The sequence below is a fragment of the Phyllopteryx taeniolatus genome, chromosome 7 (assembly GCF_024500385.1).
Source record: "Phyllopteryx taeniolatus isolate TA_2022b chromosome 7, UOR_Ptae_1.2, whole genome shotgun sequence".
NCBI classification, from domain to species: domain Eukaryota; kingdom Metazoa; phylum Chordata; class Actinopteri; order Syngnathiformes; family Syngnathidae; genus Phyllopteryx; species Phyllopteryx taeniolatus.
In genome coordinates, this window is record NC_084508.1 from 18,287,165 (window position 1) to 18,431,343 (window position 144,179).

General features: G+C 40.7%; 5 protein-coding genes across 15 annotated transcripts; all 5 read left to right on the top strand.

Annotated features, from left to right (window-relative positions):
* The first annotated feature begins 4,723 nt into the window (after nt 1-4,723).
* Nucleotides 4,724-15,353, top strand: cluap1 (clusterin associated protein 1). 4 transcript variants are annotated; one of them, XM_061780024.1, is made up of 13 exons: nt 4,724-4,857; nt 5,264-5,323; nt 5,441-5,552; nt 6,406-6,490; nt 6,565-6,744; nt 7,360-7,455; nt 7,672-7,755; nt 7,848-7,981; nt 8,391-8,532; nt 13,479-13,551; nt 13,694-13,831; nt 14,005-14,054; nt 14,169-15,082. In XM_061780024.1, exons 2-13 carry the CDS (start codon nt 5,302-5,304, stop codon nt 14,304-14,306), a joined length of 1,254 nt encoding a protein of 417 aa, XP_061636008.1. In that variant the 5' UTR covers nt 4,724-4,857; nt 5,264-5,301; the 3' UTR covers nt 14,307-15,082. The 4 variants fall into 4 exon arrangements, with proteins under 4 accessions (XP_061636008.1, XP_061636005.1, XP_061636006.1 ...); XM_061780021.1 differs by lacking the exon at nt 14,169-15,082 and adding an exon at nt 15,094-15,353 and having other exon boundaries at nt 4,727-4,857; XM_061780022.1 differs by lacking the exons at nt 4,724-4,857; nt 14,169-15,082 and adding exons at nt 4,866-5,177; nt 15,094-15,353.
* Nucleotides 15,354-16,629: 1,276 nt separating this feature from the next.
* Nucleotides 16,630-24,119, top strand: ccdc124 (coiled-coil domain containing 124). Its single transcript, XM_061780009.1, has 5 exons — nt 16,630-16,757; nt 17,202-17,379; nt 17,499-17,688; nt 17,781-17,886; nt 22,975-24,119. Exons 2-5 carry the CDS (start codon nt 17,221-17,223, stop codon nt 23,177-23,179), a joined length of 660 nt encoding a protein of 219 aa, XP_061635993.1. The 5' UTR covers nt 16,630-16,757; nt 17,202-17,220; the 3' UTR covers nt 23,180-24,119.
* A 134-nt stretch (nt 24,120-24,253) lies between these two features.
* On the top strand, nt 24,254-35,055 carry kcnn1b (potassium intermediate/small conductance calcium-activated channel, subfamily N, member 1b). 4 transcript variants are annotated; one of them, XR_009789450.1, is made up of 10 exons: nt 24,254-25,219; nt 26,326-27,436; nt 28,933-29,352; nt 29,438-29,533; nt 30,365-30,783; nt 30,881-31,022; nt 31,873-31,983; nt 32,058-32,217; nt 32,352-32,421; nt 33,222-33,280. XR_009789450.1 is itself a non-coding variant. In XM_061780007.1 (10 exons), exons 2-10 carry the CDS (start codon nt 26,333-26,335, stop codon nt 33,504-33,506), a joined length of 2,775 nt encoding a protein of 924 aa, XP_061635991.1. In that variant the 5' UTR covers nt 24,254-25,219; nt 26,326-26,332; the 3' UTR covers nt 33,507-35,055. The 4 variants fall into 4 exon arrangements, 2 of the variants coding, with proteins under 2 accessions (XP_061635991.1, XP_061635992.1); XM_061780007.1 differs by having other exon boundaries at nt 32,058-32,185; nt 33,222-35,055; XR_009789451.1 differs by lacking the exon at nt 33,222-33,280 and having other exon boundaries at nt 31,873-32,185; nt 32,352-32,411.
* Nucleotides 35,056-35,731: 676 nt separating this feature from the next.
* On the top strand, nt 35,732-51,001 carry uhrf1 (ubiquitin-like with PHD and ring finger domains 1). 3 transcript variants are annotated; one of them, XM_061780335.1, is made up of 17 exons: nt 35,732-35,950; nt 38,044-38,221; nt 38,343-38,609; nt 40,510-40,664; nt 42,566-42,781; nt 43,042-43,157; nt 43,502-43,688; nt 43,759-43,882; nt 45,110-45,217; nt 45,416-45,520; nt 45,676-45,782; nt 45,881-46,043; nt 46,146-46,283; nt 46,429-46,528; nt 49,536-49,684; nt 49,897-49,995; nt 50,088-51,001. In XM_061780335.1, the coding sequence occupies exons 2-17, from the start codon at nt 38,069-38,071 to the stop codon at nt 50,232-50,234; spliced, it is 2,334 nt and encodes a 777-aa protein (XP_061636319.1). In that variant the 5' UTR covers nt 35,732-35,950; nt 38,044-38,068; the 3' UTR covers nt 50,235-51,001. The 3 variants fall into 3 exon arrangements, with proteins under 3 accessions (XP_061636319.1, XP_061636318.1, XP_061636320.1); XM_061780334.1 differs by having other exon boundaries at nt 38,059-38,221; XM_061780336.1 differs by lacking the exons at nt 35,732-35,950; nt 38,044-38,221; nt 38,343-38,609 and adding an exon at nt 39,171-39,311.
* A 696-nt stretch (nt 51,002-51,697) lies between these two features.
* Nucleotides 51,698-112,110, top strand: kdm4b (lysine (K)-specific demethylase 4B). Of its 3 annotated transcripts, XM_061779119.1 has the most exons (22): nt 51,698-51,835; nt 57,963-58,376; nt 61,492-61,667; nt 66,179-66,293; nt 69,876-70,069; nt 75,432-75,481; nt 82,530-82,633; nt 83,324-83,461; nt 87,033-87,229; nt 87,314-87,561; nt 90,476-90,636; nt 90,762-90,882; nt 91,659-91,819; nt 94,124-94,328; nt 95,248-95,324; nt 95,471-95,526; nt 96,772-96,880; nt 100,771-100,959; nt 103,566-103,742; nt 103,917-104,036; nt 107,870-107,962; nt 110,147-112,110. In XM_061779119.1, exons 2-22 carry the CDS (start codon nt 57,993-57,995, stop codon nt 110,753-110,755), a joined length of 3,684 nt encoding a protein of 1,227 aa, XP_061635103.1. In that variant the 5' UTR covers nt 51,698-51,835; nt 57,963-57,992; the 3' UTR covers nt 110,756-112,110. The 3 variants fall into 3 exon arrangements, 2 of the variants coding, with proteins under 2 accessions (XP_061635103.1, XP_061635105.1); XM_061779121.1 differs by lacking the exon at nt 107,870-107,962; XR_009789335.1 differs by lacking the exons at nt 103,566-103,742; nt 103,917-104,036; nt 107,870-107,962; nt 110,147-112,110 and having other exon boundaries at nt 95,471-95,620; nt 100,771-100,909.
* Nucleotides 112,111-144,179: the final 32,069 nt, after the last annotated feature.

A 144,179-nucleotide genomic window follows, 5' to 3' on the forward strand; every position in this document is an offset into this window, starting at 1 on the left:
CCAGTAGCGCTCTGAGATTCAAAGATATTCTTAGAAGTCCCATGCCCTTTCTCGGCAAGACCCGCCCCGCTTCAACATGATTGGCTCCTGCATCGCGAGAAGGGTAGGCTACGCAGATGTAACGAGATGTCCATCCCAGTTATATAATTTTTTTTTTAAAACGAAGTTTATAATGGTTAGGATTAGGACTAGGGTTGGGGTTAAGGCAGTTTAGGATGAGTTAAGGTTAGGATTATGGTGGTTCATGAACTTCAATTCATTGAACTCGTTCAGGTACAATACTCCACCCAGGACTTCTCGACTGTGAAGCAGACATCCTAAATACTACCCACCATGCTGCCCCAGTTTGCACTAATCAAGCAACAAAAGTGTCTGGAGGAAAAAAGAAATGTCTGGCTTCTGCTGATGGCATCTTATTTATTGTACAATGTGAATACTGAATATGTTAGATTAAACAATTTGTTTGACATGACTACTGTCACTGTGTGAGGAGATTGAGATAATCAGAGGTTCAATAAATTAAATAAACCATAATCAACTTTAACTTATACATTTGTATTTTAATCATTTTATCAGGGATGTCATAAATGGGAGAAACATAATGGCGGTTAAGGGCTCAAGACTGACAGGCTTTGGAAAATATTTGCAATTTGTGGCATTGATAAATTTCATCGATCCCCCAAATTATTTTATACTAGCTTCAGAACTATTTCTTTTTTAGGGTACACCGTGTACAGAAAGACAGTGTGTGCCTTTAACGGAGCTGCACGAAAATGACAACCATGATCAAGAAATGGAAAACTTTTAACACTATTAGGTCCACTGTGCATATGAAAACAAATGTTTTTATCCCAAGAACATACTGTATTTATATCTTCTTGCAAGACTCATTTTGTGTTGTCCTGCCTCATCCATCTACTTCATTTCCTTCAGGAAATTAATAAAAGATCTATCAATTTAATTCTTCTTTTAATCAACTTCTTGTTCCAGTTAACGTTTTAGGTTCTCAGTAACCTGACCCAATGTAGTGACACTTGCTGGTTAAATACAATAATTCATGGCCTGGTTGTCCTTATTTTTGATTGAACACGGCAGTTCTACTAAAGAATGCATGTTAAATAAAAAGTGAGTGTAATCCCAAACATGTAGAAAAGGTCAGTGCAGCTGCATTTTAACCAGTGCATTTTTGTGTTACATTATTCAGCAACAAAGTATCCATAGTGATATGTCAATGTTTTATTTTGCAAATTATCTTTAAGTTTTATGTATAACTAATGTTGTTAGGAGTATTTGAACTTTGAACCTTATGTTACCCAGTGGCTGAAAACCTACACAGCATATAATGTGAAAACTGTCAAGAGTGTAACGGCATATAATGTGAAAACTATCAATAGTGTAACAAATGGTGTAAGACAACCACTTAATTTGAAGCATTAACAGCAAGTGAGTTTTTGAGAGCACAGACCATGTTTTAATATTCAATCAATTGTGTAAGTATACAAAATCAAGCACGTATTCACTGCCAGGCCTCCATGTTAACGTGGATATATGAATTCAAAAGCCGTCAATGGCAGTGAACGTTCAGAAAAATACAACGGTTGCAAGTGTAGTTGAATCTGATGCTGCATGTGTGCTTCCAGGCTTTGCACATTGTTCTTGATGGATCCCAAAGCCACTTCCGCGTGGCTGGGAGTCCCCGTGAGTCACCACTCATCTGCGGCCCTGTTCGAGTCCTCGTCTGCTACGGCGCAGTCGAGACGCTCCACTCCGGGAAGCGCCAAGTCTCTTTCGTTTAGCTTTTCCAGGAAAGACGAGAGCAATCGTTTGTTTAAATGGTCCGTCAAGGTCCTCTCCTCTTCGACGCGCACCGTCTCCACATTTCCAGCCGACTGAGTTTCTTCCGCATCGGCGTCCGAGCCGAGCTGCAAAGGGGCCGCGCGGTGGCTCAAGGACAAGCCGTTAGTCTGCGCTTCCTCAGCGGGCACATGTTCGGTCGGCCTCCCGGCGTCCGTCCTCGACTCCGCGTCCATTCGTAATATTAAAGTGGTCTGCAGAGCGGCATTTTCCAGCTCTTTCAGTCGCTTACTGTCGAGGCCGCGGACAGGAGATTGGTTTCCTGTCGCAGAGCTGTTGTGAGGAGGTTCACCGCTTAGCTCCATTGTGCTCAGCCTCAGCGCAAGCAATGCGGCTTAAATTGAAAGAAGAAAACTCGGTTCTGGTAAACACCGGTCGGTGTCGCCTCCATGTGGACGAAGTGCTGTGTGCTGTACACGCTGGCTCAAGGCTGGCTGGCCATTTGTGTCCACCTAGCTTGAACAAAGACAACAGAACGGTTAAATTACAAGGTTAACCCTTTTAGCACCATCATAATAGATTTATTAGTTTCACAGCTTTCAGGGGCAGTTTGAATGATTAACATTACATGAAGTAGCGAGGAGTTACAGTACACATGCACCACGGTGTCACCGGTGAGCCCCGTTGATTTAAAAGGGTAAAAAGCACACCTTTTGGCCAATTGAAACGCATACATATTACGTTTTAATTTATTGTTATGTACTGGATTTAAACTTTTGTCGACGTAGCTCAACACATTTTTTTTCAATGTTTTAACCAGATCGCATCATTTATCAAATTTTTGGACAAGAGGGCAAGTTGATGTAATTTTCTTAAATATAGAAAGAGGCATTTAAAGGCACCTAACGGAGAATATGAATGATGCAGTTATGGTTTTAACAAGTGGAGATACCCTCCGCTGATCATAGAGAAATTACATTTTAATTCGAATGGAAGCATTATCAACAGGGCCGGCCTTGACCATAGGGCAGTGTTAGTAAATGCCAAGGGTGCCGCGGCCTTAAGGGGGTGCAAAAAATCAGGTGAAAATATATTTTTTTACATTTGTTTTGCAGGGGGAATTCACCGTCAGTACAATTATATTAAAATGAAGAGAATGAAAATAATATAAACAAATAAAAGAGGAGGAGCAGGGTGAACTATATACAGTACTTTGGAATAAGCTCACCTCGAGGCTCTCCCATTTCTCCCACAATTTGCAGAGCGACGCAATCGAAGCCCCTCGGAATTAACAACACCAAGCACAACAGAACACTTTTTGCTCTCACAACCTCCCAAACAGCAACACAATTAATAGACATAACAGTTACAATATTAAAGATAAATAAGTACATGTTAAACGAATGTTACAATATTAAAGATCAATAAGTACATGTTAAATTAAGAAGTTAAAACAGAGCCTCATTTGTTGTGGAGAAAATTAAGCCTGATGTTATATAAATTATAAACTTGTGTATTGTTTCTTACTACTTACATTTAGAAGAGTCTAAATTGCCCATAGGTGTGAATGTGAGTGTGAATTGTTGTTTGCTTATATGCGGCCTGTGATTGGCTGGCGACCAGTTCAGGGTGTACCCCGCCTCTCGCCCGAAGATATCTGGGATAGGCTCCAGCGCACCCGCGACCCTAGTGAGGATAAGCAGAATGGAAGATGAATGAATGAAGGAATTTCTTAAAATCCTAAATAGAGAACTCTGGAAACATGTCAACACAACCAAAACTGTCCTGAACACAGGCAAGAAAAAAAAAGACAAAAAGACAACCTGGGAGAAAGAGAGGTTAAGTTGTTGCTTGTCCAATTAGGTGTTGCAACAGCAAGTTACTTGAATGATTTGTTTGGCAGGATACAGTAATGAAATGAAGAAAATTTTCGAATATTTTAAATTGTGAAATATGTTCTTGTAAATTAAAAGCAACGTTATAAACTATTCCTCCCACGCCCCAAAAACATGCACGTAGGTTGATTGGAGACTCTAAATTGCCTCACAGTTCAGAGGTCGTGGGTTCAAATCCGGTCCCCAGCCTTCCTGTGTGGAGTTTGCATGTTCTCCCCATGTCTGTGTGGGTCTTCCCTGGGTATCTGGTTTCCTTCCACATTACAAAAACATGCATGGTAGGTTAATTGAAGACTCCAAATTGTTAAGTGTGAAGGGTTGTTTGTCAGTTGTGCCCTGCGATTGGCTGGCGACCAGTTCAGCATGTACCCCACATCTTGCCCGACGTTTTGCTCCAGCACATCCACGACCCTAGTAAGGATAAGCAGTAGAGAGAATGGATGGATGGGATTTTCTTCTCCATGTAGAAGACACTGTCAACGCAAGGCTCAGGCTCCGCCCCACAGACGTCATGGTAACAAAAGCCAGACTCGCTATTGGCCCAGCAGTATAGGCGGAGTATATACCCCCTTACATGCATGAGACATAACTGGCCCCTAAAAACAGGCAACGAGACAAAAAAGGGTGACACGGATATTTAAAAAGACACATGGGAACTGTTTCAAATTGTGAAAAAAAAGAAGCATAAGACCACAGAGATGCAGCCTACATCTGCAGAGTTCAAGAGTTCACAACACTTTTGAAATAACTGCAGTACAGGAAGTCAATTTACTAACACTAATAATGCAACACAAAAAGATTCGACTATGTAAAAAAAAAAAAAAGTTGAGTTGATTGTTCATTTTCTGAGCTCGTCTAACAACTCCAAACTCAAATAAAGGTCATCCTATTAAAATTGAAAAAAATCCTGCTTGTTTATTTATTAAACAGCTATATCAGAACACGGTGACCATCTAGAGAACAATGAAAAAGAATGTGCGTAACCATTAAAAAATATATATATATATTGTACCCCAAAGTCAGTGTGTATGAATGGCGCATGTCTCAACATCCTCGTCTCCCATTGGACTTTACTGGAGCAGAGCACTGTATGATTGGACGAGTAGCATTGGCTCTTCCGTGTAGTCGAACATTTCTGAGGACGTCAGGACGACTGGCTCGTCCGCAGGTAACCAATGGCGACTCTGTTACCAAGAGACATGACCTATTTAGTCCTTTTTTAACCGTGAAAAGATAATTTATTAAATTATACACAGTAGGTTGTGCCATACGTATCGAATACGCCTTCAGTTAGCGTCCATTAACCTCGCCTGTACAAGGCACAAACGCTTCAAAATTCAAGCGGTAATGTGCATTAAAAATAAAAATGGATTTAGAGACAAAATCGTCTCAATTAAAAAAATCTTGTTAGCGTGGGTCGAGAGTTAAAGCGGAAACAAAAGTGACGATACCACGTTCGAATTCCAAGCGTTCTCTGCTGAGCATTTTGTCCGTTTATTTTTATTTTATTTTTTAAAATATATTGTCTGCTTGAATTACAGCGCCGAAATTCATTGTTACTTGTGCTTTTGCAGGTATCTGACGCAAACAAGCGAGGACAACACGACTCACAATGTCTTTCAGAGATCTGAGAAGTAAGCTGTCCACACCTTCTGCTACATACGCACACAACACATTGAAACGTGGTATAGTTTTGTATTCGTGCAAATGTTCTCATATTTTGTTCATGCAAGACAACTTTCCAACGACAGATTTTACAGAAATGATGAGAGCTTTGGGCTATCCTCGCTTGATTTCCTTGGAGAATTTCAGAACACCGAACTTCAATCTGGTGGCAGAAATCATGATATGGCTCGTTAAAAGGTACATCATTCGGTTAAAGTATCCGTCCACCGATCCCATCCATCCCCCCAGAGTTACTTCTTGTTTACGGAATTGGGTTAGGGGTTACCAGTTTGATACACAATATTGAAATAACAGTTTTGCTCAAAAGACCTTTAATGATATTCATCATAAATGATATTTATCTATGTGAAGATACTGATCACGTTAATTATTTTTCAAAATAACTATTATTAATGAATTAACCATGTTGGAATTTGGAAACAGATAAATATTAATACTCAACTCCTTATTTCTATACATTTCTGCTACTGTTTATATTTTCAAATCATCACTTCTATAACATTCCTAGAAAATCACAATGTCCCATCAGTTGTAAAGTATTTTTTAAGAACAGGCCCTATGGCAGGGGTGTCAAACTCATTTTTGTCATGGGCCACATCACAGTTATGACTTCCCTCGGAGGGCCATACGACTGTGGACCCATCCATCCATTTTCTTTACCACTTATCCTCACTAGGGTCGCGAGCTGCTGGAGCCTATCCCAGCTATCTTTGGGCTGGATGCAGGGTACACCCTGAACCGGTCGCCAGCCAATCGCAGGGCACATAGAAACAACCAACCATTCGCACTCACATTCACACCTGCGGGCAATTTAGAGTCCTCAATCAACCTACCATGCATGTTTTTGGGATGTGAGAGGACCCAGAGAAAACCCACCCAGGCACGGGGAGAACATGCAAACTCCACACAGGGATTTGAACCCCGGTCCCCAGAACTGTGAGGCAGATGTGCTAACCAGTCGCTCACCGCGCCGGCCATTATATGCCCCCTTTAAGAAATATTCTGTCATTCTGCCCCATATTGTATGTAGGTATGAACCTCAGATGGATATTCCTCCAGATGTGGACACAGAGTCAGACAGAGTATTCTTCATAAAGGCTGTGGCTCAGTTCATGGTAATGTGCTGTCTTACCACCATATAAACAATGTAGGACCTGCTGCTCACTTCTCTTGTCTGTCCTTGTCGCAGGCAACTAAAGCACACATCAAGCTAAACACTAAGCGCCTCTACCAGGCCGATGGCTACGCTGTGAAAGAGATGTTAAAGATCACGTCAGTGTTATACAGTGCAATGAAGACCAAGCAGATGGGTCTGGAGGACAGAGTGGAGGAGGACAGCAGCAATTTTAAGTTTGACATTGGATCACGGGTAAGATGATTATATGATGGCGGTGATGTGACAAATCAGTGAATTATTTTGTGTATGGAACTTGTACATAAATGAGTGTAACTTGACAATATGTTTGACTCCCTTGTCATATTTTTTTCCTGTTGTTTGACTTTATACTTACTTTCTCATGTTTCTCAGTACTGTCATTTTTTTCCCGATAAATGATATTGCCAATGCCAGTTATCATTGTGTTTACGGGGAAATCAAATCACAATGTACATTTGTGCTCAATATCGTAGGCACTGAAAACAGTGTTTTCAATTCGAGCAATATTTTCCATGTTTCCACCAAAACTAAGAACTATTTGTAGTACAATACTTTATAATTCTGAGTTTACAGTTTATATTTTTTGTGTATATTAGAAACAGCTCTCAGTAGGATGTAGTTTCACACCCCTGAAAACTACAACCACAGTAATAAAAAAACTGATCAGATCATATTAAAATTGATAATTTTTGATACAGCTGTAATTGTAATTTGTATTTGTGCATTTCCATCTTTAACATTTCTAAAGTCGGGAATTGTATTAGAAGTGTGTACTTTTCTGTTGCTGTGGTTGTCACTTTATTAAGTCTCCCCGTATCTTCCTTCTAGATTTCTGATCTCAAAGCAGCTCGGCAGCTAGCATCAGAAGTCACGTCTAAAGGAGCATCTCTGTATGATTTACTGGGCAAGGAGGTGGAACTTAGGGTGAGTGGAACCGAGCACACAGGATCTTTGAACAATTTTGAGTCCCTATTGTCTTTGACTGCGATTGGCTGACAACCAGTTCAGGGTGTAACCCGCCTCCTGCCCGATGATAGCTGGGATAGGCTCCAGCACACCCGCGACCTAGTGAGGAGAAGCGGCTCAGAAAATGGATGGATGGATGGATATTAGTCTTTGAGAATGTGCACATTTGTTTAGGAAAAGAGAACTGCGGCCATTGCAAGACCACTGGAAATCGATGTGACTGAAAAGGCCCTGAGAGAAGCCATCAGGGAGGCCTTGGTCAGTATTGCAATTTTAGTTTTCTTTTTTACTGCCATATCCTAAAATATTGTTAATGTCATAAATTGACATTTATTCTGTTTGTTATAAAGGTAACAGTGGAGAAGACCAAAGAAATGCTGAACAACATCGTCTCTGATGAGGCCAGCCTGGATGCCAAGATAGAAAGGAAGAAACAGGAACTGGAAAGGAGTCGGAAGAGACTTCAGACACTGCAAAGTGTGCGGTCAGTTGACATTGTTGCTAGAAGTTAATCAGACAGCAGACTCCTATGCCACAATGAGAGTGAATGAGACAGAATAGTGTGCGCGTCAATGCATATGCCAGTCTTTTTAATTGGTGTTGAACACAAATATGGGCACAAATTCCAGTTGTACTGGCCATACACATATTAGAGATGACTAGGAAAAAGGAACCAAGCAATTCTGTTGATCTATATTGATGCAACTGCATGCTAAAATGTCATTTTCATTGTGACGTTTTATAATGAATTTCCCAATTTGTTCTCTCTGTGGTTTATGTAACAGTGCCATTGTAATACTGAAAATGAAAGTTCGACGTACAGACATCCTTTATGTTAACAAATGTTTGCGTGCCCATGGATTCTTACACATTTCTCCTTCACTCTGTGTTAGACCAGCGTTCATGGACGAATATGAGAAGATCGAAGAAGACTTGCAGAAGCAGTATGAGATCTATGTGGCAAAGTTAAAAAACCTGTGTTTCCTGGAGTCTCAGCTGGAAGATTACCATCAGCTGGAGCAAGAGCGTTTTGAGGTGGGTGACTGTATTTATCAGTACACTGTTTTGGCACCAGGCAAATTGAGTGATTAACCTTCAATTTAATTAGGATTCCTGGTATTCTCCCTTTTCCACATTTTTTAGTTTATATTAACGACCATCTAAACTGATTGATAGAATGGTTGGGAAAGATGCAGAGACTAAAAGACCCCACATACTCAACATTTTAAATAAGAATGAAACCCTTTTTGTTATTCTTTTGTGCGGCCCGTTACTAAATTATCCATAGCCTGGTTCTGAGCAGTCCATGACTGTTGGTCTAAAATTTAACTACAACTTCTTAGAAGGTCGGTCTGTTCTGAGATGCAAAAGGAGTCCCAACCAAGTACAGACGAACCTCGATAGAATGGACTAATAGGTGCGAGGGTTGTCCGATATAGCAGATTGTCCGTTACATTGAAGTGGGACATGCACCCATATTACTGTAAAGTAAAAAATTGTTTTGTAGGTTATTTTTATGGGCCCAAACGCCCAGTACAGTACAAAGTTATTGTAAGTGAATATTAAAAAAGCTTGAAAATTTTAAAATTTATCACATTTTATTCAAACTTACGCCGGTGTGCTTGGTCGTTGTGACATTGTTAACGTACAGAACTCATCAGAGACGAGTCGCTTTCATGAGCCGTGGGGAATTTGTGTGCTTCGTAGTTCCAAATCTGTTGCCAAAGGCAAAGGGCTTGACAAAAAACGTACCGTTGCAAAAATAGCATGTTCCAGTCTCCAAAGACTTTTGTACTCCTCAGAGTTAACGCTGCAGTCATGATGCCCTCTGTGCTCTATCTATGTACAGTAGACAATAGATACAGTCCCCTCCAAAAGTTCATCACTATATCGTGGATTTTTAAGCAATCGCTTTATGGGTTTTTACAGTACACAGTAGGGATGCACCGCTATTGATACCAGATTATGTAGATACATTCCTCTTGAAAAGTAGTGGAACGGCAAGGCCAATTCCTTTGGTTTTGTTGTGTACTGAAGACATTTTGGTTTCAAATCAAAAGATGAATATGAGACAAAAGTTCAGAATTCCATCTTTCATTTGATGTTCTTTACATCTAGATGTGTTAAACAACTCAGGACAAGGCACCTTTTGTTTAAACCCACCCACTTTTAAGTGAGCAAATATATTGGAACAGACATTAAATTAACTTAAAGTGAATAACATTTTATATTTGGTGGCATAACCCATACTTGCAATAACTGCATCAAGCCATCCACCCATTGACTTCACCAGACTTGCATTCTTCATTTGAAAGGCCTTAACTGCAGCCTCCAGTTCTTGTTTGTTTTGGGGGGGTCCAAGAGGAATGTATCTACATAATCTGGTATCAATAGCGGTGCATCCCTACTGTGTCAAACAAATTTCAATATTAGTCAAAGACAACACAAGTAAACACAAAATCCAATTTTTAAATGAAGGTTTTTATTGTTAAGGGAGAAAAGAATACAAACCTACATGTCCCTGTGTGGGAAAAAAGTGATTGCCCCCTAAACCTACAACCCCAATTCCAATGAAGTTGGGACGTTGTTAAACATCAATAAAAACAGAATACAATGATTTGGAAATCATGTTCAACCTATATTTAATTGAATACACTATAAAGACAATATAATTAATGTTCAAACTGATCAACTTTATTGTTTTTGGCAAATAATAATTAACTTAAGACTTTTATGGCTGCAATACGTTCCAAAAAAGCTGGGACAGGTGGCAAAAAAGACTGAGAAAGTTGAGCAATGCTCATCAAACACCTGTTTGGAACATCCCACAGGTGAACAGGCTAATTGGGAACAGGTGGGTGCCATGATTGGGTATAAAAGGAGCCTCCCTGAATTGCTCAGTCATTCACAAGCAAATATGGGGCGAAGTTCACCTCTTTGTGAACAAGTGCGTGAGAAAATAGTCGGAAAGTTTAAAGACAATGTTCCTCAGCGTACAATTAGAAGGAATTTAGGGATTTCATCATCTACGGTCCAAAATATCATCAAAACGTTCAGAGAATCTGGAGAAATCATTGCATGTAACCGGCAAGGCCGAAAACCAACATTGAATGCCCGTGACCTTCGATCCCTCAGGCGGCACTGCATCAAAAACCGACATTAATGTGTAAAGTATATCACCACATGGGCTCAGGAACACTTCAGAAAACCAATGTTAGTAAATACAGTTCGGTGCTACATCCGTAGGTCCAACTTGAAACTCTACAATGCAAAGCAAAAGCCATTTATCAACAACACCCAGAAATGCCGCCGGCTTCTCGGGGCCCGAGCTCATCTAAGATGGACTAATGCAAAGTGGAAAAGTGTTCTGTGTTCCGACGAGTCCACATTTCAAATTGTTTTTGGAAATTGTGGACGTCGTGTTCTCCGGGCCAAAGAGGAAAAGAACCATCCGGACTGTTATGGACGCAAAGTTCAAAAGCCAGCATCTGTGATGGTATGGGGCTGTGTTAGTGCCAATGGCAAGGGTAACTTAAACATCTGTGAAGGCACCATTAATGCTGAGAGGTACATACAGGTTTTGGAGAAACATATTCTGCCATCCAAGCAACGTCTTTTTCATGGACGCCCCTGCTTATTTCAGCAAGACAAGGCCAAACCACATTTTGCGCGTGTTACAACAGCGTGGCTTCGTAGTAAGAGTGCGGGTACTAGACTGGCCTGCCTGCAGTCCAGACCTATCTCCCATTAAAATGTGTGGCGCATTATGAAGCGTAAAATACGACAACGGAGACCCCGGACTGTTGAACAGCTAATGCCACAGCATCTCAATAGAATTCAGGTCAGGACTACATGACTGCAAAGTCTTCAGTTTGTTTTTCTTCAGCCATTAAGAGGTGGACTTGAATGATTGCCTGTCCTGTCCTTGCCTCACAGGGTGTAGCACTACTGACCCATACAACACTCGAATCCAATCTGTCATTGTACTAGTTATATGCTTTACTTTCTTCATCTTGTTTACAGCAAGTGCTTGTATTATCCATCCATCCATTTTCTGAGCCACTTCTCCTCACTAGGGTCGCGGGCGTGCTGGAGCCTATCCCAGCTGTCATCGGGCAGGAGGCGGGGTACACCCTGAACTGGTTGCCAGCCAATCGCAGGGCACATAGAAACAAACAACCATTAGCACTCACAGTCATGCCTACGGGCAATTTAGAGTCTCCAATTAATGCATGTTTTTGGGATGTGGGAGGAAACCGGAGTGCCCGGAGAAAACCCACGCAGGCACGGGGAGAACATGCAAACTCCACACAGGCGGGGCCGGGGATTTAACCCGGGTCCTCAGAACTGTGAGGCTGACGCTCTAACCAGTCGGCCACCGTGCCGCTGCTTGTATTATGTTTTCTTATATTTAGTTATCTTTTCACTCTCCTTTGTTTTTTTCTGTCTGTCCTTTAAAAACTTTGTTCCGACTGAAATTATCAATAAATATCCATCGGAGTACAAACAAACTACAGCGGCAGCTTAAAAGGTCCCATGTGACACAGTAAAACTGTTCCGGCATAAAACGGATACAGATCTTCCTTTGCTTGACCTAATAGCTGAAAAGGACAGAGAGAGAGAGAGAGAGAGAGAGACAGAGAGAGAGAGAGATGGACTTGCTGGTGTGTTTTGGATCATTGTCCTGCTGCAGAACTCAAGTTTGTTTCAGCTTGAGGTCAACAGATGGCCAGACATTTTCCTTCAGGAATTTTTGGTTAAGACAGCAGAATTCATGATTCCATTTTTCACTGCAAGTCTTTCAGGTCCGGAATGGCAAAACAGCCCCACACCATCACACCACCACCACGTTTTACTGTTGGTATGATATTCTTTTTCTGAAATGTTGTCTTACTTTTACGCCAGATGTAATTGGACACACACACACCCTCCAAAAAGTTACACTTTTGTCTTGTCAGACCACAGAGTATATTCCCAAAAGTGTTGGGGGTTTATCAAGATGTCTTCCGGCAAAATTGAGATGAGCCTGAATGTTCTTCTTCTGTTGCTCAACAGTGGTTTTCAGGGTTTGCACAGTCATGAAAAACTTGGAACGGTTATGGAAATTGAAAATGCATTTTCCAGTTCCATGCATGTTTTTCGGCCAAAACCTGAGTGCCCAGAGAAAATCCATGCAGGCATGGGGAGAACATGCAAACTCCACACAGGGTGAGCCCGGGTCCTCAGAACTGTGAGGTAGATGTGCTAACCAGTCACCCACCCTGTTGCCTGGATAATATTTTAAGATGCATAAAACTTAAATAAAATGGTGTAACATTTGATTAAAATTAAAATGATTACAATTCAAATTGGCACGGAAGTGCAACGTCGCACTTAGAGCGGTGTACGCCGCAATACAGAAAATGGAACAGGTCACGGCGTTGAGGGTTCACTGGCATACTCAAGCGTATTCTGAATGTGGATTTCAAAGAACGCAATGCCAGGAAAGTGCCATTTTAGAAATTAGTAGCTTTCTAAAGAGAGGTTTCAACTTTGGTTAGAAAAAAGACCCTGAGCACAGACGTGCGAAATGCCGACTTTGCTCAAAAGCTTTCGATGTAACCAACATGGGAGAAGTGGCACTGGTAAGCCACATGAAGGGGAAGAAGCATTTGTTGGCTGTCAAAGAGAGTAAAAACTCCATCAGGGAGTTTTCAGGTTTCGTTATATACACAGTTACTGCACCACAGACTGCCAAGGCTGCAGGTTCTGCTATTCCAACGGCGAAGCAGACAAGTTGGACATAACAGCAACAACAAATTCTAACAGCAGAAGTTCTGTGGTCATAAAAAAATATATTCTTACAAGTTGTCGGAAGATGTAAGTCATCTTTTCAAGTTAATGTTTTCCTACAGCAAGATAGGTGGATAGTTTAGAATGCCTGCTATTTAAAAAGTCTGTCTGCCTCACCTTTCTCACTCGTCCATTTGTTTTCCTCTCAGGAAGCTGAAAACACTCTGAGGATGATGCAGCAAAATCTGAAGGAGGACGATAGAGATCTAATGAGGAGCTCATGTGAGTCACACAGAAAGCAAAGCTTTAACAACATCTCAAAACAATGTTAAAATAAATGACATCCAAGCAGCCACTAAAGTACAATGGAGTTGACAGCCAGTTAAGTGTCACGTTGACTTAATTTTTATGAAATCTGTTTCAGTGAAAGATGTGGACTCTGATACCGACGTTCTTGAGGATGAAGGTGATATGGACAGTGACTTGGAAGAGTCTCGGCCCTCCAATCCAAGGCCCATGAGAAATGGCTTGATGGCTGTTAAACAGACAAACGATTTGTTCAGTATGTCAAATACAGCCATTTATCTCTTGAGCGTAGATTCAATTTGGAATATTCTGCGGGTTTTAATCTGATTGTTGTTATTGGATTAAACCTGATGCAAATTGAGGTAGTCACTGAGTATACATGACATGTCTGAACTATTACCAATAAGATGTATATATATTTCTTTCCAGGAAGAGGAACAAGATTTATTGGGAACATGCAGGGTGGTGACAGTGATGAGGTAAACGCAGTTTTCATGAAGTCGATTACCATACATACATCTATGATCTCTGTTCACAAAGACTGTTTCCTGTATTTCACCCATCCATCTCTTTGCACTCACGTGTACTGAAAGCCCACATTAGCCATTCCCCGAAGGCCAAAACAACTGGAAGGACAGGTTTGTTTGTGCAGGGCCAGTGCCTGGCTGATTTTCTTTTTATGTATTAAAATTATCCATCCTGAAATTTTCCATGTGAGATGTTCCTTTTAAATTATTATACAGTTTAATTTCCATGTCTAGTTCCAGTGTATTTACAAAACTCTTTAGCCATAATAGTAGCAATGTGACAAGTGGCCTCCATCTTTGTGGAATTTTCTAAAAATAAATAACATGGAATGAACACTTCAAAGGCCTCTAAATCCTCCATAACAAATAAATTGACAAAAAAAACAATGATTAAAGTACATGACCTCTTCTACTGCCCACACTGCTCTACGCACAAATAATGTTCCATTTGCACGATTTTAGTGGAGGTTTTTGGAGAGGTGACGATGTTTGAAACGTCAGCTATTTTGATGCATCGACTTTGAGAACCCCTTGGAATTTCGGCCCGTACCTCATTGGTGGATATTTTTAACTGAAAATTATCAGACAATCGATGAAGGGGTTCCCTAATTAGCAGACGAAACCAAAAGCTACAGGTGATAGGTTGAGAAATAATCAAGTAATACTGTTTTACTCTAATTTGAAGGATTATTTTTTTTAAATCCCATTTTCAATAGGTGATGTCACACAAAAAGTTGCCCTTTTTTTCCGACACAAAATTATTTTTTCACAACCTATCAGATTTTCAACATTTTTGGTGCGTTGTACTCTGGTTGAACTGGTAATTCCAACTCGATTCTGCATTTTGACAGACTCATTTTTGGGAAATCTTGGCACGTTGCTAATAATAGTAGTTTCTGTAGTTATTTAGTGTTTGTTTCCTTTAAAGATATAATAATGACTACCAAGTGGAGCTTTTGTTATGGATTTTCTGTCTTTTTTTCTATTTTAGTCAGAGGACAGTGAAATAGAGGCGGACGATGATGATGAAGAGGAAGAAGGCGAGGACGAGAGCAAAGAATTAGATGACAGTTTGGAGGACCATGTGTCCAGGGCAACGCGCATCTCCAAGGGACGCACAAGGCCCCCTCTTTTTGATGAGAGCGACAACGACTTCTGAATACCAGAATTCATTGTGGGAGCACAGAGCATCAATGTACAATAGCCCTTGTCATTTGTTCATTTTCTTAATAAAATATAAATAGTTTGGTCCTCTGTTCCCTAAACTCAAGTTTCTTCTTCTTTTCCTTTCGGCTTGTCCCTTTAGGGGTCGCCACAGCGCGTCATCCTTTTACATGTAAGCCTATCTCCTGCACCCTCCTCTCGAACACCAACTGCCATCATGTCTTCCCTCATGACATCCATCAACCTTCTCTTTGGTCTTCCTCTCGCTCTTCTTGCCTGGCAGCTCCATCCTCCTCATCATTCTACCAATATACTGACTCTCTCCTCTAGACGTGTCCAAACCATCGAAGTCTGCACTCTCTAACTTTTGTCTCCATAACATCGAACCTTAGCTGTCCCTCTGATGAGTGCTACTTTCATCTATTTTCTATACCACCTGTCATTAGAGGAGCGGGTGACCTGGCACATATCCCAGCTACTTGATTGCTCATGGACTCGAAATCATTTCATGGCATCACAGCAACACTATATCAATATTGAAGTAAGAAAGCCTTACCACAAAAGCTGAAGCTGTTACAGCTGCGAAGGGTAGACCAACATCATATTACACCATATGGAGTTTGAATGAGATAACACCTAAAATCATGTGAGTCAAGAGCGAATACTTCTGGCAACAATGTGTATTTGCATCTGATCTGACGATTGCTATGATAAACTGTGATGTATTTATAAGCTATAGCCCTCCATGAATACCTTTACAATAATATTTTATCTACATAAGACAGAAACAAACCTTGATTTGTTGTTTTCAGTGGGAAAGGTCTGAGGGACATGAGGTTTAATATTAGTGTGTGATCATCGTACATCAAAAAGTCTTTGTGACGTATTTTCTTTGACATAGACGTCGCCGTGTTTGTTGCCAAGTCAAACATTAATGTACTCGCATTATTGACCTGAAATTGTCCACTAAGTCTTGCACAGTCGCCGTCATAGTAATGACCACAGGTTAGGTTTGTTGCTGCATTTTGCTGTTGTGATGACGCCCCCCACTCTTTCTGTTCTTTGTCAGATGGCTGCAGTACTCATGTCTACTACAAACCAAACACAAGAAGTAAACACAACATTTGGTCTAGCCTTATAAATAATTAAAATACGTTATTAACATACGAATAAACCTTTCTTATCAGATGCAATGAAAATTAAAGGCGTTCTTCCAGTTAGTTAAGCATGAGGCTTTGCGATTGCCTTTACATTCTAGAAAATATTTTCGGAGAAATAATTTACAGTTTCATGCGAACTAAAAACAATAAAATTATTTAGTGACTGGCATAGATATCGTTATTTATATTTTCGGTGACGAGAACTGACGTTAAAAAAGTAGGACCAGTTGTATCCAGTACGTCATCAGTGTGCGTCGAGAGGAGGTGGCTGATGTCTTCGAAAAAGCATATTGCTGTCGTCTAGTTACGACCTGAATTTCGTCTGATATTGGTATGATGCAATAGTTCTTCTTACATTATATTCATTCGAACGGAGAGTGACAAGTTAATAAACACGTTTGACAGGTTAATTCAGCTAACATCCGCTAGCACTAGCTTTATATCTATATACACTGATAAACAGAACTGCTGCCCTTTGTATGATTTTAAATCATATCAATAAGTCTGTCTGTCTTTTTGCTGGGCTATAATTTGAGAAAAACAGTCCGTAGTTGTTTTATCATAATCTAAAGAGGGACTTCCCATGACCTTTTTCTCATTTTAACCGGTTACTATTACTAACGTTGAACAACTTCAAAATATAGGAAATTATATTACATGACGAAATATATAAACAAATGTACGCTATAATTGCTCAATTTACAATCGATGTTTTTTTTTTTTTTTTAATAAATACATTTTTTTTTGATCATGGTGGTGTCTCATTTCATGCCAGCTGAACAACGGCTGCTGGGATGCCGAAGAAGTTCCAGGGTGAGAACTCCAAGGCGGCTACAGCCAGAGCCCGCAAGGCTGAGGCTCAGGCAGTGGCAGATGCGCGCAAGAAGCAGGAAGAGGATGATGCCCTGTGGCAGGAAACTGACAAACATGTACTCAAAAAAGAGCAGAGAAAGGTAGATACTGATCCTAATCTGATGTGTAAAACATTCTATCCACATTTCATGGCTTGTGTTCAACTGTTCTGCAAAAATCAGAAGATGTGAAAGTCTGAAACTATTTTCGGCCTTTGTAGGATGATAAGGAGAAGAAGAGGGTGGAGCTATTGGAGAGGAAAAAGGAATCCCAGAGACTCCTGGATGAGGAGAATGCCAGAATAAAAGGCAAAGCCCAAAAAGAGGGTGGAAGCGGTGGAAAGGTGACTCGAGCCCAGATAGAGGAGGTTATGCAAAATGTCCCACAACCTCAGCACATCAAGCCAAAAGGTAATACGTGTTCATGGAAAGACATTTTTTGGGATCAAACTATTCAATCTTCCTCAACCTTACATATTGAAATGACAAATCCCATGTCACAGACAAGAGCCATCTGGAGATTCCACTGGAGGAAAACGTAAATAGAATTATTAAGGAGGACGGAACAGTGGAAGCTAGAACAGTAGAAGAGGCCATTGCTGTGCTCAGGTAACAGTTGTTTTGATACACACAGAAATATTAATGGCAGCATCCTTTTAGGGTTCTTTCATACCAATACTTTGCTTTCTCCGTCACATAACAGTTGATGAGATGGTAAAATTTTGTCTCTTTTCCCCGGTTTGGTTTATTTTCACAAAGTAAAAACTCCTAGCAAACCAAAATGCCTTTCAACAAACCATGTGACATTGCTTTCTTGTCATATTGGTCAGTAGCGGGAGCAAGAATATAAACAGGAAGGTTGTTGAAGTATGCTTGTGAATATTCTCATTCATCCTGGTGACTTCATTTTTACGGCACTGAATCGATCGCCACTGGACAAGTGAAAAGACCATCTCTGAACAGAATAGGTGCCTTACGACACCACACATCTCCCACATACAATGCCGTACTTCCGTCAGTTCCAAAGAGACTCAGTTATTCTACCTCCAACAAATAGACAGACATAAACACGCCCCAAGATTTGCTTGATTTTTGAGTCTCATCTTTCCCCCAGAAAAAGCACTCAGCAGGGAAACAAATTACAGTTTTATAAAAGTGGACCAAAGGGTGCTAGCCTGAACGCACTTGAAGCCAGGTACCCACTGAATGATTTTTAACATACAAGTCCCCACACAGAACGTGGAAAAATATTAGCATTGTGTGTTTTTACTGCTCTTATAGTGTGTGGCTTAACAATGAACGGCACACACACAATAATATCGTCACTGATAATCATGTCTCTCTTCCCGCATACCTGATGTCTGGCGTAGTTCCAAGACTAACGTGAGATGTAGCACGTTGGCACAAGGAATCAAGACTGCTGAAAAATACTAAGTGTAATAGTAGAAGAAGACAATAATAATAAGAAGAATATAAATAACGGGCTAATAGTTAGCTAATAAGATGATAGGATTGTGGTTATACACTGTGTCATTTTTATTCTCGTGAATGACTTAAATGAGACACGTACAAACACTTAACACAACTACAGTGGAACTTCTGTAAGCTTTTTATAAAAAAGTTTTTTTTTTTGAGGCCATATGCACCCATATTACTGTACAATACAAAATTGTTGTTTTTTTCGTGGCTTAAAATTCCCAGTACGGTACCAAGTTATTGTAAATGGATGTTAAAAAAAAAAAAAGCTTTAATGTTTTAAAGTTTCACATTTTATCCAAACTTACCAAGCCGGTGTGCTTGGTCATGGTGACATTGTTGACGTACATTACTCATCATAGCCAAGTCGCTTTCATGAGCTGCGAGAAATTTGTTTCCTTCCTAGTTCCAAATGGAAGAGCTTGAGAATAAAAAGCACCAGAACTCAGCATTTTGGCACAAAAGGAAATGTCACACGACACTGGTGATGTTTTTTTTTTTAATGGATGGATCATGGAACCAAATGGTATAAAATTTTTATTCCTTTCCACAGATGAGGCACAAGGTTAGTGTTTGTGATACTGTGAGACAACGTTTGTGAATTTTGTCCCAATTCATTGTGATGTAAAGTTGCTATGGTGAAGTTTTAGCTAAATGTTAATTTTTTTGTGTTCTGTCACTGGCTCTTATATTGGTTTGAAGACTAAAATAAACGCTAAAAACAATCAGTGCAAAAGTACAACCGACCGTTTACATTGTTAGCTGTCTCAATGTTGGCATAGACGTATTTTATTGTTTCACTCACTCAATTGACTGAGAGTTGACTTCACTGAAGCTCCGCACAGTGTAGACTGAGGCTCGGAGCGCGTCAGACGCTACACATCGTGAAAACCTCCTTTGCACAATATAATCTTATTCCAAGTGTTGCACTGAGGCGACTGGTCATTAATTTTAACAAAGTTAAGACACACTTTTGTTCGCCGCCGCCGCCTTAGGGCACAAGCAAGTCTTCGTGCGTGTTCTTCTTCGTTGGTTTTCGCCACTTATTTGGGGCCGGCGGACTAGGCATCAAAACTAGGAACAGAAAATTTTAAATTAGAACGATTCGGGGAGAACCAGAACGTTAGTCCCGGTTCCAATTTGTTCTCGATTCTCGATACCCAACCCTAGTCATATTGTACAACCCCAATTTCAATGAAGTTGGGACGTTGTGTTAAACATAAATAAAAACAGAATACAATGATTTGTAAATCATGTTCAACCAATATTTAATTGAATACACTACAGAGACAAGACATTTAATGTTCAACCTGATAAACTTGATTGTTTTTAGCAAATAATCATTAACTTAGAATTTTATGGCTGCAACACGTTCCAAAAAAGCTGGGACAGGTGGCAAAAACGACTGAGAAAGTTGAGGAATACTCATCAAACACCTGTTTGGAACATCCCACAGGTGAACAGGCTAATTGGGAACAGGTGGGTGCCATAATTGGGTATAAAAGGAGCTTCCCTGAATTGCTCAGTCATTCACAAGCAAAGATGGGCGAGGTTCACCTCTTTGTGAACAAGTGCGTGAGAAAATAGTCGAACAGTTTAAGGACAATGTTCCTCAACGTACAATTGCAAGGAATTTAGGGATTTCATCATCTACGGTCCATAATATCATCAAAAGGTTCAGGGAATCTGGAAAAATCACTGCATGTAAGCTGCAAGGCCGAAAACCAACATTGAATGCCTGTGACCTTCGATCCCTCAGGTGGCACTGCATCAAAAGCCGACATCAATGTTTAAAGGATATCACCACATGGGCTCAGGAACACTTCAGAAAACCAATGTTAGTAAATACAGTTCGGTGCTACATCCGTAGGTCCAACTTGAAACTCTACAATGCAAAGCAAGAGCAATTTATCAACAACAACCAGAAACGCCGCCGGCTTCTCTGGGCCGAGCTCCTCTAAGATGGACTGATGCAAAGTGGAAAAGTGTTCTGTGGTCCGACGAGTCCACATTTCAAATTGTTTTTGGAAATTGTGGACGTCGTGTCCTCCGGGCCAAAGAGGAAAAGAATCATCCGGACCGTTATGGACGCAAAGTTCAAAAACCAGCGTCTGTGATGGTATGGGGCTGTGTTAGCGGTAATGGCATGGGTAACTTACACATCTGTGAAGGCACCATTAATGCTGAAATGTACATACAGGTTTTGGAGAAACATATGCTGCCATCCAAGCAACGTCTTTTTCATGGACGCGCCTGCTTATTTCAGCAAGACAATGCCAAACCACATTCTGCACGTGTTATAACAGCGTGGCTTCGTAGTAAAAGAGTGTGGGTACTAGACTGGCCTGCCTGCAGTCCAGACCTATCTCCCATTGAAAATGTGTGCCGCATTATAAAGCGTAAAATAAGATAACGGAGATCCCGGACTGTTGAACAGCTGAAGCTGTACATCAAGCAAGAATGGGAAAGAATTCCACCTACAAAGCTTCAACAATTAGTGTCCTCAGTTCCCAAACGTTTATTAAATGTTGTTAAAAGAAAAGGTGATGTAACACAGTGGTAAACATGACCCTGTCCCAGCTCTTCTGGAATGTGTTGCAGCCATGCACAATGTGATTTGCAAATCATTGTATTCTGTTTTTTATTTATGTTTAACGCAATGTACCAAATTAATTGGAATTGGGGTTGTATATCTGTGACCTGGAAATACATCAATCCCATTCTCTGCCTGTATTGCACCACAGAATCAGAATCATCTTTATTTCGCTAAGTATGTCAAAAACACACAAGGAATTCATCTCCGGTAATTGGAGCCGCTCTAGTACGACAACAGACACTCAATTGACAGAGAATACTTTTGAGACATAAAGACATTGAGAAAAACAGTCACTGAGCAATAAAAGGTTGCTAGGAATTTGGTAATGCCGGTACAATTATTATTATTATTATTTTTGACAATTGTGCAAAAAGATGCAGAGTTCTCTAGCAATGAGAGCAGTTTCAATGACTAGAGCAATAGTCCGGTGCAGTGACCCTTGTGCAAAGGGCGCCGAGACTTCAAGAAATGTATGCAGTTTAAAGTGACTAGTAGTGCGATAATCTAGGACAATGTCGATTGTGCAAATGTTGCAGATACTACTCAGTCTATTCTGCAAATGGTGCAGATGCTACTCGGGCACATGAGTGGCCAGTATTGGTCAATAACAGATATGCAAATAGTGCAGTGTGGCGAGACTACTACAGTGAGTGCACGAGTAATGTATAATTGGCCCGACAGAAATGTGACAACAAACTCAAGACGAAAAAAAATGGCAGCATGTTGCAAGGGAATTGTAATTTAACTGTTTAGGAAGTTAATGGCAAGAGGGAGGAAGCTGTTGGAATGTTTGTTAGTTTTAGTTTGCATTGTTCGGTAGCGCCTACCTAAGGGAAGGAGCTGGAAGAGCTGGTGACCAGGATGTGGAGCGTCCAAGAGGATTTTGCATGCTCTTGTCTTAGTTCTGGCAGCGTGCCAAGTCCTCAAGGATGGGTTGGAGGGTACCGACAATCTTTCCAGCAGTTTTGATTATCCGTTGCAGTCGGAGTTTGTCCTTTTTTGTAGCAGCACCAAACCAGACTGTGATGGAAGAACACAGGACTGATTCGATGACCGCTGTGTAGAACTGCCTCAACAGTAAACAACAGAGGCCAATTCTGGAACTAACAGACTTTGTCAACGGCATTTTAAATGACAAATGAAAACTATTTTTGGACAAATTGTTCATTCCCGACGGTCTGTTTTATCCGATGTCCATTATATCAAGATCTGTTTTATCGAGGTTCCACTGTAGTTATTCCTCTTTTTCTGTTCGGCAGGTCGCTTCTTAATTTGCTATCGTTCCGTTTCACGTCACAATCACACAAGTCCGTGGCTCGGCTGAACTTGGTGATGACCACATGCAATCGGAAATATTGAACAGGTTTACCATTTACGATTGTCAGTCTCAAATATTTCCGAGTCGATCGACGGTTGGGGGGGGGAACAAAAATTATTATTACAATCCACACCGAAAATTTCATCTTTCAGGATATTTTTTTTACAGACATTTGCTAATCAGTCCTTTGCTGATTTTGATTATAAGGAGAGAATATGGGTCAAATTTGACCTGGTTATCTGTGTATACCCCGCTTAAGACTTGAAGTAAAAGCATGTTTCATGTTGCCAACACGCCTGTCTTTCAGCATTGCGCCTGAGGACCTGGACCGTCACCCGGAGCGGCGGATGAAAGCCGCTTTCACTTCTTATGAGGAGGCCAACATGCCACGCTTGAAGATGGAAAACCCCAACATGAGATTGTCTCAGCTAAAACAGCAGCTGAAGAAGGAGTGGATGAAGTCTCCCGAGAACCCCCTCAATCAAAAATTTGCAGAGTACAACTCAAAGTGAAGGCACTGATGTTTCGTATCAGCGCTTAACCCCCATTGGAAACTGTCTTATGCACCTTGGAAACATTTAGTGCAAAATCAACTTAATTCATTCAAAAATTTAGTGTTTCTTTCGGGAACATCTTTTTTCGCCCTCACACTTTACCCCCTTTCATGCTGCCTTTCCATAATTTGGATGTGTCAGATGCCTAAAGGTAGAGCCGGTATTTATTCACCTGTGCCTTCCGTTCAGAACTCACCTAAGCGAAACATTACTGACAATTGATGCAGCTTCCCGCGTACATATAATTAGATGCATAGCGACGTCAGTGCCCAGATCTGGTGTGATGTATAAAATGCTTGTCGAACAGAGACTATTGCTTTCAAGCAGCAGGGCGGGGGAAATGATTCTCTGGTGTCATTCTCTGGTCCCGACATCCCGCTATCCCCTTTCACACAGGCGGTGTTGCACCTCTGTTACGCTTCTGATGTGAAATAGGAAGCTGGACACCTTGCGGGTTGACTTTAATGCCTCCACTGGGTATAAAAGGTGAGAAATAGTCAACTTTGATGGGCAGTGTGAAAGGTGGAAGGTGCTTCGACAAGCAGAATTCAGTTAATCATGCAAGACTAACGTGAAATGACATTCTCATGACATTGTTTTAACACACTTAATAGAGGTTGGATTTCACATGCTTTCACACTAACTTATTAAAGTGGAACATCCGGTAATCATCTCTTCATTCAGTGTAAAGTTGAGGACAAATGGTAATCTTGTTCCTGCGTGATTTACAAAATTATGTTCCGTTTTAGCCAGCAAATTGTTCTTAAGTTGTCATCTGTTATTGTCGTTCACCCTTTAATATCACCAATTGAGCATCCGTCATCTCCTCCACCAGACTGTATGGCCATTAGGTTGTTGTGATTTGGCCTGAGATTAAAGTGAATGACATCTGAGCTAATTCTGCTGTATGAATGGTTTATTTACCAATCAATTAATGGATTGCTCATTAAGTGGGAGATGTAATCGGGCAGCGAAACATCTTGCCTTCAAACATTGAAGGAAATATATAATGTAAAATATTTCTACTAAACAACATTCTGAATGGGTTTTGTATTAGGTCAGCTACAGTGTTGCTGTCACACTAGAGTTTTGTTTTTACAACACTGCAACATTTACACAAAGCTGCTGAGGTTGCAGACTTTCAGGCTTTGTAGCTTTGCCTCATGCCAAATGACTGACAATGAATAGCATTTTTTGAATTTGAGTGTTTGTATTGTTCAAATTTGGTTATCAAAAAGGACATCTAAAGTTGTTAAACCATAATAACACTGAAACTTATATTAGTTTGAAAGTAATGCAATCATTTGGGTGTCTGAAATGAATGAAAGTATTTTTGAGTGAAACGATCCATGGCGAGTGCTGAAGCAACCCAACAAAATGAAAACATTTCATGTGCCTTTACAGTTGTAGTTTGGGATTTATCTCAGGGTGTAAATAACTGCTTTCGTGGTAACATTTGCTCATTGTGAAACGGCTTTGTCTCACCCGTCTAATGAATTCACAACCTGATTTAATAATGGACACTTTTGTCCAGCCTGACGCTTGTGTCGGGGCAGATAAGAGACTACGTTAAAGGCCTTTGAGTCGTGGCGCATCAATGACGAGTGTAACTGATCTTTTATTTGCCACTTTGCTTTGAAGGCAAGGTGGTTCTGCCGATCAGTGGAAAACCTGATGTCTTTGAGCTTGGACTTGTGATCTGACACTTTCACAGTCTGTCCAGTCAGATGCACACTGGTCTTTACATCTTACTTAACCCGTCGCCATTCCCTCCCACTCCCATGCATTTGCATGGTAACCCTTTGCCAGGCCAGCTGCCCCTTTATTTTCTTCTCACTGAATTCTAATCATTACTTTCAAAGGAGACTGTCTTTAAAGTACCTTGATCAAGTGAGCATTGGAGGAAGCACTCACTCCCTCACCTCTTCTTAACACTTTGATTCTGGAGCACTTCCAATCGTGAACCCTCCACTACTCTGCAGCAAAATAACACCAACGGTAAGGATCTTTTTATTTTCCTGTTTGGTCTTTGGGGATTGTACTGATGATTCAATACCGGTATTTATTTTAAAAAAATCTGTGAAACTGTTCAGAGGTAGGTACCTGATTTAGTGCAATTTATTTGCAGTTCACTGCTCTTTTGTATTAACATTCATACAGAATGTTATTAAAATAGAGAGGGAGTCTACTGCTTTTGAGTGGTCGTTTCACTCTGCTGAGCAAGCAAATTGAATGAAATACTCCTTAAAATGTGGACTTGTAATGGATAATCAGAATCATCTTTATTTGCCAAGTATGCCCAAAAAACACACAAGGAATTTGTCTCCGGGTGTTGGAGTTAATGTCACCACTGTTAAAATGTTTTTGTCAACTAGTTCTTGCACAATATTAACTACCATACTGCACATACAGTGCAATTGTGTTGAACAATTTGAAAGGGAAGGTTTAATATCCACAATTATTATAATGTCCTGTTCAGAATTTTTGGTCACAGTGAGTTTAGTGTATTCATATTTTGTTGCCTGATGTGAAGCGTGGCTTTGCCAGAAATTATTTTATTATTATTATTATTTTTATTATTTATTTTTTGGGTTGCGTTAAGGATGATGAAGATTCCAACTTAGGTACTATTTTTAAGATTATTATTATTTATTTAAATTATTTGGACAAAGGTTCCATGGACAAAATTATGTGTACACTTTTTGGAATACAAGCATATCCAGTGTTGTAATTTTTTTGTGAACTAGAAGGTTGTAGGTTTTTAGAAGTTATGAGGAAGCTTTAGATTGGTGCGATGCCAAATCTTGTCTTACACAGGCCTAAATAAAAATGTAGAAGAAAATAGTGAGCGTGTGTATCTCTACAAGATCAGTCTTTTGCTACTTTTTTTGTGTCATTTCAAGCCAGAGGATTCAATAAAGAAAAAAAAAAAATCTTTCAATCAAACTTTTGCCATGGTATTATTTTAGTTCTTCTGGCTCAAGCTAGCTATTGATCCAGCATGTCACCAACACTGTGTTTGCATGTTGTGATGGATTAAAAGTAGAATTTAATACATGGTTCCTTTCTTTTATATCAACTGTTATTGTGTATTGGCTGTGCAGAGATACCATGAGGTTGATTCTGGTTAAACCCACTAATGCAACCCGGCGCCTCGACACAACAGGTCAAGCGTTCTGCGATGATGACCGTGATGGTTGCACCTCAAGAGGCCTGTCACACCAGGCCAAAAATTCTGAGGGGAAACACGAACAATACTCGGAAACACTCATGGAAGTAACTTCACCGACACAGGATACAAGTCTCTGTTGTGCTCCTTCACTGCCACACGAAACTTCCAATGGAGTCATTCCATCCCCCAAAATTTCTGCTCAGATGTCACAGCTGCAATCTGAAAACATTACCATATCACAGCTAAGGAATCAAGACTGGATGCTTCTTTGTGGCCAAGTTAGCGGTGAAGGAGCGGCGTCATCCTCATCCCAAAGACCAGCCACTGGTATGGGATATCCCAACCACAATGACACATGTGCTTGTTCCTGTCCTGATGCACAGAAGCAGCATTCAGAAGCGTCTAGCTTTCAACCGCAGTCAAATCACACTTCATTTCAAGGTTGTCTCTTGCACAAAATAAGCCTTTCATCCTCACCTCACTCACACTTTTTCTCTCCAAGCACCCAACTTTCTGATGATTGCCACGTTTTTCCACACGAAACAAACCAAAGGGACTTCTTGAAACCTGCAAATAAGCATTCACATGGTGGTTTCAGGCCTCAGTGCAGCAACCAACAAGCACAAAAGACTCTTTCACAACAACAACAACAACAAACTTGTAATCATTTCAAAGATACCAATTCAAATTTCAACATCCCTCTGTACGACAACAAATGTCCTGAGAAAAAAGGGAAACTTATCCAACATTCTCAGTCTGCCGTGAGTGGCGAGCCCCACAGGAGAGAAATGTTTCAAGATCGTGAAAAGCAACACGCACGTTACTCTGTCAGCGGTGGCGAAACCTGGAAGCTCCGCAGAGATCCTCCCATCATCCTCAAGTGTCGCCATCTCTCATCCAACCATGTGACCAAGACAGCCCGCATCAAGAGGTCCTCTACACCAGCCACTAACCACAGTGTGCAGTCCTTTTCCACCAGTCAGTATAGCTCACTTGACCATCAAGAACTAGTAGGGGAGGCAACAAGAACAAGATATAGTCAGGTACACGATTTATATTCAATTGCATAAACTAAATGCGGTATATTCTTGTTCTTTTAACTAGTTCAGGGGTCACCAACCTTTTTGAAGCTGCTACTTGGGTACTGATTAAAGGGAAGGGCCAGCAGTTTGATACATACTTCGGAAATAAATTTGCTCACATTACCATTAATTATATGTTGTTGTTATTAATAATGAATGATATTCATACTGATGACACTGTTCATGTTAATGACTTCTCACAATAATTATCAACAATGATTTAACAGCATAAGAAACAGATAAATATCAATATACAGTACCACACTATATTTCTGTAAATATCTGTAAGTGTATATGTTTTTAAATGATCACTTCTACGATGTTCCTAAGAAATTACAATGTCCCGTCACTGGTGAGCGAGTATTTTTAGAACAGGACCGCAGGCTACTTCATGTGGTCCTTTGGGGCTAACTTGTGCCCACGCGCTCCATGTTCGTGACCCCTGAATTAGATGTAATGCTTTAGCCAGCTCCATTCTTTAGTCCACATTTACATTGTCAAGAGTAAGTCTGTAATATTTGTTGCATTAGGTTAGCCGTTCTTAAATTAAAATAAAGTTTTAAGATGAATTTCTCTAACTAATCAATTGGTTAAATAATGAGGTGTAGTGGTACATTCACCTGACATTGATGCAGGCGGAATAGGTTCAATTCCCACTCAGTGACTCTGTCTCTATATGTGCCCTGTTATGTGTGCCCTGCAACTGTAGTCTGCCTTTCGCCTCAAATTAACTGGGATAGGCGCCAGCACTCTGGGACCCTGAACAGGAAAAGCGGTGTAGAGAATGGATGGGCATAAATAATGAAATTAAAATATTAGTAATATTAGCAATTTCAGATCTACATTTAGCGTTTCAATGTATTTTATTAAATATTTGGTTAATTAATCATAACTAGATTATAAGAAATAAATTATAAAGAACTTCAAATATATCATTTTAAATGTTTTAGTTTGATTAAAATGTTTTCATCTCATCTACTGAGCGACCTGCCTAGCTGTCCATTTGAAAGAAAATTGGCCCTTAAGATCAAAGGTTTGCCCATCTGTTCTAGACTATCAGAGAGGAAAATTAAGGATCATAATAAAAAAATATAGAGCTGTTGATAGGTCTATTAATATTCATCAGAAAGTATTGTAATATTCTGTAGGGTTGGTATTTTGAAAATCTAAAGCCAAATGGCCTAAAAGCTGAAAGACTTGAACCAAAAATGCTCTAGAAATACAGGTACATGATACGTTAATTCAGGTTTATGTGTGCGCTGGCTGGATGAGTTGGGTACGAGTGATGGAAAAGTGTGATGCTAACCATCGAACCAAAAATGGAACTGGTTGTGTTGGAGAGGGTCTCTCGCTCTCTCTCTCTCGACACACACACTGTGTGTGTGTGTGTGTGTGTGTGTGTGTATATATATATATATATATATATATATATATATAAACTGTCCTTTCTTTTGCAGATAAATGCTCAGCATCTCAGTGGATCCAAACTCTCTCCTCCAAAACATGCTGCTCCCTCCAAAGTCACAGGAAGTGGTGTCCTTGGCAACGGTGATGCTGTGGGATCACTGGCCAGCCATGACACGATGAGATCCAGTTTGACAGAACTCCAGTCAAGCCAGCAGCTTCTTCACAGCACTCTCCTGGAGGATGCCTTCTCCAAAGTTATCAGAGAGGATTCAAGTAAGGCCTATTGTGACACCACCACCAGGGAGGAAGGTAGCGTACCGCACAAAAAGGACATCAGCTTCCGACTGGGTCAGCGCAGAGCTCTTTTTGGGAAGCGTAAACAGCTGAGTGACTATGCTTTAGTCTGTGGGATGTTTGGCATTGTTGTCATGGTGATTGAGACTGAGTTGTCGAGAGGATTTTACAGCAAGGTATTTTGGGGGAAAAAAAGTAATCTATGTAACATTTAGTGTAAACTACACTCATTGTGTGAATGTATTTGTCCTCTTTTTACAGGAGTCCATATATTCATATGTACTAAAAGGCCTTATCAGCGTTTCTACTGCTATTTTACTTGGTCTTATTCTCATGTATCATGCAAGGGAAATCCAGGTAAGTAGATGCACATACATACTGTATATTCTTAGTTTATCTGCATACAATTTTATTAGTTAACTGCAGCTAATTCCTTTTGATTTGAGAAGTGACTCGTGGTTGTTGTTTTTTCAAAGACACACAAGTGGACATATCTTCTAATTATATATATATATATATATATATATATATATATATATATATATATATATATTGTACCCTGCCTCTAGTGCAAAGTCAGCTGGGATAGGCTCCAGTTCACCTGAGGACCAGCATTATAGAAAATGAATGGCTGGATCTAGCAAACCACATCTAAAAAGTTACTATGACAACTTTTCATTAGATGCAGTGTGCCGCAAAATGGTGCTGTTTTTCTCTCTTTCAATGTAATGTGGACATTATTTTAAATTTATCAGTCAGAATTCAATTGTCAAATTAAGGTATACTATATATGGATTAACTTAATTGCTGCAGTGCTGTTTTGGAGTAATTCTGTCTGAACTACTGTTCCAAAAACCCAAGTGGGTGTTTTTTCATTGGTCATTAAGGCAATTGTGCCATATGAATTGTACTGAGCACCAAGTGGCCAATAAATGTGTAAAATAATTTAAAAAAAAAGAATCTTAAAAGCTAAAATCCTATTGCAGTTGTAATAGCATTTTTACATTGAATCCCAAATGATTGTGTTAAAACGCTAAAAAGTATATTATGCAGTAAAACAACTTAACACCCCCCCCCCCCCGACCCAAACTCACCAAGGTTTTTACAGTGCAGCATAAATTACTTACTGCTACTTTGGGACCTGGGAGACATAAGTACATTAGTAAAAGTGTCACTTCTTTTCTTCAGCTCTTCATGGTGGACAATGGTGCAGATGACTGGAGGATCGCCATGACCTTTGAGCGAGTTCTCTTCATTATGTTGGAGCTCCTCGTGTGTGCCATCCATCCCATCCCGGGCCAATATGTGTTTAGCTGGACCGCTCGACTGGCCTTCAACTACACTGCATTGGTAGCGGATGCGGATGTCGACATCATCCTGTCCGTGCCCATGTTTCTGCGCCTCTACCTGATTGGCCGGGTCATGCTACTCCACAGCAAACTCTTCACAGACGCTTCGTCTCGTAGCATCGGGGCACTCAACAAGATCAGCTTTGACACTCGTTTTGTCATGAAGACTCTGATGACCATCTGCCCTGGTACTGTTCTACTGGTGTTCAGCGTATCCTGTTGGATCATCGCAGCATGGACTGTGCGCATATGTGAGAGGTATCATCAATGAACCACTATTTCCAACTTACTTCCTTACACATTGTACATAGTACTATATTCAGTGCTGTACTTATAAGGTGTTATTTTCCGAAAGGTATCACGATGCACAGGAGGTGACCAGCACCTTTCTAGGAGCAATGTGGCTGATCTCCATTACCTTTCTGTCCATTGGCTATGGTGACATGGTGCCTCACACTTACTGTGGAAAAGGAGTGTGCCTCTTAACAGGAATCATGGTAATATTCATGACGATCATTCAATAGAATTCCCAACATTCCCAAAAAATACCACTTAAACAAGTGAGATGGATCTAACTGTTTTTGTTGCTTTTTTTTTTTTTTTGTATAAATCATACCTCACCTGCATCAGTGTAACTCACTTTTGTGCATATGAACAAACCATAGCATTCGTGGAGACAAGCTATGGCATGATTATGAGTTGATTTTCCTCAAAATATTTTTAGCAATTTTGCTATTTTCAGTAGTGTGCATCAAACTGGTAGCCCTTCGCATCAAGAAGTTGGTGTCAGTTTCAGAAAGGTTGGTAACCCCTGGTGTATAGTAAATGCTACTTATAAACCCGTGCTATGCTAATATGTGGGGGAATTTTATTTTATTTTTTTAAATGTAGTGGGTGTGGCTTATATACTGGTCTGCTCAATCGACCACATTTTATGGTAGTCTAATTTTCTGCTCTAAAGAAAAACCAAAAGACAGCAGCTATGGGAAGTTGAACTTCATCAATATAGACCTCCCCTATGGCACAACTCCAGGCAGCAATAACTGAAATAGAACTCAGAACTTTCTGACTGATTCAATCATATAAAATATATTCCAAATGAAATACAATTCATTCATTTTCTGTACCGCTTAGCCTCATTAGGGTCACGGGCGTGCTGGAGCCTATCCCAGCTATCTTTGGGATAGCGAGAGGCGGGGTACACACTGACCTGGTCGCCAGCCAATCGCAGGGATGAAATACAATTATTAGATCATTTATTTTCCCCACAATGAACTGAGGAACTATATTTGCATGGCCATCTCTACAGTGAGTCATAGTGTAATTACCCACTGCTCCTGTCCTCAGGGAGCAGGCTGTACAGCTTTGGTGGTCGCTGTGGTTGCAAGGAAGTCAGAACTCACCAGAGCTGAGAAGCACGTACATAACTTCATGATGGATACTCAGCTCTATAAAAAGGTCTGCTGTATTTTATCAAAAATCACCTATGAATATCTTAAAAACAACAAATTCAAGTCATGTTTTACCCTTAGGTTAAAAACACAGCAGCCAATGTGTTGAGAGAGACATGGCTGATTTACAAACACACCAAGCTGGTGAAGAAAGTTGATCGCACAACAGTCCGCCACCATCAGCGTAAATTCCTGCAAGCTATCCACCAGTGGGTAAACTTGTTACATCATTGATTCTAAGGTTAGGTCCAAGTAATGTGTGTGCGTGTGTATGCCAAACTAATTCATGAAATTGTATGTTTACAAGTCTTTACACTATATATAACATTAATTCAAGTAGAATAAAATATATGCATGTTATTTTTCCTGTTGAAGACTGCGAAAAGTTAAAATGGAACAAAGGAAACTAACTGACCAGGCCAACACCATTGCTGACCTTGCAAAGGTACTCACACCAAAAATATAACTATTTTACTTTCTTCAAACATTTAAAGGGAACATACTATGTTTTTTAAAAAAATTTTTACAGTTTAAAACAGTGCCCAGGTGTCTTATCTGCAACATACTTTGGTCCAAATACCTCGAGGATAAAGCATGACATCACACTACACACATCCTATTTATTGTCTTGCTAAAATCAAGGTGTTTGAGAGGGTGGCCCTCAGTCATGCAAGTGAGCCTGCCCTCAACCCGCACGAGTACGGATTTGGTTACCATGACGGCTAGGGCTGATTGCAATTAGCTACCCCCATGAATCTAAACAAGTGACGGCAAACTGACAAAGATAGCATAGATTCTATTTTCCCTTGCGTAGCCAGCCACTGAATTACACTGTGTCGATTACTGTACGGACCTGTGTACAGTATGTGGCAGCAGACACATCGCCAAACACAAATGCGCCCACACCCCCACGGCGTGGACAACTTCACCAAGCAATCAAGTAAGTGCCGCTTATTATCAGAAGCTATTGCTGTTAGCTAATGTTAATCTGTGCATCCAATAAACCTCAGTGCTACTCCACTTACATTTTGACTTTGATGTAGTGTTTCACACATCTGCCCACTGACTGCAAATGAATGGGGCTAGCACTAAGACACCTCTGGCAGTTTAACTGATGTGTTTGTATACAAACAATAAAAAGTCATTTTTCCATAATATGTCCCCTTTAAAGCTGCTGTAAGTTTTCCAGTGTGGCTTCTTGGCCAGTAAAGGGTTAAGTTGCCACATATTTTCCATGCTTTCCAGACTCAGAACATGATGTATGATCTGGTGTCGGACCTGCAGCATCGAAGTGAGGAGCTGGACAAGAGGATTTTGGCCCTTGAGGACAAACTGGACTTGATGCTTCTCAACGTGCACTCGCTGCCTGACATGCTCTCGCAAGCAATAACAAAGATACAAAAAGATTTTCTAGATGACTTGGCCTGCCATGTCCATTTCCTGTCGTCCTCCCTGAGCTCTGAGTGCTGCTCTGTTCCCGCCAGACCGCTCTGTCAAGGCCCCACCTCATCACAGACGCCATACGGCTAATTGACCTTACCCTTTGGAACTAAAACATGCAGAAGGACTACTTAATTCAGAGAACTTTACAACAGGATACGCATTTTGACCTCTTTTGAGTTCCAGTTATACCTTCAAGTTTCCCAATCATCCTAAATCCAGAACCTGTAAATTGACAAAAGGTTATTTAAATGTGCATTTATTCCTTTTTTACCAGAAGCCCAAGATGAGAAATTTGTACATCCATTACCCTGCATACATGCAGTCCTTAACATAAATGAATATAACTCCTTTGAAAAGTAATCTTCTTATACATTTTTCAGTGAACAAAAGAATAATTTTCATAATTTGATGATCATAAGACTCACCTAGGATTTTGTTATCTAAAATAGGGGTAGTTTTTGCAATATTAATTTAATTTGTTAGGAACATTTGTTGTTTTGTGTGTCAAGATTGACAAATCTCACTTGCAATCAATGGTCCACATTTGTGGGAGTATTTTATAGTGTAGTCTGCCACAGAAAATATGGATTCTGAATGTAAATTCAAGGTTTTCTTACAAATATTGTAGTGTACTCAATTATGCTGAGCACTGTACTGTATTCAAATACTTACTACAGTGATGGCTTCAGAAACATTGTGCTTATCCATTTTGATGGGTAAATTGCCTTAATGCACTACAATCGGGCACCTCAAAGCAGATTGCTGTGCTCCAAAGTAATCATTTTCACTTAGCTGATTGGTTAGCACGTCTGCCTCTCAGTTCTGAGGTTCAGGGGTCTGAATCTCAGCTCTGAGCTTCTTCTGTGGTGTTTGCAAGCTCTCCCTGTGCTTGTGTGGTTTTTCACTTGGTATTCCAGCTATGTTAGTGTTGCTAGTGCAAAAGGAGCCAGTGCCGTCTGGGTGTCTTAAAGTCAAGAGGTCTTGAGCTCGAATCCCAGCTCAGGGCCTCCTTCATTGGCGTGCATGTTCTCCCCATGCTTGCATGGGTTTGCTACGGCTACTCCGGCTTCCTCCCGTATTTCAAAAACATGCAAGTTATTAGGGATATTGGATACTCGAAATTGCTCATAAAAGTGAATGTGGGTGTGCTTGTTTGTCAATATGTGCCCTGTGATTGGCTGGCAACCAGTCAACAGTGTATCGTGCCACTTGCCCAGTCAGCTTGGATAAGCTTCAGCTCGTCCGCGACCCTATGACGACAAGCGGTGTAGAAAATGGATGGAAGATCTTCCAATAGAAAAGATTCCAAAAGTTAGGCTCAGGCTAGTCTGTCCTAACTAAGCCTTGTTGCATGAACTGATGTTGCCTACTCGGTCGGATGAGGCAAAACGTCTTCTAGACAACCGGAACAATCCAGTTGCGATCGATTCAATGTCCTAAGAATAAAATGACCTGGATGAATGAGAATATTCACAAGCATTCCAAAAGTTAGGTAAACCATTTTATTCAGCTTTCTAGCTTTTTTTTTTTAGTCATCATTGTCTGTATTTACAACTGCAATATTTTATTATGTAAAATGAAAGATGAAACTTGAATAAAGTGTACTAAGTTTTAGTTAGTAACCTTGTATTTTAACTTTTTGCTGTCTAAAGTTGTTTCAAATGGTGAACATTTATTCCTGTCATCTCAAAACAGTTATCATTTTGTAATATGTTTGAGTACTTATCCAAAGTACATATTTTAAATGCATTAAAACCCGAGCAAGGGATGCACTTATGTAAATACTCAATTGTGGTGATTAACTTAAGGACATTGTTTGGCTATTTGTGTTCAGTGTTTTATATTTTATTTAAATTGTGTACTACTGCATATCCTAGTTATTTTGTAATTACAGTGCAAATGACTCATATACCTCGAGTTACTGGTATTATATCAAAATATGAGATTAACGCTAATTTAATCAAGTGAGGTGTCCAACAGACCTTATGGAACTTTACATTGCAGATGGTGCCTAGTACTAATACTTGAGAATTTTTTTCTTTTAGCCCAATTGTTCTCAAAATAAACAATGCACATGGAGATAAAGGCTTCACAGCTGTGACGCGAGACTTCAAGTGACGAGGGCCTCAAAGACTACACGAAGCAACCGCCATAATGTCGTTTACCACAAGCAGAAGCGCAAGCATTTGCCACCGCCAGGGCTGGAGAGTCAGGGCACGGCATGATCTCGCGATAGGTGCTTAGACGCGAGCTGCGCCCACGAGAATGTCATTTCGCGCGCTGAAACTGAGCGCCATTTACCCTGACGATTGACGGCGCTGCTAGCCAATGAAATGCAAAGAGTGGGAGAAAAAAGGCCAATAGCGATAACGACTTGTAAAATCAGGCGGGATATCAAAGTCTTGAAGAATTACTCATTGAAAGAAGCCAACAAGCTTGTTGAGTTGGGCTTGTTGGAGCTGTTGAGAAGTTACAGGGGTTAAACGAACAAGTTCACCATTTTCTATTTTTTCACGTGGACGCACAAACAGGTAACGTGTTGTTCCGTGTTGATGAACACTTCTCAATTCGTTCTTGATATTCAAAGCCAGTGCCGAGCATAGCAAGGTTAGCTCATTTATTATATTGACTTACCACGGCGGACGGATGTGAAACTCGCCAAGTTTTCCCGAGCTTGCTGCGGCTTTTTTCTAGCTGTGGAACGAAAACGTATATTAGTCTACTGGCTAATATACCGCCTTTTAAACTTTTGTGTTAGTCACTTTTTTTTGTAAGGTTAAACTTCGTAATGAATTCGGGTGAATCTTGCTATGCTATCGCAAGTTGCTTACGGTTACGTACTAATGATTAGGAATGCTGTAATCTACTGGCTTCGCCACATGCACGCTTTCCCTGAAAGCGAAACAAATGGGTCACTTTAAGAAAGGTACCCTTTTGCCATTCATTAACTATGCATTCAAAAATGACTTCCAGGTGCACGATAACGTGAAATACAACATTGATTGTGGAATTGAGCTATTCTATTGTTACTTGTCCTCTGCTTTTGATGTAGCGAACCACGCGAGACTGGTTGTCAAAGTGGACGCCAAACACCCTACGAGGTGTTTTACAGCACCATGCGCCCATACATAGACCGTCGCGTACTCTATTGTTGTTATGTTTTCATCAGCATGGAAGGTAATATTTAGGTACGTTTTATTTTCAGAGCGACGCCACATTGTCTGCTAGCGCTCCCTCGCGTCCGGATGTGCTTGCTTTTAAAATAATTGGGCGTGGCCAGCAGCAGTTTCCCGCACTGTATTTAAATGAGGTTGTTCCTCCCTTTGTGATGTGCAGAAGTGACAGGCCCTCCCCCCCAATAGTATCACTGCACTGTACATTGTCCAATTAATGACAGTGGTCACTTATCCACAATACCTGTATACCTACAAAGTTCAGATTCTCACTGTATCATTCAAGGCACTATAACACTTCTAATGGAAATATCAAACATTCTGTTCAGTGCTAATACCATTTATGGTGGGGAATACATTCCAGACCCACACGCAATAGGTGGAAATCTGTGATATTGAGAGACCATATACCGGTAAAAACGATTTTCAGTGGTTTTAGCCGCCCAGCATGCTTTTAAAAATTTTAACTTGTTAAAACACACTAACTTTAAAAGTGCTTCTCTGGGAGGAAGCCCCTTTCAACAGAATCCTTATTAAACTTTAAGACATTTCAGCTAAGTCACTGATGGTATAGTGGTACATTCGTGTGACTTCGTTCCAGGCAGCATGGGTTCAGTTCCTGCTCAGAATGGTTGTCTGTCTCTATGTGCCCTGCGACTGACTGGCAATCAGTTCAGGGTGTCGTCTGTCTTTCAACCTGAAGTAAACTGGGATAGGCTTCAGCGCTCAATGACCCTGAATAGGATAAGCGGTGTCGAGAATGGATGGATGGACATTTCAACTGTTAAATGTAACGTCAATAAATTAACACAAATGTTGTCTTTGTGCTTGATATTTTACATCAAAATTGTCACTGATTGAACATGAATAAAAGTTGCTGTGTCCTTACAACATTAACCTTGTCCACTAAAATGTAAAGAACATTGTATCCTACATACTTTTGGCAAGCAAAATATGCCTGTCTACAACGTCAGGCTTTAGGCATGCCGTTACATGTTACGATGCCACCCCCTACAGTGATAATTAATGTGCCAATTGTAGCAAGGATGCAGTAGATACAATTGGTATTTTTTGACTTTATTATTCAGCTGCGGGAAGTTTATTTTAGGCTGCGTACACCATTGAAGTGGATCAATATCAGTAAATCACTTCTTTTGCAATGTATGAAATGGACAGCACGTTGTTTGACTGCAACTTTCCTCCACCAAGCTCCTTTCTTGTTATACACAAAACAATGTGTATAATGATTCCTGCTCAAGTCTGTTTTTTAGTGAGCATTTCTGAGCATCAATAGCGGTGCATCCCTACTGCATACTGTAAAAACCCATAAAGCTGTGGTGGATGCTGTAGCATTCTGTTGAAAATAACTGAATATCTTTTATTTTTTTAGATTTATTTCAGTGGGTGTTGTGAGACGCTAAGTGGGAAATTGTTTTTCATCTAATCTGTAGTCAATCTCAATGCAGGGCAGCTGCAATGTGGATTCAAGTGAGAACAATGGATGGCAAAGAAACCCACCGGGTGGATTCGTTGTCCAAACTTACAAAGGTGGACGAGTTGCGTCTGAAGATATCGGACCTCTTCAATGTGGAGCCGGAGAGACAGAGGCTGTTCTACCGTGGCAAGCAGGTGAGGTGAAATCACACTTGAGTTAAGGAATGTTTTGATGTAGACTCTTGCATGCAATGCGAGTCTGTACTGGATTATCTGTTGTGATTAGTGTCACCATGTTCTTAATTATTTTCTTTAGATGGAGGATGGACACACAATATTTGACTACAACGTGGGCCTTAACGACATAGTGCAATTGCTTATTAGACAGAACACACCCCTTGTTGAAGTTGCCAAAAACAAGGACAAAGAAGCTGAGCTTTCTGACTCTGATTCTGGCTGCGGCTCAACCCAGGGTGAGTCTGACAAGAGCTCGACTCATGGTGAGATGGAGGTTCAGACTGCTAGTACCTCTGCCCAAACAAGCACCCCGGAGGTCCAGGATCCCGGCTTCGGGTTTTACAAGGTAGGTTAGCTTGTATTTGTTGTTTCATCATGAACATGCTTGCTGTCTGTACAGACTTAAAAAAAAAAAAAAAAAAAAAAAAAAAAAAAAAACAGGTGCATACCTTAGATCTCAGGTTGGTAGGGTTGGGCATCGTTTGAATTTGAGGGATTCCGGTCCCCTCTCCGGTTCCTTATTTCAATTCCGTTTCCAAACGATTCTCGATTCTGATTCTTTTAGGGGGCTGGGTCAAAAGAGTTTCCATGGTTTAAATAAAGGGTAACCAAATTCTAAACATTTTTCTTAGCAGCCTGCAGCATAGACTAAAATTAACAATTGACTCGGGGTTCTTTATAACCAGTATCAAAATAAAACCTAGGAACTAAAAGGCAATGTGTGTGGAACTAACCCAATTGACTTATTCATTATTTATTTTAGCAAAACGTTAAATATAGCATTTGTTAAAAGTTATTTGCGACTGTTTTGTCACATCAAATGGTTTGTATGTGCAAGTTTTAACTTGACTTCCTGTTTTAAGCTTGTAGCCTTTTATTTTGAAGGGTATGCACCGGAATTCAGCATTTTGGCACGAAAGGAAACGTCACACGACACCGGTGAATTTTGAAAATGAAAGTAAAATTAGACGGCAAGAAAAGGAGTAATGAATGGAACCAAATGCTCTAAAACGTTGATTCCTTGACCTACCCACCGATGGGGCACAAGGTTAGTGTTTGTGATACTGTGAGACAACGTTTGTGAATTTTTTTTCCCCCAATTCATTGTGATGTAAAGTTGCTAGTTTGGCCTTTTGAAGTTTTAGCTCAATGTTAAGCTTATATTTTTTTTGTCTGTCAGCAGCTCCATGCTAAAAACCATCAGTGCAATAGTGCAACCCACCTTTTAACTTATTAGCTGCCTCAATGTTCGCATTGATGTATTTTATTGTTTCACACTCACCGATTGACTGGGAGTTGACTTCCCAGAAGTTCCGCACGGTGTAGGCTGAGGCTGGGAGGGGAGGGAGCGCGTCAGACTTCTACACATCGTGAAAGCCTCCTTTGCACAATCTGTATATGAAAATACAATTTGTATCATCTTATTCCAAGTGTTGCACTGACGCAACTGGTAATTTATTTTAACAAAGTTAAACACTTTTTTTGCCGCCGCCGTTGGGCACAAGCATGTCTTCGTGTGTGTTCTTCATTGGTTTTCCCTGCTGCTTCGTTGTTTTTCGCCACTTTCTTCTTCAGGATCGGCGGACTGTAGGCATTGAAACTGCAAACGTAAAGTTTTAAATTTGAACGATTCTGGGAGAACCGGAATGTTAGTCCCGGTTCTAATTGATTCTCGATGTCCAACCCTCCATGTTGGACACCTGCCTGGTTTTATTTCAGGAAAAGGCATGTGTATTGTTTAACTGTGCAGCCTTATACATTCAGTAGTGTATATTTTTGGCAGACCGTATTTCGATGATTTGTTTGTCCTATGCGTGCCAGAAAAGCATACGGCACTCTTAATTTGAGCTAGGAATGGGCATTTTACTAAATGTCCTTGATTGACCAACGAAAATAAACATACACGTATACAAAATTACAAATAAATTGTAATTTTAAGAAGCTTTTTTTGTCTTCACTTGGTAAGTGTATGTTTACATCGTTTATTTAAAAAAAAAAAAAAAAGTTTTTACAATTATTTAACAATTAGAAATGTTTTGTATCAAAATAAGAGGCAGCCAAACTAAGCCTCCCAACATTAAACGTACACAGCACAAAAATAAAATGCCTACAATTTACTGGTTGTGTGGCACTCCATTTTGCTCCCATTGCTTCAAGCCACAAATTGATTATCATACCCATCCCTTGTAATGCCATCACCTGGTTTAGACTTTTCTATTAAATCTTTTCTTCATTCTTTTTTCAAGGTTAATGAAATGGTGGATGCAAGGGACTTGAATATGGGGGCGTGGTTTGAGGCCCAGATTGTGAATGTCACCAAGAGCCCCAAGTTTCCCAAAGAGGATGTGGTTGAGATGGAGGACGAACAGGAGGAGATACTGTACCACGTGAAATATGACGAGTAAGCTTAAATGTGAAAAGTTAACTCAAACACTTGAATCAACGCTCCTTGAACTACAAAGCTGAGTTGGATAGCCTGTAAAAACAGAAACCCCCCTTTTCCTGGGTGACAATAGGCTCTTTGCACGTAATCTCCTGTGTTGCCGAAATATATGGCTAATACTTTTCCGGTTTTGATAAATTGCGTTATTCAACGTGCAATGTTTACAGGACTTGCCCAAACTCTAACCATCACAGATGTACATCCTCTTTGTAAGTCCTCCCTCAAAGCACTGAGCAGCAATTTACAGAAGGGCTTAAAGATCTATGCCTCTTCTTGCATCTACAGATATGAACAATAAGTCAGTATTCTTCCTAACTTTGTGGTTACGTTAGATATAGGTTATCAATATGCTTAAAAAAACACTCCCGGTTAGTACTTGAATATGTATGTGGTATTGTATTAATGTTGTTATGAAAAGGTTATTTAAGCAGAAAATGCCAAACATTGTGTTGCAAGTGTATTTAATTTATTATTATTATTTTTAAATCTGTTTGGCATTATCAGTGTAAAATAAAGGCAAGACAGACAAGCATAGTCTGTACAGCCACTTCGCATCTGCTTCAGATCCGTAAATAAGCATGAAAAAACTCACGATGTGACTGTAGAGGAGCTTGACATTGTGGGTATCTTTTCCATACCTTGTGTAGAATCTAAATGTCATCCAAATGTAGAGTTAAGATTGAGTTTCTTGATCTCTTTCTTTAATGAGTTAATTCTTTTTATTTTGAAGTTTCAATCTACTGCTTTGTCCAGGAGAGCAGGTTCTAGGGCAGACCAATACACATAATCATGAGTGAGTTAAACATCGCTGGGAAATCCGTGGTTGCTTAAAAAGTTGTTTAAAAGGGCTGCACAATAATTTTAATCATGATTGCGATTTTGGCTGCCGCGATTAAATGAGCCTGATTGCCGGCGATTTTTACATTTAGAAACACTATTACTGATTGTTGTAGCGGCTGCTTTGACTTCAACTTTTCAGCTGGCCTTACCGCAATGAAAAAAACGGCGGGAGTAAATGGAGAGGTTTGCGACGGTGCACAAGTGACCAATGGTCGAGCAGAATAATGGAGATATACCGGTCCTTGACAATTCATAATATTGACGTGGATTTTCAAATGAAAAGTCAGTGCTTACAGCCTAATGTTATTGCCTTCTATGCATTAACTGTATTTGCTTCCATTCATTTGAAATTAGTGATTGCACTTTATTAATTGCATATTTATTCAGTTGTCTCCTGGTAAAGTAGAATTTTTTGGGGGAGGAGGAATATACATTTTTTTTATCTATCATTTATTCTTCTCTAAAGATTAATTTTGCACTAAAAACTGTTACATATTGTTTGTTGAAAAGTAATGCAATAAAAAAAAAATTTCCTCACGAAGAATAATCGTGATTACAATATTGATCAAAATAATCATGATTATTATTTGGCCATAGTCGTGCAGTCCTACCATTTAACTATGATGACGATGTGCACATAGGAACACAACAATGTTCATGGTATTATGTTGCGTTTGGAATTAAAAAAAATCTACGAATACACAGCTGTCAAAGTTCGCCAAACTGAGAGAGGGTAAACTGTATTCTGCACAAAGGACATGATGTCACGGTGCTATGTGCAAAGAGCCCATTCTTGTTGTGTTGAGCAATTACACACATTTACACTTCAATCCTTTGATGCTACTGAACGACAGTAGTAGTTGGCCTCATTTTGTATCTTTCAATAAACCCTATACCTCCCTCCCTTAAAAGACCCTTATGTGTGGATGAGTTACAAATTTGTTAATCTGAGGGGAACCGTTATGAGTGGTGACGACCTGTTACTTAGTATGACCAACAGTGAATATTTTCCATTAAAGTTACCCAGAGAATGGAGTGATCCCGTTTCTGGCTAAGGATGTACGCCCAAGGGCCCGGACTGTTCACCAGTGGCACGAGTTGGAGCCTGGTATGATCGTTATGGTCAACTACAATCCAGATGATCCGAAGGAGCGTGGCTATTGGTATGATGCTGAAATCCAGAGGAAAAGGGAGACGCGCACCGTGCGAGAGATTTACGCTAAGATTATTCTAGGGTGAGTTCAATGTTGTGAAAATTGATGTTTATGTTTGCAAATTATATATTTTTGTAACCGTTTCATGTGTTCATTGATGCACAGATGCATAGATGTACTTTATTCCCATGAGGGAATATGGATCTCAAGATGCAGGATAGTTTTATTGAAATCTCAAGCTTTGGTGCTAATATTTCAAGTTCCTAAGTTTGTGTTGTGCTGTATTGTTGTGAACAAATGAGACTGTTGAAATAATTTGTTTCATTTTGTTTTTGTTGCAGAGATGCAGGGGACTCTCTCAATGACTGCAGGATCATGTTTGTGACTGAAATTTACAAAATTGAGGAGCCTGGTTCTCAAAGTCCTATACCGGCTGGATCTGAGAGCCCACTGAAAAGTGAGATTCACCAGTATTCACTAGAGATTCATTAGTATTTTGAAATTCAAAGTGGGACCAAAGTAACAAAGGCTACCATCAGTAACACACTACGCCGCCAGGGACTCAAATCCTGCAGTGCCAGATGTGTCCTCCTGCTTAAGCCAGTACATGTCCGGGCCTGTCTGAAGTTTGCTAGAGAGTATTTGGATGATCCAGAAGAGGATTGAGAGAATGTCATATGGTCAGATGAAACCAAAATAGAACTTTTTGGTAGTCGCTGTGACTGATCAGTCGCGGGGATGTCTCCGCCAGCGGGATAGGGGTCTTAGGCTGCATTATAAGAAAATATTTTTGTCTTCCAGGATTAAGTGGACCTGAGTGCAAGCGCTGCAAGGATGATCCTGATAAAAACTGCCGCTGGTGTAATTGTAACATTTGCGGCATCAAGCAAGATCCTGACAAACAGCTTTTGTGTGACGAATGTGACCTGGCCTATCACACATACTGCCTGAACCCACCACTCACCACCATCCCAGAAGATGAAGACTGGTCAGTATGATCAAAGTGTTCTTTCTTTTGAATTTGTAACTTTGTAACATTTCCTGTTTGACTCGACCAGGTACTGTCCAAATTGCCGCAATGACTCGAATGAAGTTGTGCTCGCTGGAGAGAAGCTGAAGGAGAGTAAGAAAAAAGCTAAGATGGCTTCTGCCAGCTCTTCAAGCCAGAGGGACTGGGGCAAGGTGAGTCTATGACTTGAATCTGTCTCTCTAATTATTGAAACATGCAAGGTTGCTACTCGATACTGATAGCACTGAAGCTTCAATACATGGTTCAGAAATTGAACTCCAATTCCATAGAACCAGTGCTTCAAAGCTTGCTTCAAATCACGTGACGTGATGTTAGAAGTGGTAACTGCTGCATTTCCTGAATGAATCACCTGACTGTTTCGGTTATCAGGTGATAAGTTAAATAGTTTTGTAGGAGGAGCACTTGTCGATTTTGTTTTATAGCAGGAATAGTCACATTGTCAGCTAGCTCAGTCGGTAGAGCATCAGTGCTGTATTGTAAGTCTCAGGTTTGATCGTAAAAAAAAAAGACTTTTTGTTGCTCATATTTATGTCCATTTATATAGGGTTAGGGTTACCCTCATCTATTCCAAGCAGGAAATGTTATACAAAATGAATAAATCCCCCACTTGAATATACGATTAAAACAGTCCCATCCATTCTCTTCATTTCGCTTTAAATTTGCTGCATTTGGGAAGCCAGCACGTACATCGAGTGACCTGTTGTTTTCCTCTTAGTCAACAAACAAACTATACTGTACATGTGTTCCATTGAGGTTCTTAGTGACCATTCACCCACTTGTTAAACTTTAATGTACTTCCTCCGTTCCCTCCTCTTTATATGCTGTCAGTTTTCTTTTAGAGACCGTAAGAATACTCGATAATGTAAAATATCACATCGTTAAAGCAATGTTCACGATCACCCAGGCAGAGACATTTTTCCCTAGAACTCTCATTGCACACGTTCATCAATCTTTATTAATAGAACATGATATTCAGAGAGTGTGTGTGTGTGTCAAAGATTTTTCAAAGAGGTTTTAAATCCACTGCACCCTTGCTTTTCGCCAGGAGAGGTCACTGTAACTGAGTAATTGCACCCATGGATGACATTGAGTGTGAGCTTCTATTTGAACGCTGAAGGCAAACGGTTGCACAGATAGTGAGTCGCCAACTGGAAAAAATATAAACGCTTAACTCGACTATCACCACCTCAGCATCACTATTTAAAATATGAAGTTGTTCAACCTCTTGTTGCTCCACTGATAAATCTCATCCCAGTTTTAATTGAAATATCATTCCTTATTACGTTATTGAAATGACTTTCTAGACAATAGTGTGCATTGGTACGGTAGGTAGAGTACAAAGATTTGTCTTGACATAATGTTGACTGTCCTCTCCTCAGGGAATGGCCTGTGTTGGTCGAACCACGCAGTGTACCATTGTCCCATCAAACCACTATGGCCCAATCCCTGGTGTTCCTGTTGGCTCATTGTGGAAGTTCAGAGTTCAGGTCAGTCTATCAAGCCTGCAGCTGATGCATGAGGAAATGCGCAAGGGTGTGCGAGAGCAATATAAGCGCTAAAAAAAATTGCCCCTGATTCTAGTATTCATGAGCGAATATTAGAATCAGGGGCTATTTTATGCTGAAAGTTTGTGTGGTTTTCAATTCCAGTATCTGCCAGTATTATTATTATTTTTTTGATTCCAGGTTAGTGAGGCTGGCGTCCACAGGCCACACGTAGCTGGGATCCACGGCAGGAGCAATGATGGTGCCTACTCTCTGGTCTTGGCAGGAGGCTATGAAGATGATGTGGTATGTTTAATTCTTTGAACAGTAGCAATGCCCAAAAATAGTAATACCTGTAAACGGTATACTTTAAAGCAAGCCAGATAATGTTGCCATTTTCATTACGGTGTAACTAAACTTAGGTATGGACTTTCTCTGTATGTTTTGTCTTTGTGTTATAGGATGATGGGAATGAGTTTACTTACACTGGTTCTGGAGGACGAGATCTGTCTGGGAACAAGAGGACTGCTGAGCAATCATGTGATCAGACACTTACCCACATGAACCGGTATGTTTCTTGTATGCTCTACCTTACTTTGTCGAAATCTCTGTAAGCCACATATAACATTTATATAGCCTATTGTAATTTGCTATGGTCTTCTCCAGTGCACTTGCTCTCAACTGCAATGTTCCTGTCAATGACAAGAATGGTGCTCAGGCAAAGAACTGGAAGGATGGGAAGCCAGTCAGAGTGGTTCGCAGCTGGAAGGGTTGCAAGCACAGTAAATACTGTCCTAAGGAAGGAAACCGATATGACGGAATTTACAAGGTAATATTAAAATTTATAACGCTTCCTGCATCTAGCAGTTATTTCATGGACTGAATAGTATTGACTTACCGGTATATTTATGTTTCTTTAACTTAAATTCAGATAGCGAAGTACTGGCCTGCCAAAGGAAAATCTGGCTTCTTGGTTTGGCGCTACCTCCTTAAGCGGGATGACGATGAGCCAGCACCATGGAGCAGAGATGGCAAGGAACGCATCAAGAAGCTTGGTCTTGTCATGCAGGTAATGATCACCACACAAAATATCCCTTCAATCTCATTCTATTACCAATATGTTGAGTAGAAAAAAAATATGCATGCAATCTTTGAGGTTCATGACACTGCTGTCTTCCTGGCCTTACTGTTGAATCCACTCAATCTTGTGACAGTATCCTGCAGGTTATCAGAAGGAGAAAGAAAACAAAAATGAAGTGGAAGAAGAGGAGACTCCCAGCAAGGCAAAGAGAAAGAGAGAATCTCAGAGCAGTGGTAGGCTGACTTTCCACATTTGGTCGGTTTAAATGCATATTGTTTAAAGGTCCCACGCCATCAAAATCCTTTTTTTCTGCTGTTTATGCTGTGCATAACATTGGTCAGTGGTCACTAACTGGCGGACTGGGGTTCGGGTCCGGACCCAGAAGCAGTCTCATAAGAACCCACGCCATAGCCAAAAAAAGAGAGGTTATGATTCAAGACATACAGAGCGCTTCTATTTTAAGCGGCGCAGCATTACAGGCTTTACTGTAGTGAGGAACCATACCGACCGATCACATGTGAGTTCAGCATCTCAGGCGCAGCGGTAACCACTGATTGCGCGCAGCCCAGACAGAGAAGAGGAGAAATGTAGCAGGTGAGAGAGAAAGAGACTCGGCGTGGAACTTGAGTTAAAGACGGAGAAACGCCATTATGAAACAAAACATAAAGGTTTGGAACAAAAACATAACCTCTAAACAGCTCAGTTGTTAAGATTTGTCAAATTAAAATACATAAAATTGTTCGAAACTTCACTGTGGTCAATTAAAATGCCAAACAGAAAAGGGGAAACTCACTCTTATTTTCTGAAGTTAAGCACTTTAATTTGAACATGTATACCTTTCTTTTTATTTACCTGCTCTTATTTTGAAATGTGTAGCCCTTCTTTTATTTAGTTGACGAGAGAACACAGTTGTGCTCATATGTTTGATTACCCAGGCAGAATTTGCAAGATGTGTACAATTCTTTAAAGAAAACGTGAAGGACCAGGTGAAACGCACTACATTTATTTTCAAATTAAGATTCAAATTAAACTGTCAGGCATTTCAGAAAAGGACAATCATTAAATAAAACATAACCTTGAAGAAAATAACGATGGTCCTTGTTTAGTCATCAGTAAAAAAAAATAATAAAAAAAATAAAAAACATTTCACAAATTCTGCCAGGGTATGTAAACTTCATGAGCACAACTGTACATATCAGCAGTCGTGTATTTGTTTAGTTCTGTTTACTTGACAATAATAAATTGATTTGACAGAGGTATTGATTACAAGCAGATGTAGACGACTAGTCAGGCTACCTAAATATATATCACATTAAATAAACACTAGATGATCTTCCGGACCTTTGCTTCAAGATATTTTCTTGATCTGGACCTTTCAAAAATTGAGTTGAATACCCCTGACAGAGGTCAAAATCAGTCTGTGCCATGGTTTAAGTTTGACATCTATGCAGTTTGTCGATTGAATGCATAAGGCAATAAATAGGATAAGTTTTGCAAGATGGGTAGATTTGAAATCGCTGTCTTGTGACGTAGCTTTGTCAATTAATATTCAAGTACCTACCCACTTCATGGTTGGTACCCACCCACCCACCCACCCACTGAACTCAGTTGGATATAAAATGGCATTTTCGGGTTTTAAGCAAAGCGAGTCTCAGCCATACAAATAAGATTGCACAGTACATATGTTGTTTACAATACTTAACTATATTGATAATTTTTAATGTAGCTGTGGATTAAATAGTTAAGATTGCATTAATTGTCGCCAGTGATGAATGCACAGGTTCAATTCAAATGAATGGGAAAGGATGATGAGAATAACCTAAAACTATGCCCCTCTTAATTCTCACGCACGTCCTTTCAGGTCACAATTCCTATTAATCGGCCAACAATTCAATGCTTGGTTAATTATGCTCCACAAAGATACTAAAACATCAGAGGAGCCAAACGCGACGTCGCGATGATCACCTGCTCGCCACAGGGCTGCGATAGCGCCAAGGACCAAGCAGAGGAAAGCTGTTTTCTGTATTTAAATTAAGAGTAAGAGTCATCCAATCAGAACAAAGCTTATTTACATATCAAATATTTAAGAGAAATCTGGCCGTCTCAATTGCCAGGTGTAAAAGACTAGCTTGAAAAAGGGCATCCTGGGCATTTCCAACCCAATTTATATTGCTAACTCGATAAAAGTGGAGGGGTTCATGTTTCTTGGGGTCTTGTTCACCAGTGATGGAAGAATGGAACGGGAGATCGACAGGTGGATCGGTGCAGTGTCTGCAGTTATGCGGACTTGGTATCGGTCCGTTGTGGTAAAGAAGGATCTAAGCCAAAAAGCGAACCTCTCAATTTACTGGTCGATCTACGTTCCTACCCAAAGCTCGTGACTGAAAGAACGAGATCCCGGATACAAGCGGCCGAAATGAGTTTCCTCCGCAGGGTGTCCGGGCTCTCCCTTAGAGAGAGTGTGAGAAGCTTGGTCATCCGGGAGGATCTCAGAGTAGAGCCGCTGCTCCTCCACATTGAGAGGAGCCAGATGCGGTGGCTGGGGCATCTGATTCAGAGGCCTCCCGGACGCCTCCCTGGTGAGGTGTCCCGGGCACGTCCCACCGGGAGGGGACCCCGGGGACGACCCAGGACACGCTGGAGAGACTACGTCCTTCGGCTGGGCTGGGAATGCCTCGGGATCCCCCCGGAAGAGCTGGAGGAAGTGGCTGGGGAGAGGGAAGTCTGGGCGTCTCTGCTAAAGCTTCTGCCCCCGCAACCCGACCTTGGATAAGCGGTAGAAAATGGATGGATGGATGGATGGATAAAATGGTACCAGATTATTAAAATATAAAAATGATGCCATGGGATCTTTAACATTTCATTCACTGCAATCATGAAACATCAGTATCTCGTGAATTCCACCTTTGGTGCTAAGTAAATTATATTTTCATTTTCAATCAGTGTCAGGGTAAAAGTGGAAGTATGAAATTGGAATATTACATAATATTTATGGCCTCCTGATATCAAATGTACATCCATTATTTTGAGAAATGTAAATGTTATGCAATGATAACATCCCAAAGGCCAGTTTTATATTGGGACATTTGCAGTAGTAAACTGTATTGGACTGATTAGTAGCCTACAAAACTAAATGTCCTTGTATTCTTTGTAGGAAACAACTGACTAAAAGAAAATTTCAATACTGCCTGTACCACTTCATTTAGTAGTGTCTTTAGAATTCTCCTGTTCTTCTGACAGCATCTCCAAAGAACTCGCCAGCCAAGAGTCCCAAGAAAGTGAAGGTGGAAATTTACAAGTTGTCTGGAGAGCAGAAGGCACTCATCAAGAATGACACACAAAACAAGAAAGTGTGGGATGAAGCCATGGAGTCGCTGTCACTCGGCCCGGTGAGCATTGCTGTCTGTTTCTGCGGAATCACAGGTCCAAGGAAAACACTAGTCTATTGTTATTAAGGCAACAAGGTGGTTTGTTAAAGTGACTGGTCAAGATTCAGGATTACTTTCACAATAGGAGAGGGGGAAACGTTGAATAAAACAAATTGTTAGCAAAAACTATAGTGTTGTAATTATGTTCTCACACATCTGTTTTGCTCCTGCAGAAATTTCTGAACAAAGTTGAAGAGGTTTTCCTCTGCGTTTGCTGCCAAGAAGTGGTGTATCGGCCCATCACCACTGAGTGCCAACACAATGTCTGCAAGGTAATAAAAAAAGTCATGCTTTAAAAAAAAAAGGGGGGGGTGTGATATAAACTACTTATTGACATGATGATGCATTTATTTTGAACATTCAGGAATGCCTTCAGCGTTCCTTCAAAGCAGATGTGTACACCTGCCCGGCCTGCCGACATGACTTGGGCAAAAACTACTCCATGACTGTCAACAAGCCGCTGCAAGAGATCCTAAATCAGTTTTTCCCAGGTTACAGCAATGGACGATGATCACAGGCTCCTGTGACTCAGCCATGGTGGAAACAATGCAAAATGTAAGGGCAAATTTCAGTTAGACAAAGAATCCGTTTCTCTTAATATATTTTTATGATTTATAAATTTGCCGTTTTTGTGGACTTTCATGCTACTGTCTTCCATGATGGTTCTTCAATGATGTGTTGGTAATGAAATTTTTACTGTTATTGCCTGTATCCTTAAGGCATTGCAACCTTAAAATGTGATTTTATAGCTTTTGGTCTAGATTTTGGTCCGTTAACTCATACTTGTTAATTCCACCCAGAAAGGCATGTCAGACAGTGTATTTTTTTTAATTTTATTATTTTTTTATTTAGCACTCCTTAAGAGATGGTTAAGTCATCTTAAGCTATCTTCCCAAATGTCCCCTTTCCCGCAATTATAACAAGGGTAATTTCTTGCTCATAAACTGGCTGTCGCACATTTGATCAGTTAGGCGTCTTCTACTTAAGGATTTTTTTTCTTTTTATAACCCCCCCCTCTTTACCTTGCATTGCTTCTTTTTTTTCTTTCTTTCTTCCACCCTCTAAACCAAGTCCCAACTAGACCGGTTGTCCTGCCAGCATATAAATGGCAATTTGCTTTGACAAAATCACATAATTGGAATTGCACTAACATGCAGAATAAATTAAGATCTATGTTTTGGATTTCCATCTACTGTATTTTCATTGAGTGGTGTTTAAGACTATGTATTTGGATTCTTAGGAACAAGTTTAATTCCAAAGAAAAGTGCTTAGAGTGTGATATAGAACCCCCATTTAGGTATTTGTTGAGTCTAGGAAAGCTCATGTTTTTCTTTTCACCTTTTTATTAATATATTGTTATCCAGTCATTTGCCTCCTTTAGGGACCTCACCTCTTTGAAAACTACGAAATTACTGCATTAAGGAAGTCTTGAAAATGTAGAAAATCCCATACAGTGGTCTTGAATGGGATCATTAATCAACTTGTGTAATTCCTATACTTGCTTGCCTTCTGTGATAATTCTCCATTAATTGCAGTGGCAGTTTGAATATCCACCACCTGTCAGCTGGCCTGTGTTGTTAAGGCCAAGATTTACAGAATAGGAAATGTATATTTTCTGAAATTTTGTAATGTCCTTTTTAGTTTCGATATATGGTTTTAGAACTGCTTGCACATGTTGCGTTTTTTGTCAAAACATTGATATTCAATAAATAAATAAATAAAAAAAAATAAAAAAACCTGTTTGGTGTAGTTTGTTTTGCTTTGAACTTCACATCAACCTGAATTCGGTTAACTTTTTTCCCCGCACGTATCGCCTGGCAGTGTACGTGCTCTGCATAATCAGCAGTACGTATATGTTTATAAGAGGCAAACCATCGCCGGCTTTCATTGGCTGCTTTATCCGTCTGTAATGCAATGGGCCAATAGTATAATTGAGTTCGTGATAAACGCGCTATTATTGGTGCCATTTAGCCAATCGTTAAGTACGGTTTTGGAGGTGGGCGTGACACCTAAATAGCTTTAGCTTGCTAAATGTTAGAGGAACATCGAGCCACAAAATTTGTACAAAACGACACTTAATCGACGGAGAGAGGCGACACGTCGCTGCAGGAGGTAAAAATGACACAAACTGTACCGTCATTTTCACGTGCATGGGCTTCTTACTCGTTTAATCGATGTGTAGTGGTCGCGATGTTTTTTTCTTTTTTTTTTCTTTAAATGCACGTACGGTATAGCTAAACGGGAGCTAACCTCTGTTAGGATACGGCAACATAAGGACACTGTGAAACGTAATTCCGTATATCATTGTTGGCGATACACACTCCCAACGCACTGAGATATAGGTTATTTTTTAATTACACGGGTTTTCTTAAGCAGAAGCTTCCGTAAAATGAGACAATCTGTTTTACTGGACACAATGTTAGCGCTCATTTCAGTTTCCCTCTGCTAACGTCGACGTTAGCAACTGGTTTAAGCAACGTCCAAGTGGCAGTTTAATCAAAATCCGATTGAGATATTTTGATCACTTCGACAGTTCTATATCAACGCTGACTGAATGTTCATCATGCTGAATGATCGTTCGTAACCCAGTTAGAATTTGAAGGGTCTGTGTAGGCCCTTATTTGTTTTGGTTTTAAAGAACGGGGTCATCATTCCATTAGAAGGCATGAGTTAATAGTACTGTCTAATCCTGAAAATACGAATAATATACGTTATACTCTATACTTCAAATGCCATATCACATACTCACCAGGAAATTGGAAGCACATCCATTACTAAATGTATGCTCCGAAATTATTTTCACATTGCTCACTGCATGCTTCTTATATTTTTTGGTAAAACTAACGTTGGTTGGTATATATTAGCTGGAAGGGAAATCTCAGCAAAAACAATTTCTGTATCAGGATGCTAAAATATGATGTGTAGTTTAAATATTCTAATAGTTTACCTGAGTAGCATTGCGTGTGGTCATCTGCTTGTGGTCCCCAGCTGCTCTAGGTATGTGTGTACCATTGCAAAGATGAATTGAGTTACATGAGAGCCACATCATCGGAAAGATCTTTTAAAGACGATTCCAGTGATATAAGTATTGTTTTCTTGTGATAAATATTAATAAAGTTATGATCTGTAAAACTGGTGAAAACATATTCTGACCAACATTTTAAAGGTGTTATGCCACACCCAATTATTTATATGTATTTTTTGTATTTTATTTTTTTCAAATATTCTTTGATGTCCTTTTACAAGATAATTTGGGTTGGAAATGGTCAGGATGTCCCTTTTCAAGCTATCGTAATTGGTCCAAAACGCCTGGCAGAACAGGTTACTGGATTTCCTTAAGGTTTGATACGCAAAAAAGGTTTGCTCTGATTGGTAGTAGGCTATATCTCATCATGATGATAGCCGGGTTTTAAACAGGAGGTGTCAGAAAAGTCATCAAAGGGACAACTGGCTTGTAGCGGCCAAGTGTTCATTGCGACATCGCTTTTTGATACTTTGATGACGACTCTTCCTATTGTTGTGAAGCAGAATTGACCAAGCGTTAGGTTGTTCGACCTCTAATAGGGAATGTAAGCTGGGTTTGGACAGATGAGACAGGTTAGTTTTACCTTATTGATGTTGTCACAAAAGTAATCATGAAAGCTGCCGAGATATATAAATTTGACCGGATACTAGGGTTGGGTATCTCTGGCATGAGGCTGATTTGATACATATCTAAATACACATATTCAAAAACCATATATTTAAGGGCAGAATGATATGATTCAGTATGGGTACGATACGATAGGATTCCATTCAGTGCTGGAACTATGTGATAGTTAACATTTGTTGATGTAGAGGTTAATGTTAAAGAACCGTGAGTTGACTTAACGCAGTTCTACAAAATGATGGTCCACGATCAGGATTTTTGGGACCGATCAACAAGCTAAAAAAAAACAAAAAAACAATCACCAATCCGATCAAAAGATGGAGCAATGTGTCTATTTAAATGACTTGTTCATTTACTGTATATACTTGTGTACTGTATACTGAGTTTCTTCAAAAATATCTTGTCAGGTCATGTATTCTAACCAGTCAGGTCAAACCAGCATAACAACATGACAGAAATAATGGGTGCTAACTTACTTTAATTAAATTAAATTACTTCACACACACTGAAACTTTAAAGCATGATTTGACAGAACACCGGTACAACCGTTAGTGATAACACTAGCTTGCTAGGCTACATTACGTTTTGTTGCCTGCTTGCGAGCCTTATCATATTAAAAGTATGTGAACATGCCTCAAGCACCGGTGACCACAAGCACACGGTTTTCCCCATTTTTTTCTTATAATACACACGACTCGATCGATTGTTGTTGTCATGGCCATGGTAACCAGTGTATCCGGTCGCATTTGAGTTGACAAGATCAAGCCCAGTGATTGTAAAAGATGGGATGCGGTGGTATCGGAATACAAGATTTTATTGCAGTTGTTTGACATGCAATCATGAAAGACCAAATTTGTCTTGTAGTCTGATCTCGGCATTACGTGTTGTCTGTCCCACACCGCCAATGTTTTTTTTATTATTATTATTATTTTTTTATAAATAACTTTATTGGCTGTGAGATATTTACAGTACTACGTCAAAAGAAACGTGACAAGGCTAAAAATAAACTAGCCTTTGGATTCAAATATACTGTACACGATGGCGACGCGGAGTAAATGTCTTTTGCGATTCATTGATCTGATCGGCGAATTATGACATTAAAGCCGATTAGCATAAAATGCTAATTATCGGCCGATACCGATCAGGCCGAACAGATCAGTGTAAAGTCTAATCGTTCACAACCCTACTGGATACCGATAGCTTGTTCTAGCTCCTGCTAGTGTTGTCCAAATGTGCTGGCTATGTGATGTAGTTAGATATTACTTTTAGAATATGATTTTCTCTTGTACATAAATGTACTTAACGGCTGGTGGAGAGGTGGGTAACCTGCATGTTTACGAAGTCATCCTCCACCAAATGTACTAAACACAGCCCAATTCTGGTTAAGAAATGCTTAGGAATTTCTCCAAAAATAAATAGAACCCTTTTATTCATCCACTCCTCTGAGGTTAGCAGGTGATGCAAAATACACATTTTAGCTTTGCTGAAGATGCAGTCGCGCTGTCATTCAGCCATTTTCCAAAGTTGAGTTGAGTGGGTGGGTACCGACTAGACTTTCCACATATTTGATCAGCTAGACTGGCTCGGACAATATTTTGCATTTTATGCAGATTTTGTGATCGGCTGTAATGTCATAATATATTATTTTTGGTAACCGTGCAATATTCAGTGCCTTGAAAAAGTATTGGCCCCCTTCTCAAATTCTTATATTTTTGTATAGTCTCCCCACTTTGTTTAAGATCATCAAATAAATGTAAATATCAGCCAAATATAACCCAAGTGAACTTAAAATACTGTTTTAAAATGGTGATTTCATTCATTAATGCACAATTGTTAAAAAAATAAAAAAACAAATTTGTACCGGCATTACCAAATAACTAGCAACCCTTTATTGCTCAGTGACTGTTTTAGTCAATGTCTTTATATCTCAAAAGTGTTCTCTGTCAATTGACTGTCTGTTGTCGTACTAGAGTGGCTCCAACTACCGGAGACAAATTCCTTGTGATTTTTGGACATACTTGGCAAATAAAGATGATTCTAATGAAAAAAAAAAACTATTCAAAGTTACCTGGACCTGTGTGGAAAAAGTAATTAATCAGTTGTATTTAAAAAAACAAAAAACAAAACAATATTTCACAAATTCTGCCAGGGTATGTAAACTTATGAGCACAACTGTAAATATATGCAGTCATTCGTACCCTTGTCATATTAGAATGTAATTGTAGGCTACACCTTTTTCATAACCTCTAGGTGGCGGTGGCATATTGGAATGAAAATGTACAGCTTTTTCATAACCGCTAGATGGTGCCATACATTTATAAAATGTGAAAGTTTTTTTTTCATTTTCCCCTATACCTATATGTAATGCACACTCTTGACTTTTGCGGAAAAAATGCACATTATACACGAGAAATTACGGTACCCCAAGAGATCGGCAATGATTCATCCAGGAAGCCACAAAGTAACTCAAGACAACTTCTAAAGAGCTGCAGGCCTCCCTTGCCTCAGTTAAGGTCAGTGTACATGACAACAATAAGGAAGAGACTGGGCAAAAATGGAATCCATGGGAGAGTTCCAAGGCGAAAAGCACTGCTGACCAAAAAAACTCCATAAATGCTCGTCTTACTTTTACAAAAGTGCATCTGAATGATTCTCATTCTCACGACTTTTAGGAGAATATTATATGGACAGATGAGATGCAAGTGGAGCTTGTTGAAAGGTGTGTGTCTCGATTCATGTGGCATAAATGTAGCATAGCATTTCAGAAAAAGAACATACCAACAGTCAAACATGGTGGTGGTAGGCTGATGTTCTTCGGCTGCTTTACTCCTTCACGACCTGGACAAACTGATTGATGGAACCATGAATTCTGCAGGTCGGAGAAACATAAGGAACTTGGCCAGCGGTGGGTCCAAAAAATGTGGTGCGAATCAATCATTGTACATCATATTTGGCAGAATCACAGAAAAATATATTATACAGATTGTTGTATTGATTTGAAATATTTTACTCACCTTTGACGTTTGAGGGGGTGTTTGTAAATTATAACTTTGGAAAATGTCTGAGATTTGTAATGCGTGTACTTGGTCTATAGGTAAATTTTGAAGTCATGGGTCAAACTAGTACGTGTTCGTCGTCATCAGTAGTGTTGTATAGTGGTAAGGTGAATACGCAAACGCAGTGAAAAAGGGAAAACAGTGGTTCAATCGCTAATAAAATTGCGCAATGATGAGTGCAGCTTGAGGAGTCACAACTTCCAGTAGATGCACACATACCTATCAAGGTTTTGTGCCTTCAGAGATGTTCTTCTGTGTAGCTTGGTTGTAATTTCTGCCCCTTTCTGATGTTCAGTTTGGCCTAAAATTTATATTGCGGGAAATCTTAACCATAGACATTAGACGATATGTATTGTGGTATAGGCTATGGTGTGGAAGTTTGTTTTCTCTACTATAAACACAATAATTCCAATACTTCCAAAATATTTGAGCAGAACTGCAATTATTGGGAAAAATACAGAAACCTTTCAAGTAAATTCCAAGCAGTGTAAAGATGAGAATGCAATGTAAAATTTTAAATGAAACATTACTGTAGTGCAAAACAATGATTTGCCTTTTCCCATCCCTTTTCTTAAATGACACAAAATAAAAACATGCAGTAGGGCTCCGTGATTATGGGCAAAGTGATAATGATCAGTTTGATCACTATTATTTTGATCAATATTGTCATCACAATTATTCCTCAGTTATTATGTTAAGGAAACATTTGTATTTTATTGCACTACTTTTCAACAAACAATATGCAAACAATTTTCAGTGGATAATGAAACTTGAAATAAGAATAAATAATAATCAAAATATATCCAAGAAGTTTTATTTTGCGTAGAGCCAACTGGATTAATATGCTATTACAGAGTTAATTCATGAAATCCAGACAACAGCTGTTGATCCCTTTCAAGGCTTCAGCTCCTCACCATTATGCCCCTCATCTTGAATTTTTTTCTATACTTACTTATCGCGACATGACTTGCGATGATCAATCCACTGAGTGATCTATGGCTCTGCCTGCTGGGTGTGCCTGCTAAAATGTTGTTAGCATCATGTCATCAACCCACAGTTATGCTAGTTATTGCAGCATACACAGGTAGTCCGCTAACCTGTTTTCCGGGTTTGGTCACCTGACGTTCCGCATATACCGGAAGCAATGCACGAGAGTAGTGATGTTAATTTCGGTCGACAGCAGAATTCTTATTTTGCAAACTCAATATTAATAAGAATCCCGTGTTTAGATTATTGCTTGCACATACAACGCATTGTTGCAAAAATAATTTGGGGGTTTAGTTTTTCTTTAAGAATCTCCACGTGGTTGACATGCCTCCTACCTAAAGGTGTATGTCAGGCTGATGCGGTGGTATTGGTGTCGTGTTATCGAAGCATTTCTACGAGTACAGAGGTACTCACGACTATTCATCTCATTCATATTCATTGCAATATTAATATTGAATTTATTTACCCAGTAGTCTTATCTTTCCACCAATATTTATTGGCATGTTGAAAACAGACAAATACTGAATGTCTGCATTTTCCTCTCTAGGTTTACCTGCTACCCTTAAAAGTGTCCCCAATGGCATCTAACATGGTCATGGACACGATGCCGCATCCTCACCCTGTTCCAGCCTCACTCCCTGTAGCTCAAAATGGGATTCCCATCCAGGAGCCAGTGCTGGCTGAAGTACCTGAGACAGCCGTGGCCTCGAACCCCATTTCTGCCCCGGCTGCCACACAGGCTCAGCCTCCACACCCAGATGTTGCTAGTGGCCTTGCTCCTGTTTCCGAGCTACCCCAGGCTCTTCTTCCTTCGCTGCCTCCACCGCCACCACCGTCCTGTACTAAAAACCCCGACTCCAAGATCATGACCTTTCGTCCGACTATGGAGGAATTTAAAGACTTTGCCAAATACATTGTCTACATGGAGAGTGAAGGAGCTCATCGTGCTGGTCTGGCCAAGGTGAGCACAGCACATCCGTGTAAAACTTTTAATGTATTATTTCACTCTTATATAATTGTAAATGTATATCGGTTTACAGTTAACCCCCACTTATTCGTGGTTCATGAACTCACCTATTTCTGTGTTTTTGTGTGGAACCTAACACACACATACCTGTCAAATGTTATGGGTCGTCCGTATTTTGTTATGGAACTCACTGAACGCTAACTATAGTTACGCACGTAACACTGATTGTTCCAGATTTTTGTCGATATATGTTTGACAACACGCCAATTTCAGATGTGGCATTGTTTGACCGTGTCAAAAGACGTGCCTGTCCACGTTCATTCTGGGGTGTGTAAATGGCGTTTTCTTCAGTTAATTTTGGTTCACATGGTGGTCGCTGCTATCAAGGGCTTTAGTTTTCCCTCTGCTTTGTAAAATGCTTCAATTTTCCACCAAGTGGGGTTCCATTGTTGCGGGATCGGGGAAGACAGCCCCATTGATGTGAGCCCACGTCTCTGCGCAGCCTACAGCGGCCGGGCCCCGCTTGGCGCTGAAGTGAAACGGCTACATACGTATGAAGTGTCGATGGTCAGCATGTCCTGCAATTCCCATTAGTTAATTAGATATTCAGCAGCGTTCTTCATCAAAGCACGAGCCGCCAATCCCAATTTGTTGTGTGGCCGGCGGCGATGGCGCTGGCTCAGTCTAGGGCCCTAGCTAGTCATTTGGGGGCCCAGGGCAACCCCCCCTGTACTTTAGTTAAAGTTTGACAGAAGCTGAGTTTTGGAATGTAGTCCACATTTTTCCTTCTTTTGAAATCTGTTACAATTATCTGACATCCTAATAATATTTACCACCAAGGAGTTATTTTATTGTTTATCATCAACTAAGAACTGTGAATTTGAGAAAATTGTCCTATTTCCTGAGCGAGATAAAGTCGTTAAAATACTTCTTTGGAATTATTATCGAACAAGTGAATAATTTCTAAATGTTTACTTTAATTGATGATAACATTAATCAACAGTAATATAGTTTACCATTTCAACTACTTTTATACTCACATATGGGTGATGAAAAGGGTCAATCAGGTTCACTTTCCACTTCATCATATTTTTATTTTCTAAAATAACTTGAAGCCACAATTAACGATTATGCCTGTAGAGTAATGATCATGTGCAATTGACAACACTAACAATACTAGTGAGGATAAGCGGTACAGAAAATGGATGGATGTATTATCAGTGTGATTGTACGGTGTTTTAACTAAAGCATTCTGATACAAATAATAGTTTTCCCAGTAATCAATTTTTACAATTATGTACTGTATTTAAAAAAAAACACATTCACTTCCATTTACGCAGTGTCCTTGAACGCACCTCGCTCAGTCACGCAGCTGCTGAATGTCTCCCTAGTTTCATTCTGAAGAGCGAAATAGGAAATGCAGCAGGTGTACAATCTTTTGAGCATGTCCAAACAGGTCCCTCAGCTGGTCACTTTTAATATTACAGTGCATTCACTTTATGTTACAGGTCACCAACATCACAGCAGACCTTGCGATGTGACTATTGCACACACGTATATCGCGATAACGTTGCTCAAACAAAATATCGTGTAGCGCTTCTCTCGATATGATCATAAAGGGTATCTCTATCTTTTCCTATCATTTTAAAGTGTTTTTCGTTTGTATAAAATTAATTTAAAATTTCAAAACAGTGTGGATGTCATTGCCCTGTTAATGGCATTGCCCTGTGCGTTATAAACTGGTTACCATCAATCAAACATCTGGGAGAAGACATGATTGCGTCTTTAGTGGAATCTGTTCGCTTTTATTTTGTAGAAGACCCAAAGCTCTGACATTAATTCACCAGGCAATTGCCATTATTCTGTATTACTATAGTCAAGCATTGGTAAAATGTTATGACCTGAATTAAAGGGTCTTTTGAACGTGGAATTGATGCATTCATGTCAAATGTGTCACTGAATTATAGTACACAGCGATATAATGGATCCACCTTTACTGATCGCTGGCGATTTCCCAGATCAGGCCCGACATATTTTGTCGGGAACGACAAAACTTCTTGTACTGTGACATAATCCACAACCAACGATTTGGCCCTACAATAGCCCTTTGACGACAAAATGAAAAGTCTAACGTTTGATTTTTGATTTTTTAAATATTTTCCATGTAGTGTGACATACTGTATCAATGACAACTCTCCGACAGCACACCTTGATGTCGACCAATACGATTGCCTATTGTGACTGGCGCATCGCCTCCAATGCTCACCGTTGTCAACATACTTGTTCGCCGTGGTCAAAATTTATGGATTTTATAGCAGTAGCCTGACATGGTGCAATCGTGTAAGACCAAATTTGTCTTGTAGTCTGATACAGGCATAAAATATCAATGTGATGCATTGATGAAATGATGAACTGTGTGTACTGGGGAACTACAGTATTTTTACAAGCTGATTTGAACATAAACAGGAGACTCGCAGCTCAGAAGTACCCTTCCTGTCAGCAAGACTTGTTAGAGAGCATTAGGTGGGGAAACTATATTTTTCCTTTGTTGACTAATTTACTTTTAATGTTACATGAACATCAATGTTTATGTTGCGGTTGTCAACACAGGTCCTAAAAAGGGATGCAAATCTTTAGCAATAAATGCTCCCACTACACGAGTTTTCTTGTACATCTCAAGTTACTCGGTAGGTCTGTGAAAAATCATTCTCCATAGACACTTGCTGTTTTTGTGGTCTAGTTGCCTTTTCCGTGTCCCTCGAAGGTCCTGTATCCAGATTGCTTAAGATGAAAATGCTTGTTTTTCCTTTAAAGTATGGGCCATGTTTCAAGTTTGCATTTCTGTCCACAATTTTCACTCCTTCATGTTTGTATTTGATGGCGAAACCAAAATGTATCCACACCGGCGAGTTCATTGAAGCTGGTGCTTAGGCAAATTTTTGTCTTTACTTCTTCACTGGTCTGCTCTTGCTTGTGAAGATGTTTTACATTTTACCGTGTCCATGAGCTCCACTTTAAACCATTATACAGCTACAACTGTGAGTGAGTTCTTCTGACAGTGACAATATAAACACGTGAGAAAATGCTAAAAATCGTTGTTGCCAACCAGGTGATTCCACCAGATGGTTGGAAACCGCGGAAATCCTACGAGGCCATTGAGGACATGGTGATCCCAGCTCCCATCATGCAAGTGGTGACTGGTCAGTCTGGTCTCTTTACCCAGTACAACATCCAGAAGAAATCCATGACAGTGGGCGAGTACCGCAAGCTGGCAAACAGTAAAAAGTAAGTTAACATCCTCACCACAAACCAACCTGGTTGTTCTTCTTGGGTACATACATGGTTGACGTTGACTGATGTAGATTAGAGCAAGGACATGAGATATTTTCACTGGTGACAAAACAATCTTTAATCACAAGAATAATTCCGTGTTTTGGACCACTGTCCTGTTGCAGCACCCATTTTCTTTTGAGCTTCAAGTTTTGGACAGATGGCTTAAGTGCTTCTGCAACATATCTTGATAAACGGATGAATTAATTTTTTCCAATGATGATGGCAAGCGGTCCTGGTCCTAAGGAAGTAACGCACACCCGTAACATGATGCTCCCTCCACCATGCTTCAAAGTTGCAATAAGGTTTTGATGTTAGTGTGCTATGCCATTTTTCCACATATAGCATCGTGTGTTCCTCCCAAACAACTCAATTTAGGTTTAATCTGTCCTCATAATATTTTTTTCAGTAGTGTTTTGGAACATTCAAGTGCTCTTTAGCAAACTTCAAACACAGCAATGTGTTACTTTGTGACTTTTTTATATTCATTCAAATTTGTCCGACTTGTTCACAATACTCTAAGGTGTGTCAAATTTAAACTTGTTTAAAAGACATTTTAATCTGCAGTGTTGACAGAAACTTCAGAAGCAATTACCCTATTGGAACCAGGATATGGCATAATTCTTTTCTATTTAACAGATAGTTATTTAAACAAGATTCTTGTTGGAGGAGGAAAAAAGCAAAAGAAATCACAAGCTTTTTTCATTCTAATTATTATGGTTTTTTTTTCTTTTTAGACATCAACGACTTCCTCTCTGTTCTCCGATGAACCCCATTATGGTTTAATGTTTTACCTATGGTAGATTTGTCATCAGAGATGTTGGCATGTGCCAGTGATTTCTGTCAGTCTTTAGATGACAATCTAGGGTTCCCTTTTTTTTTTTTTTAACCTCATTGGGCATTCTCCGTTGTGCTCTTGCAGTCATCAGGACAGCGACTCCTTGGAAGAGAACCAACAGTGCTAACTTTCTCCATTTATAGAAAATTAGTCTAATCGTGGACTGATGAACATGAAGACTTTTAGAGATACTTTTGTAACCGTTTCCTGCTTTATTCAAGTCCACCCATCCATCCATTTTCTACACTGCTTATCCTCACAAGGGTTTTGGGAATGCTGGAGCCTATTCCAGCTGACTGTGGGCTAGAGGCGGGGTACACCCTGAACTGGTTGCCAGCCAATCACAGTTTATTCAAGTCAACAGTTCCTAATTTTAAGTTTTCTTAGAAGGTACACTTCAGGCAATGCTTCTTGAAAAGATACAATTTTAAACTCGTTTGTGTTTTCTTGTGGTCAGAGGTAGCTTTAAGACACGCCTCCTATCTCTACACATTGATAGGACTCCAGGTTAGCTCACGGCTGACTCTGATTAGCGCTTGAGGAATCCGTAACCTAGAAGTTCACTTACTTTTCCTCCCTGAAATGTGAATATTTATGTGGTATTTTCAATTAAGTATTAGTTTGAGTAGACTCTGTTTATTCTTGTGATTTAGATGAAGATCAGACCCAATTTTATGACCATTTTATGCAGAAATAAAACAAAAAATCCAAAGGGAAGTAAAAACAAATCCAAAGGCATACTTTTTCCACCCACTGTATTTTTTGTTCTTATCAAGGTCAAGGTGCTTTTATTGTCAATTCTTCAATATGCGTAACACATGTAGAGGATTGAAATTACGGTACTCAAAGGCCCGCGGTGCTACAAAGACAGTACAAATAATCATAATAAACATCAATATAAAAAGCTAAATAAAACTATGGTACATACAGTATAAAAAGTATTAATTGAATGTGCAATATCAAAGCTCAGGTGACGTGTCAGAGAACCAAGGCAAATAAGACCTATATAAATTAGATGACAAAACCCCAATGCTGATAAAGTGGGTGGTGCGACCCTGAGTCTGGTGTGTGTGCGAATCCCCCACTATGGGGAGGGCTTTGCGGGTGAGGCGGGTGTTGTAAATGTCCTGCAGGGAGGGAAGAGAAGAGGTTTCCGATGATCTTCTCAGCTGCCCTCTCTATGCGATGGAGAGTCTTGCGGCAGGATGCGGTGCAGGCTCCGTACCACACAGTGATGCAGTTGGTCAGGATGTTCTCTATGGTCGCTCTGTAGAACGAGCATTATGGGGGTCGGGGCGCTGGCTCTTCTCAACTTGCGCAGGAAGTAGAGACGCTGGTGAGCTTTCTTGTCCAGTGATTAGGTGTTGCTGGTCCAGGAGATGTCCTCGGTGATGTGCACTCCCAGGAACTTGGGGCTGTGCACTCTCTCCACCGCAGCACCGTTGATGTTCAGGAGAGCATGTTGGGAGTGCGCTCTCCTGAAGTCCACAACAATCCCCTTGTTTTTTTCCACATTTAGGGAGACATTGTTTTCCGTGCACCACCCGGCCAGGCGGCTCATCTCACTCCTGTAGTCTGTCTCGTCCCCATTGCTGATGAAACCCATCACGGTTGTGTCGTCTGCTAACTTGATGAAGAGGTTGGAGCTATATGTCAGTGTGCAGTCATAGGTCAACAGTGTGAAGAGGAGGAGACTCAACACACAACCTTGAGTGGCCCCCGTGTTCAGAGTGATGGTGCTGGATGTGTTGCTGCCGACCCGTACTGCCTGCGGTCTCCCTGTCAGAAAGTCCAGCAGCACATCGAAGTGTTGAGCTGCAGCTGGTCCAATTGAATGAATATAAAAAAGTCACAAAGTATTTTCAGTCAGGCTTCAAAATGGTCAAGAATTGAGATTCGTTCAGTTTCCAGATGCTGTGGGCATGTTGCCAAATGCTCTGAAAATCCTGCCCCTTGGAATGCCAAGCTGTCAAATCAAATACGTGCCTTCTCTCCCGGCTCCTTAACTGGGAGAAGAGAATTCCCAGCGATGCACATTGCGTACATTGTGACTGTGGCAGTCAGGCAGCCTCCGAGCCCCTGTAGCTGTCCTCGGACAATTTTCCATCCTTTGCCTCTTAAAATTTGGTGGGCCATGCATCACGCTGGGAGTTTGCATGTTCTCCCCGTGCCTGCGTGGGTTTTCTCCGGGTACTCCGGTTTCCTCCCACATCCCAAAAACATGCATGAATTGGAGACTCTAAATTGCCCGTAGGCATGACTGTGAGTGTGAATGGTTGTTTGTTCCTATGTGCCCTGCGATTGGCTGGCAACCAGTTCAGGGTGTACCCCGCCTCCTGCCCGATGACAGCTGGGATAGGCTCCAGCACGCTCGCGACCCTAGTGAGGAGAAGCGGCTCAGAAAATGGATGGATGGATGGATGCATCATGCTGTTGTGGCCACCAAAGGGTGGACAATATGCGGCCACAGCAGTGTGATGCACTACGGTCCCCCTGTATTTATTTTCTCCTCCTCCATATCGCCTCGTGACGTCGCGGTCAACAACTTTGAGGCTGACTGCCCTAATGCCGTTGCGCCGGACCATCGGCGGCTAATCTAATCATACAATTTTTTTAAAAATCTTAAATACGTAACACCAGTACATGTATTCCGTGACACCTGTCCAGGCCTGTTTCCACGTACCCCCTGTAATGTGCTCACACACCCTGTACCCCTGGTTGGAAAACACTGCACAGACAGTGTAGCCCAAATAACACAAAATACTTTACACTTCAGGGTAGATGTATTTTTTGAGTTGTAGGAATAGTTTGATGGCTAACTTCATGCTGTAGTGGTAGAACTGGGCCAAGTTATTATGACGAAGGAAGTGGCAATTACGCCGAATGGCTACTGCATGGAATATGGGCACTTGGTAATTATATAGTGGGGGAGGGCCGACTCATGCTGTTCCCTGTTTGTGTCACCGCGCCCCCGTTTTAGCCCCGTCCCAAAAATCTGGATAACTGAGATGGTGAAAAAGACTTTAATGCTATATCTCAACAATTCAGTATTAAATTGTCTTGGCATATTTTCAGCACTTACCTTCAAACATCCATCCATCCATTTTCTGTACCGCTTACTGCAGGCATACTGGAGCCTATCCTAGCTAACTGCGGGCAGGAGGTGGCGTAAACCCTGAACTAGTTGCCAGCCAATCGCAGGGCACAGTTAAACAAACAACCATTCATACTCACATCCATACCTACGGACAATTTACAGTCTTAAATTAACCTACCATGCATGTTTTTGGGATGTGGGACGAAACCGGGGTACCCGGAGAAAACCCTCGCAGACACGGGGAGAACATGCAAACTCTACACAGGCGAGGCCAGATTTGAACCCCGGTCAGAACTGTGAGAGGGATGTGCTAACCAGTTGTTCACCGTGCCACCACCTTCAAACATATTTAATGATATTTAGAAATACTTGGAAAAACCCCCCATTATATTTTAGAAAAAAAACACCAATGACTTTAGTGGGTCTTTAAAATACATATGAATGCTTAGCATTATTAGTATAACTGTTAATTTGTCATTGCGGGGTTACTTGACAACTCGTGGTCTTTTTGTCTGCCTTGTCCCGTTTTAGGTACTGCACACCTCGGCATAAAGACTTTGATGACCTAGAGAGGAAATACTGGAAGAATCTGACTTTTGTGTCACCCCTTTATGGTGCAGATGTTAGTGGATCTATCTATGATGAGGTGAGTTTTGGGTGTGTGTGAGTCCGTTTTAGATTACATTCCTACATAATGTTAAGGCATATAATTGAAATGGAATTGCCATACCGGTTTATCTGGGTTTTTGTTGATACAGTTACATGGTATACCTGGTATTTATTTTAATATTTTTCTCCTGATTAACTTTTGTGTTTTGTGCCAATTGCTCTGCCATCTGTTGGAAATTTTTTTTTTTTTGCTGTCACTACAGGTATATGTAGATGCCTTTGCAAAGATAAGTTATTTATAGTTAAAAAAAAAAAAAAAAAAAAAAAAAAGACTAATTCAGTGAAATTGGATAACTTCCCGCAGCACACCCAATGACCTCTCACGGCACGCTAATGTGCCACGCCTCACTTGTTGAATTGACTGTGCACCAGCTCCGGGGTATACTTCTTATCTCGCCAGTGATCGGTAACCCTCTTTCCGGTTAACTTCCTGCTTCGGTCACAACAGCAGGAAAATGGACGGACAGAATAACTTGAGGGCTTCAACTGCCAGAAAAACTGGTCAACATAATTTCAGAGGTACTTTTACGTTCCAGAAAACGGTGGGTGTTTCAAATGAGCATTGCTGTGTGCTGCTTTGTGCTGGATCGAGGAGCTACAATAACATACCTCCGAAAGACCCCATCCTTTGAGTGCAATGGATAAACAAAATAAAAAGGAGGGGGTTTGTTCTTACTCAGCGCACACAGGTATGTAGCAGACATTTCGGCAAGGAGCAAATTCATTGCAATGCTAAGGGTAGATGGGTTTTAGTAACAAACACTGTACAATCGTTGTTTGGATCGAACACTTGCCCCAGCAGCATGACACGGGCCGGTGTTTGGGCACGGTGGACTCGCCCGTCAATTGCGGAACGTGGCTCAGTGGAGATTGAAGAGGAAATTGAAGAAGCTATGGTCTCAATGCTTATGGACTACGACTACGGAGGAAGAAATCGAAATGCTTTTCTTTTGTTTTTGTCACATTGTTCCATTCAAACAATGTAGGTACAGAGTTTGTGACTCGAAATGTCTGCCACATACCTTTGTGTGCTGAGTAACAACAAATCCCCTCGTTCGTATTTTGTGTGCACTCTGTGCTCGAAGGACGGGGTTTTTAGGAAAGATGTGGAAGCTATTGTTATCAACCATAAACCCTGTTTGCCGATCACTGGCAAGATTGAAAGTACATCACAGAGATGGTACACAGATTAATGAGATTGCATCTTTCAAGTTGAAAATGTATATTTATGTACATTGAATAATTCAGTTAGTGGGGAAACTTAAACAAAAAAATATTTTTTGTCTCATCTTGCACAGAGGATCCTTGGTTTAAATACAGCACAAAATGAACTGGTTTGCACAGTGGCATAAGAATACGTCGTGGCACAAGAAGGCTTGCTCAGTTACTGACGTACTTACTGTTTCTCATTTGATTATTTATACGTAGATGTTTTGCATATAAATTTTTACTATAATTATGACTTAACTGATATCCAGTGTGATTGCTGTGCATTCCGACTTACGGTGGGTACGGAAAGTTTTCAGACCCCTTAAATTTTTCACTCTTTGTTATATTGCAGCCATTTGTTAAAATCATTTAAGTTAAATTTTTCCTTAATGTACACACAGAACCCCATATTGGCACAAAAAAAACATAATTGTTGAAATTTTTGCTGCTTTATTAAAAAAGAAAACTGAAATATCACACAGCCATAAGTATTCAGACCCTTTGCTGTGACACTCCTTTATTTAACTCAGGTGCTGTCCATTTTTTCTGATCATCCTTAAAATGGTTCTACACCTTCATTGGAGTCCAGCTGTGTTTGATTATACTGTTTGGACTTGATTAGGAAAGCCACACACCTGTCTATATAAGACCTTCCAGCTCACAGTGCATGTCAGAGCAAATGAGAATCATGAGGTCAAAGGAACTGCCTGAAGAGCTCAGAGACAGAATTGTGGCAAGGCACAGATCTGGCCAAGGTTACAAAAAAAAGTTCTGCTGCACTTACGGTTCCCAAGAGCACAGTGGCCTCCATTATCCTGAAATGGAAGACGTTTGGGACGACCAGAACCCTTCCTAGAGCTGGCCGTCCGGCCAAACTGAGCAATTGGGGGAGAAGAGCATTGGTGAGAGAGGTAAAGAAGAACCCAAAGATCACTGTGGGTGAGCTCCAGAGATGCAGTTGGGAGATGGGAGAAAGTTCTATAAAGTCAACCATCACTGCAGACCTCTACCAGTCGGGGCTTTATGGCAGAGTGGCCCGACGGAAGCATCTCCTCAGTGCAAGACACATGAAAGCCCGCATGGAGTTTGGTAAAAAAAAACACCTGAAGAACTCCAAGATGGTGAGAAATAAGATTCTCTGGTCTGATGAGACCAAGATAGAAATTGTTGGCCTTAATTCTAAGTGGCATGTGTGGAGAAATCCAGGCACTGCTCATCACCTGTCCAACACAGTCCCAACAGTGAAGCATGGTGGTGGGAGCATCTTTCTGTGGGGGTGTTTTTCAGCTGCAGGGACAGGGTTGCTGGTTGCAATCGAAGAAAAGATTAATGCTGCCAAGCACAGGGATATCCTTGACGAAAACCTTCTCCAGAGTGCTAAGGACCTCAGACTGGGTCGAAGGTTCACCTTCAAAAAAGACAATGACCCTAAGCACACAGCTAAAATACCGAAGGAGTGGCTTCAGAACAACTCCGTGACTGTTTTTGAATGGCCCAGCCAGAGCCCTGACTTAAACCCAATTGAGCATCTCTGGAAAGACCTGAAAATGGCTTCCCACCAACGTTCCCATCCAACCTGACATAACTGGAGAGGATCTGCAAGGAGGAATGGCAGGTGATCCCTAAATCCAGGTGTGAAAAACTTGTTGCATCATTCCCAAAAAAACTCATGGCTGTATTTGCTAGAAAAGGGTGCTTCTACTAAATACTGAGCAAAGGGTCTGAATACTTATGGCTATGTGATATTTCCGTTTTTCTTTTTTTTATAAATCTGCAAGAATTTCAACAATTCCGTTTTTTTCTGTCAATATGGGGTGCTGTGTGTTCATTAATGTGGAAAAAAAACAAACTAGAATTATTTTAGCAAATGGCTGCAATATAAAAAAGAGTGAAAGATTTAAGGGGGTCTGAATACTTTCCCTACCCACTTATGTACAAATTCGGTTTACGTTTCCGTAAAAGAACCTCTGTCGTCAACCGAGAACCCCCTGTAACTGCTAACTGGTAATAATGTGGCTCAATAGTATTCTCCTCTGCAACGTCTGCACACTCTTGAACATGTCTGAATGAGTGCCACTGACCAGAATAAAGGGCTCACAGCATTAGTTAGAGGTCTGGCAATTGCTCTTAAGATTTTCATGCCCATACAGTAGTCAGGGGACTGTGGGTTTGCATGTGCAGATGGCCACTTAAAAATAAGCCTCCCTGAATGCCAGCCAAAAAAAGGATCTTGAAGGCTGTTGCACCATCTGGTGGTGTAACCACAAATGTAAACTATAAAGATAATTGAATGTAATGGTTTCAGTCGTTTTGTTTGACACTATTAAAAGTGCATTTTGTCCCCGATCAGGACATTCGAGAGTGGAACATTGGCCACCTAAACACGCTGCTCGATATGGTGGAGCAGGAGTGTGGAATCGTCATAGAAGGCGTGAACACTCCCTATCTCTACTTCGGCATGTGGAAGACCACCTTTGCCTGGCACACTGAGGACATGGATCTCTACAGCATCAACTACCTGCATTTTGGCCAGTCCAAGTCATGGTCAGTCACTCATTTTAAAAAGACATAAAATTGTGTTGTGTGTTGTGCATAGATGGACATGGTGCAGCCACACAACACCACTTCATCATGCTAGTTAGTGTTTTTAATCTTGCACTAAAAGTTGATTAAAGACTCTGAATTGCCCGTAGGTGTGAATGTGAGTGGGAATGGTTGTTTGTTTCTATGTGCTCTGCGATTGGCTGGCGACCGGTTCGGGGCGTACCCCGCCTCCCGCCCGAAGATAGCTGGCATAGGCTCCAGCACGCCCGTGACCCGTGTGAGGATAAGTGGTAAAGAAAATGGATGGATGGATAATTGCATTTGACTTTGGCAAGAAACAATTTAGTGGATTAGATTAGATACTAACTGATCCAAAACTCAGCCATGTCAGCACTCAGAATATTGAACTGTACATCATCATATCACAGACGTTTCACTATCAGCAATCGGTTATTGCTGTTAATTCATTTTAAAAATATATTTTTGTTTTGAGGTGTCTCAATTGATCGATTATTCGAAAACTAATTGAGCATCAAATTAACTTTTGATAATGGATTAATCATTTCGAGCCATTGTTTAACTTAAAATTGTCAAAATCCTCTAATTTCAGCCTCTCAACATTAAATATTCTCTGATTTCTGTAGTCCTTCATGAAAGCAGACTTTTGCAAACATCTGCTTTTAGTAGGGAAAACAATGATCAACATTTTCCCCTCTTTTCTGACATGTTATGGACTAAAGCAGGAACGGAATCATAATCAATTTACTGGAAAAATAATAGTCACTTTAATCTATTACAAGAATTCAGTGGTGCTTCGAGATTCGAGTGACGCGACTTTTTCGAGATATGAGCTGCCGATTGGCCAAGTTTTTACTTTGTCTTGCGAGCCCGAACTTGAGAAACCAATGCTGTCTGGCGGCAGAAGCTTCCACTCACCTGACAACAAGCAATGCTTTGGCTGATATAATTAGTAAATACTGTGCAAAAAGAGGGTTCCAGCTGTACATTGCCATGACCAGTTGTTAACTTGAAAACTAACTATGAAACAAAGAGATACAGCCGCCATCAAGGATATGATGGAAAACGCCGCAGCCAGACACACAGGCTACTAATTAACATAACACAAAAATAAAATGCAACAATGCCAGCTGGGTGTATAAAACAATTTGAACCTCTGGACAAGAGCTCCATTACGCTGGCGAAGTTATGGGCATACATCTGCAGAAGACATGGGACGTGTGAGTATTCACACAAAAGCAGATTGGCTCACATAACATTTTAAAAGAAGAAGTGAATGTCATCTATTTCCATCCATTTTATGTACCACTTTTCCTCACTAGGGTCGTGGGCGTGCTGGAGCCTATCCCAGCTAACTGCGGGCAGGAGGCGCGGTACACTCTGAACTGGTTGCCAGCCAATCACAGGGCACATTTAAACAACCATTCGCACTCACTTTCACACCTACGGGCAATTTAGAGTCTCCAATTAATGCATGTTTTTGGGATGTGGGAGGAAACAGGAGTACCCGGAGAAAACCCACACAGGCACGGGGAGAACAGGCAAACTCCACACAGGCAAGGCCGGATTTGAACCTGGGTCCTCAGAACTGTGAGGCAGATGTGCTAACCAGTCGCTGACCGTACTGCCACTGAATGTCATGTGGGGTGCAAATGTGGTTACTGTTTATACAAAATGCCGTACTGTTGAGTGCAAGATTTCCAGCTAAAAGACATGTTAAACAAAAGTTTTTGGAACGTAACAGCTGACGAGCGACACAAAGCCTTCCTGCTCCCGAATCCCAACCCAATCCCAACAGGAGCTCTCGGGGGCGGGGGTCAGTGTGTGTTTGTGTGTGTGCACGTGACTGCGGGGGTGTCAACGATTTAATAAACCTCCTGGACAGTAAGCTATCATAGTGTCTTGGTCAAACAGCAGTTTACACTGTTAGACAAACCATTCCTCTATTCTAGAACTGTGATGTGCTCTGAAGCATCAGACCACGCTATATTGCTTGTAAAACACCTCTCAAAGTTGCGAAATGAAACTCATTTCCCGTGTGACTGTGCGCCCCGATCAAAGTAAACCATAGCAACACGATTGCATCACCTCTCCTTTTGTCATCATGCCATCAGTCCTTCATTGTATATTTATTTTATTTGTATCTGTGAAGCCATGCTGATTTACCCGTCTCCTTCTGTGCTCACATGTACTGTAAAATTTACCTATGTCATTATTATTAATCCGTTTATTTGTCATCAGTTGAAAGATAGCTTATCGAAGATAAAGGTAGGGTAGAGTGGAGGACTATTTTGAAATATAGCTCATCATGAATCTGCCATCCCGCTCCTCCCACTCCCGCTCCACAATGGTTTGCCTGAGAAAAATGGATGCCCCAATAGCAACATCAGAATCAGAATCATCTGAATCATCTTTATTTGCCAAGTATGTCCAAAACACACAAGGAATTTGTCTCATTATTTGTTGCACTAGTGAGATGTAGCTGCGTGGAATAAGTGAAGTAAACTTTGTCATATATCAATTTGCTAACCTGTGACTCAGAACACTGGCTGTCACAATTCAATTTTGAAAACTGTCTAATCTGATTTCATTCCAGTTGAAACCTTGAGTCATCATGTCTACAATTGTCAGGAAATGTGAGTCCAATATTTTGGGCACCTCATTTAGCTAGATGAGACTGAGTCAAAATATTAGTAAAACCTCTCCGTATTATGTAGTGTGGTTGTACATCACTGCTATCCTCAACCAAAAGAGTTTATATATTGTTAAACGAATACCTCCCAATAGTGTCAATCAAAACTGAGCCATATTATCTTAATAATAGCAGAATTTTTGATGCAGGTCTTGTATTCATTTGATTGTGCAAATGTGGCCAGTCGGTCTGTTTTAATGAAAAGAACATTGTCGCCTGCTGTGATGCCTCTCATGCTGTCATGACCTAAACTTGCACCCACCAGAGAAATAACCTCAGAAACTTGTATAAGTTCAAGCCTTGTACTGTTAGTCTTTATACTCAGGATCAGACATTCTGTTCCCATAGCAACAGTAGCCTTAAAGGTGAGAACACAGGATTAGTTTGGTTTGATGTTTGGGAAAGGTGTTGTGCGAGTTATTTTTTTAAATTCTCTATGTACTGTGGAAGTAAGTATGTATATCTCATGGAATGAAACTACTGTAATCGAGAACAACCCGCTGCACCATCACCACCATCACTTTGTTTTAGAGTTTTAACATGCCGTGAAATTGTTTTTATTTAAACAACTGGAATATTATATAAACTAGCTTTACATGAAGTTTGATATTAGAAGCAAAAATCCAAAGAGCAAGCATGGAAAATGCAGTCACCTGACAAAGCAGAAATTTGTCAAGATCCTACATAGGTCCATAGGGCGTGTCATCAGTTGAAAGATAGCTTATCGAAGATAAAGGTAGGGTAGAGTGGAGGACTATTTTGAAATATAGCTCATCAAGAATCTGCCATCCCGCTCCACAATGGTTTGCCTGAGAAAAATGGATGTCCCAATTGCTACACTTGTTGAACTAGTGAGATATAGCTGCGTGGAATAAGTGAAGTAAACTTTATTTGTCATATATTAATTTGCTAACTTGTGACCCAAAACACAGGCTGTCACAATTCAATTTTGAAAACTGTCAAATCTGATTTAATTCCAGTTGAAACCTTGAGTCATCATTTCTACAATTGTCAGGAAATGTGAGTCCAATATTTTGGGCACCTCATTTAGCTACATGAGTGCGTCAAAATATTAGTAAAACCTCTCCGTATGATGCAGTGTGGTTGTACACCACTGCTATCCTCAACCAAAACAGTTTATGTATTGTTAAACGAATACCTCCCAATAGTGTCAATCAAAACTGAGCCATATTATCTTAGTAATAGCAGAATTTTTGATGCAGGTCTTATAGTCATTTGATTGTGCAAATGTGGCCAGTCGGTATTTTTTAATGAAAAGAACATTGTCGCCTGCTGTGATGCCTCTCATGCTGTCATGACCTAAACTTGCACCCACCAGAGAAATAACCTCAGTGACTTGTATAAATTCAATCCTTGTACTGTGAGTCTTTATACTCAGGATCAGACATTCTGTTGCCATAGCAACAGTACCCTTAAAGGTGAGAACACAGAGGATTAGTTTGGTTTGATGTTTGGGAAAGGTGTTGTGCGAGTTATTTTTTTAAATTCTCTATGTACTGTGGAAGTAAGTCTATGTATATCTGATGGAATGAAAATCTACTGTAATCGAGAACAACCCGCTGCACCATCACAACCATCACTTTTTATTTTTAGAGTTTTAACGTGCTGCAAAAGTTTTTTTTATTTAAACAACTGGAATATTATATAAACTAGCTTTACAGGAAGTTTGATATTAGAAGAGCAAGCATGGAAAATGCTGACAAAGCAGAAATTTGTCAAGATCTTACATAGGTCCATAGGGCGTGTATTTTGTTTTGGTTGTGACAAATGAGACCAAGGTTTTCCTGAGGGACAAAATTCAGATGCTAACAACTGGACCACTCCTCTACAAACAGAGGGAGATAAGTAAATTTATCAATATTGTATCTAGATTTTATAGAAACTACCCAATGCCTTTTTAACTCTGGGCATATCACACCGAGTACCCTGTGTCATTGTATAATGCACAAAAGGTGACATAGATGTCTAAAATATGACCAAAAATGTGTGTGTGTGTGTGTGTGTGTGTGTGTTCCAAACCTTGCACAGGATATTTTTTATTTTGGGTAGTTAAACGCTAGAGGCATCCAGCATTGAACAAGACTAGTAAATCGTTGGAAAGCTGAAGCTTTAACTTCGGCCTATAGATGGCAGTGTGTCACCTTGTCTCGCTGTCTCTGACTGAAATGAACTTTCTCTTTTTTGCCCATTATAATTTTGATCGACCTACCAATGCCTCATTTTGTGGCTCATTCTTTCTCTGTCGGTCCTGTTGTGCTCACTATCATCTTCTTTCTGCTTTATTTTACGTCATGTCTCTTCCTTCTCATATACCAAACAGCCGCTGTGTTTAGAGTTGACAGAGTGGCTGTCTGCAATATTTTATTTGTTGCTCATATTGTATTAATTAGTTACGAAAATGAGAGCAAACATATTTTTGTTGCTCTTGCTGTAAAAAGATGCAGGAAGAAAAATCAAACTTTTATAAATAAAATCATATCAGCAATCTCAACAAGACTAGGCTAATACTCGACATTCTGCTGCTATGTTTTATTTTAATTTTATTTTATTAATTTTTTTAAATATGACCCAGCATTCTGATTAAAGCTGGTTATGACAAGCCCATAATGATTTTGTCTCTTGTCTCTGCAGGTATTGTATCCCACCAGAGCATGGCAAAAGGCTGGAGAGACTGGCACAAGGTGAGACCCTATTTGTAATGTTTTTATTCAAATAAATCTGTAATCAGTTTCAAGTCAGGGAGCTAGTGCTGCACTGTTTTCCTTCCCCCACATACAGTAGATATAAAAAGTCTCACACACGCCATGACAGATTTCAGTTTGTTTTTTTCAATTGGTTACAGGTTGTAGGTCACATTAAATGCGGAGACAGTTTTTAATTGATTTATCTGGGTCTCATTTGTTTACATTGAAAACGCTGGCATTTGGACAGAGGTGTGAAGACCTTTTATATCTGCTGTAGGTCTCTTGTCACCTGGATGTACAGAAATAGTTTGAGATGTTGAAGGAGCTCAAAACATTTCGTTCGTGCAGTGGCAGTCACCTTAGGAGGGCAGCAGATGCTCAGTGTGGAGGAGGGGTTGGTTGTGTGGCAGGATAAGCTAAAGAAAAATTGGAATATGAATCAAAAACAGATTTGTGATCTTTGACGTTTATTTTGTTGCTTTACTTTTAATTAACCCGCTGCTTACAAAATGTGCCCTGAGATAGTTGTGATTTAGGTACCGTATTTTCACGACCACAAAGCGCACCATATTAAAAGGCGCAGTCTCCGTTACGGGGTCTATTTCTGTATTTAACACATACATAAGGCGCACCGTATTATTGGGCGCAGGCATGGTAAAACATACGCTAGCTTAAAACATACGGTAGCAGGCATGCACGCTAAAACAATGTTTTTAAAAAGGCAGCGAGAGCAAAACTGAGTTAGTTTGTACTTTATTGAAGTATTTAACAATGTACTCGTTATTTTTTTTTATCAATCCTCATCCACAAATCCATCAAAGTCCTCATCTTCTGTATCCGAAATGATCAGCTTGGCAAGTTCTCCATCAAACACGCCAGGTTCCCTCTCGTCATTGTCGGAGTCAGTCTCGTTGCCGTGCGGCTCCTCAGAAATGATGCCGGCTTTTACGAAAGCTCGAATAACAGTGCCAAGCAGACACGTTAGCCCAAGCATCCACATTCCATTCACAAATTGTGGCGTAACTCACCCTGACGCTGCCTCCAAGTCTTAGTAAAGCTGTATTCGCCATCTGTCATCCATCGCTCCCATGCCGCTCGCAACTTCACTTTGAACGCCCTGTTTACACCGATGTCCAGCGGTTGGAGTTCCTTCGTCAAGCCTCCTGGAATGATGACAAACTAACTAAGTTATTGCAGTCAGTTGAATGGTGACTGTAGAGACGCTTCTCCCGGATGTTCTTTGCTCATTAATCAATTGCTCGAGTTGGTCTTTCAACTCGGGCCACTTCGCCTTGTTTCCGTGGAAACTCAGTCAGTCAAGCGGAGCGCTCATCGCCCAACAATATTTATAGATTTTGGAACTCGGTGCACACATAAGGCGCGCCGCATTATAAGGTGCCCCGTCCATTTTGGAGAATATTTAAGACTTTTAAGTGCGCCTTATGGTCGTGAAAATACGGTATTTTAAATTTAAATGGACTATAGCATCATATAGTGTGTGACTTTGGTTTCATCCTAAATCAGAGCGTGTCTGTGTTTTGACCTCTGAGGATTAGCTTGTGTTTTGCATGACATGCAAAAGGTGAAACACATTTAATTTTATTTTAATGTGATTGGAATTAAACTGTCAACCATTTCAGAAAAGCATTATCATTAAACAAAACATAACTATAAAGAAATTAATGATGGTTGTTGTTTAGTCATCAGTCATATTTATAAATAAAATAAAAAATAATAAAATAAATATATATAAATATTTCACATTCTGCATGGCTATGTAAAATTATGAGCGCAATTGTACATATATGCAGTCATATGTACCCCTGTCATATTGGAATGAAAGTGTAGGCTACACCTTTTTCATAACCTCAAGGGGGCGGTGGCATATTGGAATGAAAGTGTGCAGCTTTTTCATAACCGCTAGATGGCGGCATACGTTTATACAATGGCAAAGTCTTTTTCTGTTCCACTATACCTAAGTATAATGCGAAGGAAATGCCAGGTTTGTATGATACTGTATAAAAATGGGACCAAAGTTTTCCACCATTAGTGACCTACAGTATAACCTGTACAACTCAATCAAAAATAAAATGAAATCTTTTTAAGAGGTGAGGTAAAATAAATGACTTGAGATTATGATTGCACAAGTGGATCCATCGCATTCAAAATAATTTTAAATAGGAGTCAGCACACACCTGCCACGATTTAAAGTCCATCTGATTAACCCCAAATAAAGGTCAGATGTCCTCGTAGGGTATTCCTGACATTTTTGTAGTCACATCTTAAAAGCCATGGTCTGCAGAAAGCTTCCATGGCATCAGAGGGATCTCATTGTTAAAAGTATCAGTCAGGAGAAGGGTATAAAAGAACACATCCCCTCTCAAAAATATTTCTTTTTTTTATGTGTTGTACAGGTTATTTGGTCACCAATGATGGAAAAAGTTTTTAGATTATTTATCTTGGTCTCATTTTTTATATTACAAAGACCTGGTTTTTGAACAGGGGTGTGTAAACTTTATTTCCACTGTATACTGGTGTTTGTGTTCATTAGATTCATTTTCACGGATTGAGGTCATTTTGTCTGAACTGTTATTGTGGGACATAAGCTAGCCATTTGCATTTATCGTCAGCGAAAACAGTTAAAAATGCCATACTGCGGCGCTTTTGGATGCAATTTCCATGGAATGCAAAAAAGGAGGTAAGCATTCATAGCGTTCTCAAAGAGAGAAGGTTGAGGAAACAGTGGAAGTATGCGGTTGGAAGGGGGAGGATGCGGCAAGAATTGAGCTGTCGGAAGAGTTGAGCTGCCGAAAGATCTGCTGCTGTGTTGTCGTCACTTCAGCCCAGATTCTTTCTTTTTCTTCTTTCCTCACAAGGAGCCTAAACGGCCGTGTGTGACAAATGAAAGCAGAGCAAAAAGACACTTAAGACAGGAGGCGCTGGCCATGTAGCTTGATCAGCCCACTTTAGCAGTAGCTACAAATACACCACTGAATATGACCAACTCGAGTTTCTTCACACCGGTCATCTTCATCCTCATTTCTTGTGTCTTCCTCACTCTCATCATTTCCCTGATCACACTCTGGCTCGAACTGAAATGGCTGAACAGCGTTCATCGTTGCTGCGGGCTGCTACTGTGGCTACTGCTAAAAACTCCGGGCGTCGGGCACATCCCCATTGACGTCACCACCCAGAATGCACTGCGACGAAAAAACAATGGCGGCCGATGTTGAAATTACGATTTGTAAAAATATATAAATTTGGAAATGATTATCAAAAGTTGTATCCTATTGTTATGTTACTCAAGCCGAAAGAGATCATATATACCAAACATGTCATTGCAATCGGAGTTCACTTTAAGAAATATGTATGACCGCCAACTTCTGTTATTTAACATTACGAAACGATGCCACACACCTTGAACCTCTTCTGCGACTGCTCATTACAGTAGTTGCCCTGTTTTTAAATATGATCAACAAGAACGTTCTGAATGCATAAACTCACAAACTGAAATAACTTTGGATTTGGAAATATTCAATTGAAGACTATTCTTTCTGTAAATAACATCCGTTGTTATGTAAGGATTTCCGTCACACGGACCAGATTTAGAATGAAATGAAAATTCAGTGCACATAAGATAACCTCCGTAATTATATACACAGCAACTTTCTAATCAGTTTTGATATTGGTAGAGGCCAATTACAACCTTACTATTTCTTTCAAAGCAGCTGGCAGTGCAAGTGTAAAGCAGGAGGAAAGGGGCACTAACATTATTTAACAACTGACCTATTCAAGCCTGTCTAACGGTTTACAAGGTACAGTTATGAGTGTCGTAGGAATTCCTAATGGGGCTGTGGCAATGGTCTTGCAACTTCCAAACTCCTTTCGACATTTGCCACAATGGCAGCTGTTGCTCTTACCTCTTCCTAGTAGTAGCTGGAAATAGGGAACACTGGTGCAGTAATAGATTTTAAATTTTCAAGCTCAAAAGGACAATGTTTTAAGTTAATTTTATCTTACAGATAACTGGTGGAGCCAATATTCCATAGTTCAATAGTCTGGCTTTGTCAGGACATTGTTTACCTTTACAATCTCCAACAATTAGGCCGCTGATGAGACAATTAGGGGCCCTTTCCCTTATCTTGTATTGTAAGGTGGACCCAAGAATGAAATATGTGTTGATTTGTGCTTTCAGTCATATCAAAGTGTTACTGGTTGGGGGCTTGGGACAGACCCGCTACCCTCCAGGAACCTCAGACAAGTATAGACATTAAAGTACAGTGGAGCCTTGGTTTATGAACAACCCGCTTGAGGAACAATTCGGTTTGCATGACGACAAAAGCCTCAGTTGGGCTTTTACTTGGACTGATTAAACATCATTGGCTCTGTGCTTCAAACATTGAAGGTATATTTGTTTTTTCTCTGAATTAGCTCTCCATATGGCTCTAAAGAGAGTGAAAACTCCTAGAGATAAGATATATACCCATGTTACTGTTATTAGTTAGTAGTTAGTTATTGTTTTGTACTTTTTGTGTGGCCTAAAATGCCCAGTACAGTACAACGTTACTGGAAAAAAATCTTTAAAAAAAAAAAAAAATAAAAAAAAAAAAGAAAATTTTGAAAAGTTGTATATTTTATCCAAACTTACCACACTGGTGTGCTTGTTGTCGCAGTGACTAGTGGCAAGTTGGGTGGATCGCTTTCATGAACCATGAGGAATTAGTGTGCTTCCTATTTCCAAAATTGGTTAAGATTAGATGCCATAGAAGAAAGGCTTGACAAAATAACTGTTACTGTACCAAAAATAGCATGTTCTAGTCTGCAGTACGGCTCTAGATACACCTTAAAGAAAGAAATGCCGTGCACGTCATGCTGCTCTCTCTGCACAAAGCCCTATGCGACTATAGAACTGCTATCATGGCCGCCACGTCAATGCATTGTTCAATGTCGCCACAGTCAACATGGCTGCCACATAGGAATGGGCTACTGGATCTAGTGATATTGTATATCTCTGAAATACGTCTGTCCCATTCTCTGCCTATATTGTGCCACAGCGCCAGTAAACAACAACGGCCAATTCTGGAACTAACAGACTTTGTCAACGGCAGTTTAAGTGACAACTGGAAACTCTTTTTCGGCATATTGTTAGGTCCCAGCGGTCTGTTACATCCGATATCCGTTATATCGCGGCCCGTTAAATCGAGGTTCCACAGTATTAGAAAGCCTAAATGTATTACTGTTGATTTAAAAAAAAAAAAAAAAAAAAAAAAAAAAAAGGAAATGGCTTAACAGAATGGTGTTTGATCTTATTGCAGAGTTTAGTTGACAAAATCTGCCAGCTGTACTATTGTAGTAATAGTAATGATAATTATAGTAAATAAAATTTATATGGTGCTTTTTTTTTCGACACCAAAAGATACGTGAGGAGATGGCTAGCAGATAGCTATCGGCTCACAAAGGAGGCACCGGTCTTAGTGAGAGGTGAACACTTACTCTGGTTCTATCCTTTGCCACGGTACAAGAGCTTGCTAGTGTTAGCAAGGCTTCGTGGTCTAATCGTGCGTTATGTCTATATTGTACTGTATTTTTAACTACACACAGTTGCAAACAAGGTAACCACTTGTCCTGGGATTAGAATGGATTAATCGCATTTCCATTTATTCCAATGGGAAACATTACCTCAATTTGTGACCCGAGCCACGGAACAAATTTAATTTCCACATTTTTGTTGTATCTGCACCATCAAATGATAATAAAGTAAGCTTTCTATTCTATTAGATTTGAAATTTGTGAATTGCAGTTCCAATGTATAGGACAGTGAGTGACAGCAATTTCTTTTTTCAATTTATATATTTACATTTTTGTATACCCAGGCCTCAGGTTTGAAGGGTGTCTTCTCCTTCTTTTGCAGATGTCCAATAGTATCTATATCAAGACTGTTCAGAATAATCCATTGTTTCTTTCTTAGCCAAACTCTCTCATCCATATCTTTATGAAACTTGATTTGTGCACTGATGCACAGTCATGTTGGAACAGGAAACTGTTCCCACAAAGTTGGAAATGTCCAAAATATTAGCCCTTGAGGTCCAGTGAAAGGAACTCTGAATGCTTCAGCATACCAAGAGATTTTGGACAGTCAAAAGTTTGTGGATTACCCCGTCCAGTTCCTACATGTCTATGCACCAGTGCACAAAGCCATGGCGCTGTCGCCTTCTTCAGCAATGGCTCCTTTTTGGCTTCTGTTGTGGGCGGTTCCATGTTATCCCTGCAGCTCATTGGAGAGCAAGGAAAAACACAAGCCTCCTTCAGTGGAGAACCTTTTTTTTTTTTAAACAAACTTTATGGAGATCTTTGTGAAGGTACAATGTGCACATTCGCAAAAGTGATGCACACCGTGAAAGCAGAATGATTATCTTTGGGTTTAGAATACGAAACATTTGCAAACATCTGCTTTTACTTTGGAAAACAATGATCAACATTTTCCCATATTTTCTGACATCTTACAGACCAAACCAGTAACTGAATCATAACCAATTTATGGGGAAAAAAATAATTTAATCTATTACAAAAACAATTATTTGCAGCTGTAGTATGAATAACCTGTAATTGACATGTAGTTGAACCTGAAGCAGCCTCAAACTAGTAGCCCTTCGCAGTAATCAGTACCCAAGAACTAGCCCTGATTCTTTCTTCGTGGCTGGTTTTGGGACAGTAGCAGTGGAGGCGTCTTCGTAGGCTTTCAAAACACCATCGTGGAGTGCGTGTATATATTTTTATTATTTTACAGTTAGGTGAACCTTGACTTCAAGGTCATGTGAAAGAGAAGGTGACATTCTTCTATTTGGGTCTTTGAATGGTGGTCTTTGGTTTGTAGTATGGCGATGCATTATAATTGGGGGCAACACAAAGACACACAAGCTGCACATCTCACATGCAACTAGCACTTGTATGATGAAAATGATATACCTTGTGAGATTTTTTTCTATATGACCACTGTGAATGTTTTTTTTCATGGTTTTATTGGATTATTTATGTTCCCTTGCAGGTTTCTTCCCTGGTAGTTCCCAAGGGTGTGATGCTTTCCTTCGTCACAAGATGACTTTGATATCTCCATCCATCCTGAAGAAATATGGCATTCCCTTTGACAGGGTGAGCAGCAACTTCCAAAATTGGAAGCTGACATTCATCATATTTATCACGTTCTTTGTTGAAGTCTTCTATACAATTTCTCCTGTCGGTTGGTAGTCCTTAAGTTTACATCAGGAAGTTCACTCAACACTTGTTCTGACTTATAATTGAGTTTTTTTGTTAGAATATAACACAAAATGTGTGTTCTATGATAACCTTTTAGTGGTTGCCAATTCATAACACAGTCTCAGTAATGGGCAGTTAATTCCAAAATATGCCCTGTGAGAAACTGCAACATTCTTTCCTCAATTGTTTTCCATGTAAATTTAATGTACTTTTTAAAAGCATTCAATTGTATTGTTTTAATAAGCTGCTACTTGTGTGTGTGTGTGTGTATATATATATATGTGTATATATATATATATGTTAGGAAGAAGTGTAAAAAGAAAGTTAAGATGGTGACCCCAAGCGGACAAAAATAATACCTGCACCTCACATGCATATACTGTATGTTATGCTGATATTACAATATATGAATACAGCTTTAAAACACTGACCTAAATGATAAAATAAATACTTGGTCGCTACTTCATGGATTTCATCTAGTGAGGGAGTGGTCTGGCATGTAACCCCTGTGATAAACGAGGGATTACTTTATTTTATCAAATTAATGTGTACAATATCTAAATACGTTTTCTTTTGTGTCAACAGGTAACTCAGAATGAAGGGGAATTTATGATAACTTTTCCTTATGGCTACCACGCTGGCTTCAACCATGGCTTCAACTGTGCTGAATCCACAAACTTTGCCACTCTGCGTTGGGTTGACTATGGCAAAACTGCTACTCAGGTAAGATGGTACAGATGAAATTTTGGTATTTATAATACCACATTAAAACACACTAACACAAAATACTTTGAGTATATTGTGCTACTCATTGTCATGATCCAAGATGTGTACCATACATAGTTTTGCAGTGTAATGGATTATAATCACCCTAAACTGCACAGAACATGTGATTCAAAAGATGTCATATAACTACAGAGCTTTACCAATTGCTTAATGAATAAAAAAGGCAGTTTACAGTGGTACCTTAACTTATGACTGCCCCAACATACGAGTACACCCCAGACTGGTTGCCAGCCAGTCACAGAGCACATATAGACAAACACACTCACATTCACACAAAGGAAACCGGAGTACCTGGAGAAAACAGGCACGGGCGGAGCGTACAAACTCCACACAGGCAAAGCCGAATTTGAACCCGGGTTCAAATGTTTGAGGTATGAGCTATCAGTTGATCATCCCAGATTTGTCTTAGGAGCAAGCTTCAGATATGTCGCTGCTTGTTCAAGTGGAAAGAAAAGGAGAGTGACAGTTAGCGATGCAGTTTCAGCTGCTTATGGAACAGGACAAACAGATCCAAAATGAAAACACAAGAAGCATGGCGCAAACGCTAACACAGCACTAACTGCGTGGTACTTATTGCTTATAAGCAAACCACACCGCAGCCAAGCACCCCGGCAAATGTGTAGTCTAGACATTACATTGAACAGTGTCGAAAGCTTTGAAGCTTTGAACACACATGGTAGTGATGATGATATCAATGAGCCTCTGTCATTATCCACATAATCAGTTGCATCATTTCAATATATAATCATCGTCCTGCCCAATAGTTTTGCACTGTTGCAAATTGAGTGTTGTGACAAAATAACACAGAACCAAGCAGTTAACTCAGAAATATGAAAACAAGAAATTGCAACGACCAGTGATTTTCTATAGCGCTTATCCTCATTAGGGTTTGCAGGTCAGCTAGAACCTATCCCAGCTGACTTTGGGCCACAGGTGGGATACAGGCTGCATGGTCACCAGTCACCCGTAGGGCAAGAAATTGCAACATTAAATTTAAGCTTTACAGCGTAAACAGCAAACATACATTCACAATTCAATATTTTTTTGTGTAATTGAAAATTGGAATAGAACAATATCTAGTACTGCACAGTATTTGTCCAGTAAACTTTTCACTGTGCAGCAGCACTGTGATACCTAGACCTTCATTTCAGAAACTTGTGACTTTGCTTGTAATGCTCTCATTATGGAAAAGGTGAAATGGGTAATAGTAATAATCTAAATCACACAGTGGTGGCTCATAAAACATGTTACAGGCCAAGGGCTGCTTTTGCCACATTGAACTCGGTATATTACAAATCTGACTTGAAGCTATCTTAATTTGCAGTTTCTGAATTAAATTTTTTAAAGCGATTACCCTCTAGTGAACTATATGATCTTGAGGGAAAACTGAGCCCTTCCTGAGTCTTGTACCTGACACTCACTTGAAACATTATTTTCTCATTCTTCTTGTAGTTTGTATACTTTTCATTGTTTTCACTGTTGGTCAGGTGGGTGTGGCTGGTTGACAGGGTGTGACATTAATCTGGATACACTGATTGATAGATCATTTAGTATCCCCAGATTGATGTTGAATAATTTGTGTCAAATAATTTGAAATACAGTATATTTTCAGACTGTGAAATCCACCAAATTCACACTCAAGTGGACCCTGTCTGAAGTGGAGGCAGTTTTTCTATAGCCAGCGAGAGCATATTTGTGTTGGGGAGCAGAGAGAGAGGCATTTAATAGTCTTATTTGAAGCGTTAACTAAATGATGGAAACAATGTTCATTTGTCTCTTTCTGCCTCCCTCATCCATCATCATCCACAAGACAACATACATACATTGGTTGTGCCATTCAAGTCATGTCAAAATGCAGTGTAGGTTGGATATTGTTTTGCTGGGGAGAGCGGACTACTGTGGTTTTCAGTAATTGAACACAATGCCCTCCGCACAGCTCAAGAAGTGATAAAATTTTAATGTAATACAGCAATCCACCTCTAGTCTGCCATCTGTTTTTAATCTCTCTTCTTTTCTCTCCTAATCATATTTCTCAGTTGGATGTTTTTCTTATATTTCCCCCTTTTGATATTATGCACCCGGAGAAAGCACCCTGCCTTGTATGAGTACTTGTGTCTCCTCTCAGCCAGTCTTGTGTATGCGACTGGCTATTAACTGGGCTGGAACTAGCAGTGAAGGAGTTTATCTACAATCACAAACAAACAGAAACAGATGTGATTTTCAAAGGGTTGAATGTAGGTGGGACAAGGACCAAAGAGATGGTTATCGATTTCCTGCTGAACATCCTGGGCTTGGATGTTAGCTAAGCTAACATCTATCATGGACAACACTTCCCACCACCTTGCATTACACTATAGAGTCCCTCAGCAGCTCCTTCAGTGCAGAACGTCTCCATCCTAGGTGCAGAAAGGAAAGCTATCACAGCTCATTCCTGCCCACAGCAATAAGACTGTTCATTTGCACTAAACAACAATATACTGTAGCACACACACATGCGCACAAAAAAAAACACTTTCAAATGCCACTTACAGTATGTGCAATATTCTCTGTACATTAAAGCACAATGTCCAATACATCGTGCACAATGTTTTTTTCAACTTGATGCTATTTGTAAATAAAATAACTTTTTCTTTTCATAATATGGTATATTATTGCTTGCTGCAGTAATCAGTGAATTTCTTCTTCAGTCTTCTTATTCGTATTCTGAGAGTATTGCTTATTAAAAAGACAAGACAAGAAAGTGTTAAGTACATGTAGCAAAATCAACACTGATCATTGAAAAAGGCAACCAGTAGTGCATCACTGGTGAGTCCTTCACTCATTAAGAACTTGACTGCCTTCGTTCGCATCAGTGGTTATCTGGCGCAGTTGTGAGTTACCTAATTATTATTACTAGGCCAATTTCGACCACTGCAGTGTGCAGTTGGCTAGCTGGCTATGCCTACACCCCAAAAAATGCATCTTTCCTGGATGCCACAATTTCCAAAACAGCTCAGTAAATTCCCAAGGGAAAAGGTGATTTCACAAATAAGCCTGCTGCCTTTCCGCCAGCCCAAAAAAGCCTGGAAGCCTGTTAGCTTGCGACCTATATGGTGGTTAGCGCCTTTCAGCATCGCAGTGTGGAAAGCCATGTGACGGCCCAATGGGATATAATCCAGCCACCATAGGCTTTACATGGATATATTTTCATGGTTCAAACACGTGTAGGCATAAGCAAGTTGCTCGTTGCTAATTTTAACGGGGCGTGGTTTGGTGCATTCAGCGGACATGCCCGCAGCGGTTGTGCGAAGATATTTCACAATTTTGAAGCCTCATTTTATATACTTGCTGAATTGTTTTGAATCATTCTAATTTGGCAGGATGTGGTTTGTCAAATTTAGAAGACGTATAGTTTCACTTTACCAGGGACTTTAAATACCTTGAGCACACACAGCATGATGTGACATAGCCACACAGCGACTTGTTTCTAGAGTGGTCGATTCATCTGTTGTTGTTTTTTTTACCCCAGTGTACCTGCCGAAAGGATATGGTCAAGATCTCCATGGATGTTTTTGTCCGCTGCCTCCAGCCAGATCGCTATGAACTGTGGAAGCAGGGAAAAGACATCATAACATTGGACCACAGTCGGATCACGGAGCTCAGTTCCCCAGAATTGCAGCGCTGGAGACAGCATCGTGTCACATACAGAGCCAACATTCTGCGGAGGTGAGCCACGTCTCAATTTTAAAAGTTTTACTGTGCAGATAAGTTTTCTGAATATGTGATTTGACTCTCTCTTACCTGTCCCAGGGCAATGCAGAAAATGAAACAGTTCCGCCGTCTTAAGTTAGAGGAGGTGAAGGTGCTGGCTGAAGAGGGCATTGAGTTAAATGCTGCTGAATACCAGCGTCAAGTGGAAGAGCGGGAAGCCCAGCGTAAGCAGGAGCGAGAGGAACGTCTAGCCAGAGAGGCCATGATCACCCTTGAGGCCCTGGAGCGTAGGGAACTGGAGGCAGCAGAAGCTGCCTCGAGAGCAACTGAAACTTCAGCTCAAGAGGGTAAGGCGTTATAGAGCAGTTAAGAGCTTAAATGGTTTTTTTTAAAGTAGAGATTTAAATTAGGGCTGCACGATTAATTGCATCTGCAATAATATCACTATATGATAAAAGGCAATTTGCTAATTACAAAGACTGGTCATTGGGAGCAGAGCGGTGCAGAGCAGGCTGAGAGAGAAGTCTGCGCTGCACTTAATGCCTGTGGTGCGTATCATTTTTGGTGAGCTTTCGTAATTTTTGGTGCGTTTTCTATCTCAAGAGACCTTCAGGCCATATCTAACATGTTTGATATTTTGTGCCATGCGAGGTAAAAAATCCACCGTGTATGCGGTACTTGAGCATTGACCAATCAAAACACATCCTCTGGTGACATGATTTTAAAATGGCGGCTTCCTGTGACGTTGTCAGCGGCCACATATTAGAGGACAAATTGTTGTATCTGGCCAGACGTTGCCTCCTCCGATTTCATGAATGAAACTGAAGACTGATGAAATGATGTTATTTCTAATTTAATTTCATTTCATTCATTCACTTGGAATGCCTGCTGGCACTTATCCCTGATTTTGAACTCGGAAGATGTTGCGTCAAATAAGCAGGTATAATCTTACTTTTCTGACACTTGTGTGATGTTACTAACTAGAGATCAGTAATCTTTAATTATTTATTGACTGTCTAGATAAGTGTTTATGAAGTGCAGTCCACGTTTCTATTGTTATAGCTTAACTCTTGAGTGTGGGCCGTTAAGATTGGGCCTCTTGATCGGCGGTTGTGATGTCATCAAAGAGAAGGAATAAAGGAACGTTTCAGATGAAAGCAAAGGGACACTGCAATAAAGCAACTGAAAGGCATCAGCAAATGTATTCTGCGACCACATCCGAGGGGATCACAATATCATGTTTCATGAAACATGAAGTTGGATGCATTATTCTGATATTTATTGAAAATGCAGCCAGACATAAAATATATTTTTTTAGGGGATAGACAGAGGGACAGAACGGACAAGGGGAATAGGGGTGCGAACCACAGCAGAAAAATAGACAGTATTGATATTTGACCACAAGTAACATTACAAAAGTCAAATCGTGTTCTTATTTGTGGATGGGGGGGGCACCCGGTGAGGACATGCAACAACTAACCAATAGGACAAGATGAGACAGGACAGAAAAGAGCAGGGCAGGACAGGATGTGGGAAATTAGCAAGGCAGTGCTACTGATGAGTGGTGTGGTGGGATGCTTTTATAGTTTCTAAACACCTGTAAGAACCTGTGAGTTGATATCTTAATATGACCTGTGTTATTATTAGTTGTCCTAGGACAAGCAATTCAAGCCTATAGCGTGTCGATGGAACTTATTCGTGAATGAACACCATAATCACATGCACGTTAGTCAACTGGTGTACAGAGTTGCTGAGTCAGCACTTTGAGGAAGGGTGCCCCCCTACCCACACCCCAACCACCCATCTGCAAGGGGGGCCAAGCCAGCGAGCGATTGAATATCTAGAACCCACCCTATTACTATGGTTACTAAGTCCCTGACTGGCAACCACTATGCCTGTACCGTGAACTTTGTGTGCTGGGGTGTCGTGCATTAAAATTGGGGAGAATGGAATGGGATTGGTGTGATGGTCACGGGGCAATAATAATCAGCAACCGTCACCCCAACCCAGGCCAACCAGCTCCCCAAAGGATGTGCGAATGTATGTAGTGCTTTAGAAATCCGCGGTATAAAGGCATGGTGGGCCAGAGAGCAGGCCGGAGTGCCAGAACGCCTGCCTGGTCGCATGTGCTCCCCAGCCTGACACTGCCCTGCCCCCACAGACGGGTGTAATATGCATTAAAACTGGAGGACCGGCAGGGCAGAGAAGGGGGGTGCACTTTGCAGGAGATGATGGAAGATGTGATTTGCTTCTCAAGACCACCCCACTCAATACTGCCAGAAATAAAAACGACACTGTTTGATACTCCCATGATCCCCTGCAACGTCACATGCAGAAAAACTTAATCGAGTCGTGCTTAATGTCTTTATCATTAAAAGTGCTAAAAATCACACACACGCATCCGTATAGAGTCTGCCATGCTTAAATCCATTGTGTTATTTCCTAGTATCGATGCAATCGATTGATTACCTTTTAAAATGAATTTAATCGATATATATACATCCGAAAGGCTAACTAGCTGAGGACGGATCGATCCAATTGGATCTTAGGAAGAAAAATTGAGACATCGATATAATGAATGAATCGTTACACCCCTAATACTTACGTTTACGCCACACTTGTTTGGCAGAATTACGTTAAGTTGTCGTGGTGAATGTTACAAGAATGCGAGTCAAAATATTTAGTAAGTTTATAACTCTTGTTGAAGTCATAATAATAATGCATAGGCACTCAAAGGTTTTACAATTGCAGATACTATTCAGTCACTCCACAGTCACACCCTACTGGTGGTAAGCTACTTGTGTAGCCACAGCTGCCCTGGGCCAGTATGACAGAATCGTGGCTGGCATTCTGCGCCTACAAATACCAGCAAACATCATTCATAGGCAATGTAGGTTAAGTGTCTTGCTCACAACGACGTCATGTGCTCTGGCAGGGATACGAAACTCGACTCTCTGGTTGCAGGACGTACACTTATCCTCTACGCCACGCCGCCCCAAGTAGATAAATTGTCTTTCATATTGATTCATTCATTCATTTGCCCCTAGCATAAGACTAAACAATTAGTGCATAATAAATCTATTGTTTCTTGTAATACACATTAATTTATTGCTTGTGTTGAGAAATATATGAGAAGACGACCTTGAAAAGGTAACTGCATATTAAATTGCAATCGCGGTATTGCGGGAAAAAAAATCACATTTATCATTCAGCCCTAATTTAAATAAACCATTGTTTTTTTCCCCCATTTATCTTTGCCAGAACCTGAGGCCCAACAGCAAAACATGACTGAGAATATGACAGAGGATGTTCAAATAACACAGAAAAGTAAAGCCATCACTGGATTTCAAGAAGCATTTGAACAGTTTGCTGCATCACGGTCTGTCATCTCAGATGACACAGAGGAAATAAGTTGCAACCAGGTATTTTACCACTTAAAAATATATTGATCCTTAAATGCATCACATGGATTGTCGTAGACAAGCTTGTTTTTCAATATGCTAGCTTGGTTTGTCACATTGGGAACAAAAAAACGTTTGTTTGTCAGGCAAGCTACTCCGAGGTGAAGATGACAACAGAGGTAAAGAAGAGCCGACGCCACCCCCTCACCAAACCTCCCATGCGGTCTCCTTTGTCTGTTGTCAAGCAAGATCCGACTGGTTCCAAAGGTATCATGCCATTGATTTTACTTTTATCTCACTGTTACTGTTAAAGAGAGTGAATAAATGCTACTTTGTCCCTGATTAGTACTAACCCACATTAATCCACTTAGATTATTTTTCATCTATGATTTTCCTTGTGCTCTTTGTTCCATCCGCTACACTATATAGCATTGGCAGTGAAGAGAATGATGATTTCCCCATTATTGATCTAGAGCGAGCAAAATGAATGAGACTACAGCTCCCTTTAGGGATAATAAATTCAAAACTGTAAGCCTTTACCTTTTCATGTTTTGTTTTGGTATCCTGACTGACACTTAGTGATCTAGGGATCATGACTTCCAATTAACTGCTTTCAAAGTCACTTAAAATCTGAGACCGGAGACCCAACAAGAGACTTGTCCTTCAGAAAGGGTGGATGGAAGACAAGGAAAAACAGAAAATGATGGGTGTTAGAAAAGTGTAATTAAATGGAAACTTGAGAGCTCTTCCTGTATCCTGACAAATTGTCTGGATCAGTAGCTTCAGGGGATTCACTGAAAAATTGATTCTCATTTTTTTGAGAGCAAGGTGTTGAATCCTCTGCTATTTGTGTCCATCAGCCAATTATACTTCAATTGCTGTCCCAAACAAAATGCTTTTCTTGCTGAATGTTGACTAGTTGATACCATTTTGGGGAATCTGAAAAATGCTTATACATTTTCTATAAAAGAAATATATATAATTTTTTTTTTTTTTTAAATGAGTAAACTTCAGGTTCTAAATGTTATGCAATTCATTATCAGAGCTTTCAACGCCCATGGCACTGGAAAGCAGCATGAAGAAACAGGAGCACCTGTGGCAGAATCGCTCCCGCAACTTCTTGGCTGAGAAGGCCTTCAATTCCGCTGTGTCAGTACTCCAGCCACATTGTGCTGTCTGCTCCCTCTTCTGTCCATACAAGAAGGTACTTCACCGCAGAATTCTACATATTAGGTTGCCAAACAGGCGGCACGGTGTATAGCACGTTGGCCTCACAGTTCTGGGGACCCGGGTTCAAATCAGGCCTCGCCTGTGTGGAGTTTGAATGTTCTCCCCGTGCCTGCGTGGGTTTTTTCTGGGGCTCCGGTTTCCTCCCAAATCCCAAAACCATGCATGGTAGGTTAATTGAAGACTCTAAATTGCCCGTAGGTCTGAATGTGAGTGCGAATGGTTGTTTGTTTATATGTGCCCTGCGATTGGCTGGCAACCAGTTCAGGGTGTACCCCGCCTCTCGCTCAAAAATAGTTGGGATAGGCTCTAGCATGCATGCGACCCTATAGAGGATAAGCAATACGGAAAATGGATGGATGGAGATTGCCAGACACTGGTATTAGGCGTTACGTTATTGTAGCATGGAAATGGGGATTTTATATAGCCCTGAAAAGAAAATTCTTAAAGGGGAACTAAACCCAATATGTCAAAACATTATATTTTAAATCCTTACCTGATTCTGTATGTTTGAATCTATGAAGTATTTATTATTATTATCTTCTCGCCTATGGGGGCTGGTGTCTTTTTACTTTAGCGAGTGTGTGAATTTGCGTGAATGTGACATTTATCAGCCCTCCCATCTCTCCTTATTTACTGACAAAACCAGACAGACTTGGTAAATATTCAGCAATGGCACGCTACATGGGTCAGATCCACTCATTTAGCCAGCTAATGGTGGACATGTGACTCTGCTGACTCGAGACAGCTGTGCTCGCATTCCTTCAAGTTGGTATCTCACCTTATATTCCCATCCTATACTGTTGCCACCAACGTCAACACAACACCATCCTGAAATCATATTCAATCGCTAATTTAATATGCTAAAAAATTGCTGTGATTGTATAAAATTGCATAATACGGCACCGCTCGCTGGTGTTGGCTGCTAGCTCTATCAGCTATCTACTAGCGGTGATTGCCCTGGAGGCTCATGACAACCAGTGGACTACTTTTCAAAGGCAGTTTCATAGGTGAAAATTAATCTGCACAATTATCTTTTACAATTACATTTTTAACAAACGAGGCTTAAGGCTGCCTAATACCAAGCGACACATCCGAACCGGTTTTGCATTCAAAAATGTATTCGCTGACGCACCCGTCGCAGCTTACAGCCAATCAAATTGCACATAAGCTTTCGCACACGCTGAAAATACATTTATGGGTTTTAAGCAAGCAAGACACCTGACGGCTGCTACACCGCCCCAAGCCATATAAATAGTAGATAAGGCATCAAATATTGTGCTTTGCCTCAGTCCATAACTATATTCATAATGTATAATGTGCCCGTCGATGAAAAAGCGAAGCTTGTGACCAAAATCTACGTGACGACACGTACCTCGGCAGGTACGTTCAAATGATTGGAGTCAGCGAGACTCCCTTAAAATCTCCACACACTCGCTTTTATTCTTGCCCACGTCTTCTCTCTTCAGCATCCCGCTTCTTCCTTAACAACCTATATTTTTATGGTTTAATAAAGTATAATTTACTGTATATACAGCATCAAACAGCTATACAGACTCCCTGTTCAGGACGTACATATATCAGATCTGCTCAATGAGAGGGGGTGCGTCTGCAACTCTTATTTTTATGCGATAGTCCCGTCTAATCGTGTTAAACCGTATCGCGCAATGTGCGGCAGGCCTTACGCAAATACAGCAGGCAAAGCGTACACTAGTTTCAACCACATGGCGTTCCCTGTATGTTGATGAATTATTGCATTTAATTATTATTCCATGAAGGTGAAGGGTCTATTTTCTTAAAATGACTTCACTATAATTAAAGCTGACAGGCCAGACTTCATTTAAGTTTCATGTTAAGTATGCCATAAGTTGTGGTAAATACAGAACAACATTGTCCAGAATGCCTGGATGGTATGATTGGTTACAGCAGCGCATTGGCTGCACACCGCCAGTGGCCTGCACTTGCTTTGACAACACAACCCCCCCCCCCCCCACACACACACACACACACAAAATGCCTTTTCATTGCTAGTGAATGTCATTCTACACCATGTAAAAAAAAAAAAAAAAAAAAAGTAAACCATTAAAAAAGCAAACTCGTTAATATTTTAAATCAATCAAGCAAAAATTATTAGACTACACAATGACACTTTATTTCTGCCAATATTGTTATTCTTTACATGAACACAGAGGTTGAAGCTGAATATTTAAGTCCGATATTTGTGCAAATCAGTAGTATCAGTGTGGTAAATCAAGCTGATATTATTTTCCTGTCTTTTTAGCCACATCACGAGCCCATCAATGCAAATGACCGCCAGCGCCCCTATGTTCCACGTCCTGGAAGTCGAACTCGCCCAATAGTTCCTGAGATGTGCTTTAGTGTTGGGACAGGCAGCACTGAGCCTCCCCCCACGAGCAACTACATTGGGGAGGATGGAACCAGTGTCTTGATTTGTTGCTCCTCATGCAACATGCAGGTTCATGCCAGTAAGTAGTCTTAAAGGATTCCAAACAACCAGGCGAACCACTCGTAATGTATTTGCATTGTACAAAGTAAAGTAGCTCTAGTTAGAGTTCTTACCATATGTGCCATATGTCTGTTTAATTTTGTGTCATCGTGACTAAGCGAGATGCGTACAGTATCAGGAGTCATCACAGAGGCAGTTTCTAGTTTTTCAATAGCTCTTGCTTTAGTGAATTTGTTTCATTCCTGATTTGTAAAAATCTCAGAGGTCCATCTTTTGTCACCCTACTTGGAATATTGTCCATGATGAATTTCGTCATTAACGGAAGGCTAAGACTCATCTAATTTGGCAGACTGACTGATAGCCCCTTTGATGGAAAACCACAAGTGTTATGTGATGTTTTTTGTGTGATTATTCCACTTAGGAGTAGTCATGGCAGTCAATGCTGACGATCAAGAAACAAAACAAAAAAAACTCTTCCATGTAATTTCTTCACATTAAATTTGTGAGAAATTTTGGCAGAGATGGTTTAATATCAGCTTAAATCGTACGTTGATACGCAGCAAAAACACATGTATAACCAAACACACCCTGTCTCAGGCAGTGTCACAAATACACAACCATCCTCCTCGGCTCTTGTCAGCCCTTAAGCTGCAGTAAAGCTTTCAAAAAGAGGAGTTAATTAGCCGTCAAAGGCTGAGCTGGACTTAGACGGGGGAGGCAGCACTTCTATTGATAAGAGAAAAAGAAATAGGAAGAACTGTTAAATACCCCGCCTCCCGCCCGAAGATAGCTGGGATAGGCTCCAGCAGCCCGCGACCCTAATGAGGATAAGCGGTAAAGAAAATGGATGGATGGATGGATGGATGTTAAAAATGCCATTAGTTCTTGTTGTCCGAAGTGGGCTTTCAGCTAAATAACATAGCTTCTCTCTCTTGCAGGTTGTTTTGGTATCAACCCCGACACAGTCCAAAAAAAGTGGACATGTTCCAGATGTGTGGCAGGTGCCTGGGCAGTGGTATGTGTCGCATACTACTTTGTTTTCCAAATTTCCACAAACCAAAGTTACTTTGTCTTGATAAGGACAATGTATGAAACATTAGATGATCTGAATTAATCCATGTATCTGTCCTGTCAATGTATTTTTATTTTTTTGCTTTTCAGGAGTGTTGCCTCTGCAACTTGCGGGGAGGAGCTTTGAAGATTACCATAGACAACAGGTATCTTGTGGTCAGCCACATACCCAAAACAAGTACAGTACAGAACACAATTGTCCTACCCAAACCACTACACTATGGAAAGCCTAAGGACGAAGTGAGTCCTTTCTGGGACACTTACAAACCTCCAATTATGTTAGCATTTCATAGGAAATAATGGAAATGTAAATATTCTGTTCCATGCTCTTAACTGTCAAACCTGACATTATTTAAACCAGTATCATTTGTTAGCCAATTGAGCTTTTTGTATGAAATAGTCAATGTAACGCATACAATAAACTTTATTGCCACGTCTTGGCAGTAGTAGTTAGAGAGCCTCAGTATAGTATGAACAGAGGTTTTTGTGAAGGGACCTATAGCATCCAGATGGTCCATATTTCACTAACAAATTCTATTGGTGTACCTTTTGCTCAAGAAAAGGAAAATGGCTGTCCTTTCTAATAATTTCAGTCTGTTTTGGAGCAATCGGTAAATAACTTATTATTATATTAAATTACCTACTCAAATGTATCTAACTTCACTATTTTCACTCGTCTAAACAAAACATCCAGACTTACATTACAGGCGGCAATTCCGCCACAGAACACATACTAGTTTAGTAATTAAATTTGCTCGTCTTCCGTTGCTTGTGGACAGACCAATATCTGTCTGAATCAAATAGTTGTACTCATAAGTTTACAAATCCTGGCAGTATTTATGATTTCTTGGCCATTTTCCAGAGAATATGAATAACACAAAAACCTTTCTTTCACTCATGGTTAGTGCTTGGATGAAGCCATTTATTATCAAACAACTGTGTTTACTCTTTTTAAATCATAATGACAACAGAAACTACATAAATGACCCTGATCAAAAGTTTACATACCCTTAAGGGGGGGGGGGCGCAATACACTGTATTAAAAACTCAGGTATGTAAACTTTTGATCGGTGTCATTTGTGTAGTTTCTGTTGTCATTATGATTTAAAGAGAAAACAGTTGTTTGATAATAAATGGCTTCACCCAAGCACTAACCATGAGTGAAAGAGGTTTTTGTGTTATCATTCATTTTCTCAGAAAAATGGCCAAGAAATCATCAACTCTGCCAGGGTATGTAAACTTATTAGCACAACTGTATGTCATCAGAAAACAAGCCTAAAATGAGCATACAGACATCATTTTTAAGTCCAGAAGTGTGGAATAAGTGAAAATGTTCATAGTATTTGAGAGGTCCTTTTAAAGTTTTATTATTGCGTCTGCTCTTGAAACAGGTGGGTCCATATCATCTGTGCCATTGCTGTGGCTGAAGCTCGGTTCATCAATGTCATTGAAAGGGAGCCGGTGGACGTCAGTGCTGTTCCAGAAACACGGAAAAATTTGGTAAGTTAATGTAAAACAGAAAATGTTATCGAGCAAGGCAATATCAAATAGACAGTAGAGAGAAGAATCTCCCTTTATAGAATAAACACCCTTCCTGCACTCATTGCTAACTGCAGCTGTGTGATATCCTTATTTGCTGTTCCATGGTCCCCTTATTCAGGTGAACATATGCACACTACACTGTAGCATATCTTTCTTGTTCATTGACTGTGTAGCCATCCATCTATCAGGTTACCTTTGTGGATAGGTTAGTGGTGTCTTTTTCAAACTGAGTGAGAGATGGAGTAAAGTGATTGTGCTTGGGGGTGATGACTACTCAAATGTAATACGCCCAACCACCAAATGATCAGCATCAATTCTTAAGGTGGGGACAATTACCCAATTGCTGTTGTTTTTTAACATAACTTCGTCGTCTTGACGTCTCCTTCCTTTCCATCCTTCCTTCCTTCCCTCTCTCTCAATCTCTGCTTCTCCGTTTCTGCTCTTTCTCTCCTCATTCAATCCCACTTCACAGGCAACAGCATTGCATGCTGCTGCATAATCACAAATGTTACCGCTCTCCTTTTACCATTCTGTGAATAATCTATCAAAGACACGCTGGGTGACATTTACATCTGAGTGCTGTCAAAGCAGGTTTTCCCCAGCTTGTCTTACAAGAGCAAGAGAGATAAGAGGGAGAGCTCTGTTCTAATGATTCGAAAGACTGAGCTGATCAGATGTGAACACGCAACTTCAGAACCAGCAATATTCAGCAACTTGACTCCTCTTCAAATTTGAATTTGTGCTGTTCAAGAATGCAGATATTTCCTTGGTTTTGCTCATTGCTCTGAACCACAGCAGCGCTTCTATTTTTCATGATCAAAAAAGGACTTAATGATAATGCTCTTTATCGCTAATTTACTTTTCTTCTTAGATCTACTGCTTCAACATCACATATCGCTGGCGTCTGGCCGAAACCCCCGTGTCCAAATTTGGTCCTGAAAAGTGATAATTTTGGAGATACAAGTTTTCTGCCAGTCACCACCTATATGAATATAGAATATTGTGTCATTATTTTATTTTAATTTTTTGAAAATATGGGGCATGTTACAGTTGTGGGCACTGAAAATGTTGAATGGACAACTAAGGGTCAACTGGAAGTTGTTCATTTTACATTCCAACCATAATCTCAAATGTACGCACATTTTCATTTTATTATTACCATAATTTATCGTGTATAATACGCTCTTGAGTATAATGTGACCCCCAAATTGGACCCCAAAAATAAGGAAGTCTTTTACCAATGTATTTTGCACACTATGGCTTTCTCACTGTTCATATTTTTATATGCCAGAAATAGTTAATGATCATCCACATTGGATACGTTATATATAATACACACATACAGTGAGACAAAAAAAGTATGTATTCAGCCACCAATTGTGCAAGTTCTCCCACTTAAAAAGACAAGAGGCCTGTAATTTTCATCATAGTTACACCTCACCTATGAGAGACAAAATGAGGGGGGGGAAAAAAATCCAGAAAATCACAGTCTGATATTTAAAGAATTTATTAGCAAATTAGGGTGGAAAATAAGTATTTGGTCACCTACAAATTTTGAGTGAAAACCTCCTTCCATCAGCAAGGGCATTGACGATGAAACGTGGCTGGGTCTTTCAGCATGACAATGATACCAAACACACCGTCCAGGCAACAAAGGACTGGCTTCGTAAGCCAGTCTCCAGATCTCAACCCCATAGAAAATCTTTGGAGGGAGTTGAAAGTATGCGTTGCGCAGCGACAGCCCCAAAACATCATTGCTCGAGTGGAGATCTGCATGGAGGAATGGGCCAAAATACCAGCAACAGTGTGTGAAAACCTTGTGAGGACTTACAGAAAACGTTTGACCTTCGTCATTGCCAACAAAGGGTATATAACGTATCAGTAACACTAACCAAATGCTTGTTCTAGGTGGTGACAATGAGTCATCGGTCGTGATGCGAAACTCACTCGTGGTATAAAATAATCAAACATTAATTAGCACAACAACAAGATAAAGAGGGGATAAACGTATATAAGGTCTATTAACATTATTTAGGGAATAATTAACACTAATGACATAACATAGCATTCTTAACACCTATTTAGAGTGACACTCAGCATGCTGGGGATTCCTCCGAAGCTGCGCGGTGATGTAATCTTTTACACACTTGAAACCATGGCGGCTTGCTATCTGCTGCGGAGATGTTTTTAACTCTTATAACTTGTTTATATCTATGTAATCATCACGTAATTTCTTAAGTGGTCATTCATCTATATAGCACAGTAGTTGCAATTGTTTTAAAATGTTTATTAAAGCAACAACTTGATACAAGTAGTTAAAAACATCTCCGCCGCAGACCAACTCTGATACCAAACTGCCACGTTTTCAAGTGCGCAAACGATGACCGTGCAGCGTCGGAGGTATTCCTAGCATGCCAAGCGTCGTTGTAAATGGTTAAGAATGTTGTGTTATGTCAGTTATTGTATCCCCTAAATAGTGTTACTATACCGTATGTGTATTTATCCCCCCTCTTCATCTTGTTGTGTGGTAACTCATGTAGGATTATTTCTCACTACGAGTGAGTCTCGCATCGCGACTGATGACTTGCCTTGTTGTCACTGACTTGAGCAGGTGAGGGGTAAGCATCTGTCTTATTAAAGTAGCGCGTCTCTTCATCAAAGTTCCAGAGCTTTTTCTCCGATAAATGATTCGTCTGTAAAATAATATGATTCTACGTATTCTCAGATTAATGTATAATGATTGTATAATATTGTATGTATAAAATTGTATGTATAGACACTATATATTCCATTGCATATATTGCACTCGTGTCCCTTAGTTTGATGTGTAGGAATTTGTTAACTTTGTTTTTATACCTATGTATAATACGCACTCTTGACTTTTGGCTAATTTTGGAGGAAAATATGCACATTCTGTATGAGAAATTACGGTATTTGACTATTGTGCAACTACATTTATTCTCCTACAGTGTCAAGCTCTGATTTGTAGAAAAGATATTGAAGGACTTATATATTATATTATAGATGTTGGAGGAAAATCTGACCACAAAATGCTTTGGAATATTACCTGGACATCTAAATGTCCTGCACCAATACGAAAATAATAATTGAAATTATTTTATGGCTTTGCGCCCAGCTACCCACTCTAAAAATTTTCAAAACCCTGTTAGACACAAAAAGAGGGATTGACAAGTGTGAATGTGTGAGAAAGCGAGAGGAAAATGAATAATAGTCTTTGAGAAATGATGGGGTCACACAACAGGATAATGTATCAAGTCCATTTATTACTGAACATCATGATAGTATGCCGTAACATAATTATTGTTAATACCTGCAGGTACTCAATGCATTGTATTGAAAACATCACTCAGTATGACCTGACACATTTCCCCTCTGGTACTCATTTTATCCTTCAGGTTGTATGCTGGCATTTTGTCTTTCTATTTTACTTTCCGGTTAAATGTGAATCGAGGTACAAGTAAAGCTGCCTGTCTGTTGTGTGAGGCAAATATAAAGCATCAAAGGTGGTGAAACATTTCTGGTGATTGGAAAAGGTTTGCTCCTGGAATAGGGACTCATTACAAGTAGTCGAATTGCCGCTAAAGCCAGAATTATGGCAGACTTGGGGTGGGTTTAATACGCCAGTGTGAGGATGAAATGAAGCAATTTGTAGAATGGATGCTCTCCAAGGGGTATTTGCAAACTTGTGCAAGAGCTGAGATGGGGCAGCTGATGCAAGACTCCCAAAAGGACGTCAAGATAGAAAAACTTTGAATTCACAAGGTAGCAGTGACAAATCCCCATAACCATATAATTGACACTGTGCTCATTGTCTTTTGTTCTCATAGGTATGCGTGTTTTGCTATGGCAAGAGTGACAATAAGAACCGCGGTGCTTGCATCCAGTGTTCCGAGGAGAACTGCGCAACATCTTTTCACGTTACCTGCGCCCAAATTGCTGGAGTTGTCATGACACCAGCCGACTGGCCCTACGTTGTGTCTGTCACCTGTCACAGGCATAAAACGTTGATTCCAAAGGTAAGAGCATATTAGTCATTGGAACTGCTCTAAGTGCTAGAGGACTCTGCATCCTTTGCACAATTGTCAAAAAAATAAATAAATAATGTACCGGCATTACCAGATAACTAGCAACCCTTTATTGCTCATTGACTGTTTTTCTCAATGTCTTTATGTCTCAAAAGTATTCTCTGTCAATTGACTGTCTGTTGTCGTACAAGAGCGGCTCCAATTACCGGAGACAAATTCCTTGTGTGTTTTTTGGACATACTTGGCAAATAAAGATGATTCTGATTCTGAAGAGCAACAGTTTGACTTTTAACTGAACAAACACTGTGACCTTTGTGGAGGTAGCAGAAAGCTACAGTTAAGAGATTGTACTACAACTAAATTGACAAACATATATTTTTTACTTCATATTGAAGTAAAAATAAACAACTGAGATAAGGAGACTCTCACAACATTCTGGACTGAAATGTGCAGCCCAGTGTCAGAAAGCTTGGTCGCAGATGCAGGTTATGGGTCTTCCAACAGGATAAAGACACAAACACACAGCTTTTCTAGAACGGCCTGGCCCCGCTCTGCCCCGGCCTCGCTTGGCCTGACCTCCATTGATTTTCATGCATGCAAATCGTTTGCCAAAATTCGCCGTTTTGAACTCAAAATAGGCCATTTCCGTGAGACTAGAGATCTGATGAGTTTTTCCTGGGGGGGGGGGGGTCGCCGTCGCTCTCGTCATAGGCGGTTTCGTACTCCTTGAAACCTGGCATCTAGCGGTAACGGTACTTTTACTCGATTGCAATGATCTAAATGTCGCTCGCTGTTTTTATTTATTAATTATTGCTTATTTAGCCGGCAAGGTGGGCGACTCGTTAGCACATCTGCCTCACAGTTCAAATCCCGGCCCCGCATGTGTGGAGTTTGGACGTTCTCCCCGTGCCTGGCTGGGTTTTCTCCGGGCGCTCCGGTTTCCTCCCACATCCCAAAAACATGCGTGGTAGGTTGATCGAAGACTCTAAATTGCCCGTAGGTGTGAATGTGAATTTTTGTTTGTTTCTGTGTGCCCTACGATTGGCTGGCGACCGGTTCAGGGTGTACCACGCCTCCCGCCCGAAAATAGCTGGGATAGGCTCCAGCACGCCCGCAACCCTAGTAAGGATAAGCGGTAAAGAAAATGGATGGATGGATGGATATTGCTTCTTTATCAACTATTTTGTGCGTGAGACTACAACTTCAACTTCCGCATTGGGCGTTGTTTGCGCCATCTAATTTAAGCGCTAGTGACGTTTAAGTCTAATACACCAATCAAATGAAACAAGAAAGTGTCATGACCTCACACAACATCTTCTATTGGGTTTCCTGGACATGGGTATTCACACTAGATAAACCAGCCCAGCTGATCGTCGTGCCTAAATGGCCACCATTATGGGATGGTCGTCGTTACCATGAAGGCAACGGCGCGCTCCTCGTTTACATTTAGACGAACAAAAACAACAACTTGCATATATTGTAGTATTTGTCTGGCACTGTCTGCCCAAACGTGGATATTTCAGCACACTTAAAACACCGTGCAATAAATTGCAAATGTTTTTTTGTTTTTATTGTTTGTGCTATTGACTCAGTACATGAGTAATTATTTCACTGTGTACTTTTTAGTCTTATTCAAGTATTTTTTTGGAGGACTACTTTTTACTTTTACTTGAGTCACATTATTGTCAAGTAACAGTACTCTTACTTGAGTACAATATTTGGCTACTATACACAGCTCTGGAGTGGACATCCTCTATTGCTACTCTTACGTTTAAGCAACATTTTGCTCATCAGATCATTCAGTGTCGTATTTGTTGCACTGGTCTTTTGTATTTTCTCCTTGAGGTGCTGCGGGTCGTGGCCCTGGTTGCGGTACCAGCGGAACCTCGAAGCACACGTAACATCGGTGACAAGAGCTGATCCGCTAGGACATCTTGTATTAATTAGGAAACGCGCCTACAATTATCAAATTATTTTACAAAATGTAATTTAATATATAATTTAATATTTATTTAGCAACTATATCGACACCTATATTTGATGAGCAACAAATCCAACAGTGCGGTGTTATTAGAGACTCTCAGATGCCCTGCAGAGAAGATGTTAATTCTTTCGCATCCAGACTGAAAATGAATGGTGCTTGCACAAAACCAACATATCCCCGTCGCTTCACAATGGCAGATCTCATGGCCAGAGAAAATCGGGGGATGTTATTAAATTTTCCTAATTGTGACATCCCAATTCAAAATGGCTTGCTCACAAAAACTTTTGCAGAAATTGGCAAATACAGATTTACTTTGTTCCTTAATTTCACACTTGATGGGTGGGCAGACATTATATGTCCCTGTGAAAATCTTGTACTAAAAACAGATCAAATTTGAGTAGCTCATTTCGAAATGTACATAGTCACGAATCACCTGCATGATTAAATCTTAGTTCAACACTACAGCAAACTACAATAATCAAATTATTGAATGAATGCCTCATTGACAATGAATCAAATTCTGTTGTATTTAATGAAGTCAGGAGTGAGTGTATTTTTGATTGATTATGTTGTATTTTATTTCCATTGATTATGTTGTATTTTATTTCCCCAGCCACGAACGCCGGCAAAAATCCCCCAGGGCCCGACCCTGGGTCAAAGGGTAATTGGCCGCAACACTGATAGTTGGTATTACCATTGTACCATCATCGGCATGGCATCACAAACCTTCTACGAGGTCAACTTTGACGACGGCTCATACTGTGACAACATTTACCCGGAAAACATAACAGTGAGTGCCTTACAGACAAACTGAAGTTTCCTAAACCAACGTAGTGTCATTGTTACTGTTTGGAAAAAGTACAAAATAAAATGGCATACAATTGGACCTAAAAAGCAGAACACCGTACTGTGTGAATCAGGTCCGCTGGAAGATGACCTCTCATCAGTCTCCTTTCTCCCTCAGAGTCATGACTGCCTTTGTCGAGGTCCCCCTGATGTTGGGGAGTTGATCGTGGTCAGCACGGCTGATGGGCAGGACCTCAATGCTTCCTTTGTCAAACAACACACCCACAAGGTCTACCAGGTGAATAAGAACAAACACATTATCCTGATAATACTGAATTTGTCCGTGGAAACTTAAAGGTCCATATTTGGGAGAAAAAGAATGTCCCCATCTTAACACCTTTATATAACTGCGCAGGAACTTTTTAAGTAAAATTTGAACATTCTAGTCTGTGAATGCAAAAAAAGCTAAATGACGTTAAAGCCAATAGTCGGCCAAATAGTCGGCCACCTGGCCAAGTTGCACAAGCGCCCAAGTCTACTCGTTGCTGCCATCCTAAGCATGCAGCGGTGGGCATAATACTATGTATAATTCTATATTGTTGTCAAGCATGGAATCTTCGTGGTGGGATTTTGCTTCTATATCAACGAGAAATGGTGTACGGACGTCACGGAGCTCAGCACACACTGCAGCCCGCATTTGGAGTCGCTGTTTTTGAACATTCTACTTGCCGCGTGAATTTGCATCATTCATACTGGCTGGCGTGTACATTCTGCCTCAAGCTAATACGAACGCCCCACTGCTAATTCTCGCCAAACAAGTCAACAAAATTGATAAAAAAAAAACACCCGGACTCATCCCTCATTATTCTCGGGGACTCTAACAAAGCTAAACTCAACCACGAACTCCCTAAATACAAGCAGCACATCGACTGTCCTACCAGGGAAAATAAAATTTTGAACCACTGCTATACTACGCTAAGAAACGCATACCGTGCCAAACCTCGTGCAGCACTGGGCTCGTCTGATCACTGCTTAATTCACTTAATACCGACATACAGGCAATAACTTAAATGCGTGAAGCCTACAGTGAAAACAGTGAAAAAGTGGACCAATGAAGGAAAGATGGAACTTCAAAGCTGTTTAGACTGGACAGACTTGAGTGTCTTTGAAAATTCAGCTGTCAGCATGGATGAATATACGGACACTGTCACATCCTATATCAGTTTCTGTGAAGATGTGTGTGTACCAACAAAGTCATTTCGCACATTCAACAACAATAAGCCGTGGTTCACTGCCAAACTTAAGCAGCTTCGCCAAGCTAAGGAGGACGCATATCAGAGCGGGGACAGGGCCCTGTATAATCGCGCTAGAAACCAGCTGACTAAAGAAATTAACATTGCAAAGAGGAACTATGCAGCAAAGTTGGAAAAACAGTTTAGCGCTAACGACTCTAAATCAGTCTGGCATGCATTCCAATCGCTGACAAATTACAAGCGACGATCCCCCCAAGCTCAGAACAATAGCACACTAGTCAACGACTTGAATACCTTCTACTGCAGATTTGAAAAGGACACTTTCACACCCCACACCCACCCGCCCGCACCACCGACCACTATCACACCAACGACTTCTGCGTTAACCATCCGCGAACAGGATGTGAGACGCACCTTCAAACAACAAAAGACTAACAAAGCGGCAGGCCCAGACCATGTTTACCCATCCTGCCTCAAACTCTGCGCGGACCAGCTCCTTCCAGTCTTCACACAGATCTTCAACAGATCTCTGGAACTGTGCGAAGTACCATCCTGTTTCAAACGCTCCACCATCATTCCAGTCCCCAAGAAACCTACAATCTCGGGTCTAAATGACTACAGGCCTGTCGCCTTGACATCTGTGGTCATGAAGTCCTTTGAACGTCTCGTGCTGGACCACCTCAAGAGCGTCACAGGTCCCCTGGTGGACCCCCTGCAGTTTGCCTACTGAGTAAACGGGTCTGCGGATGATGCAGTCAACATGGGACTGCACTTCATCCTAGAACACCTCGACAGTGCAGGGACCTACGCGAGGATCCTGTTCGTGGACTTCAGCTCAGCGTTCAACACCAGCATCCCTGAACTCCTTTCCTCCAAGCTTCTCCAGCTCAGCGCCTCGCCTGCCATCTGCCAGTGGATTTACAGCTTCCTGACGGACAGGACACAGCAGGTGAGGCTGGGGGAGACCACCTCATCCACACGCAGCATCAGCACTGGGGTGCCCCAAGGTTGTGTCCTCTCTCCGCTGCTCTTCTCTCTCTACACGAACGACTGCACCTCAACGTGCCCGGCTGTCAAACTCCTGAAGTTTGCAGATGACACCACTGTCATCGGCCTCATCACGGACGGTGACGGGTCTGCATATCGACAGGAAGTGGAGCGGCTGGAGCTGTGGTGCGGCCGACACAACCTGGAGCTGAACACGCTCAAGACTGTAGAGATGATCATGGACTTCAGGAGGCATCCTTCGCCACAGCTGCCCCTGACGCTGTCCAGCTGCCTTGTGTCAACTGTCGAGACCTTCAAGTTCCTGGGAATTACAGTCTCTCAGGACCTGAAGTGGGCAATCAACATCAACTCCGTCCTCAAAAAGGCCCAGCAGAGGATGTACTTCCTGCGGCTTCTGAGAAAGCACGGCCTGCCACGGGAGCTGCTGAGGCAGTTCTACACAGCGGTCATTGAATCAGTCCTGTGTTCTTCCATCACAGTCTGGTTTGGTGCTGCTACAAAAAAGGACAAACTCTGACTGCAACGGACAATCAAAACTGCTGAAAGGATTGTCGGTACCCCCCTACCCACCCTTGAGGACTTGCACGCTGTTAGAACTAAGACAAGAGCGTGCAAAATCCTCTCGGACCCTCCACATCCCGGTCACCACCACTTCCAGCTCCTTCCCTCAGGTAGGCGCCACCGATCAATGCAAACTAGAACTAGCAAACATTTCAACAGCTTCTTCCCTCTTGCAATCAACTTCTTAAACTCCTAACCTACAATTCCATTGCAACATGCTGGCAATTGTTTTTTTTATTTTATTTATTTTTTTGTCTTGAGTTTGTTGTCACATTTCTGTGGGGCCATTTATACATTACTCGTGCACTCACTATAGTAGTCTTGCCACGCTGCACTACTATCTATTTGCATATCTGTTGTTGACCAATACTGGCCACTCATGCCAGAGTAACATCTGCTTCATTTGCACACTGATTGAGGAGTATCTGCAACATTTGCACAACCAACATTGTCCCAGATTATCTCACTACTCGCTGAAGTCTCGGCGCCCTTTGCACAATGGTCATTGCACCGGACTATTGCAATATTAGTCATTCAAACTGCTCTAAGTGCTAGGGGACTCTGCATCTTTTTGCACAATTGTAAAAAAAAAATAAAATAAAATGTACCGGTATTACCAGATAATGAGCAACCATTTATTGCTCAGTGACTGTTTTTTCTCAATGTCTTTGTCTCAAACGTGTTCTCTGTCAATTGACTGTCTGTTGTCGTACTAGAGCGGCTCCAACTACCGGAGACAAATTCCTTGTGTTTTTTTGGACATACTTGGCAAATAAAGATGATTCTGTTTCTGATTCTGGTTAGCACGTCTGTCTCACAGTTTTGAGATTCATGGTTCAAATTCTAACTTCTTGTGCATGCAAGGGTTTCTCCAGATCAGTCTTCCTCCCACATCCCTTAAAGAAGATTCTTGGGCTAAGGGAGAATCTAGAATTCTGTGTGAATGTACAGTATGCATGAATGGGCGTGTGAATGGTTGTCTTTCTGTGCTCTGTGATTGGCTGGCAACCAGTCCAGGGCCGCCTCTCTCCATTGTCAGCTGTGATAGGTTCCAGCTCACCTGCGACCCAAATTGGGACAAGTGGTATAAAAAAAAATATGGATGGATGTTGTTGATTTAATTTAGTTTTAACAGGGTTTGAGTTACATTGAAGCCAGTGAGGCCTGACCTCAACTGCAACCATCTTTTTAAGATAACTTGTATTATGTAACAATAATATCTGTGCCTACTTCTTGATGGACCTTTTGTACTATGAAATAGTGTTTCAGAAGCCAACAGATTCATTCAAGTTTACTATGATCTTCCCAGGTTGAGTTTCAGGACAAAAGTCAGCTGTTGCTAAAACAATCAGAGCTCCATCTGCTGGACCAGGAACTGCCCAAGAGGGTCCGAACTCGTCTTGTGAGTGTCCCTCTGAAGGGGGTTGTTTGCTTTGATTTGAAGAGGACATATTATATTTTGATTGTTAGTATGCAAATAGTTGGGTCGCTGGAGTGCCTGCCGAGCCATCAAGTTTGAAAGAGGCCCCCGCTACCCGCCTAAAAGGATTGATTTCAACCAGTGGATATCAACTGTGCTGTACTTCTTTATCCTTAGTGTATTTTGAGGGCAGAATGTCAGATACCTTTTAAGTCACCTGGAAGCTGTTTTAAAATGGGAAAAGATTGCACAATATGTCTCCTCCAATAATCATGTTGCAGGTACTTTTGAAGACATTAATTAGTTATTCCTACTTCCTCCCACGATCCCACAATTTGTATTTTTCAGTGTAAATTACAGTCAGAATGATGGGTTTATTTAATCCACGTTATACCTGCTTCTCACTCAAAAAAAACAACAATAAAACCAGCTTAGATAAGGTCTAGCACAGGGATAGGAAAACTTTAGTGCGGAAAGGCCACATTAGATTTGTTTTAAACGGACAGATGGGCCGGGTCATTTGTAGATAAAGAAAAGGTGAAATAATGTATATAAAACAGCCCATTTTTATCATAAAATAATTAGTTTTGATTTTTAATTTTATTTATTATTAAGTCATTCACGACTAGCCATTTTCAAAGCAGAGTTCCCTTTATTGTCAAGCGTTTTAAAGCATTTGGACCGATCTTCCGAGACCCCCAGAACATTGTTTTCTGTGCCAATATAAAGACCAAACCTTCCAAAAGAAAGTAGACTCTCTTATTTCACCTGAAAGAAGTTTATTACCTTTTTCCAGTCTTTAGTAATAGAACATAGAATAATTCTATGTTATTATTTTTATTCAATAGAATAAAAGTAGTAGAACATGGGCTGTGACACATCAAACATTAAAACAAAAACAAGAGTGAGAAAGGGCTTTTAAACGCAAAATAATTATTTATTTACAGATATATAACTATGAAAAGTGCCGTGAGCGAGGCTGACTGACCACATGGCTCGAGTTGAATTCCATTGGCTTTTTACATGGCATTCCTCATTCACTCCACGAACTGCGTCGTTTTTCGATCGCGACACACACTTTCTACTACCGATCATGAGACATACTCTCTTTATACCATACATCTCAATAAATTAAAATATGGCAGAAAAGTTCATTTATTTCGGGACGGAAGCATATTGCCGCCACACCAGAAAAAAATCAAAAAGCTTCAGTATCACGTTATAACGTGATAAGTTTCACGTGAAAACTATCACGTTATAACTTGATACTGAACCTTTTTTATTTTTTCTGGTGTGGCAGCAATACACTTCTGTACTTTCAGTACTCATACATTATATAGATTAATTAAACACTTTTTAGAGAGCAAATTTCTGCCCAATTTGTACATTATAAAAAAATTCCATTGTTTCTTGATTGTTTAAGTAATATTCTTGTTCCTAGAGATGGTGAATTTTGTGTGTCATACATCTCTTTAAGTAGTTTAACTTTTTAAATTGAACGACCTAATTAAGCCTTTGACACTATTCTAATTTATTGAGGTGTACTTGTATACGTACGCTGTTCGAGTTTGAGAAGCCTAAACTTGTCCGACTTCTAACATGTTGGTATTTCTCACCCTCACGATCGATGGGACAAGCCGTAATTCACACTCTTAATTTGTATTTCTACTCAAAAGCTGTGTAATGAAATGCTGCCATCTACAGGTATCTGTTCATCATTCGTGTGGTTTGCAAACTTGATATTCACTGACTAACTGGGCGAGACCATCCTCCACGCCTTTCCATTGAAAATTATACTTTATATATTATATATTTGTCGATGGCCGTAAAAATGCCAGTTGACCAATATAAACGTCTACGGCAGTGAATGCATATGAGATTGTTTGTTTTACATTTTATTTTGCGATAAATGAATCAAGCAATTACTTATTGAAATTATCATTTTAAAAAAAATATGGTTAAATTAATGCAACAAAGATTATAGATCAATTTACGTGCATACTCAGTGAGCCAGATTAAAGAAGGAAAGAAAGAAGAAGCCCCTGCACCATAGTTTGCCCACACCCCTGCTCTAGTTTCTATACAAGCCCAAACTTGGTAGACTGGTAGAGAAAATGAAAGGATGGATGCATTGTATCCTAAAGTCTGCACGGGTGTGTGTTTTAGGCCATACCTACATCCCAGGAGGATACTTCTTTAGCAGATGGAGCCGGAGCGGCCAAGCGCCGGTGCCTGCCCTCCACCTCTACCCCGCGCACCAAGGCCGTGCCCTCCACCACCAATGCACCGTGCACCACCAAGGCCCTGCCCTCCACATCTACCCCGTGCACCAACGCCCCCATGGTGACGATATCTGCGGCCCAGCCGACCACCCCTGTAGCAGCACCGGCATCAACGCAATTTAGCAGCACGAGTCATCTGTCAGCCCCACAATTTCTGTCCCGCATCAGCATGAGCTCATCTGTAGTGTCCACGCCCCCCAGTGCTACTCCGATGCTTCCCGAGGCTCCAATGGACACAGGCGGTGCCTTGTCCCACGTTTTGACAGAGTTGAACTTGGCCTCGGACCCCACGCTAACGCCACAGTCCACCCCGTTCCATTGCCAGTTGAACTCCGACCCCCTTTTGTCCGCGCAGTCCCCTGCCCCGCCTCTGCCCCCACCCGAGCAGAGCATGTCAGACAGTTACATGCCGAGCAGCGGCTACGTCTCCTACATGGAGACCCTCCTGCACTCACATTTCCCTCAGGATGAGGGGCCAGGAACTCTGTTTTAGATAACAGCTCAACTCCGCTACTACCAACACCAATGGGATGGATGCTAATAGAGGAGAAGTTTGGTGAGTGCTGCATTACTGGACATATGTTGGCACCAGTTCTCGAAAACATGAAAGCACTCTCTTAATGCACGTTACTTTTTTGACCTGGTTGGATTGCAGTCGAGCTTTAGCAGCATCATCTAAACAGGAAGGGGCTTCTTTCATTTTTTTCTGCTATTTTTATTGTTATTATTATTATTATTATTATTATTGTTGTCGTTGTTGATGGTGGTGGCAGTTTTTCAGAAGTTTTTTTCTGTTTGTTTTGTCTCTGGGTGGTATCAACTCAGTACCTCGTTGCAAAGGTTTGTTAAAGGAAGGCGCACATTATTTGGGACAGGAAGCTAATCGTCATTGTTTAGGGGGCATCCTGTACAGAACTGTTTCTTTTCTACAGGTACAAGTTACCAGCAACAAATATATCTATTTTTCAGTCGAGCCAAGTGTGGCTTTGAAACTAAAGTCGCCACAGAACATTTTCACTCGCGTTTTTTCCTGCAAGAGGTAAATGGGGGCAAATGGATTTAAAATGTATTACTAATAATGTCAGTATTTAAATGTCTTAGATATTGAATGAAGTGTATCAGACGAAACATATTAAGAGTCAGTCCACAGAATGCATTGTGAACATGTATTACAGCAGTTTAAAAAATAAATAAATAAATAAATAAATAAAAAGGACCATGTATGTATTGCCATTTTTTAATGGTCATTGGGTGACTTCCACTTTTCACTTGCAAAACAAGTCTCAGGGTTCCAACATCCACAAAATCAATATAGTTGAGGGCTTTTTACTGCTAAAGAAAGAGAATTAGTTGAGAATCCTCAAGCGATGTAACAGGATCTATTAGCTGAAATAGTCCATTAAAATCACATACTTTTAGTAAATGCGTTGTATAAACATGGGAACCCGAAGGTATCATGATGGTCGAAATGCAATGTATAAATCCTGTGTTGTATGATTATAGTATGTACTGTATCTTTTCTAGTTCATCTTTTGATTTGAAGTCGCAAACTTGGCCATTTTAAATTTTTTACAGGCTGTCTTGGGCAGATCACTCTTTGTAGCAGCACCTACACGTTCGTTTTCTACGACCATTTATGCTGCATTGATCTTAAACTACTGATGGACTCACTTTCCTGTTTTCACCTTGTTCATAGCACAAGTCTTGTGTATTGTGATTGAAATCTGTAAATGTCTAACATGAACACCCCACACACACCTGTCATAACTGAGAGAATTTTGTGTCCAAATTCAATGAAACCGTGAAAAGAAACTTTATTTCATAGGGATTAAAGTGGCTTGCTTGTCACCAGATTGTCTGTGTCTGTCTATATGGTGTACCTTTGGTGTCAAATTGGTTTGTATCCTTAGACCAAAAAGGGAAATGGAGTTTGATAAAGTTGAGCCTCATAATTCAAATGCCACAAAGCTAGTTAAATTTGTAAAGATTTTCATGGAAAATATGTAGGGGCATATAAAATGGAAACACAGCTTAGAGCATCACGCCCATTGGGTTATTTTGGATGCTACAAAATGGCGCCAGGGATGGCAAGAGCATTGGTTCTCGACTTTGTCACCTTAGGAATTGCATTTCTCTATTGTTGCTAAGTCACAATCCACTTATACTGAAGTTAGGAACAATAAAGAATGTATCGTTCAAAAATAGCCTTTGAAAACATATGAATATCATATTTTTAAACATTACGACTCATACCTACATGTTTAAAGTGCCACCTTAAGAAACAGGATGACCATAACTGCATGTACAAAAATGAATATCTTGGCACTGATCTTTTTTTTTTTTTTTTTTTTTTTTTTTAATAGAAAAGTGCAACTTCAATAGTTTTTCTTTTTAGGAAATGAAGGCTGCAGAACAAAGCAACTGTACTAGTTATAACAGCCTGAATTCTTATGCTATTTACTACCTGTCCACGCCCCACCAGTTGAGAATGACTGGCAAAGAGGATGCATGTGATGGCAATTAAACTTCCTGTCGGGTAGGAACTCGGCTGGCTGTTCAGAACAATCTGATCAATCCATATTAATTGCAAACAAAATGTATTTTACCATGCAGATGCTACTGTAAAGAAATGTAGCTGAAAAGCCTTGACGAGCAGAGAAATGACCAGTGACGCATTTTCTAAGCACTGAATGAATTTTCCGTTTTAAAACAAACTACGTTGAGTGGCTTGAAAAACACTTAATTCCAGCAGTACCTATATACAGTAGCTCTACACGGTGACTGTATCTCTTCAAATGTTCCTTTTCCTTCTCCACTGTGTAGCCGGCAAACATCATCAAAGGGGAGTACATGAGGTTAAAAAAAATGTTTTACTGTCATGCATGATGAAGTCTTTCAGCAAGCCTGATTTTCCTCACTTCCACCTGAGTCATGCATCAAAGTGTGAGTTTTTTTATTTTATTGTAGTGGTGACCTTATTTTTACTTGTATGACAGTCTACGAACATCTGTACAGTTAAAGGTTTTTCTTGATGGTGAAAGTCTGACAGTGGAACTGATAATCATTTCCATTGCTTCCTAGGGGAGATTTGACTTAATTTTTTGTTGTTGTTTTTTTGTGACATTGCCTGTCTTCCACAGTATGTAATCATGTTTTTAAGACTAATCCTTCCCCTCAAAGATTGTATTCTCAGTCATTGGCAATGCAAACAATAACATTTATTCCTCACCACCCATAGAGTACTTGTTGGTTTTGCACTTGAAGCAGCTGGGCAAGCATGTCTTTGCACAAGCTTGCTGGCTTTCTTGCACACACAGTATATATAGTAAGTCTACACACCCATGTTCAACTTCAAATGGCAGGTTTTTGTAATCTATATATGCCACCCTACCCCGGAGCACAGACATGATGAAGATAGAAGATTGTTGTCACATTTACTTGCCAGAAATTTGGATACAGATTCTGTACTGTGATGAATTCGGAAACCTGATTGAAATTTGTCAAAAACTCCATTTAAGTTAAAGAAATGCTGAGGTGATTAAAAGTAACTTTCTCACCCAGCTTTGCTAAGAAAGGGAGATTTGAGATGAGAGATTTTAAACTGTATTTTAGACATCAAATACTGGATGGGAGGGAACTTTCTCCAGCTTAACTAGGACAAAACAGTTTTAGTCATCGGCCCTGAGGCCCTAAGAGAGAAACGTTTGACGAAACTATAAGCGCTGTCCTTAAAACCTTCCCCACTGGAGAAAAACCTGGATGTTATTCTATAGTCTGAGCTCACTCTTATTCCACACATCAAAAATACAACAAAAACAGGTTTTTATCATTTAAAGAACATTGCAAGAGTCCGCCCTATTCTCTCCAGGCCCAACAGAGAGACGCTAATGCATGCTTTTATTTCCAGTCAGCTAGACTACTGTGTGTCCTGCTTTCTGGTCTTCCCAAAAACGTTGAGGTTTCTTAATGGTCTTGGCCCATCTTATCTCTCCGTCGTGGGCCCTGAGGTCGTCCAGCTCTAGTCTTTTAGTTATCCCAAAAGTCAGGACACGCACTCACTTTGAGGCATTGTTCCAGTTCTACGAACCCCCCCCCCCTCTGTGGAACAGCCTGCCGGAGCACCTCAGGGCCGCAGAGAACATTCCTAATTCTAAGAACAGGCTCAAGATCCACCTTTCTAAATTAGCTTTGAAGTAATATTTAACTTTCCTTTTAACATAATTTAGAATTGTTTTATCCATCCATCCATCCATCCATCCATTTTCTTCCGCTGAGCCAAGGTCAGTCGTGGGGGCAGCATTTTAAGCAGGGAAGCCTAGACTTCCCTCTCCCCAGCCACTTCATCCAGCTCTTCCGGGGAGATCCTGAGCCGTTCCCAGCCCATCCCCGGAGGCCTCCTTCTGGTGGGACGTGCCCAGAAAAACCTCACCAGGGTGGCGTCTGGGAGCAAGCCTAACCAGATGCCCGAGCCCCACTATTTATTTCACTAACCTTTTGTTTTTTTAGGTGTATACGAGATGCAACCAAACACAATTTTTTTTTATTCTTATACAATGACAATAGTTTCTTCTTCATTTAACATGCATTTAAATGTAATTGGTAAATTATGAACACAACCACTTCTCATTTATAAGGGCACACTTGTGCAACCACATTATCTGTTTATTTTACTTTACCTCTCTAAAAGCTTTAAAAAATGTTTAAATGGAGTTGTATAGGTAAAAGGTCATTAATGGTGGAAGTTTTTTAATTATTTTAGTTTTTAATGTTTTATAGCACAAAAACCTGGCATTTGAACATGGGTGTGTAGGCTTTTATCCATCCATCCATCCATCCATTTTCTGTACCGTTATCCTCACCAGGGTCGTGGGCGTGCTGGAGCCTATCCCAGCCACGTATATTCAGGCTCAGACTCCAGCACGCCCGTGACCCTCGAGACGATAAGCAGTACTGAAAATGGATGGATGGATCATTTATGTCAATGTCCATGCACATTTTTATAACCTCTGTGTTTCTCTCTGTATCCCCAATGGAATAATTGCTGTGTGAAAGCTATTTTTTTATGCTGCACCTACAGTATGTTCCTTTTCCCAATATAATGTCAACGACCTTTGAGAGGAAGATGTAGCTTAATAATAAACTAGGTGCAAAATGACTCTCCTGCCAGTTCTTCCTCTGACAGACAACCTTGCAGGGAAGCACTTTGTGCTGCATGTTCATACAAATAAACGTTGAGATATCAATGAACAAAAATTACATCATTCGTTTTGCCTGCCAAAAAGGATAAAAATAGTCCACAGAGAAGCTGAGTGGTCTCATTACAAGTTGTTTTTTTTTGCCTTAATGTCTGGATGTTCTAACAGTATTCACTTTGACTAGTTGGAGTTAAGACTGAGCTCATACATTAGGAAGAAGCCCAAGAAGGACAACATGGAAATGGAGAGAGAGAGAAGGTCAAGGATACAACAAGCGCACTCGCGCATGCTCACACACACACACACACACACACACACACACACACACACACACACACACCCTCTGCTTGTGGCTGTGCATATGCCAAGGCAGCTTTGCCCTCGCTGGCTCATGGTGGCCATTAACATTCTGAGGCACCTGCAGTGCCTTTGCAGAAGAGCTGGGGATGTGCCAGCTGGGCAATTACTTTAACCGCTCCCACAGTTTGATTTCTCTATTCAGCTGCGCTGGTCGTGGGCAAGACTAAAGAGACGAACGTGCAAAAAAAGGACTCCAATGGAACAAAAGTTTATATTCACCCAACTGGACATTTAAGGAAATGCAATAAAACCATCAATTACCTCTAGGAGATGGGAACTGTTCATCTTCTACAGGCAACTTTTTAAACCATGCACCCACTTCAACATTCCTTCAGAGTTAGCGCGCCCTTTCGACTCAGCACCCTCCCTTCAAAAAGTCAAAACAAAGTCCATCCATCCATTTCCTGTACCGGACTTCCTCACTGGGGTCACGGGCGTGCAGGAGCCTATCCCAGCTATCTTCAGGCGAGAGGCGGGGTACACCCTGAACCGGTCGCCAGCCAATCGCAGGGCACATAAAAAGAAACAACCATTCACACTCACATTCACACCTACGGGCAATTTAGAGTCTTCAATCAACCTACCACACATGTTTTTGGGACGTGGGAGGAAACCAGAGTACCCGGAGAAAACACATACAGACACGGGGAAAACATGCAAATTCCACACAGGTAGATTTGAACCCCGATCCTCAGAACTGTGAGGCAGATGTGCTAACCAGTCGCACCGTGCTGGTCAAAACAAACTCCATCCATTTATTTTTTGTTTCCCATATGTCCTCAATAAGGTCATGGCATGGGTGAGAAGGAGCCTTTCACTACTGACGTAACATGAAGACAAACAACCATTCACACCAATGGACAATTGAGAGACTTCAGTTAACCTAACATACATGTTTTTGGAATGTAGGAGGAAGCCAATGTTCCCACCCAAGCACAAGGGGAACATGTAAATTTCTACACAGGAAGGCCTGAGGCTGGATTCAAAACTTGGACCTTAAAATTGTAAGGAAGCTTGGCTAACCACTGTGCTTACAAAGTCCATTTACAGTCAGTTAAGACAGCATGTTGAATCATCCATACATAATCATGATGTGACCAAAAAAAAAATAAAATGCAGCAATGCACGCCACATTAAAAAGAAACAAATTAGGCATCCATATATACAGTACAATTGCATTAAAAAATATTCAACATCCACTGCAAAATCTACTTATTTGCAAAGGTTACCACTTACAGTAATATGCGTGGACATCCATTGAAGGTTTGTATATTCTGCAAATAAAACTAATTTAGAATTGTGGCTGAATAATTTGGAGGCGAACTGGTTTTACGTTTACATAGAAGACAAGCCGTAGTTATAGTTTAAAGTAATATTTTTTTGAGCTAAACATTTAGATTTATAGAGTAAATGCACATATGTAACCTTTTTATTTGCTTTTGGTCTACTACAGTGGTATTTTCTTCAGTTTTGATAAATGAAACTTTTGCTGGCACTGTAATTTACCAGCCTCCAGTAGGTAGAGTTTAGTCTGGTGTTTGCTGGGATACATTTACCATAATCTACAACTGTGCATTTTTAGCTCATTACTATATTACAGGGCAGCACAGTGGATTAGTGGTTAGCATGTACTGTATGTCTCACAGTTCTGAGCTTCAGGGTTTGACTCTCAGTTCCAGCCTTCCTGTGTGGGGTTTCTCTGGAGACAGTATATAAATAAACAACAAATTATCTATCGCTGTGAATGTAAGTGTCAGTGGTTGTTTGTATGCGCCCTGCCTGGGGGTCCAGGGTGTACGCAGCCTCTCATACAAAATCAGCTGGGATAGGCTCCAGCTCACCCTCGACACTCTTGAGGAACAGTGCTTCAGAAAATTGATCGATGGACAAGATATTCCACATTCCACTTCACTGCGCGAAGCCTACGGTGAAAACAGTGTAAATGTGGACCAATGAAGCAAAGATAGAACTTCAACGCTGTCTAGACTGCACAGACTGGAGTGTCTTTGAAAATTCAGCTGGCAGCCTGGAAGAATATACGGACACTGTCACGTCCTATATCAGTTTCTGTGAAGAGGTGTGTGTGTACCAACAAAGTCATTTTGCACTTTCAAGAACAACAAACCGTGGTTCACTGCCAAACTTAAACAACTTCGCCAGGCTAAAGAGGATGCATATCGAAGTGGGGACAGGGCCCTGTATAATTGCGCTAGAAACCTGCTGACTAAAGAAATTAACATTGCAAAGAGAAACTATGCAGTAAAGTTAGAAAAATAGTTTACCGCTAACGACTCTAAATCAGTCTGGCATGCATTACAATCGCTAACCAATTACAAGCGACCAACCCACGAAGCTGAAAACAATAGAAGACTAGCCGACGACTTGAACACTTTCTACTGCAGATTTGAAAAGGACACTTTCACACCCCACACCCACCCGGCCGCACCACCGGCCACCATCACACCTCTGACTTCTGCGTTGACCATCCACGAACAGGATGTGAGATGCATCTTCAAACAACAAAAGATTAACAAAGCGGCAGGCCCAGCCCTTGTGTCCCCATCCTGCCTCAAAGTCTGTGCGGACCAGCTCGCTCCAGTCTTCACACAGATCTTCAATAGATCTCTGGAGCTGTGCGAAGTACCATCCTGTTTCAAACGGTCCACCATCATCCCAGTCCTCAAGAAACCTGCAATCTCAGGTCTGAATGACTACAGGCCTGTCGCCTTGACATCTGTGGTCATGAAGTCCTTTGAACGCCTCGTGCTAGACCGACTCGAGACCGTCACTGGCCCCCCTGCAGTTTGCCTACCGAGCAAACAGGTCTGCGGATGATGCAGCTTCTTCCCTCTTTTCATTAACTTCTTAAACAGTTAACTTGCAATTCCATTGCAACATGCTGCCAAGTTTGTTGTCACATTTCTGTCGGGCCAATTATACATACTCGTGCACTCACTGTAGTAGTCTCGCCACGCTGTACTATTTGCATATCTGTTGTTGACCAATACTGGCCACTCATGTGCCTGAGTAGCATCTGCAACATTTGCACAATCAACATTGTCCCAGATTATCGCACTACTAGTCACTTCAAACTGCATACATTTCTTGAAGTCTCGGCGCCCTTCGCACAATGGTCATTGCACCGGACTATTGCAATATTAGTCATTCAAACTGCTCTAAGTGCTAGAGGACTCTGCATCTTTTGCATAATTGTAAAAAAAAAAAATTTGTTTAAATGTACCGGTATTACCAGATAATGAGCAACCCTTTATTGTTCAGTGACTGTTTTTTCTCAATGTCTTTATGTCTCAAAAGTATTCTCTGTCAATTGTCTCTCTGTTGTCGTACTAGAGTGGCTCCAACTACCGGAGATACATTTCTTGTGTGTTTTTGACATACTTGGCAAATAAAGATGATTCTGATTCTGACACGGATAATTTCTGTTATTTACTTATCTGTGTCTTAACCTTTAAAAGTTACACTAAAATCTAAGCAAGTGAGTATTCCTTAAATATTGTACTAAACACCTGTTAGGTCCATGGAGTGATTTTGTCGTTGATGAGAGTGCTGAAAGCTCCCTCTACTACATGCTGAATGGCTCGCAGAGAAATGCTGCAGGATATAATTACAGTAAAAGTGGCAATTATGTTGATAAGCTGCTTGATATGACAGGCTCCATTATAGCCTTAAGCTCTTATTACATCTCTACTGAGTAAATCACATCACTGAAACAGTATTACCTAGTCAATCTATCAACAACATCCCTCATATAAAGGGAAAAGAAATGACGCGCTAAACCTGTTGAATGTTGCATTTAAACATCAATGCCTTGCATATGATAACATTTTTGTAATTATTTAAGTTCGAAAGTATGACTTGCCACTGGCTTGAGCAGCATCTATTTTCTTTATTGTATGTTTAAAATCACTCTCTAGATCAAACTGCAATTTTCAAAATGGCAGTTTACTCCTTCTTAATTTGAAAGTACAACTACTTTTATAGCGACCAGTCACAATGGAGCGTCCCAATTCGGTGACACAGCTTTTTCTCATTTGCTCTGCCTCATCACATTCTTCTCTTCATTAATTAATCATAGAGAAGGAGAGGAGAGGCCTTGTCGAGAGTAAGAGAAGGAAAAAAAACAAAGCTTGAAAGTGCCAGGCCTTATTAATGAAGTGAATCTCCATTTAGTCACACATGACGAATAAACGACCGCCCCCTTGAAGCTCTTAATCGGCCCATTAGTCTTTGCACCACCGCAGCCTGTTTCTTTTTACTCTCCCAGGCGCCTTCTCTCAAAAGAGTCCACTTTCATCCATCACCTTGTGTTTGCATGGTGTCCACACCTGCCGACAGCACAGCCAGAGATGCTACATCATAATCACTGCTTTACTTGTGCATTCACATATTCCTTATTTGTATCACACACATGCACATCTAAACGGAACACAAGCAAAATGGTGTACTGTCTGTATCTTCCCACAATTATATACAGTAGCGATTGTAATGTATTTTACAATGTTCAATTCGGCATTAAAAAAATTACCTATTAGTGGATTTTTTTGGGGAACCTATCCTACAAGTGAATTTGAGTGAATCAGCTTTTTTCTCTTTTTTTGCTTAGAATAAAGCCCAGTCTAATATATTAGCATTGCTTTGGGGCAATCTTGTGGCATCTTCGTGCCAAGAAATTATGTTGAAGTGAGGGGAGGAGCTTCATTTAGTCAGGCCATAGCCTTGCCAGGATATAAAAGGAGTTTGATTCTGACGTTAATTGTAAAATGAACTAAACTGGAAGTAACGCAGGCGCAATGTAGCGGAGGATTACTGTATCTGTATTCCGTGATGATAAATTGAAGGGGTTTATTTTTCCAGGGATGAGACTCATTGTTTCCATGACATGTGCATCCATCTCAAGTGTAAAATTATATTATATATATATATATATATATATATATATATATATATATATACTCAAATAGTCTCAAGTGTAAAATTATATTATAAATTATATATATATCTATATCTATATATAGATATAGATATATATATAATATAGATATAGATATATATATATATGTATCCTCCACGAATAGTGGTGGGAACACTATAAATGTTTTTTTTTAATATCCACAATCACTAAATCATCGTATTATTGCAATCATTGGAAAAATAGCGCTTTGTGAGTTAACCCTGCTTTAACGGCCTATGTGTCAACACAAGCGCACTCTCATTTGTTACCTGTATGTGACCTGTGCTTATTTCCACTATATTACCCTCCATCATTGCTCAGCTTGTGTTAGCTGCTGCCTCTGCTAATTCAGCTGGCTCACATCTCATTTCAGATAACAATTAGCCTTTAGCCCATCCGAGTCCTGTCGCCTGTGGTGTTTTAGCCCCCTTTCATCCTTTAAAGAACATTTTCTCTCATTCTGTGATAAAGATCATTATTGTGGTCGCTGAAAGGAGTTTTGATCATTTACAGAAGAAAACAAATTAAGAAGGCTTTTAGCGAATCCATTAGGATTTTCAATCTTTGCTTGTTGTTACGCCAGGGTTAACAGTGCTATTTGGGGGGCCTTTTATTCCTTTTATTCATTCCTTTGCCAGAGGTTTTTTAATTACAATAGAAGGAACTTTAGGAGGAAAGCTCATTTGTGTGGGCTTGGCCCAATTTCTATGATTTACTCATGTATTTATATAATGTATTGATCTGTGAAACTCTTCCATGCAGAGCTCACAGTATGAGTACACATCCACTTTCCAGACACGATGCAACAGCAATAAACTCCTCCTCCTCTGCAGTTGTCTATGAAGGATCCAGATGGAAAGACAACTAAAGATACTTTACATTTGTACATGTCATTTTTAGGCTGTTTTAATCCCCGCCTGTGTGGAGTTTGCATGTTCTCCCCGTGCCTGCGTGGGTTTTCTCCGGGCACTCCGGTTTCCTCCCACATCCCAAAAAACATGCATGAATTGGAGACTCTAAATTGCCCGTAGGTGTGAATGTGAGTGCAGATGATTGTTTGTTTGTATGTGCCCTGCGATTGGCTGGCAACCAGTTCAGGGTGTACCCCGCCTCCTGCCCGTTGACAGCTGGGATAGGCTCCTGCACGCCCGCGACCCTCGTGAGGAGAAGCGGCTCAGAAGATGGATGGATGGATAAAGCCACATAACATTTATGCTAATAGCATGTTGACAGTAAGCACATTCAACAACAACAAAATGTATTGCTCAAACTTCTTCTTTTCCTTTCAGCTTGTCCCTTTAGAGGTCGCCACAGCGCGTCATCCTTTTCCATGAGAGCCTATCTCCTGCATCCTCCTCTCGAACACCAACTGCCCTCATGTCTTCCCTCACGACATCCATCAACCTTCTCTTTGGTCTTCTTCCAGCTCTCTTGCCTGGCAGCTCCATCCTCATCCTCCTTCTACCAGTATACTCATTATTTCCCCTCTGGACGTGTCCAAACCATCGAAGTCTGCTCTCTCTAACTTTGTCTCCAAAACATCGAACCTTGGCTGTCCCTCTGATGAGCTCATTTGTAATTTCATCCAACCTGGTCACTCATAGAGTGAACCTCAAAATCTTTATTTCCGTCACCTCCAGCTCTGCTTCCTGTTGTCTCTTCAGTGCCACTGTCTCTAATCCGTACATCATGGCTGGCCTCACCACTGTCTTATAGACTTTACCCTTCATCCGAGCAGAGACTATTCTGTCACATAACATACCTTACACCTTCCTCCACCTGTTCCAACCTGCTTGGACCCATTTCTTCACTTCCTGACCACACTCACCATTGCTTTGAACTGTTGACCCCAAGTATTTAAAGTCCTCCACCCTCGCTATCTCTTCTCCCTGTAGGCCTCACTCTTCCCCCACCACCCCTCTCATTCATGCACATATATTCTGTCTTACTTCGGCTAATCTTCATTCCTCTGCTTTCTAGTGCATGCCTCCATCTTTCTAACTGTTCCTCCACCTGCTCCCTGCTTACACTGCAGATCACAATGTCATCTGCAAACATCATGGTCCACGAGGATTCCAGTCTAACCTCACCTGTCAGCCTATCCATCACCACTGCAAACAGGAAGGGGCTCAGGGCTGATCCCTGATGCAGTCCCACCTCCACCTTAAATTCTTCTGTCACACCGACAGCACACCTCACCGCTGTTCTGCTGCCCTCGTACATGTCCTGTATTATTCTAACATACTTCTCTGCCACTCCAGACTTCCGCATGCAGTACCACAGTTCCTCTCTGGGTACTCTGTCATACGCTTTCTCTAGATCCACAAAGACACAATGTAGCTCCTTCTGACCTTCTCTGTACAACATCCTCAAGGCAAATAATGCATCTGTGGTACTCTTTCTAGGCATGAAATCCTACTGTTGTTCACAAATACTCACTTCTGTCCTGTCCTCTTCTCTTTCTGCCGAAGAACCCGCTTTCCACCTCTTCTTCTTTGACTTCGACCCACAGTAGCTGAATTTCCAACGGCGCCCTGCATGTTGACGGCGCCGGTGGAGGACGTTGTTAACCCGGGCCACGACCGATCCGGTAAGGAATTCTTTGGATGAACGCTCATATTTGTTTGGCAAAGTTTTAAGCCGGATGCCCTTCCTGACGCAACCCTCTGCATTTATCCGGGCTTGGGACCGGCCTACAGTTTGCACTGGCTTGTGCCCCCCATAGGGCTGCATTAACATTAACAACATTATTGCTCAAACAAATAACATTAAAAAAAATAGGTAACAGGACTGACCCAATGTTTTAACAGTTGTTATATCAGCAAATATACAGAAAATTAAATGCATGAACTTACTTTTGGCCTTCCCATGGCCTGTGGAGGATCTGAATGTTGCAACTTCCTGCAGACCATGTGACTTGTGGAAGATTCTGAATTTTTCATAGGGTGAGTGAAACCCCAGGGACACAAGTTAAGTATGAATTTAAAACAAATTGTCTTGAAATATTTTTGTGAAGAAAATCAACTTAAAATATAGTTGGGAAAGGGAGTAACAGAGATATAAATATATATATAAATATATATATTGATATAAATATATATATAATAAATAAATAATATAAATATAATTTCAATTATTATATTGATGGTAAAGTCAAATTTTATAAAGTGAGGACAGGCAACAAATGCTATTTTGGTTCTGTAGCTCATTAGGGTCGCAGGTGAGCTGGAGAAGTCAGGTGACAAGAGGTGTGGTACACCCTGGACTGGTCCCCAGCCATTTAGAGAGCACATATACAGTAGAGAAACACACTCACGTTCACTCCTATGAACAATTTAGACAGTAATCGTCAATGAATCTAACTAGCAAGTTTTTGGAATGTGGGAGGAAGCCGGGGTACCCTGAAAAAACCAACGCAAGCACAGGAAAACTTGTTTCTTGTTTGTCATTGCAGATGTTTGCATAGTTGAAGCAGTAAACTTTCCTCCCATCAGCTTCACTGTGAATACCTTATATTTTTTCTGACTCCAGATGTATTGATGTGATGACAAGGAGGGAGCATTTGTAATCCTGGAGTCTGTGATTTGTGATGCTGTTGAGTGACTTTTTTTCTATTTATTTTTTTTTTACTTACAGTATCAAAGAGTGCGTATATCCACTCATTTTATTCTCGCAATGTGATGTGTGCCGCACACTTCACAACTACCTCTTACTTTTTCAAGTGACTTCCCAATGAGGCACTCTTGCCTAGAAGCTCTTCCTTCCATTCCATCACCATTAAGCTAAATTCATTATGTCCACCAAAGGCCACAGTCTACTTTCACTTAGTGCCCTTCCTTGCAGTACATGTCACCACAAAACTACTTCACAAAGGGAGCTGGGAATTCGGATAATTAAAAGTGAAATGCTGGGACATATTTCCTAATTAGGCACTAATCTGATGAAGAGTGATAGCAGGACAAGTTTCCTTTAAGGGAAGGGAGGCCTTTGCATTGAGGTGATTAATGAAATCCAGAGGGGAAGGAAATATAATTTGCAGCACGTCCCTTCCAGCTCCAGAACATCGCAGGTTGTTTGCTCGGAGAAGTGAAAGTGTTGCTTTGTGACCGAAAGACATGTCTTGTTCAATCACATTTACATTACGTCAACATTTGCAGGCCATCATGTTCAACACTTGCAACTATTAGGCTTTAAGACAGTGATGAGCCAAACCATACCTTTTGGCAATAGACTAGATCACCATTGTCTCCTTTTGAATTACTTGTAAGGGTTGAGTTTCTCTGCAATCACATATTTAATATACATATACATATTTGATATGTATGTATATTAGGGCTGCAAGATATTTTGTCTTAGCATTGTCATCGCGATGTACGTGTGCGCAGTACTCACATCGCAGGGTCTGCTGCGATGTTGGTGTTCTGTAATATACAGTGAATCAACTATGATATTAAAAATGACCAACAGAGGGACCTGTTTAGACATACTAATAGAAAGAATGTAAACGCACCAGTTCATCTTTCGCTCTTCGGAATGAAACTATTGTAGGCAGGCATGCGGCAGCTGCGTGAGTGGGCCGAGGTGCGTTTAGGGACACTACGTAAATGGGTGGGTTCATTTGAAAAATTATCACTTGTATCAGAATGCTTTAGTTAAAACACTGTACGACCACACTGTGATAATACGGGATTTGTTTTGTTTTTTTATACAAGATTCGATAAATTATTTTGTTTATATAGTCAGCCAGAGCTGCGAGGAATGCAAAGTTATCTATGCCCTTTCACCATCGTTCCTGTCATACGGTGTTGTGTGTTTTTCTTGCAGCTGGCTACTAGTGTGAACTTACCAGGTATTACTACTATTACGTACTGGGTACATACATAATAGCCCATCAGCAACATATTGAAAAATAATGATTTATTTCGTTTTGGGACTCGTAAACTTTGTTAAAATTTTTTTAATTATCAACTATAAACTGGGTATGAACTGGGTGCCGGCACGGTGGAAGACTGGTTAGCACATCTGCCCTACAGTTCTGGGAACCAGGGTTCAAATCCCAGCCTCGCCTGTGTGGAGTTTGAATGTTCTCCCCGTGCCTGCGTGGGTTTTCTCCGGGTACTCCGGTTTCCTCCCACATCCCAAAAACATGCATGATAGGTTAATTGAAGACTCTAAATTGCCCGTAGGTGTGAATGTGAGTGCGAATGGTTGTTTGTCTCTACGTGCCTTGCAATTGGCTGGTGACCGGTTCAGGGTGTGCCCCCCCCCCTGTGTGGCTGGGATGGGTTCCAGCGGCCTGCGACCCTAGTGAGGATAAGCGGTGAAGAAAATGGATGGGTGGATGGAACTATGAACTGAAATAGTTCATTTTTGGACGATGAACAGAACTTTGAACTAGTTTCCCGTAGAAAATGAATTTCCCAACACTGATCCTGTATTATTTCACATCGCAATATATTGTGCAGGTTTAAAAAAAAAAATAGCATCATTTTTTTCCAATATTGTGCAGCCCTAATGTATGTATGTACAGTGTGTATGTATGTACAGTGTGTATGTATGTATGGATGCCGTTCCTCGATGATTCTCTCAGTTTTTAATAGAGTAAGATGACAACACTTTCCACAAAGCTCATGGTGTTTTCAATGCACTGAAGTCAACATAATTCATTAATGGGGAATTTAATTATCTGATTTTGACCGATATGTATTCAAACAAAATAAAAACAATGAGCTCCATTTCTGATGGTGGCAGGACTCTTCGCTTTTTGTCACAACAAAATGAACCGAGTGGCAGGTAGCGGACTCTCATAAAACAATGAAAAGTCAAACTCAAAGTCAAATTAGCCTGATCGTCGGCAACGGGCTCCGCTGCAAATGAACTTCAAGCACTTTCTGTCATGACGTTTGTAACTACACATACTGTATTTGATAATTCAATCCTACAATGTTCCTTCATGGCAAGGATCTGCATAAACTATGTCCGCAAACACGCAGTGTCCTTTTACAAACCACAATTTCCCAATGTACCTTGTCTCTAACCCCACATTATCGAGCTGATATTTACAATTAGTCCACAGTACACCAATAAACATCTGAAGCCACAGAGTCACTGTTATACCGTGTATTTAATATCAGTTTCCTCATACACAGTATCCATAAACTCACAGTAAACGACGTCCTTGTTTGTAAGTCCACAGTCATCCATCATTTTAGAAGACCTATGAAGTAATTTGAGTGTGCATTGAAAACAAACACACAAAGACAGCTTGAGTCTCACAACTGGTGATTTGACTTAACCTTGAAGAACCCAGACCAGGCCGAGTGACGCTGCTTCGGTGTCCTTGAATTCCAACATGGCCTCCTCGGAGCAGTGGCAGCATTGCGACTTGGTGAGGACAGTGTTTTTGCATTGCACTGCACAACGCAGTCTGGCAACATGGGCACACAACAAGGCTGAGTCGCACACAGCAGTGTCGCTCGCGCAGCTGTCTCGACATGCAGAGCAGCGACAAACCGCTCGACATGTCACATGTAGGCGCTGTTTGAAATCAAAGCCATTATGTAGTGCTGTTAGAATGCCTAGTGAGTATATATGATCCGCAACATCGTGCCCTCAATGTACGAGATACCACAACGCATCTTGAAAAGCAAAAATTAAGATTTTCTGTTTTTGTTTTTGGCATGATAAAATTTGCAACAATTCTAAAACAACTTTGTTCTGTGAATACCTTTGAACCTAGTTACCTCAAATAATGAATCAGATATAGTGTAATTTCAAGATAATAGTAGCTAGAGGCATAAAATCTACTGTGTCTGGCTCCATCTCTACTGCATTTTAGCCTGTTTTTTTCCTCTTTCTTCTAAATGTTTTCTTCCATCCTACACTCTTCCTCTGCTGACCCTCATACAATGACTGCACAATTTTAAATGAGTTTCACATGAACACCAGGGGGCAGTATGACTCCACTTGTCCATGCAACCGTTTGCTTTTACACCCTCTCCACCAGCACCCTATTTTCTGTCAAAATTGTTTTCTTCTCATAGTGAATCGCTTGAAGTTCGGAGTAAAGTGGTTACACATTGAAATAACCATCTTTCAGTCACTCAAAAATGGTGAGTTTGCGCTGTTTGAATTTGAGACGGCCTCCTTTATTCTAAGCCATGAAGCCGAACTGTCCAGTAGAGTGAGCAATGTTGAGTTTACAGTAAACCTTGTAAAATAGTGTTTGATCAAAGACAAACTTTCTTTTTCCACAGGGATTTAATTTAGAAGGAGTAGGTAAAGCAGCTTCTAAAAACACTGTCATATTCCACTGACTTGGGCACCTCTGTTGTTCCCATGGAAACCTGGGCTCACATAATTGAGTTGAGGTCACTAAGCTTTTTGAAACTAAGAGCTTCTTCTTGGGTACTGATTAATTTGAAGGACTACCAGTTTGACATGCACTTCCGAAAAAAACAAAACAATTTTTCTCAAACTATTTGGGGCACTGCGATTGGCTGGCATCCAGTTGAGGGTGTACCCCGCCTCCTGCCCGATGATAGCTGGGGTAAGCTACAGCACGCCCGCGACCCGAGTGAGGAGGAGCGGCTCAGAAAATGGATGGATGGTTGGATATTTGGGGGCAATTTGGGAGTTTCCTCATCGTCGTTGTGCCTGCTACATAGTTTGTCTCCACGAATGCTATGGGTCGGTGATGCACCACAATCCTAAGCTTTAAATCATAGCATACTATTTTTATTATTATGATTTTTTTTTGTTAAAGTACAGTTTTGCCATTTTCAATTTTACACCAATGCAAGTCTGATGTAAAAAAAAAAAATTGCAACAAACAAAAGTTAGGTGCAGCTCACTGGTGAGCTATTTTTAGAACAGGCCTGCATGCTACACATGTGGTCTCTTGAAGCTACCTGTTGGTGACCCCTCCCTACTAATATTACATGAGTCACGCTAAAATTGTCTTGAAATGATGAGATTTTTATCAAGTATATTAAACAAACGCACTTTACTTTCCTGGTGTCCTGAAAATTACTTTAACCAATTGATTGCTAATTATGTGGTTGATGTCAACATGATATAAACAATGTTTTTATGCATACATATGATCACACGGGGAAGTGTTTGCCTGTGCTCGAAGCATGAGGAGACGTTGCTTTGGCAGCACCATGGCTCTTATTTCATGAGTTGGAATTAAAGCTGGTGGAGACCTAATCCCGGAGTAATACATCACTTTCTGCCAGCCCCATTTTTGTGAATTTTATGAAACATTTTATGAATTTGCCAAAAGGAGCAGAGGAGCTTGAGAGAAATTAGAAAAGCAGGAGGTGATGGAGGGGTGAGAAGATGTTAGGGCCGAAAAACAACAAGAAGAGAGATGATGAAAAGGGAGCTGACGGAGGATATTTGTGGTTCTTACAGGATTTGAGTACTAGTTTTGGAGTCCAATACATGGTTGTGGGAGCATTACTGAATGTCTGTAGTAGGGCGGCATGAATTTTAATCATGATCACAATTGTGGCTGCCATGATTAAATTAGCCTGATCGTCGGCAACGGGCTCCGCTGCAGATGAACTTCAAGCACTTTCTGAACCAGTTGTCAGCCAACCACCAGGGGGCGAACGCAAGGTTAAGGCTTAATTAAGCTGCCTGAATAACAAGCGCGCAGCGCCAAGCGCATCCTGCCGAGAGAAGAAAGTACAACAACGATTAGAAATGAGGAGCATCATGGTGAGGAGCTTGTGGCTCAAAAAGGGATCAACAGCCGTTTTCTGGATTTTTGATTCAGGGCAAATGACGTTAAAGAAGAAGTCATATGTAAAGAGTGCAGCAGAGTTGTCTGCCCCCAAGCAGTGGTGTGTAAAGCGCACTCGCTGCCCAGGGTCGGATAAATGTTTATATTTTTTACTCTTTAATTTTTCATTTTTTGTCGGGACCCCCCCCCCCCCCCCCCAACCCCCTCCCCCCCACAACCCAGCCCACACACACTGTCTGCCCCTCTCCCTTTGCACGCCACTGCCCACAATGTAACCAACCATCTGAAAAAATGGCAGAAAGATAGTCAACCTACTAATAGTATGCATCAGTAGCGCGTTGGTGACGTGTTATCCTAATGGATAGTATTAACAATTGTTGTAGCGGCTGGCTTGCCTTGGACTGGAGGCTGGCCTGACCGCAAGAAAGAGGTAAAAAAGTCTATCTATATGCCCACACAACCTGAGAGAACAACTATTATGCACAATGTCAAGCATGACTTGCTTTTCTCTTTTTCCCCCCGTCTTTTTGTGACACTTGAGGTCACCCACACTACAAAATTTCCCGGTGTCAAGACAAAAAATGGGGAAAAAGCAACAGCAAGCATAATTACAAAGTATTGAAAGGAAGGTTATATGTTTGTTTTTTGGCAATTAGAGTTTAGATCAACCCAGATAGTTCCAAAGCTGATTTCCTCATATCCTCATTGCATTATGTCCCAGCATAAGGTCGTTTGAATCAGCAGCTCTTTAACAGGCAGTGCAGTAATCAGCTTAGCTTAGCCCCACTGTAAATATGCAAATAGCATTTGATGATTAATTGACCCCAGTTGGACAGAGAGGGAGTTTGTGTAAGACGAGTATGGGAAGAATTAAGAAGGGAATGTGAGAGAAAGTCACCAGAGTTAATTGATTGTAGGTGTGTGTCAGAGCGCGTTTAAAGCAATATTCTTTTTTTTTCCCCACCTGTGGCCATTTGTTGGCTTTTTGACTGATTAAAATGAATTTAGACCCTTTAAAAGCACAGAGACCATTCTTGATGTACTTAAGGACGGTTTTCTGTGCTATATTAAGTAACTGCTGAATGTCTATGGTATCTTACAATATGTTTACTTTACAAAACAGACTACAGTCTGTGTGAATATCTGTCCGTCTGTCCATCTACAGTATAAATCTGTCACGGCTGACATTTACCTGCACAGAAGTCACAAAGAACAACATTGCTATGTCTTTTCCTGAAAAGCGAAACTAGATAGTTTGATTAATTTGTAATTAGTCTGCTATCACTATAAACATGCTTCATTCATGCCCTGACAAATAACGTGTCAGATTCACACACCTCTATTGTCAACAAAGGAAATTGAATACTTTGTGTCAAACACTGTTGATTGCTTCTTATTTAAGTACCTTCCAAATTATGAACAATATATTCGTCCAAAAATGAAACAGTCAGATTTAACAGACAATTTTTGTTGCAAAGTTTTGATTTATGATGCTAATTATTTATGTTGTTTGGCAAACATGGCTCTCCACTATAATTGAAGTTGTGTCACTCGGAGCGGAAATGTTGCCTCTCCAACCTTCTAATTTGTTGTTTTAGTCGCCTTGATTCTCATTCTGTCAATACATTGCATAGTCAGAGAGAATGAAAGCAAGTGAGCGAGACGAGGGAGTGATTATTCAATATTAACATGCCGGTGGATGATTGTATTCATAATGTAGCTCACTGTGCGTATGACTTTGAGTGCGGAGGCTGCCTCTGCTGAGAATGAAGGAAAGCAAATCGATTGGGCGTCTCTACAACCCTCTGAAATTGTCTGGGTGCTGTTTGTGTGTTTGTTTGATTGTCCAATTTTCTATCCTCTCATTTTCTGTTGTGTTTCTATACATCCAATGCGCCAGCTTACCCAGAGCACATGATCAATTCTCTCTGTTATTCCTCCTCCTCCCTTCTGGTTCTCACTCTCACCCTTCCGCCTCGCTCCTCAAGTCTCTAGAGAATCAGTGTTTTATGAAGAACTTGGAAGCTTTTTGCTCTGTGGATGGCCAAAATTGGTTGGCAAAAATAACTTGAAATTGCAGTTTCTCTTCCCTCTGAAATAACAAGTTACACAAGGCTAGATTTCCCCCATTACACTCTAATGTATAGTTTGCCTCAACTTTATTGATCAGTGTTTTGTCAAGCAAAGATCATGACCATTGTTAATGTCCTTTAGGTCCAGGCTAACAAGTTTAGGTTGAATTTTCAAATTGTAATGCTAATATTCTTATGTATAGTTTGTTGTAGTGTAATGTACACAGCAGACAATAATTTCATTCATTCGTTCATCTTCCGTTCCGCTTCTCCTCACTAGGGTCGTGGGCGTGCTGGAGCCTATCCCAGCCATCTTGGGGCGAGAGGCGGGGTACACCCTGAACTGGTCGCCAGCCAATCGCAGGGCACATAGAAACAAACAACCATTCATACTCACATTCACACACACAGAAAATATGGATTAAAAAGCCATTTTCCCAGAAATTGTTTTGTCAGTGACTATTCCGAAATAGAATAGCTTGCTAACCTTTACCTTATTTTACTTGCACAATGGGCGAACTGATAGTTTTCCCCAACTGCAAAGTATATCCAGATAAATATTCAATTGAACCGTTTATATTTCAACACATTTTATTATATTCTGTTAGTGGTCTGAAGGTGTATGAAGTTGCGGTCAGATGCCCCAGCGAAGGGAAAGAAAAAGCCAAATGCTCACTTCACATTGGCATATAGTGGAGGTCCAGCGTTTTATTTCCTCTTGTCGCGCAGTCAACAGTTTGTGTGAAGTTGCACACAATGCAGAGAACAAATTTCGTGTGCATGCATGCATGTTCATGACAATAAAAGATGATTCTTCTTCTTCTTCTTCTTCTAATAGATGAGAGAGCGGAACATGATTGAAGTCTCCACTGACTGAAATTGTAATCTCGCAATCACAGTGCGCATGACGTCTTTCGTGTGGGCTGCAGCTGATGACTGAATGTAAACAAATAACTGCAGTTTTCTGACAGTTGTTAGTTTGTCCTTTGGCAAGTAACCTCACATTCCCCATGATGATCAAGGGAAGGAACCATTCAAATCTCCTGTCTCATTTCTTCCTCTCTCTCACTTTACTCAATTTAGCGCCGGCTCTCATCCATCTCCACATCTCATCCAGGATGCATTCTACAATGAGGTGATGCCTGCCGGCTCCAAGTTAGAGGCAGGGCAGTAGCTCCCCGCACTTGTAGGTGACACATTCTAAGAAAGAGAAGGAAAAAAAGTCAGATAGAGTCGATATTCTCAGGCTCTACATCGTGAACTAAAAAAAACAATCGTCAATGGGGGGAAATACATTAATTAAGAAAGAAACAAAGAAATGAAAAAAGAAAGTGAATCAGAACTGCTGCAAAAGGCTGCTGACTCTGAGCACCAAGAATGGCTTCTCCACTACTGTAAAACAGTACACAACTATGTCACATACATCAGCTGGGACAGTTGAGAATCAATATTTATCTGATAACATGACAAAAACATAAAGCTGTAAATAAAATACAGCATTCCCACCAGAGATGTTAATTATTAAATGTGTGCAGATCGCCACAGACGCGCTTTACTTGTTAAACTTGGCTTGCTCTGACTCAGCAATCAGAGGACGTAAAGATGCTGACGTCAATGGTGTGATATATACCTGCTATAGTTTAAGGTACATCACACAGCACAATGGATTCTGAAGCACTGCGCAGATTAGGTTGACATGGCAGCACATAGAAGCTGAAATCCCATACTCCATTCTGAGATGAAGATTTCATAGAATCCAAATTAATTATTTAATCAACAGGATTTAGATTGGGATGTGATCTTGATGTACTAAATGCTAATTGTATTATTTCCTTGTTTGTTTTAATTGCATTGAAAGAAAGAGCATGATTCTGAGAGACCACAGAAGTGCACACTGGCACACACACATGCAGACACACACAGACACACCATATATATACTCTGTTGACATCCTACTCTCTCCATAATCCTTTTCCCAGATAGTGACATGGTCGTTTTTGGAGCTAAAACATTATCTTTCTGCTCATTAACCTTCGACAGGGTTTCCATTCCGCCCGGCCGATTCCCTCCTCAGCCACCTCTGACATCACCTCCTTCTCCTTCCCCTGCCATCCCGAGCCGCCCTATTTGCAGAGGCGCTCACCCAGATGAGACAGGACCCCTTTAAAATGTCTGCTGATGCGTCACGGTGCCTCTCCTCAGCGTTGGAGCTTCTTATCTGGACAATTTGTCCCACAAAGTTGTCGTGACACTAATGAGATCATCCACAACTGTTTGAGGGGGCTTGAAGTTGACGGTGGAGCTAGAAAAAAAACCATCAGCCCATTTTTGAGGCCTCAGCCATTCGTGGCAATGACATTAATCCAAATTGGCTAGATATTATTATTTTTCAATTTTACATCCTGCTTTTCACAACAATTGTTTTAATGTACTGAATGAAAACCTTTTTATTGCTTATCAATCACATAAAATGAATGAATCATTGAATCATCATGAATCAATCACCAGTTGTATCTTTATCCACTGTACGGTTAATATTAATGACTGGTCATGTGATGTCTTTACAATGACTTTAAATAATGCAGTTTGCAAACTAGTAATTATTTGATCATAAAGGATTAGTGACATGAAATCATTAATCCAACATCTTCTCTGTTGTCAGAAAAGGAGATGGAGATAATATGCTGCTGGCACCTACCTGGGTTCTGTTCAGCCAGGGATTTTTTTTTTCATTTTGGGTAATAATATATTGGACTGTAACAAGTTGACTTATTGAGAGAAACTGTAAGTTGAGAATCCATGAAGGAACCTAAAACCAGAAAATTGTAATGAGTTTTTTTTTAGTCGATAATGAACTTTTCAACTTAATTGTTGAAAAGTGTGCAAAGTGTCTTCGGACACGAGAATATTGACATTCTGGAGGATGCAGTATTGATACGATCACTCTGACTGAACCAGTCGAGTCTGACTAGGTACCACTCGGTACCACTGCCGTCACTACACCACAACATTTTCCATCAGGGGTATTTCGGTATAGCCTACGGGAGATGTAAGCACACCAAATGATAATGTTTTATCTGCTGACCACAGAGGCTGAAGGAATTCATATGTCAAGCTTAAGATTGTTGCAAGGAAATTGGAAATCAGGTTTCCATTGACATGGCATTGTAGGTTTTGGATACAAAAGGAGGAATACTTGCCTGTCTCTGCTTGTCATTTTTTTTTACTTATAAAAAAGCACACATACAAATAAATATTAACCGTTTTAGGGTTAAACACAATCAATTAACAAACAAAAAAAGGTGCCATTTGTATGTTAATTGTGATATTTTGTCATATTAAGTCATGTCATATATGTCAAATGATGTACCGTTACATTGTTTCTGAGTTATTCTGTGGTTCCTCTGTGGGTGCACTGTAAAAACTAAGTTCATTCTTTTTTAATTCAGTGATGTACTTAATTATTGCAGGTACCCTGGTCCTTTGACATTGGAATATTTTGTTGTACATTGTAACCCTTAAAAGAAAATCAATATTGGTTATTTGCTTTTGCTGTGTCAACTATATTTACAGCACCTTTGGTTCTGAAAGTATTATTATCTGTAATCAGAATCAGCCACAAAAGGGAAGGAAATTCTGAGTCATCAGTATTTGCTGAAAATGTAATGGACGCACATCACTACATTTATGTGCTATTTTGCATTATGTTTTACTGCACCTGTCTGTTGCCTAATAATTAAATTGCCACCAACAACAAACAAGCAGTGTGCCTATTAAGCAAGTATAAGAATTTAGAAGACAGTTAAGAGTGGCAATAGGGTTATTTTGTTTTCCATTTGATTTCCTTGTTACGACATTCATCCATCCATTATCTGAGCCGCTTATCCTCACAAGGGTCGCGGGAGCGCTGGAGCCTATCCCAGCTATCATCGGGCAGGAGGCGGGGTACACCCTGAACTGATTGCCAGCCAATCGCAGGGCACACATAAACAAACAACCATACGCACTCACATTCACACCTCCGGGCAATTTAGAGTCTCCAATTCATGCATGTTTTTGGGATGTGGGAGGAAACCGGAGTGCCCGGAGAAAACCCACGCAGGCACGGGGAGAACATGCAAACTCCACACAGGCGAGGCTGGGGATCGAACCCCTGTCCTCAGAACTGTGAGGCAGACGTCACCGTGCCGCCTGTTACGACATTGAAATTAGATTTTTTCCTTTGAAGATTGTGTAAAAAGTTGCCTTAGCAAAGAAATGGGTTTCATTCTTATTTGAGTGTGTGAAAACAATTGAGAATCAACCCGGCAGAGTGATAAATCTTGCTCTTGTCTAATAGACATGCTGCATTCTGTGCAGGTGGTTGAGCCAAAGTAGTTGGATTGCTTTTACAACATCACTTGATTGAATGTCCTATTTTTTGTGGAAACAATTCACCTCTTTTTTTTTCTGCCTGCTTAAGTCACATTTCTTGGAAGGGATCCGGGTGATGGATGCCAAGCAGCGCTGCTCATCTGCTCTAATGTGCTCACTCACTCATGCACACAAATGATGGCTTCTTCAAACGACATATTTGGATAATCGGAGACTCTTTCGCTTGTGCAAAATACATTTTTAATTTCGAGTGGGGGCAGAAATCTTTCCTTCTTTCCTCCATCATACAGTTGGAAAATCACTTTTTGAAATGACATTTCAGGCAGTCATTATGCTGTATATATGGTTATATGGCTATTTTTTTGTATTACACTTACTGTAGTTGGAGAAAACACATTATTATTGTATCGGTATATGTTGCTGAGAAATTGAAAGCTTTTAAATGTTACATTTTTTGGGTGAACAGAAATTACTGTAAATGCATTCATAAATGTTTACCAGACTGGAGTAGGGGAAGAAGCCTCGCTGCTTGGCCCCCTCCTTTTCACAATTTAGGTACATACACCCCCTTGGTCAGATTACTTGCCAAAATCAGTTTTTACTTCTTGGACCACCGTACCTAACCAAAGTCCTCCACCAATAACCTTCCCCGTTACTGAAATTTGCTGATGCCCGCCTTCTCTGAATCCACCAGATAGAGGACCATCACTGGCAGAACTTTCAGTGCCATAGCCCCCTCCCTCTTGAACTTTGTCCCTAATGAATTATACAATGGTTGTTATTTGGACGGTTTAAAACAACCACAACAACAACAACAAAAACCTAAACCTCAGATAGTGTGATAACCAGTTGGCAATTTTTCCCAATTCTTTGGCTACCATCCCTGGTGAAGTTTCTGGAATGTATGGAAAAAGAATCCACTCTATTGGTTACAGAGATAAACCAACAGTTCAGTCACAATGTTTGGTGCCTCCAAGTTTGGAGCACAAAAGAACTGAAGGAGCACAGGGACCCAAGGAGCAACTTCTCAAAGGACTTCCATCTTTTTTTAACATCTATTCTCTATCCACTGCTGCTCAGATAATTAGCCAGTCAGCAGAAAGCAAGCCGAAGGATTGCTTTGTGACATTTCTCTGTGATATGGAAAAAAGGAGGGGTGTGGGGGCATTTTGTCTGATAGCTTGCTGTTCTTTCATTCTAGTGACAGATAGCAGCAAGACGCAGAACAAATAGCTTTTTTTATCTGGAGAACACGAGAAATCGCCCAGTATCATCATATTGTACATACCTTAGAAAACAGATATACAGTCCTTCACCTGCTAAGTACAGTATGTTTACGAGTGCATCTATACAGGTAGTTTGTAGGCACATATACTGTATTAATTATACATTTACCACTGTGAGTGGAAGTAACTGAGTTTACATCCATATCTCCTCAAAAGAATTTTAGATGTTTTTTGTTTTTTTTCCAATCTCAGCCCAAACCATCAGACATGGAATTGAAGTTGGTTTGATAGAAGCTATGGTCCTGCATTATTCACAACTGGCGATGGCATCTAGCCTGAAATCTATGGTTGACTGAATCAGAACCAGAATCAGAATCATCTTTATTTGCCAAGTTTGTCAAAAACACACAAGGAATTTGTCTCCAGTATTTGGAGCCGCTCTAGTACGACAACAGACAGCCATTTGACGGAAAATACTTTTGTGACATAAAAACATAAAAACACAGTACGGAGAGATGTGGAGAGTCAAAGTTGATTTTGCATGCTCTTGTCTTAGTTCTGGCAATATGCAAGTCCTCAAGGGTAGGTAAGCGGGTACCGCCAATTTTTTTAGCAGTTTTGATTGTCCGCTCGAGTCGGCGTTTGTCCTTTTTTTGTGGCAGCACCAAACCAGACTGTGATGGATGAACACAGGACTGATTCGATAACTGCTGTGTAGAACTGTCTCAACAGCTCCTGTAGCAGGCAGTGCTTCCTCTGAAGGAAGTACATCCTCTGGTGGGCCTTTTTGAGGATGGAGTTGATGTTGATCTCCCACTTCAGGTCCTGAGAGCCTGTAAATCTCAGGAACTTGAAGGTCTTGACGGTTGACACAAGGCACCTGGACAGCGTGAGGGGCAGCTGTGGCGAAGGATGTCTCCAGAAGTCCACGATCATTTCTACAATCTTGAGTGTGTTCAGCTCCAGGTTGTGCCTGCCGCACCAAAACTCCAGCCGCTCCACTTCCTGTCGATACGCAGACTTGTCACCGTCTTTGATGAAGCTGATGACTGTGGTGTCCTCTGCAAACTTCAGCAGTTTGACAGCCAGGTGCGTTGAGGTGCAGTCATTCATGTAGAAAGAGAATAGCAGCAGAGAGAGGACACATCCTTGGGGTGCCCCGGTGCTGGTGGTGCTCGTAGAAGAGGTGGTGTCCTATTGGCCTATAGTCATTCAGACCCGAGATTGCAGGTTTCTTGGGGATTGGGATGATGGTGGAGCATTGGAAACTGGATGGTACTTCACACAGTTCCAGAGACTTATGCAACATGCACTCAAATCAGTTTGCTGTGGTGCAGCTTTTCTATGCTGCAACATTTGAGGCCCAGTAAAATGATGTCGTAAATATATCTATTGAAGATCACCGTGATGACTGGACCGAGCTGGTCCGCGCAGACTTTGAGGCAGGATGGGGACACAAGGTCTGGGCCTGCCGCTTTGTTGATCTTTTGTTGTTTGAAGATACAGTACGTCTGACATCCTGTTAGTGGATGGTCAACGCAGGAGGGGGAGTCAGAGGTGTGATGGTGGTTGGTGGTGAGGCTGGGTGGGTGTGGGGTGTGAAAGTGTCCTTTTCAAATCTGCAGTAGAAGGTGTTCAAGTCGTCAGCTAGTCCTTTATTGCTCTCTGCTTGGGAGAGGGTCGCTTGTAGTTGGTTAGTGATTGTAATCCACGGCAGACTGATTTAGAGTTGTTAGCGGTAAACCTTTCCTATCTTACCTGCATAATTTGTCTTCGCGATGTTAATTTCTTTAGTCAGCTGTTTTTTAGCACAATTATACAGGGCTCTATCCCCACTTGGACAGGCGTCCTCTTTAGCCAGGTGAAGTTGCTTACGTTTGGCAGTGAACCACGGCTTGTTGTTATTGAACGTGCAAAATGGCGTTGTTAGTACACACACATCTTCACAGAATCTGATACAGGATGTAACCGTGTCCGTATATTCATCCAGGCAGCCAGTTGAAGTTTCAAAGACAATCGCCTGTACAGCTTATTATCTGCCATAGGAACATTTGTTTTATTAACCAGCAAGCAAAACAATGGTGTCATATTGAATTAGCATTTCAATTCTCCACTCAAAGCTCATATTATTATTGAGTGTGCTACTAAGGGAATTTATTTAGTTTTGTCCCACCAGGATACATGCTCCCTCATCATCAGATTATCCACCAAAATTGATTCAGTTTCTACACCTACAGTATGCTGCTATCCAGATGGCAGCTATCCATTAGAGCCATATTCTCCCAGGGAAATCCTTTATTAAGCATCTAGACTTGTGCATATATGCATTTTCTCCCATCCAGATTTCTGACATACCCACTGTGCGTAAGCTGTAAATGAACACAGATTTGACAGGGAACCCCCACATAAAATATTAGATGGAGTACCATATCTTCGTATCACAATACCATGCATCCTTTCAAATACAGTCTCAGACATAAGTCACGTGACAACATTCCATTGTAGTCAAACAGAAAAATCAAAGTCAGACAAAGAGAGCCTTCTACACCCAACAGACAGGTGGATGCAATAATGAGAGAGCAGAGGATGCACTTGTTTTGTTATTGAGGCTCTTCTGCTCTTTAGTATGAGTATTTGTCTGCATGGTCGTCCAATCCACTTAGAGCAGGGAAACAAATGCCAGCAATATATTTAATACCCCCTGAGATCCTGTAGCTGCAGGCCGGAGGGGCCTAATCGTTCATGGGGACTTACGGGCTGCCGTGAAAACAAATAAATAATTCAATATCAAAGGGGAGTCGAGCATTATGTTTTAGTGGGCAATAAAACATGCGGCGCGTCTGATGTGGTGACTGCTCCGGGAAAAAAAAAGAGGAATACGCATAACGCTATATGTCCTCTGGGGAGGAGCAGGGAACACCAACCAACAGGGGGAAAGAGGATAGTGTTAGTACCTAATCAACATCCCGTCTTGTCACAAAAAAGTTACCGAGACAATTACTTCACGGCTCCACCTCAGACCATCAAAGTCCATGTCCCATTTGGTGGCCTCCAAAGGACAGGTGCACTCTGCCATAAAAACAAAAAGGCATTTTGGATGAAAAATGTTGTTGCTCAGTTGCTGCATCACTATGTCGTGCAGAAGATAAGAAACTCCAGTTATCCATCCATCCATCCATCCATTTTCAGAGCCGCTTCTCCTCACTAGGGTCGCGGGCGTGCTGGAGCCTATCCCAGCTGTCATCGGGCAGGAGGCGGGGTACACCCTGAACTGGTTGCCAGCCAATCGCAGGGCACATCGAAACAAACAACCATTCGCGCTCACAGTCATGCCTACGGGCAATTTGGAGTCTCCAATTAATGCATGTTTTTGGGATGTGGGAGGAAACCGGAGTGCCCGGAGAAAACCCACGCAGGCACGGGGAGAACATGCAAACTCCACACAGGCGGGGACGGGGATTGAACCCCGCACCTCAGAACTGTGAGGCTGACGCTCTAACCAGTCGGCCACCGTGCCGCACTCCAGTTATCATCAAGCTTAATTTGAAGCATATGTAAATGACATTGCATACAGAAACAGGAATGCAAATGTAGTTAAAACTAAATGTGACAATGTTCAAAACAGTTCAAAAGACATACTGTAACAGGCTGTTTTGGCGAGTGCTTGTGTCTATTTTTATGTGAACTGACATAAAGTACATTTAGCCATAAAGTGCATTAGCAACGCTATACATGGTGGCGTGACTAAAGAAAAATCCAGTAAGTCCTCCAGTGACATCCACAGGCATTGCATTGAACTTGACTGATTGTGTGATGTAAACCTGTTTTCATGCTGGAATGGGGGAAATCCAAAGACATCCAATAATAGAACAGAGCAGCTGGAATGGTCAAAATATATCAGAGCAGCTTAACCTCAGTACAGATTGGACATTTTGTTGATGGGGGGAAAAGCATCAGCCAAGGTAAATGATAAGCTTTTCAGGAGCCAATAAGACTACAAAAAGGACAAAGCTGATTTGAACGGCATAGGTTGATTAAAAAATGACATTAAACATGATTTTGTAGTAGGGTGCTACGTCTGTGTATTTTGGCAGAGAAGGTTTAGAGATGATGCAGGATGTTGGATATTTTCGAAACTAAACTTGTAAAATATCTGATAATTGCAGATGACACGAAATGGGTGTAGATGTTTTTTTTCTTTTAAATAAATGTACGTATATTTGAAAATTAACTTTTTTATGATAAGATTGCAGTAGGTGGTGCTTCAGACATCACGTTCTGTTTCTCCACAGCAGTGAAATTAGAACTGTAGGCTCAATTGTGTGCCCTGCATGTTCTCAATGTCCAGATGAGGACCCCCCACTTAGCAAGTGTGCTGTTTTTAGAACTAATCTTTAACCAACTGCCTGGAAAAGAAATCTCTCAGTGGGAACTGATAAACAGGTACTCTCGTATGGTCAGCTTCTTCCTGCCTCCATTTTCATCACGTCTTTCAAAATCTGTAAATGTCATTTTGTCATCGAACATTTTCTTCATGTGAGGGAACTGAGATCTCACTGAACTTGCGAAGATGAAAACAGAAGACATTGGCTAAAAAATTTGCACATAGCTTTAGAAAAATAAAGGCACAATAGTTACATCACGCAATCTACTGTAAACCAGAGCTTCTCAAAGTGTTGGTCGCATCCCAATCGATGAGGCGCAGAGCTTTTGTGTGGGGGAGGTGTGGAGGGGTGGGGGTATAAAACATCTGCTTAGAACTCTTTAAAATACATCCATCCATCCATTTTCTGTACCGCTTATCCTCACCAGGGTCGTGGGCGTGCTGCAGCATATCCCAGCTATCTTCGAGCGAGAGTACACCCTGAACTGGTTGCCAGCCAATCGCTGGGCACATATAAGCAAACAACCATTCGCACTCACATTCACACCTACGGGCAATTTGGGATGTGGGAGGAAACCGGAGAAAACCCAAACAGGCACGGGGAGAACATGCAAACTGCACACAGGTGGGACCTGTTTTTAATATAGATGAAATGGTCTGACAATTTTACATCATATTAGGTTACTACCATGATCTCCTTAATCATTATTGTCCCAATATTGCAAAAATAAAAAGAGACACAGATACACACGTTTTATTTCATACACAAAATATATGACGCAGTAGCGCTATGTAATTTTTTAACATTAGAAATTTGAAACATGAAACATGTCATGATGACATTTGAAACTGTTGCAACCAAAATGAATTTTCATGCATGCAGTCACCACTCAAAAATTGACTAAATGAACCAACAGAACACTTTTGGGTGGTGAAGATGAGTCAAGAGTTGCTGTTTAACAATATAGTACTATTGTCCTTATGTTAAGTCAGTGTACCATGAAGAAACAAAAACAACATATTGCATTTGTATCTAACCGCACCAAATTTTATAGTGCGATATGAAATCTGTAAATTCTTTTGCTCCAAACACACGTGCCATGTGCTTTCGATTGTCTTTTTCTGCCAGGAATTAGTTTGTGCCGCATCGTTGCGTTATGTCGCATTCACTTTTGTCATTCGGGTGAAGTTGTTGCTTTCTATATGAGTGAAGTTGCATCGAAGAGAGGAAACAGATGCTTGTGAAGTCCTCCAGGACTCCTCATTTAACATAATAAAGATGCCATCTGACAGCTCCTGCTGTCAAACTACGGTTGTACGCAGTCTCTTAACTGTGGGCCCCTAGTGTTTTATGACCGAGTCATAGTGGGGAAAGCGACACTGTTTACGTTAAAAACCTTTTAGCTTTTCTCTCTTTAAAATTGAATAATATAACATTCTAGGGCATTCCTACAGTAGCCTACAAACTGTACTACATTCGATTTCCCTATAGACCAATGCTCTAGGTGTGCCACATCAGTAGTTGAAAAATGCTGCTGTGAACAGCAGGGAACAAATAAGGTGGCAGTATTGAGAATGTGCATCTGGATCCGTTACACCTACAACACCTTGACGAATACTCGTGGGCTGCGCACTAATGAGGTGATAAAGTCGAGGGATGGAAGTGGGTGCCAGGGCAGATGAAAAATCACAGAGTGTTATTTTTGAGCGTTATTTTTCTTGAAATCCATGTCAAAGACAAGGTTGCACTTCACGGTACCGCTCACTGAAAATAAAAATCAATAAATAAAAAAATTAAGGGAGGCAGAAGGCTCATCAAATCCTGCATTTCTCTACCTTTCATCCAGAAATCGCTTTAAAGTACAAGATGTGACACTGTAATTGACTTGTGCAGGTTAAAAAATAAATTCCAGGTGGATGTTTCGCTCGGTCGTCTTGGATTAACAACTTTTGACATGGACATGCAAAGTAATCTAACTTGTAGTTGTATTAGTGCTTCCCTCCTTCTCTTGACTTCATTTTGTGCTCCGTGGTTTAGGAGTCGCAGTGAGGTCTTTATCTCTTTAGATTTTTCAATTAATCAAGTGTGCTTCATGGATCATTGGCCAGCTGCACAACATTTATCTGAGCTGAAGGGAAGTGGGACAACCGAAAAGCAACAAACGATAAGATATAATCAGCGGAGAAGCACCATGTTCAGTGTTGTGCTAGAACGGACATTTTCTTTTTGATCACAAGGCGAGCGTGTATTCTGTTCTATCAACATTTTTGTAATAAGAGCTATAGCGGTGAACGTTCAGTCAATAACCTTACTAAAAGACAGCATGTTTGTAGTATCTTATGAACATGATTTGACAATTTCAGAGCCAATTCAGGCAAATATGATCATATGAAACTAGCCAAACATTCTCCTGCCATTTGAGAAAACAATATTCACGTGTCTTTAGAGTGCAAAGTTCAACTGACATTTGCAAAGTAATTCATTATCATTTTATCTTCTCCGTCAGCATGCGTTCCACTTGAATCGATGCAACTTGATTTTTTTTGTCAGGTCGCACATGTCAATCATTTTAGCAGCACCG

What these genes read in the sequence shown, in the direction of transcription:
- uhrf1 (XM_061780335.1), top strand. Translation starts at nt 38,069, where the DNA reads ATGTGGATTCAAGTGAGAACAATGGATGGCAAAGAAACCCACCGGGTG. An exon ending in TACGCTAAGATTATTCTAGG is followed by an intron (nt 42,782 to 43,041) that starts GTGAGTTCAATG and finishes TTTTTGTTGCAG; the next exon opens with AGATGCAGGGGACTCTCTCA. An exon ending in GCCAACACAATGTCTGCAAG is followed by an intron (nt 49,996 to 50,087) that starts GTAATAAAAAAA and finishes TTGAACATTCAG; the next exon opens with GAATGCCTTCAGCGTTCCTT.
- kdm4b (XM_061779119.1), top strand. Translation starts at nt 57,993, where the DNA reads ATGGCATCTAACATGGTCATGGACACGATGCCGCATCCTCACCCTGTT. An exon ending in TTTGGCCAGTCCAAGTCATG is followed by an intron (nt 70,070 to 75,431) that starts GTCAGTCACTCA and finishes TTGTCTCTGCAG; the next exon opens with GTATTGTATCCCACCAGAGC. An exon ending in TTTACCCGGAAAACATAACA is followed by an intron (nt 103,743 to 103,916) that starts GTGAGTGCCTTA and finishes TTTCTCCCTCAG; the next exon opens with AGTCATGACTGCCTTTGTCG.
- ccdc124 (XM_061780009.1), top strand. Translation starts at nt 17,221, where the DNA reads ATGCCGAAGAAGTTCCAGGGTGAGAACTCCAAGGCGGCTACAGCCAGA. An exon ending in TCAAAAAAGAGCAGAGAAAG is followed by an intron (nt 17,380 to 17,498) that starts GTAGATACTGAT and finishes CGGCCTTTGTAG; the next exon opens with GATGATAAGGAGAAGAAGAG. An exon ending in TCAGCACATCAAGCCAAAAG is followed by an intron (nt 17,689 to 17,780) that starts GTAATACGTGTT and finishes CCCATGTCACAG; the next exon opens with ACAAGAGCCATCTGGAGATT.
- kcnn1b (XM_061780007.1), top strand. Translation starts at nt 26,333, where the DNA reads ATGAGGTTGATTCTGGTTAAACCCACTAATGCAACCCGGCGCCTCGAC. An exon ending in ACTGTGCGCATATGTGAGAG is followed by an intron (nt 30,784 to 30,880) that starts GTATCATCAATG and finishes ATTTTCCGAAAG; the next exon opens with GTATCACGATGCACAGGAGG. An exon ending in GCCTCTTAACAGGAATCATG is followed by an intron (nt 31,023 to 31,872) that starts GTAATATTCATG and finishes TCCTGTCCTCAG; the next exon opens with GGAGCAGGCTGTACAGCTTT.
- cluap1 (XM_061780021.1), top strand. Translation starts at nt 5,302, where the DNA reads ATGTCTTTCAGAGATCTGAGAA. An exon ending in AGATCTAATGAGGAGCTCAT is followed by an intron (nt 13,552 to 13,693) that starts GTGAGTCACACA and finishes AATCTGTTTCAG; the next exon opens with TGAAAGATGTGGACTCTGAT. An exon ending in AGGGTGGTGACAGTGATGAG is followed by an intron (nt 14,055 to 15,093) that starts GTAAACGCAGTT and finishes TTTCTATTTTAG; the next exon opens with TCAGAGGACAGTGAAATAGA.